The sequence below is a fragment of the Falco biarmicus genome, chromosome 19 (genome assembly GCF_023638135.1).
Source record: "Falco biarmicus isolate bFalBia1 chromosome 19, bFalBia1.pri, whole genome shotgun sequence".
Lineage (NCBI taxonomy): Eukaryota > Metazoa > Chordata > Aves > Falconiformes > Falconidae > Falco > Falco biarmicus.
Window position 1 is genome coordinate 4,767,272 of NC_079306.1, and position 125,055 is coordinate 4,892,326.

The following is a 125,055-nucleotide window of genomic DNA, read 5'->3' on the forward strand; positions in this document are numbered from 1 at the left end:
TTTTGAGCTTCTGTTTAGTCTTTGAAAGAAAAGTAGCCAAGTTCTGTCTTGCTAATCCTCTTGTGTTCATTTGTTAAGGTATAGTTTGTCTAATAAGCAACTGCCTTAAGCTTTCATTAAACTATGAAGTGATTAGGATGTGTGTATGAGACGGTCAGTTAGCAGCAAACCTGGGAAGCAGCAGCAGTAGGGCATTAAACGTGGAAGCTGCCAGTGCCTGTTACTGCCTGATCTGTTCACCCATTTTTCTAGGTGATTTGGGTTGGTTTTTTTAAGACTTTGATACAGGCTGCATGTTTTTAAAACTGCTTATAAAAATTCTTTGTCTACTTTAATGGTCTGACTAATGGACCAAGTAAAGCAGTTCATGCTCTGTGGAAGAAACACGCTTTATTTAGCTCTCAGGTGCTCGCCAGGCCGTGCAGGCGGCTCGTTATCTGTATGTGTGTAAAGTCTGAAAGGTGAGGAGAATCGCCATCACTTGTCCGGTCTTCCTTGTTCGGAAAGCAAATCCTGTAGCGTAGTTAGAAATCCTACCAAGTGCCTCTTGCTTGCTCCTCACAAGATGCCTGTAATTCAATTAGTCAAGCTGTTTACTGAAAGGCTTCTGGAGTTGTTCAGTTTTTGCCTGTGATCACCTGAGCAAAAATAGGTGATGCAAACAAAAGACAAACCCAAATATGCGTTGCACAGTCTGTGCAGCATGGTCTAGTGCTTCGAGGATGTGTTGGGCGTGCTGCAAACGCGCTGTGGAGTTGATCTGCCAAAGTGCTTTCTTTCGTTGGGCACTTTCGCTGCTGCAAACTTTTTGAACTGAACTTTGTATTTAATGGGGAGCAAAATACTGAAAAGAAGGGATGGGGACCAAATAAACGCTGTAGCTGGCTGCATGGTTAACTGTGTGTGGGCTATGACTGCACTGTAACTTGAAGTACCACGGAGTTGTGTCAAGAAGGGGGGAAAAAACCCAACCCTTTTCATCTATTTTCAGCAAAATCTGAAAAACTTGAAGAGCCTTGACCTGTTCAACTGTGAGATTACAAACCTCGAGGATTACAGAGACAGCATTTTTGAGCTGCTTCAGCAAATCACATACCTAGATGGATTTGATCAGGAAGATAATGAGGCACCGGACTCAGAAGATGATGATGATGAGGGTAACTTCCTGAAATAAACTGTGGATAGGCGTAGTATGCTGTAATAAAGGTGTAAATGTGGTGTGGGGTATAGTGACTTCTGGAATGCACTGGTGAGATTTGGTGCCCTTATTCTTGAAGCACAGACTCCTAGAACTTGTTTGGTATTAACACGCTGTGATATGGAGTGAAAACCGTTGAAGGTTTTGAGTGTTCTTGAAGAAGCTGCCTGAGTTTAAGGCAATTTGACTATAAAGATGTTACAAAGATAGAAGCGTTCTCAGAAGGGGTTGTTGCTGGGAGGAAAGCTCTTTGGTGTTGCTGAATGATAGAAAGTGAGGGGATGAAGGCATTATTCTGTATGCAAAACCCTAATTTTACTGGGTTTTGTAATGGCTTCAGTCCCGTGCTCGAGTGTAGTAAATTTTTTTTTTTTGTTCAAAAATACATATACACTTCCTTTTGATCTGACCTCAGTTGTAGTCACAAATTCTGCACCTACAAATTCTGTGTTGATGCGATTGCAGGAATTAGGAGTAAGAGTGCTCTTCCCTCAGTGTTCTTGGCTTAACATAATGACTGAAACAGTCAGAGCTGTGAGGATGGAAAACCATCCCAAATGTGTTTGAGCACTGTTAGCAAGTATGATGGGCTGTTGTTGTGATACAGCATCTTACGTGTGCGTTGTAAACATCCACACAAACAACTAGCGAGATTTGGGCTGTATCTGTTCGTGATGGAGGTTTCTCAGTGTTTTCTTGGTGTCTTAAATCATGCGCTGGGAGCTGACACTGCTGAGTGTGGGGCCGTGGCTGTCAGGGGGCTGCCCAAGAGTACTCAGACCCATCAGATTTTGGAAGCCCGTGTTGAAAAGAGCTTGATAAAAAGCCAAATAGTTGATACTTGGAATGTGAAAATAAACCCAGTATTTGAAAATAGATTAATAGGTTATTAACTTGAAAATGAATTTAAGTGTTAAATCACCTTGTCATTTCTTGTAATTCGCTTAACTGAAACTGTGAAAGTGATTATGTGCTCCAGACATAGAAATGAAGTGGGAGATCATGTCTCTGGAACTGTAGGTGTTTCATAGCTACTAGTAAGTGATTAAATAAGATATATGTAATATGTTAAGCTGGTTTTGCCTTTAAATATTTTAGGGTTTGATTCTATAGAGAAGCCTCCCTCCCCCTTCCACCGACTTAAAATTTCAGCTTCCTTCCAGGAGTTTGCATACACAGCTGCTTCGGGCATTGAGAATTTTGCCTGAAGCTTGTGATGTAAAAATGGTGGTAGGCTTTTCTTTAGGGGAAAAAAAATTACAAAGATTAACGTCCTTGAAATCGTGCTTGTTTCCCATGTGTTGCAGAAAACGTTACAACTATATATGCAGCTGTTGTGTGTATATGTATGTATATGTACACAATTACATACCACTGGTGTGTACAAACTCGCATAAGGAGGAGTTAATGGAACTTGACTTTTAGCTTAGATGTTTACAAGTGTATTCTTTGTTTCAGAAGGAGATGAAGATGACGATGACGAAGATGAGGATGAAGCCGGTCCTCCAGGAGAATACGAAGAGGAAGATGATGAAGATGATGGAGGTTCAGATTTGGGGGAAGGCGAAGAGGAGGAGGAAGTTGGTCTTTCCTACCTGATGAAAGAAGAGATTCAGGTAAAGTTGGTAAACTCTTCCAAATGGAAGCAACGCAGAGAAACTGCCTGCAGGCTTCTGTGTTAAACTGGGAGACACCGAGTGTGTCAGCGCAGGGTCGGTGCAGTGAGGGGTTTTCGAGAGAACACTGCTGTCACAGCAGAGCGCTGAGCAGGACGGTGGCTGTCAGCTCTGAAGATGGTCCTGGCTGACTTCCGAGACTTGGGTCACTCTTATCCCATCCCGTAACGTTGCAGGATGGTGGAGCCACTTTATTCTCTGTGAGCGACCAAAGCTGTTCTCCCCAACATTTTGAAACTATGTGCTACTACCAGTTAAATGGTCAGAATAGAAACATATATTAAGTAGAATAAATTCATTTCTTTTGGAAAACCAAAGAAAATACGCTGGTCTTGAGGAAGAAGAGAGTGAAGCAGCAACAAGTTACCAGTACTTCAAGTAAAAAAAAAAAAAAAACCAAAAGAAAAGTCTTAGTTTTTCGCTGCGATAAATGGGGGGCTTTTCACCATGGGCTCACTTGAAAATGTTCCCAGTGGTGGTGTGAAGAGCTGTGGAAAATAGCCCACAGGATCTTTCAAGTACTACTGTGCTAAAAAGCAAATGAAGTAGTATTAAGAACCTAGGGTAAGAAAAGATACATGGTTTTACAAGGTTATAAACAGATTCTTGTAGATAGAAACTGGTCGTGCCTAAATGATGATTGGGTAGAAGTAAAACCCGGGATTCCTGATGTAGTGTGCTCTCTACAGCTACGGAGGATCAGAGGGAGTGTGTGTCTGGCACAGATTTTGTGTGCAAGTTTGTGTGAGCAGCTCGCATGTTGTAGATCAAAAAAACACCCCCAAACCTGTGGTCATCACTTCCGGTACTCTTGCTTTTGATAAGTGGTGACTTCCTGTCAGCTGTGTTTCACATGGATGTGCAGAAAATCTTGAACTAAGCTCTTTGGTGTTTTTCATTTTGTTCTGGTAACCACGGCTGGTATGAAGGGCTTACGTCTGTAACTTTTTCTGCCTTAGTACTCTGAAGAGGTAACAGCTGTAACACAATTCATGAAGCTAAACTAAATAACTAAACCTGTTTTGAAGCCAAGAGGTTAGAGGTAGTTCCTTGGAAGATTAACAGTGTGTGACTAGGAAGAGTGTCAGGAGTGAATTGTGTGTGGTCGTTCATGTACATGGATGCTCTGCATGTTTGGTGACCAGGAATTGCCACACAGAGCCATGAAAACGTTAGGGTGTTCAGGACCATGGCCCTTCTGTTGATGGGGCAACAAAACCAGGTCCTAAGTTTGTATTTTGCATTCGTTTAGGTTAGCAACAGATGGTGGTCAGGGTGAGGTATGTAAAGTCTTGGAAGAGTTCTATTCTGGTAGCTCGTTCCTGTATTTTCAAAAATGAAGTCATGTGCCATTCTAATTGCAGTGGATTTATCCAGAGTGATTTTTCATTCCCATGTGCTAAGGGCAAATGTTAGATGGGCTTGCTGTTTTCACTTGTTGCATTACCCAATGTATAAAATTTGATATAGTGGGTGGATATAAAAATAAGACTTTAGTTTCTCATCAAGGCTTGACATGGTGCTGGTAGGACAGAGGTCTTGCACCGTTGTTTTGACTTTCTGGAGCTGCTGATGGTTAACTGTTTACATTTTTCAGCTATCAGCTTTTTTTAAAAAAAACCGAACAACTAAATTCATTTGACATAGAAACAATTTTGTGAAAATATTAGCTGTTCTGCTTTCTCTTTCTTGTCTTTTAATGTCATTGGGTTACGAGGGGAACTAAAGCGGTTTGTCGTCGCTATTTGCCGTCGTGGCCTCTTCAGTTAATCTTGCAATAACTTACCCTTGAGCTGGCGTAAAGTAGTGATAAGTGGGGAAAAACGACGGAATGAGAATGCCAGGTCAGATGATACCGCTGATTAAATGTACTGCAGTCGGTTTGGCTGCCTGGCCTTATACAGATGTCCAGTAACAAAAAAGTAAATGTGGAATGTGGCCTCTGCTCAGAGTAGGTGGGATTTTCTGAATTTCTGCTCAGGAGCAGTGTGTACGCCAAGCTTCAATAAACAGCAACTGTAAAAATGTTTCACAATTTTTGTAAAGGATGAAGATGATGATGATGACTATGTTGAAGAAGGAGGTGACGAGGAGGAAGAAGGTAAGTTCTCAAGTTATTAACGTTGTGACTAAAACAATCTAATCTTCGTAATTCTGAAACTATGCAAATCTGGGATGTGCAGTTTAATAGCATAAATCACTGTTTGGCTGGTCTGTTTCGGAAGGTATGTGAAGTATTTTAGGATCAGTTTAAGCAGGAGCTCGAGCAGGTAGTAAAGCAGCAGTGGAGTATTTGGTATTTTCTTCTATCTGCCCGCTTGTAAGATAGAAACAAGGACGAAATGACAGTTTTCAAAGTCTTGTTGGGGCAGTTTTCCAAATTGAAGGATACTGCATCTCCTACATGGTTAGAAACTTTAATCTTCAAGAGTGGACAGAAGAGGGACTTCTGTACGCCTTGCAAGTTTTATTTATGTACATTTAAAATGCCTTGTTCAGTGCACCAGAGGCTCTGCTGGTGCAGCCCTAGAAGCAGTGGTAGCAGCTGTATCTTCTCCCTCTATCAAGCTGAAAGTGGCCTGCAGTAAAGCTGCTTTCGGGGGCAACCTTAGCTAGTGAGCCTAATCGTATCTTTTTTTTTTTTTTCTACCTAGTCCTTTTATCGATGGTTGTTACTTCTTAATTTCATAAATTACTCTTCTGATGTCAGACACATGCATAATAGTCAAAAGCTTGCGAAGAAAAAATGCCAGCCTGTGCGGTTCATCCTGCTTTAGGAGGGTACGGTGCCTTGAGTGTAAGTGATGTGAAAGACAGGGGCGTTTGTGCAGGCCAGTATGGTCTCTTTGGTATTTTGAAGAAAAAAGTTTCCTTTGCAAGAAATGGGTTACTCAAGTATTTTTTCATAAATTAATTTTTACCTTTTGATATTTTAAGAAGGATCTCCAAGGAGTTAAACAGGGCAAACATATCACTCGTTCTTTTTTTGCACCTTATTTGAGGTTTCCAAGCTTTCAGGGTAGGACCTGGCCTTAGGGTTGATGCTCCTACAGGACCACTGGAACAGAAGTTAAACTTCTCTTGGCAGGAGTCCCCTGTTCCTACCAGTCAGTGGCTGCTAAAGTCCCTTCAAAAAAATGACCAAGCTTCATCTTAAAATGACCTGGCTTTTCCTCTTGTCCTGCTGCGAGGCTCTCCTAGAACTTCCATTTTCCAATGGTTAGGAACTCTGTCCTAACCTTTAAGCTAGCCCTAGCAGCAAATTTTTGTATTAATGCTGGAGTCTGGTTCCACCTCTGTGTCAACGAGACAAATTCTAGAATTTCTCCACAGACTAGAGCCTGTCTCATCCGTATGCTTGGCTTATGGATCAGTTTTTGGAGATGTACCTTGCACTTGAAAAACCTGAAATTCTGAAGTAGTAATGCTAATTCTTGAGTTTTTATAAATGCAGCCCTGGAATCTATTAAGACAACAAAGCAGGCAGTCAGGATGGCTAATTAGCCAGGAAATGACTGCTGAAAAATAAATGTATTAGATTTGACAAAATTGCATTTCATGATTTCACCACAAGAGCGCATAGTCCACTGACTGAATTAAACATATTTCTAAGAATAAGCTCAAAGATGTTTATGCAAGATGCTTATATCACTTTGTCACTGGAGAGAGAACGGAGCTTGGTATCTGCAGAAACGGCTGCATTTTGGGCAGGATGTATGCAGCTTCTAAAACCCGAAGTTGGGGAGATGGAAAAACGTCCTTTCCGTTGTAGTTCTCAAATAAGTGTTAACAGAAACACTTTTTTATAAATCTACTTCATATCGGTGATCCCTCTGTGGAACATCACATGCTTAGCTTGAACTTAATTATGGAGGGCAATTGAAACTCATCTTTTTTTGAGAGCCGTAAGCCATGCAGCAGTGTGGTAGTGGTGAGCATGTTAACGATGAACAAACAGTAATCCATTTCAATTACCTTTTCTAAAAGCATAACGTTACCTTTGTGATGTCTGAGCAGAACGTAATGCAATGTGTGCCTCTTTTCCTTAGCAGAGGGCATTCGAGGGGAGAAGAGGAAACGAGACCCTGAAGATGAAGGCGAGGAAGAGGATGATTAATTTGGTATAGACACAAGTAGGACCAGACTCTTAAGTTACAGAATACGCAATAGTGATTATGCAGATCTGTATGTCTCCATGTACCATAGATGTCCCTACAGAAGATAATATGTTAACTTTTTATAGGAGAAGTGTGGTTTTACTATTCTTGCCCTTTTTATCATTCCAAATAAGATATAATAGCCTGTTAGTGAACCTCTATGTAGAAAACAATTTTCAGCCCTATAATCACTGAAGCCATTGTCAAGTTTTTCCCCCTAGATTTTCATTTGGAGCTCTTTAATTTTATACAAGCTTGCTGTGTTGGTCATCATTAGCCCAGAGGTAAACCACCCATTTCACGTGGGTTTAATATTATGAATTTCCTTCAAGATTTTAAGGTTTTTATACTTAAAAAGCTGAACTCAGAAATGCTATATGGCAAATTCCAGTCTCTTAAACGAGAAGTTGACTATAGTCTTGAGTTTACCAGGGATTCTGTTTGAAGTCAACAACTAGATTACACCTTTATTTCAGCTTCTTAAAAGGTGACTCCTGTAATATTTTTTTTAAAGTCTTCTATCCATTTTGTGTGTTACATCGTAAAGCCTAAGTGGGTTTCAGAAGATTTTTTTTTTTTTTCCTGCTTGTTCAGATGTTCAGTGTTTGCTGGAGTGTTCTCTAGATCACTGTTCAAGAACGTATCTTGGCAAAATGAAATCTAATTCTAATCCATTAATTTTCTCCAGAATACATGGTCATTGCAGGTATTAACAAAAGCAATGTGTAGTTTCGCTAGAAAGTCAGTGTTAAACCTTCACTCACTTTGCTCTTGCATTGTCATTTTGGGAATTCTGCAACAATCATGGTGTTTGGCTATGAAATATATGCATTTCTAATGCAGACGTTAACGGGTAACTCCTTCAAGCACATTTTTTTTCAAACAACCCCCCACACTTTTATAGAATCACCGAAGGGGGAAAGATGAACAGAAGTTAGTCTTTCTTCACAGGTCACCTTTTAAAGTTTTTAAATCTGGTTGTAGGCAAAACATTCAAGTTTATGTATAATACTAGTTAATAGTTTAGGGTTTTTTATATTGAATGGCTGCAGAGACTTGTTCCATTGCATACAGTTGGTGGCAAGTACAGGAGACACGCAGACAAGCTTTTTTTTCTAGCAGCCTGATTATGACCAACAGGTTGTAATAATTCTGCCCCGATGGATTCATGTTTTCTATTTGAGCCACTGCGAAACAAGTTCAGACATACAGCATTCCTTTTTCAGTCATGATTTGGATTTAAAATGGTAGTCTTGATATAAAACTAATTTACATTGTCACGTAGGTACTGAACCAAATATCACACACAGCTTTATTCAAGAGACTTATTTTTATATCTGTCTTGGCTGACAATAGCTGCCATTAAACTGGGGGAGACACCAAGGGTGGGGAAGAGGGAGATTTCCTGGACTTAAGTCAGAGTCAGTCGCCCATAGATCGGTTACCTGTGAAAGTTTAATAGGTATTTCACACACTAGCAGACTTTAAATGTGACTTCCAACTCTTAAATCAAGTTTAGATACTGCAGGGTTGAAGTTCTGCAAAGCCCAATTTCTTGTGTGTGTGGTTTTTTTCCCCCGAATAGAGCCTTAAATCATAGTTTCTCATGTAGCTGTAAAGCATAGCCAGCCATTAAAGGCATCTGAATGAAACGAGTCAGGCAGATGGCAATATACTTGGAAATGAACTGACTGAATGGGTTTTGCATTTTTTTAACGAGTATCTGTAAGACACTAGAAAAAGTAGTGGTAAAACTACATTTGCAACCACAATCTAAAGTTCCTGTGTTTGTGTATGAATACTGAATGAATAGAAACCTTAGGTAAGTGCACATCCTATCTTGTCGTGGAGGCTCTGTGTTCAAGGCAGTTGCTTTGTGCTCAGCTTTGAGATAGAAAAGTGTGTTTTCCCATCTGTTTGCTTTTTTTTTTTTTTTTAGTCTCGGTGAATGATTGAAACCTATTATTTATAAGTGTGTACTTCTAAAGTACCTCATTGTCAGGGTTTTCCTTAACTGTCTTTTACTGATGCATATAAAATTAGTTTTCAATGGAACAAAACTTTCTAGTTTGAATTAAAATTACTTGAGTACTGGTCTTGTTTCAGTAAGCGAGTCCAGTTTTGATGTTGGATGAGCAAATCGGACAAAACACAATAAACTCGGAAGGGGTTAGCAGACCTTCCCCAAGATAGGCAGAGTTAATGCTTCCTAAAACCAACTTGCAGTGTCGTGCATCAGCCACTACGTCTAAAAATCTGAGCCTCACACACAACTTCAACTTCCTAAGTAACTTTGTCTTTTCCTCAGTGTTACCATCTAAGTATAGTTTCATATTTGTCAGCTTGGCATGCAATTAAACAGCATAGCATTTTTTAAAATAAGTAATACAGAGCCTCCAGATAACTTTTGAAACTTTTTTGCTTGGTGGGTGGTCTTTTCATGCAAATATGTAAGGGTGGGTTTTATATTTTGTAGAGGTTTTGTCCTATTTTAATGCTCTTTGTATGGCAGTATGTATATAGTGTGTTTTGGTTCCTTATCAAACTCTTTCCTTAAACTTTGGAGTAACTGATTTTGTGCAACTGTGTTTTGAATAAAGCCATGACAGTGTTAAATTAAAGAAAACAACCCTGCAGCACTCTTCTGATAATTTTTAGTTGTAACAAAACATGTTTCCTCCCAACGTGTGCTGTAAATTTTAAATTAAAAAGTTTTCAAACCGAATTATTTCAAATAAATTGAGACTATTGTATTGGATTACTTCTTTTAGTATGTACAGCTGTGGAGAATGTGGTATTTCTTAAGGAATGGAGTGAGAAGTAATTGTTCTTTGCTGTTGCCTTTTTGTTGTGGGGGGGAAACCTGCAGCATTGTGTATCTTTCTGGAGCTAGAACTTGGACTTTATGATACTTCAGAGCTTGGTAACATTGTCACAGCCAAGGAAGGAGGCCATGGAAAACCCGAAGTGGTGTCTGGATAGTTCCCTTAGTTTCCAGAGGAGTTGAATGTAGAAATGAGCCTTGGAGCTGACAGGGCTTTCACATACTGGATAAATCAATACCATTTGAGTGTAGCTGAGCTATGTAAGTCTGGCTGAGTCTTAAGAAACAAAAATGAAAAATCAAGAGCCTGGTTATATTTTGTTTTCCCTAAATACTGATTTCATGTGCCTGAACCTGCAAGTCTGATGCTGTCCCTTCAAAGTAGCTGCCTCAGTCCATGTGCGTTGCTCCTTGTTTAAGAACAGTGTTTTAAAAAAACCTGCTTCTATGCAGCTAGACATCACATTGTTTTTATGTTGGGATTAGTCCAGGATTCTTGGCAAAAATCCCCTGGATGCACTTGAGAAAGCTAGTAACTAAACAGGCTTTTCTTCTGCTAGATCAGCCAAGAAATGGGTGGTGGTTTTCTGGGATTATTTTTTTTTTTTTTTTCAAGGTGCGGGGAGGAATTGCTTTTTCAACTCAAGCCCCATATTGCTTGCTCCCTCCCTGTGTGCCTATTTGCCTGCTGAAGCGAAACCAAATGCAGAACCTGAGCTTTAGGATTGTTTTTAACAGAAGTTGAGTCTACCTTTTCGGGAGACCGGTGGGTTTACATGAAATAAACCCAGGCGGTTCCATTCGGGTACATACATGCATGGCAAGGGAGATGAAATTCAGTGCTGCGTAGGCACGTCTTCCAAAATCAGGAAGAACTTCGAGGCGTGGGCTGATGGGCTCCTGAGCTGATTCTCGTGGAGGCGAGCAGCTTGTCCGTGACCTGTCATAAACCACCTTTCTCCCTGACACAGACTGGCGCTCTCTGGTGGAAAACACACCTGCTGCTGCACAGGTTCCCCTGCCCAGCTCCTCGCTTCCCCGCCTGGGTGGCTGCCGGGCAGGGCCGGAGGGGAGCTGCCGCCCTCCGAAAAGCGCCCCAGCCCGCTGTCTCCAGCGGAACCCCAGGGGCTCTGCTGTCCTCCATTTTGTCGCAGTGAGGGGAAGCCCTGCTGGCTGGCGGCCGTGCGGCTTCTTCCCTCCTGCTCCTTCCTCCTCCTCATCCGAGCTTTTGTCTTTTGTGGCCCCTTCTTTCTCTTTCCCGCCCCTCTCGGCCCTTATCTCCCCCTTCCAGTTGTGCCGCTTCCTCTCCCCTTCCTTCCTCGGCGGCCGGGACGCCTCAGGAACCCAGAGAGCGCCGGGGCGGGGGGCGCGCGGGGCCCCCGAGGGCGGGAAAACGCCAGCGACGGGGCTGCCCGGCTGCGGGCCGCAGGGGCCGAGCCGCGACCCTGCCGCTGATTGGCTGAGATTTGCCGCAGTTCCGCCCCTCCGCCGGGGCCCGCCTATCGCGCTCCCCCTCCCGCCACGGTCGTTACTCAACGGTCGTGCTTCAGAGCGGCGCCGCCGCCATTTGCCTCTGCAAGGCGGGCGGCCTGTGGTGCTGGCGGAGGGGAGCAAATCTCCCGCCAAGTGCTTCATTTTCCACCCTAAACCAGCCTGTGCCTCCCCTCCGCCCCTCAGGAGAGGCTTTTCCTGTCAGTTCGTGTCAGCGTTATGCTGGTGGTGGGTGGTTCAAAGCCCAAACTGAAGAAAAACCCCACAGTATAAACCCTAATCCCAAAGGGTTTTTTCAGCGTCACACGTGAGAAAGGGTAAGTTTAGCTGGACTTTGGTACAAATGCTCATGGTGAAACTCGGAAGAAGTTACTTCCTAGTTAAAATGCTCTTCATGTGTTTGAGGCAACCTGTGCAGCCGTGTAGTTCATCCATCTGTTCCCCAAGTTTGGCCTGTTTTCCCAAGGAAACATGGCACATGCAGGATTACCGGACAAATTTCCCCTTTTCTCACTCATCCCTACAGTAGCCATTGTCTAATTTCAGGTAAATCTGATCCAGTTGCAGTCTCAAAAGAATTTGGGGTACCCTTCCATAAAAGCAGGTGCCTGGGTCAAGGGGAGCGATGGTAGGGGTGGCAATATGCTTGCCCTGCTGCAGGTAAGACTTGGACAAAAGAGTTTTCTTTGATCTGGAATCTACCTAAGAACTAACAAAACTATTCCTTGTCATTCCCACACATTCCAAGATGAGGGGTTAGCCTTTTTCTCCCTTTATTCCCCCACTGTCCCCCAGATTAAACTAGTTTTAAAAAACTCATACTGTTGAGGACATAAAGCCATGAGGGTCTGTCGGTGTCTGGCCTTCAGGGAGCATGCTTTCACATTTCTTCATCTGTATTTTTATGTGATAACAGGGGAAGCTGACATTCCCGGCTAATCACATGAATTCAGGAATGTGGGTTAGCAGAAAAGTGTAGAATACTTCAGCTGTATGATGAAGTAATGAGAATTATCAAAACGAAAACTGCCACATTCAACAGTAAACAGTACTGCATGTTGATTTTGGCAGCAAGAGTTGTTGCTATACACTAAAAAAATTACCAGTTTCACTGATCGTAAACATCACAAATGTCTGAACCAGAGAACGAGATCAGACATTACGAGAGAAAAATAATTTAAGAATTAAATAATTCTTAAATTATTTTTATTTCTGATTTCTGAGTCTCGTGGTTTGGGTTGCAGCCTGAGTAAGGTTGTACCATATTGTAAGTACACACTTGTGCTCTCCAGTTGTTCATTGATCAGCAGGACTGGCACAAATGGAGTCAGGGCAAGCAGCTGCCCAAGGGTGGCAAAATGCATAGGATGGGAACAGAGAAAGTTGGTGACAGCAGCTGCTTTGAGCAGAATGGCAGAAAATTTATTTCTGCAGAGCACAGCCTGGGGCAGTGAAATTCCTGGTGCTATTGCTGTTGGGAGATTTTTCACTTGAGTTACAGCCTTTTCTTCTGGGGAACACTCTTCTGCTTTTTAAACTTTAAAATTGGAGCTCATGGTATGTTTCAGTTTCTGCTTTGAGTGCATCTCATTTTAAAAAAAGCAAAAGCCAGCCCCAAAAATAACTGAGGAAACCCTTTCCTCATGCTTCTAATTTAACTGACAAAAATGAGGGGAGAATCCAAAAATAAGTGTACGGCCACAGCAACAAACCAAAAGAAAACCACAGTATACATAAAAGCTGGGAACTCTTGGCACTGTGGAAAAGGATTCTGTTTGAGGAAAAAAATGACCGCAGACTTCGTATTTGGTTGTGTGTTGGGGAAAAAAAAAAAAAAAAAAGTTATTTTTTCTATAGTAATGTAATATGTTAAAATTGTATGTTTGATGTCTATTTCCTTCTACAGTAAAAATTCAAATAAAATAATCCTATTGATGACTGAGGAGTAGCAAATTAGAGTTCTTCAGCTCCACCTAGGTGGGGATTTATTAATTACTTTCTGTCCATTAAGACAGAGCTGTGCAAATAGCCTTTTTTGAGGTGCCTGTGTAGGTTCCTCAAGAGCTGTGAAAGGTCCAGGGGGTGGTTTTGTCCTGACTTGCTCAGCACGGTGTAATTAGCTGGTTCCAGTTCTGCCTCACTGGGCAGTCCCTATGTGCCCTCTTCGTGCCTAGAAACTGCAGTGCCATGTCATGGCTGTCCCCATGAGACCTGCAGAAGGACACACACACACAGATGCTCCAGCAGGCATTTAACAGACCTCATACATCTTGGATCTTGCGAGATAAGGGAAAATGAAAGCAAAAAGATAACAGTCTGGATCTAAACATAAATGACACCTCTGCATAGTCAGCGGAGTGTGAGCAGCTCCTCCAGACAGCAGTGCTTCGGGTAGCTGCTGCCAATTGCTTCCTGGAAGAGCTTCTCTTTCCATCAGCTCTGAAGGGAGTCTGGAGAGACTACCTGCCGCAGACTAGAGCTATCCTCACTAAGTAGTCCCCCTAAGTGGCTGCTTTCTATATTAAGATATTTTTATTGTTAATTTTTCACTGTGGTATTTAAGAGTAAAGTTCTGTTTTGCTGTTCTATATTTGCTTGATACTGTGGTTTGTATTAGTTAAAGCATGATAAGGAGCACAGGCTACAGGAAAACAAAATATTCATATCCTTTTTACAAAACAGTTTTATCAGATAATTGCCAAAAAAAGAATTTATCTCAAAGTACAGAGGTTTGGATTGGTTTTTTGTTGGTTTGTTTTTTTTTTTTACATTTGAAGTATAGCCTCACAAGAGTACTGTTTTAATAGTAACTTACTTTGGCAGAGGAATTGTTGGCATCGTGTAAGCACCAGACCAATAAAGAAATTGGTGTGATGATGTCCAAGATCCTTACAGAGCTCCAACCAGCACTGTAACATGCAGAAGACAGCTGCCCTGGAGGGAAGATCATGCACAGTTCGATGTGGTTACCAAACACAAAATGAAGGGCAGTCGTTCTGCAGCGCAGAACAAGCCCAAGGGATGTTCCATTTGCGTTCCAATGCAAATGTGAGCTGGGTAAAATAGGGTGGGGTCGGATCTAAGGTAGGGGGTAAACCTGGGAAAGAGAGAGAAGACTCTGTGGCAGGCAGAAGGCTTCTGGAAGGTACTTTTCCACTGGAAACCTTCCCACCCAAAAGCGTCAGACCTTTGGTAGATCTTCTGGTAGAGGAGTGTCAGAAATGGGTTTGAGCTCATGTCTTTTGGGAAGTTAAGGTAAACTGAAATTTTCTGTTGGTTTGTTTGGTTAGTTTTTTTTCCCCAGGGATGAAAGTGTCTGTTAATCAGTATCAGTTGACTAATTACATTTGTATATTTGTTTAAAGCTGTGTGGTAACTTTATGATAAACTTCTGTGATTGTGTGTTTCCTCTGATACGCTCATGTAAGGAGCAAAGCTTGAAGGAAAGAATAGTTAAAGACATGGGGGATACAAAGAAAATGGGAAATTTTGTCACATCCTTCTCCCTTGGGAATCTGTCTTAATATTGGGGACATGCAGAAATAACGCTTAATTAGGAACCTAAGATTGGAAGGGAGCTGCTGGCTAAAATCGTATTGATACTAACATGACTTTGCAGCAAGTGCCTTTCCTAATACATTCTAGAATCACATTTCTTTTCTCTCGGCTTTGTCATAGTGATGACTCATTATTCTTCTGCTTAAAAGTATGCTGCAGTATTTCCTCTAAGGTGCTGTTTGTTACTAATGAGCTCCTGTATTACAGCAAAAACTATTATTAGTGCTGAAATGAATGAATTTGAGAATTTGTGTTTCTGAAAACTAACAGGAATACTTTCTTCAATATATTATTTCATCGGTATCACTGTTAGAGGATCTACACAAAAAGTACAAAAAGTAGTAGGAGCAGACTTGAAAATTCAAGTAGTTCATGCCCTACTTTGTGCAAGATGTTATATTTAAAAATGCCACAAAACCAGCTAAACTTTTTGCTTCTAAAACCAAAAAAAACCCAACCTTCTGTTTAAAAAAATCCATGTATACACACACACACTCATAGGTAGCACACTCATTATGTATCAACTCATTACAAAATATCTATAAAGGTAAGAACATGAGGATTGAGCAAATTAAGAAGTACCCTGGATGCATTTTAGAATGTAAGAATTTAAGTTTTTTATTGGACAGAAGATACCATAATCTAAAAACATTAAGTTGAAAGAAATTCTCATTCTTCAAACTTGAAGGGAAAAAAGTTAAGCTTTACAAAGATACCTTCACCTTCATTTCAGCCTCTAGCAGAGAAGAAAAGGAAACTTACTGTTTAATTTCCAGGAAACTAAACCATTAGTGTGTTTATTACAAATCAGTTTGTTTATTAAGAATTCAGCCAGGTTCATCCAGGTGTCATCAAATTACTGCTCTTAAAGTCAAATATTTGAACTTTCTTACTGTTCAATGTACTGGTAAATATTACTGAAATAGTTTTGTTTACTGACTTTTACCATTAATTTTCTCATGTATATATATTCTTTCATCCTTCTCTGCATTCATCCTTATAGACTTACTAATATGAATAATAATTCATTAAAAAATATCATTTTTACAATAGTTGAAGTTACTTGCTTAAACTGAACAAAAACCTGTTTAAAAATGTTGTAACAACACATTCTTAAAAGGGTCATAGGTCTTATGGCTCAGTTTCATTCTGTAGTGGATGTACCTTTGATCTCCTTTATAGCTCTGTAACTTTTATATGGCTTTCTGACTCCAGTTTTGTCACTGGAAAATAAACACACAGCAGTGATGAGAACAAAAGGATGAAATTTCCTTTACAGTTATCAAGTAATCGTCATACAGCCTTTCCGTGTTAGAAGCCGTGTTCGTGGTGATCTGTTAGCCAGAGTGTGGTGTAGGTGTACATGTACTGCCCTCGTTTGCCTGTGTAACAGTCTCTATGCAGCATATTCACGCTGTTAGTAAAAGTGGACGGTATTAAAGAGCAGTATTTAATGTAAAGGAGCAGTGGTTACTATCAGCCAGAACACAGGGTTACCTCGATGCTAAAATTCAAAGGAAAAAACGGAAACATTATTAATATGAGTAAAGTAATGAAAGCTTCATTAAGTCAGGATATGAAATCACACACGTACGTAGTAATTTTTCAAATCAAGAATGAATTGTTCCTCAGTGGACTGACCAATCAAAAAAAATGACCGATGAAGTGTTACCTATTCTATCAGATTTTCTTGCCTGGAATTTGATTTTTATCAGTCACTGTATCAACATTTTAGTTACAAACCCAAGTGTTGTGTACCTAAGTGAGACCTTGCAGCCAAGAAGCAGCTAGTGGCTCTCTTATGCAAAGCCCACCACTAACCTCAGCAGCAGTCCTGCAAACAGGTACGTTGCTCTGCAGCATAGTATCTGAATAAGAAGGACTTCTGATACCTACAATTTTGAATTCTTAATCTGTGTAGTGTGTAGGTTAATAAATATTTTAAAGCATGTTTTCTAGATGAGGAATATCAAGTGGATTTGCCAAAATGGATGATGTAAGACCACAGAAGAAATAATTGTCAGGAAGGAGTTAGTAATCAGGAAGTTGTTAAGCTACGCTGCATTATCAACTACCTTGCTATTATTATTAAAGGCCAAATCATATTTTTTTCACTTGAGGAAAAATCTTACAAAAAGCTAAATTGAAATTTTCCTTATCCCAAAATAGCTTGCTTTATCACCGTACGCTCTATTAAGCAAGAATCAAACATCAACAAGATGTATCCATTCCTCTAAATAAGAGTTCAAATAATACGAAATCAACTTCATTATCAGTGCTCTTGTTTCAAGATAATGATTTACAGTTTAGTACTTTTAATTGCATATTGTGAACTCATTTTCTCCGATTACAAGAAATTATTTTGCATAATGTCTCCTACCTTTCTCCTTCCATTTAAAAGTCGGCAATAGCTTAGGAGAGTCCTGGTTAATTCTTATCAGAGTAGTGAATAAGCGTAGTTCCTTTAAAATACATATATATTACACAGAGATACAGAGATTTTGATTTAAAATATGCATGCATATAGAATAAAAGGCTTTCATAAGCACTTGCAAGCAAACAGGCACATGACTTTCTCTAAATTGTCAGAAAACAGGCTCCAGATTCTCCTCTGATGGATTCTGTAAACTCTGCACAGCCTTCAGGGGCTCCAAGGTGAGATCAGTCACAGAACAGCCACAACCAGAGCCAATTTAAAATGATTAAGAAAACGACCTCAAAGAAACTGAAGACAGGTGTGGTGAAACCAGCAACAAATCATTTGGGGAGATGTGGAAAAGGAGAAGTGGTTCTGGGAGCAGGTGGGGAGCCTCCTCATAAACAGAAGGCTGAAAAATGGTGTAGAGATGCAGGCAAGCCGTGACAGCCTAGCTATCTCCATCTTGTTACACAGCTGCGGTCCTGTGCTGTAAAATCTTGAAAGAACTCGTGGCATATATGGACCCAGCCATAGAGAACGCTCTGCAAACCCGATCAGGCCACAGCACGGGATGGCAGGCGAGGCCCAGCTCCAGCAGGAGTTCCGAGAGGGGCTGTTGGGAAGGAGGCCTTGCTGCGCTGACCAGCCCAGCCTCCATCCCCTGTGCTGTGGGTCGAGGTCTTGCACAGATGCAGGGTCTCGCCGCTGTAGGAAAGGGGGCTGTTTTGTGGGCTGGCCCACCCAGGATGTTCCATGTCTTTAATTCTTTTCCATATGTAATCAAGCTATGACTTTTTAATGCTAAATATTGGGTGTTATCACACCTCCTGTGTACATCCTTCCAGTGCTCCTGCTGAAGTTAATATAGCTCTGAAAGCTTGGATTGTGCCTCTTGAAATACTTAAAAGCTTTTGGCGTTAAAGATAAATGCATGTGTTTGGCACTTGCTTTCTTTGAAGCACAGTCTTCTGGAGATTAAAATGTTTTATCTTATGATATAATGACGGGTATTTCCATCTCAATTGATGTATACTGCCAGGGGTAGTAAGGTTGGTTGTTAGTAAAATCTCTTACATTAACATGTTACACAAATTAGTTAGAGGCTTTCCCTGAGAGAGCCTCTTTTTTTTTTTTTTCTCTTTTTTTTTTCTTTTCCCTTTTACACAGACATCTAGAGTTACTCCTCATTCAAATCACAAGTCTGAACAGACGAGTTGTACCTTTGTAAGAATGAGGAGGGATGGAAGGAGGAAGAATATTAATATATCTCTGCTCTGAATTTCTGAATAGCTGCAGGCTTAAATTTCTGCATAATTTCTACATTAAGGTTAAGCATTTTCACTACAAAGAAGATTCCAGGAACATCATACTATTGAAAAGCAAAAAATATTTCCCAGAACAAAGTGAGGAATCGTGAAGCAGATAGTAATATGAAACACCCACTGAGACAACCGTTTAAATTTGGAAATACTTGCTGCATGTCTTTTACTGCAGATCTTTTGAAGTGCTTGAGTTGCAGCTTTTGCAAATTCCCCCAGTAGGTCTCTTCCTTGCTCTAGCACACCTGGATTTCTAGGGGTATAGAATATGTACTTTCACTAGGAATCATACATCAGTTCTATGTGCAAGGTTAGTACAAATATCGTTTGCTGCGTAGAAGGGAAAGATGTAGTTTAGAAAGAAGGAAGAGTAGATGAGGGAGAATGGGAAAGTGAGACGAGTTCTTTACCCGCTGCCAGGAAGAAGCTGCGCTGGCCTCTGCGGGGGCCAGGTGCGGAGAGGGAGTGGAACTGGGAAATCTCTGTGACATAGGCATGTGCTTAAATGTATAGCTAATACTCGTCTAATAGGAATGGACTCGGTGCTCTCTTCTGAAGTACTAGGAACCTGCTGAAGTTGTTCAGTGAATCTGCCCCTGAATGTTAGAAACTACTCAGTGGTTGATGGTATTTAGATACTCACGGTTACTTATCTTTAATCTGTATAAGCGTTGGCCGCACCCTTAAAGTTGAGGCAATAGAATTACAGCTATTCTGAATTAGTCACAGTAATTCAGAAACAGCTAAACATGATTAAAGAAAGTGACATAATTAAGAAAGTGAAAGCAAATAAATGTATTTAAAATCTATTTCCTTTTACAAGTGATTATATTTATCTGGATTTATTATTTAGAAGACTGTTTAGAATGTGTGCAAAACCTGTTGTCTCTCAGACATTATTAATATGGCGAATTAAAAAAGAAGGAACTTAAAAGAACACACAAGGTACAGTCACTCAACTACAGAATTTGTGCTTCATTTCCCCAACTCATCGTGGTGACTATTAGCAGCTGCACAAATGCCAGTGGCAAATTGTTAAGTGTAATGGCGGCAGTGCCCAGAGCCAGTCAGTTTTCTTCCAGCTGGAGTAAGTAAGTGAAAAGCTTTCAAGGATGTGCAAAGACAAATCCGAGGTCCAGTTGTCTTACATGGTTCCGGTGATAGAAAGCAGCAATAAAACTGTCAAAGTTAGAATCACTAAAAACAACCCTAAGAATTGTGTGGTGTAAATTTCCATATCAGATGCAGTTACACCCTGTACTGATGGCTCGTGAGTTCAGTAGGTGCCACTTATGAATGCATTGCATCATGCTCTGGGGAAAAATAATGGCTGTAAAACCCCCACGTAGCAGCACCGTGCTCTGGAAGGGCAGAGCCGAAGCTTTATTTTTGTCCTGAGACATTTGAAACGGTATCAGGAGATGTCTCGTTGCAAGGGAAGGCACGATGGGAGATGGGAGAATCTCCTTTCTCTTGTTGTGGAGTGACCTCGTCTGGCAGGTGTCTGGAATGGTGGTGGGCTGCTGGGTCCTGACTGGCCCCTGCGGCCTGGACTGGGAAGCAGGCAGCAGCACCCGGGCTGCTGACCCACATCCTTCTTTTTGTGGTTTTGCTGTTCTTACATGTATATATTTTCCTGTTAATATGTGCACGCGCAGCACGCTGCAGGCCACAGTGGAATGGGGCTCTGGGGCCACTCATAGAGGCACCTAGATGTGATTGCAATACTGTTATTATTTTCTCATTTGCCACTCAGTGCCATTCGCTGAGTCAGAGGAAAGAGAAGGGAAAGTTGTTTAAAAAATAAAATAATTACAGTTCCATGAAAAGCTCCTGACGGTTATTCTTTAACCATGTATTGCCGATTCTTCCAGTACCCCTTTAGGGGCCTACCAGAAAGGTGGAGAAGGACTTTTTACAAGGGCTTGTAAGGATAGGAAAAGGGGAATGGCTTTAAACTGAAAGAGAGCAGATTTGTATTAGATATCGGGAAGAAATCCTTCCCTGTGAGGGCGGCGAGGCGCTGGCACAGGCTGCCCAGAGCAGCTGTGGGTGCCCCAGCCCTGGCAGTGCTCAAGGTCAGTTTGGACGGGGCTGGGGCCACCCTGGGCTGGCAGAAGGTGTCCCTGTCCGTGGCGGGGGGTGGAACTGGGTGGGCTTTAAGGTCCCTCCCAACCCAACCCATTCCATGATACTGTGATTCTGCTTGGGGACGTCATGGGCTCCGGGCAGCGGGGGCAGGGTCTGGCTCCTGGTTTAGGAGGAAGGAGCACTAGAGGGCACCATCTACACGACAGTGCGACCGGTAACCAGCTTGGGGTTTGGTAGGGGAGGCAATCGCAGACTAGTTACCTCTGAGCTCCCTTCTGACTGTGAAGGAGTCAAAGTAACTCTTCAAAATGGCATAATTTGGAAGGTTCTGGACTCATCAGCTGCATTGATGTCATTAAACTTGGTATTATAAGGATGCAAATGCAGCAAAATAAGTAGCATGTGCTTTTTTTTGTCTGTAACAATGCTTCAAGAACTCATGGTGATCTAAGAAATTATTTGGTTTCACATGGTAAAATATATACAGTTTCCAGAATGCTTCATCTATAACCTCTGTCTTTGCATCATTCAGGAGTTACAAATAACAGGTAATCATTTTCCTCTTCATTCAGGAACTATGACAGAAGGCTGCGTTCTAAAAATATGAATTGCTTCCTGATTCACTTCAGGAGTATTGGTTTGGGATGAAAAGTTACAGACAATTTTCAGAGTGCGCAAGCTAGGTGTGATAGATTCTGAAAACTCTGAGCCGGTTAGGGTTGACTTTCAGCAGGATTCAGACAGCTGAGCTCATCAGACTCACGGGGGTTTAATTCCAAAGAATATTGTGTGTCCATCTAGGGTGTCAGACACGATGGAAGTGTGTATGGGAAGTGCAGAATGGAACAGCTGTAAGGGTGGCTTTGCTTTTTGAAAGCTGGCAGACAAATGGCACTTGGTGCAGTGTCCTCTGTTCTTGCCAGCTGAGAGGTTAGCTACCAGAAAGCGCTACTTTAGGGAACAAGTGGCGCAGTGTGCAGTGCCTGAAAGACCTTATTCATCTAACAGCCTGGAGGAGCTTGTACTACATTGTCTGGTATGCATTAGCTTTGTGAAATTAGTACTCCAAATTTCTTACCAAAAAAAAAAAAAAAAAAAAAAAAAAGTAAGTTTGCCTTCTTTTCTACATTCACTCTTCTAAATGACCTGTCCAAAGATTTAGTTGCTGGTCTGTCATGTTTAGGACCTGCACACCAGTGAGGCCACTGGCACAGTATTTTGGGAAATATATTCCTGATAATTTAGTAAAAACTTAATGTTACATCGGAATTTGCTCTTAGGTAATGAAAATTCAGCCTGCCTGAAAGGGAGAAGGAAGAATCTACTGTAAACAATATTGCTTTTTCTGTTCTCTCATAAAACATTTACGGTGACCATATTAGATATCATTCAACCTCTGTACTTCATAGCCTAAGAAGAAAACCCCTCACCCAACAAAATACTGTAATTATTGCACTGCTTTTTAATTTAACTTGCCCTTGAAAGGACGGAAGCTCTTCTTGGCATCGTGCAGGTCATTACTCATCTGCTGGTGGTTTGGGGATGCTTTCTTTGTAGCACAGTATTAAAGGGGCCCCCATAAAATTCCCAGGTACACTTGCTGATAAAAATCCCCTCTTGGATTAGCACAAGGCTGACCCTGGGTGGTTGTCCTGCCCGTAAATGCTTAGGTAACCTGCCTGCTGATGCTCACTGATGTGACAGTAAATGCAGCAAAATCTGACACGTTTTCCACAGATATCTTTCAAGTTCTTAGTAAACCCTCTGCAAACAGAATTTTCTTTTACTAGTCCAAAACCTTCACAGCAGCACTTTTATTTCCAAGGCCTTCACTTGTTTTCATTTCCTTTGCCCCCCACCCCATTTTGTTGCTTGGTCTTACGTACCCATAGAAAAATAGACCTGGTGGTGTGGGCATTGCTCTAGTACCTAGGATTCATGGGTTTGGGGGTTTATTTTAATTTTTCTTTTCCAAGCCAAAATATTCTGGCCTTATCACAGTTTGTTTAAAGTTTGTTTATTATGATATATCTTAGCATCGCCCATGAAGGACAGTTGTCCTCACCGTGTTTTCTGGCCAACACTCTTGTTATCCTATTACATTTACTAAATATAGAGGATTATTTCCTAACTATACAAGTCATAATAGTAATTAATTACATCCTTTGGGCCAGAGTAACCTCTGTAGGTTGCAATGGAGGATCTGGTCCTATAGCTAACTGCTTTATGCTTCCCTAATTACATAAAGGAGCTGTACCCTCAATCGATTCAGTCACTGGTGTATTTCTACCTGCCATGGAGTCTCTGCAGGAGATGTATAGCCACTTCCCTATCATCTTCTTTCTCAGCTTTCTGGTGCAGGGGCTAATTATTGGGAAAAGGGAACTGTGGCTGGAGTAACATTGTACCATGGTAATTGTAGCAATTCCTAATCTGCCAGTGCTCTAAATTAGACAGGAGCAAGTCCCCATGGCACAACACAGCTGCAGCTCAAAATCTGGGCCATAACGCGCATGCTAACATAAGATAATCAAATCTTATGCTTAGGGACTGCTGGTTTCTGGGAGGTATTTCTCCTCTCCCACATCTGTGAACAGCATTACAAAAAATAATGCATCTAGTGAGCTGTGCGTTACTTTAGAGCATTAAGCAGTAACTGACTCTGGAAGCAGGATGCTAGACTAGATGCTGAACAATAAGTGAACACAATAATGAGGATTTTTCTCTTTATCAAAAGGGATAGCACGTACTGATCTCTAACACAACTGAAGTAATAAAGTTAATAATTACTGGCCTATGTTGACAAGTGCCACATGCTGAGTTATCTATCTGTCTTTCTAGGTAGCTGGGGTTTTGAGTTTCTTGGCATTCCCTCCCAGTCAGGACATACGATGCTCTACTGAAATCCCAGTTTGGAGTTGTATGGCTGCAGGCCATAACTAGTTTGTTCTCTTTTCTCTTGTATTGTCTTTGAATTTACTTGCTTTCTCACGTAGTCCTGACCCTGGGACAGTGGCAATTGTACAAGAATACCAAAGTGTTTGTGTAACAAAGGAGCAGGCAAACAGAATCCAAACAACTGGGTCAAAAAGGGTTTGGTTCCGTGGATGTGATGAACTTCTTGTAGAATCCTCTACAAGTGCTCCATTTCTCAAACCATCTGTCACCCCCTCTCCTCCTCCTCCCCTCTTCCTTCACAGCTTTTGCATTTACTGGTGATGCACAAACAGGGGTGCGTAAACAACCAGAAGTGGTTGCAGTGTAGCCAACAGCAGCAAAACTTCTGGTAGTGTAAAGCTGAGGTTCACAAATACACCAATTCCTTCAAGTTCAGGGCTGTATTTAGCACAAACCCAGCAGTACCAATGGTTCTCTCAGCAGCCTGTGACTGTAAACAAACACATTTTCATTTGCTATATCTTTAAGAGCAGCACATGTACTCTGGAGCTGTTCAGTCACTTGGTGCGGCCTGTGCATCCCCAGCCCTGCGTCCACTGCGAACAGGAAGAAACATTTTCCAGGAGGTGTCCTTGAATCTGGCTCTTCCTTTCTCCTTTGTCCACTAGCGTCCAGGTTTAATTAATTTTCCAGGCATGTCGCAAAGTCCATCTGTTTTCTCTGGGCTTTTGGGAAAGTGGCGTATCAAAATGAGTGTTGCCAGCTTTCACAACTGTGTTATGAATATCGTACTAATAGATCTTAAAATCGCAGCACCTGGAGTCATGTGAATATAGAATGATTATCACTATCATTTAAGAAACACATCCATCAAACCCCTTTAAGCTTTAAAGGAAAGCGTATTCTAGGGCATTCTTAAATGTACAAGAGGCAAAAAGCATTCTGACAAAATCCTAAAGACTTCTTTTTAAGCGCCATATTTTTGTTGGAACCTGACTTATAATTTTTGAACTTTTAAGGCTGGCTATACTGCTAGAAATTTGGAATCCTAAAGTCTTCGTATGTTTGGGTTTACTTTCTGTGGAATAGTTTTGATAATTAAAGTTAGATGCGTTTTTAATTGTGCAAGGCCTTTCAAGCTCATCATAGCACTGGACAAATGTCAAAGATGGTAACTCTGGCAGTAACTGAGAACTGCCATATTATTAACAACGCCTCTGCTTTCCACTGACCCTAAACGCTGTTATTTCGCTCTGCTGCATATCTTCCTTCTGTCCAAGTGTGACAGCCCTAGCTGGACCTAGGAAATGCAAAAGACAAAATGCAAAATAGAAAGGAGAGAGGAAAGTCGCTAAGCGTGATTTTTTGGTTGCCTGTGAGTTACTTCATTTTGGGAATAATGGATAAATGGTTCAGTGCAGCCCAATGAGTAAACTGCAGGCATTTTAAATGGGCACCTCAGCATCCCCGAAGTTTTTCAACGCATCTGACCAGGGAGCCTTAGAAAACATGTGGAAATGCTGGAGTGTGGTTCAGATATTTACAGTCTGCTAAGTGGAGTTAAATAGAAAAATTGCAGGTTAAAAACAGTGAGTGGAAGCGACAGTTGCAACACAAGTGTTGCCACATGGGTTCACATACACCCTTTGGTGTCTTCTCTGAATAGGCTTTCCATTTCAGTTAATATAGTTAGGCATTTTCATAATAAGATTCCAGTCCTGAAGTCATGCTGCCACCATTTCCTTTGTCTCCCGTGTTTTTACACAACCGATTGCCTGCAAGTATTCCTGTTTTTGTGGGAAAGGACAATGAAAAATGGACCACCTTGGAATGTTAGCACAGCGCTGCAATATCATCGCTGTCCTCTGTAATCTCTCCGATGAGTGTATGAACTCTGACTAACATCACAGGCTACCCTTTTTTATACCAGCTTTTGGAACTGAGGAATGGATGTAGTGGACATGACATTTAGTTCTGCACGTGCTCTTTAAAAATGATGAATAAGGGGATACCAGAAGCTGCAAAGTTTCTCTTTATTATTTTAGTATTTTCTAGTATTTTTAGCCTCTGCTTGTTCTTCAAAGGCAAACATTATTCTATTTTGTTTGTAAGACCAATACATACAATTTATTTTATCTGAGCCCAGATTGTTTGCAAATACAGACTTGGTGCATGCCCTGCAGGTGGACAGGGCTGGCTTGGGCTGTGCTAAGATCAGCGCTGACCAGGACAGAACAGGATAGAAACCCTCGGAGCGAAGCATTTAGTGCCAGCTGGACGTGACTGCTGCTGTACTCTGCTGTGTGGACTTAGCTTGTGCAGGTGTCATTTGCAATACTTCCGTTTTTACAGTGTAGACACACCGTTGTAAGACATTCAAATACATCATTAAATAGAAAATTTGGAAAAGGAGAATAAAAAACTGAGCAATAAAAAAAAAAATGTATCTCAATACTTAAAAGTCAGTACTGTTAGATCTAGTCTATTAGACCTTAGAATCTGTATAGCTATCATATATTTTAACTTAAAAGCCTGTCTCAGAGCTGCAGACAGGACATACTTAATAAAATAACAGCTGGAAATATGATACCATCATAAGAGGGCAGAGCAAGACAACTTTTCATTCACCTTCCAATAAACTTCATGCAGGAAGGGCAAAGAGTTGAAGTCAGATTGGTGGCGAAGTTTTCCACCCTAAAATACACGCACCCCACTGCTCCAGAAGGCAAAGGATGGCCTTCAGACTGAGCAAAGTTTTAGCTCAAAATAAGTTTGCCTGCACTCGAACAAGCAGCTGGACCGCAGCAACATTGCTCTGTGCTCGGTCACTTCATCCAGAGCCCTGCAAGCGTCACAAGAGGGAAGCGTGTCATCAGGGCCGCTTGGGCTTGGTGCTGCGTGACACCTGCTTCTGCTGGGGCCAGGGGGGCGAGTAGTGACACTGGAGAGCCGGCTCTGTCTCATACCCTTAGCAGTGACATGGGAAAGTTTACGATGCGCTGGACCTGACCTGGCTGAGCTGTGGCTGCCAGCCTTGCCTCCGAGCAGCTGCAGGCTAGAAGGCATGGCATGCATTCCAGGCGCTGCAGGGCTGGGAGCACTCCATACTTAGTAATGATACAGGATAGAAATGACAGCGAGCCCGGTTCATTTTCAGCCTCCTTTATCTCACCAAACATTCTTCAAGTGTCTTGTTCCTGCATCTGTGCTGCTTTTAGAAGGGCTCTTCCGACTTTTCTTAGACGTCTCCCAGCTTTTGTTCATATCTGATCCATTTGTTCTGGAGGCACATTCAGCTTTTAATGGACTGAAGGGGATAGTTTAGTGATTTAGGTGTGAGCCTCTGTGTGGACAGATTTCAGTTTCCACAAATTCTCTTCCTCTGTAACAGAGTGCATGCAGGACTGAGCGCAGGACACACCAGATTATCCCTCCTAGGTGAGATACCTTTAACTCGAGGCTCTAATGCCAGTGGAGGGAGACTGACCCTTCTGACTGAGCCATAATCAGTCGCTACGACAAATTCTTATTTGCTCTGTTACTGCAGTGCTTGGGAACGATGGCTGTAAACCAGATCCTCTTTGGGCAGCATTGTACAGAATGAAAAGTCTTGATGTAAGCATAACAGAAGAGGCAACACAGAGGCAGACATATCATTGTCAGGGAACCAAAAAGAAATACTGAGATTAGCTTATTAACCAGAAATATTGGTACATTATCAGTTTAACGATAACGATTTTCTTTGGAGGCAACATAGCCGAAAATATAACTGTGATACGATCCATCTGATTTTTGTTTGAAAGATGATACCAAACCCTACCAATTGGACACGAAGACTGAATGAACGAAGGATTAATCAAGTGAATGAAAAATGAAAATTATTTTTATTTTTTAAAAAGGACTAAAAAAGATCAAGTCAAAATTGAGGAAATGGAAATGCTTTGGCTCAGCGTTTCTGGCAGCATCCCATAAAAATGGCCAAAAAAAGAGAAGGCAAACTTGCCAGAAAGCAAGAAAGGAACTGTAACAGAAAAGGGAGGAAACAAAACAGCATACCTACATTGCAACACTGAAGAACTTATTCAAACTATGAAAATGTATTTAAAAACGAGAAATACAGCACAAAAGGAAATAATGACGAGTATGCTGTGAGACATAAAAATGCTCTATAGAAGTTATGGCTCACTAGGAATATTAAGAGCACGTAGGTAGGAAAGTGAAAAGCAATTTTGTTAAGTATAGGAAGAAATCAAAAGACAGAAAATGCAAGAAATCAGTGGTCTGACTCTGACGGAACACGGTGTTTTTATGTCTATTCTTACCCTAGGTACCATGCAAAGTTTCGTGATCGTGAGTGCAGTGAAGCCTTGGTTTGACGTCTCATTCAAAACATTTGACCACAATGATCTCTTGTTTTCTTGCCAAAGTAAATGGCTTTCTTCCCTAACTGTAACGTGCCGTCCTCAGACCTGTTCTTCCCTATTAGAGTTGCTGAGCACTATTTAGCTAATGATCACCTTTTATTTCTGTGCTGGATATTGAATTCTGAAGAAATTCTTGTTTCTGCAGCGCTTGTTTACATATGGCTAACATCACAGTCTTGTTCATTTCAGCGAGTCTTATTTCAGGGAGCAGAAGCTGAAGCCTTTTGTGATCAGGTTCCAGGACAATAAACCACTGTTGACAGGGAAACCACTGTGCTGGGTTAATGTCACTTCCACTGTGCTCTAGGTAAGGCACACTTGTTGCACTATCAAGAAAGCAAGCTCCAGATTGTTTAGAGGGCATGGCTTCTACTTTGCTATCTGCTGTGATACGTGAGCAACAGCGAATGTCAAATTTTAAGTCCAGCACCTCGCTTTTTACCATGCTAAGGCAAATAATTTGTCACTGAAGTCTAGTTTCCGCTTGAATGAGGCTATGAGTCCAGTCAGCGTAGTACTGTTTAGCTCCTGATAGAAGAATAAAATACAATTTTGACACTTGCTGTGATCGGTTAATACCCTGAAGCATGAAATTTGATTACCCTTCTCTTAAAAGGCCTAACAGCAGATGTTATTAGTGGTCATAAAATTATCCAACCTTTAAAAATACCACACCACCGTATATGATGCTATGATATCTCCCAGATCAGAAAGAAGAGAAAAACATACCCAAGATTTCACATTAAACGGTTTGCTTTTTGTTGTTAAGTCCTGTCAGTGGAGGGATGTACACATACTGTAATTGCAATGCAAGAGTTACACTGCTGCTTGCATTTCTGTGGAGTGCTAACATTATAACTCTGAACAGGTAGGACAGAAAGGTTAGTACCATTCTAAAGGAGGACTTGAACGGAAAGCTCTTATTATGTCCTCGCAGCTGGACAGTAATAAAACCAAGAAACCAAGTCAAAACTCCTGATTCACAGAACTAAAGCACAACAAAGTAAAGTGATTTTAAGATAACACAGCTTTAATGTTGGTGAACCCAGACATTACAAAATCATTACTAAGGCCAATGAAAGCATAACACTGGTGCTTAGAACCATAAACTTTTAACTTTCCTTCTTAGTTTTTGAGTAAGCACCATGAGCTTGTTTTAAAATGTTTACACTGTAGTTCTAGAACCTGGGATTTTTTTCCTAAATAACATCATTCCAGCTGTTGCAGAGTTCTGACTAAAAACTGCAGGACTTGAGGTAATACTAACAACGTATCAGTGCTGTAGATGAGGAGGAATCCAGCTTTCCTGGCTCGTTCCCGTCCCTGATGCTGCCTCCAAGAAACTGTATCTTTTCTTTCCTATGACTTGATTTTTAGAAACCTGGAAGGAAAACTCCAGAAGGAGTAGCCCTTCCATTTCCTTCTGGTATCATTTTCCTACATCTCCAGTAATATAAATAATCTTGTAAGTGATATAAAACATTTCCAAAAAACATACGTTGAAAGCATGAAGCACTCAAGATCCTCTGCCCAAACAAACTCCTTCCTTCCCTCACTCTCCACATTTTGGTGAGCACTCAGGCAGCCTCGTCATTTGGATAATTAGAGGGTGCCAGATGGCTGTAAATATGTTCACAATCCTTCTTATCCAGTTCCCTTCTATCTGGCACCCTCATTGCTCTACCCTGTAGCAAGCACCTGGTCTGTTCCAATTTGAAGAGTCTCCCTTCTACCCTCTTGATCTAAATTGGCACCTCTAGTTTTTATTTTCCCGTTAAATGAAACAGGAAGTTCTTTGGGATTGTTTTGTGCCAGATAATACTTCCCTACAATCACTTTCACCACCAGTTAATTAATAATGGGCTCCCTCCTGTCCCGTAGCCATTCCTGTATATAAGCATCAACTTCCTTTACACAGGAATTACTGTCATTGAGCATATGAAGATCCAGATCACCTGCAGGGAATCACAAGGGTGTAGCAGCTTCTTCCTATTTTGAGAGCAGAGATCTCATGCTCGCCCTTTGCACAGGGGTAAATGGCACACAGGACGAGGTGATTCATTCCAAGTCATGCACCGAGGAACTGCCAGAGTCAGCATTTGAACAACAGTTCTGGCTTAAACGCACGGGTCCCTCTCTTCCCTGCCTCTGCTCTTCATGGTCACCAAATTGCACTTTTGTATCGGACGGTAACTCTGATCCTGGCATTCCGTAGCTCAGGACTGCCCAAGTCTTGGGGCCTAAGCCCATGGTACGACTTCCCACTGATTCTTCCCACACAGTCTGGCCGGGATCATTCACACCCGCCCTGCACTGGTGCTTGTCTTCCGTTCTGTAGCTTTGTAACAGCAGGCCAGTGGATACTGGGGTCTCTTCCCTAGGGATGGAAAGTGTCTGAGAGGCCTGCATTATCCCTGTGTTATCGCAAGGAGCCAGACTCACCATTCTGACAGGTCAGCTGTCCTAGTGTCCCTTTCTGCGATTGTCATCCCATCACGTCGCAGGATGTTTCACAGACTGCCTAGAACCAACTTCCAGTGCCTGCTGCTCTGCCGTTGAAGGGGCCCCAGGGCTCCGGGCAGCCGTGTGGGAGCAGGATCAGGAGCAAGCCCACCCATGGGCTTTGGTCACAAGAGCCACCTCGATCAACCAAAGCAGAGGAGGTTTGGACCAGCGGAACGGAGCCAGCACCAGGCAGAGGAGAGGCCGGTGCTGCGCAGCTGCCTGCCCTACAGCTTGGGAGGCCAGAGCCTGGCTTACATCTGGAAACCAGTTCTGGGTGGGCTTCTGAGGAAGGAGAACTGGTAGCCAATGAAGCATGGGGGCCTGCTGCCTGCGCAAGGTGCTGCATTTCCTAGATGCTGCAGGCCTGTTGCGAAAGCCTAAACCTGTTCATGTGCTATTTCACACGCTTCATTGAACAGGAACTTCACCAGGCAGATCTTCATGAAGGTTCAGCTGAAATGACAAAAATTTCTGTATGACCACAGTTTCATATGACCAAATATCTTCTTTTTTTGTCTCTTAAACAATTACATTGTGATTTAAGGTAGGCATTTTTTTCTTTGTAATGGAAACATTTCTAAACTGCTAAGCAGTAAGAAAAGGATGGAAAACTGTATTGAAAGCCCTGTAAAAGAGGAAGTTGTTTTTAAGGCGTCTTAAAATACAGACAGTGACATTTCTAAAACTAAAGAATAAACAAGGTCACAAGCTGTCTGAGAGGCTGAGGAAAGCTATAACAGCAAAAAATTTTGGGTCGTTAGAAGGATGACTGGATTATCAGAGGAAAATCGTTGAGATGATACATAGCTTTGTCAGATTTTTAAATGCATCCACTTGAGCTATCACCCACATTTTTTATAACAAGGCATTATCAGCTTGGCTCCATGCAGCAGATGCTCCGGTTTGCTGAAGTGTGGGAGACTCTGACCCTTGCTTTCCAATCTGTTTGGTCCCACCTCTAGTGTGCTGGAGTTCCTTTGGTTGTTTTGAAGAGTTCAGGTCTAATCCTTTCGGTAGGAGCTTGTGACCACACTTATAAACGGGTACTCCTTCTGCCCTAGCTTTGCTAAGGGTTCCAAGAAAGACACTCCCCAGCTCTACAACTCAGTTTTCCCCCTAATAAAAGGCAATCTTTTCTACTTTTTTACTCATAATTCATATTAAATATAAATATAAACATAAATCCTCGATAGATACAACATCTTGCGCTGTAATTGTACTATGAATTGTACTGGTTTTTCTACATTTTCCCATTCTCTGCCATTTTTTTCAGTAGTAGCGCTCTCTAGTAGTGGTACTAGTAGTGCTCAGGTGACAGCTATGTGGATCTTCTGTGATGGGTTCTTCAGTTCTGTGAAGCAGATTCTAGTTGGCAAACATTGTAAAATTACCCATACTCATCAGAGGAGAATCCTGTCCTCGATTAAAAATATGGATTATAAGAAAATAAGGCTTCCATATGAAAAGTGCAAAGGGTCAGATACAGTGTAGTGCAGGCCAAGAAAACTTGATGGACAGGTCAATAGATGCAGGTGAGGGTAACTCTAGAGGTATGCCCATGAAGAAATAAGAAAGCAGGAATCATACACCCATAACAGCTGAGAGCACGCTAGAAGCTGTTTGTAATTAATCTGGGTGTCCACAAAATTCAGTGTGATGCCAGGATGCCCACAGAAGCATTGTGTCATGCAGCAAGCTGTCCTGTTCCTGTTCCAGCTGATTATGTCTTTCTTTCTTGTTCCTGTCCTGGGAAGCAGAGGATCGGTGTTCCTGGTTTGGCCTAGGAAATAGGACAAATCAACTAGCTGATCAGGTTCCCCGAATCCCAGTCGCACATCAGCTTGCTAAAGAGAGACAGCAGCTGTCCTTCACTGGGGTGTGGTGTGCTGTGTGGTATTGCAAAGCTGCCCCGTTTCATTCCAGAAGTGGCTGCAATCCCTGCAGTGATCAATAAGCAGAGTTTATAGCTGATGACAGATCTCTGTTCAAGACTAAATTTCTAGAGGAATTAACTTTACTATTACATAATAGATGAGGAAGCTGCTGCTAAAAAACATTATTTTCCTGATAGCATGCAGTTAGATTTGTCTGTGATTTTGCCTCTTGTTGACTAGCTCGTAGGTTAACTCTTTACTGAAAGTAGGGAGGAAGCAGATGGCAGAAGGCAAATTTACTTAGTTTACTTGAACAAGGAGACAGATAAACTGATTTTCCTAATGATGTATTTGACATACAGAGGCCAAATGTGACTTTTATGAGCCAGGGTTCTTGTTTATAGAACTACCATTTTGCTTTCCTGCCAACAGGCATTTAAAAAAAGTGACCCAGTGACCTGTAAAGGATCAGAAAGCAAGCAGCCAAGAGTAGGCATTCAAGCCATGCTTTTCCAAGAACCTGCATGATTTTGACTGCCATCTCATAATTTCTGGGAAGCATGACTCCCAGATTGGACTGCAAAAAAGGTAGACAGCGCTGAGGTTATATATAGCAGCAAGTGGGTTGGAAGGAAGAACACTTGGCTTGCAGGAAGTGGGAGGCAGTTCTGAAGAAATCAAGTGACTTGCTTATGTTGCAGCATCAACAGTAATGAAAGCAGGCCTGCCTCTCAGCTGCAGGCGCTAACCTTTAGGCAGTGCTGCTTCTCCATCTCACACATTCAGGCTCACTCCACACTGGGCATCGTCAGTATCTTTCTCCCTGCTGGGGCTTGTTTGGGTATTACAGCAGCAAGCACTAAGAAGATACTGGTGAGAGCTTGACAGAGATGAAGGACAACTACTGGCCTGCCAGGGGGAGGTTTGCTGCACTCCGCTTGATTCCTTGCTCTCTGCTCTGTCTTCTTCCTTACTCATGTGCAAAGATCTCTCCCTTGGGGAGCAAGCTAACTCACCAAACACACCAAGGCATGCAGGGTCCCACGTGTTCCAGAGGGCTGAGGCCAACCTGGAGCAGGGGCAGCTGCAGGGCTACTCTGTGTCCATGAGTATCTGATTTTAAAGAGGGGAACCAATGATCCACACTAAAAGTTATGAAACTAGGCAACTAGATGCAACCAAAATGATGTATGTGCTTAAGCATCAGCAGCTTAATGAGGAAAGGAAGATCCTCTTGGTTATAAAAGCTGTCCTTCTTTTTTATTGTTAGCCACGGGACTTCAGCTGGTGATGAAAAGCTTTTGAGTTGAAACTGTGATTTCCTCAGCCCATTTATGAATACTGAGAGCACAGAGGGATCTAGCAGAGCCATCAGCTCATGAACTGGAACTCCTGGCTGGGAAAAGGTGAAGTGCCATCTTTCCTTGAAGCGCCTCTCAGCTGAGAGATTGTCTAGCTGTCTCTGCTGTTCCTCTCCCTCCCTGGCAAGTTCCCCATCCCACTGATCTAACATGTCTGATCTGATGGCCAAGGGGAGTATCTTTAGGGTGACACCATATGATCATGTGGCTGTCAAGAACAGGAGGACCATGATGCAAATTCCCAAGTTCTCAGTTGTGTGCGCCTCACCACCGATCTCAGAGGTGTGCTTATTGTGTCCCTCATGCCACTCTGTCGCAGCGCTCCACAAGCTGCCTCACCTTCCCTTGGAAGTCACCGTCCTATGGCTTGTCACAGCACCCATCGTCACCATCATGCTGGTTTTCCTTCAGTTAGTGAAGACCCCTTGCTGGTTCTCTCAGGCTTGTGAGGTTGGCAGGCACAGAGCACGAGGTGAGCAGATTTTCGAAGAAAAATGATGGTACTCTTTAGGCTCTCTGAGGATGGAAAGAATCATTCTGCCACCTAATAGACAAAGGCTGCCTGCATCCTTCGAAATAATAATTCCCTTCTAGGGCATTTGTATTTTTCCTCTTTAGATAGCTACACTATGTGTTGGCCGTGACTAAGTCCATCTGTTGAGAGTTACTCCTTTAAATAATTATGTCCGCATCTCTGCTGTGTCTGACCAATTAATGCCAGTCCTTTGCATCCTGTTCAATATCAGACTATAAGCCACTAATTCTTACAGCTCTGAATAATGCCCTCTGTCTGCCTATTGTGCATGTATGAACTCTTTATTCTAACCACAGAGCTATGAACCGTCTCCTTTCTGTCAGCCTGAAGGGAAGGGTTTTGGAAGAAGCGATCATCATTTATATGCATAATTCCCAAGCTGCTAGTGTCAGGAGGGTCTGATCTCCAGCACTTTGAACTCTGGCTTGTCTGACCTCTCCCAAACATTCAGAAATGTTATAAAGATTTTTTTTAAAAAGCTGTCTTCCCTCTGAGCAGGGAAGAGTTGTTTTAAAACGGAGCAAACCAGAGCAAAAGAGTTGTTTGAAACATTAAAAATTAATGAAGTGGAAGGCTTACTATAGTTTTCAGTCCCTCTGGGACATTTTATAAAGTCAAACAAAATAGACATGTCTGAAAATACAGCAGCTGATTTGCTGTTCTTGTGCCATGCTGAGCTGATAGAAACATTTCCAAAAAGTATAACTCACAGCTCCGGTTTTCAACCTTTTTGTATACCAGATGTCATGTTAAACAGCAGCAGTGTCAAAACACCACCTCTGACCTCACACGAAGGGAAGGATTACTCGTGCTAGTGAGAAGGGATGCTCTGAGACTTATTAGTAACTCCCGTGAACAGCTCTTCTAGGTAGCAGGCTGTGCCCTGAAAATGAACGTGTCATGCATTGATGGCTTCTTAATCAATCCCAATGCATCCTTTTATAGGTGGACAAGGGATTATTCTCTTCATGCAGGCAGGGGAAACTGGGACACGGAGATCAAGTTTCTTGGGCAAAGTTGCCAAGGAATTAATAACTGAGGAGCTGCCGGCTCTGAGCTGTGTTCCTGGAGCTTGGTTGCACCGCAGTGGACCGGAAGCATTTTTGAAATGCTGACTGCTTCATGCTGAATGCTCGCAGCACAATTCACACCATGCGTTCTAGTTCCTGAAAACAAACACTTGATGGCAGGAGCCAGGCTTTCAGGCTTGTCAGTACATCTCTTATTGCAGTTTCCACTAGCCCTTTTAGTGCCTGCTATTCCTGAATCACTTGGGGATATATAGATCTAAAAGGGTACGCATACAATATATGTATACATGTATGTGTGTATATATCTGCTTTTCCATCAGTTTGCTTTCCTCAATATCATCTTTTATTCCAGCTGCCATTTCCTGGCAGTCAGAGGATAACTACTTTGGCCTGTACTCCAAAACAAATTTGGAAAGGACGTGCAAAAACCCCAGGATTCTCCCAGATGCCCTCCAGGGAATAAAGGAAGAGAAGGAAACCAAGGGAGGAAACTGGGGAGTCTTTCTGGCATGTGACCTGGATATCAAGCATCCAGAAGTCAAAAGCAAAGTCTCAGAGCTGCCCACAGCTGGCTTCAGCTTCCCATGATCCTCCGCTTCCATCGAGACTCAAACAGGACAGGTATCTCCCACACTTTGGCAATGTCAGCACTGTGAGGGACTCGGTGCTGAGTGGTCTTGCCCCTGCAGTTTAGATGCCTCTTTGCCTTTGCCTGGGGGTTCCCCTCCACTCACCCCACACTCCTGCAACACAGAAGCGAAGTTCAAAACCAACAAAACCTCTAGGCAGGACCCAGGCAGCCAGAGGGAATGGGAACGAGAACAGAGATGGGGACATGGGCTGGAAGTCTCTGCTCGCTGAGGAGAGAGGAAAGATTAACATCTGCTTGGAGGATTTGGGGAGAAATATGGTTACGTGTTTGTTCAGCCCTCATTTGGTGGACAACAGCCATGAGGCAATGTGAACAGAGGGATTTACATGTTGCATGATGATGGCAGGAGTGCTGCATGCTGCTTATGCAGATCGGGGAACATGGCCAACCTGAGAGGTGCTACCGGAAGGGCCTGGAGGTGACAGGATGGTGGCAAGGCCACTGCCGGTGGCACAGCCAGCCCGAGCAGGCAGTTTGGCCTGGGATGCTCAGTGGTTGTGACCTGGTGGTATTCAATACAGGCAAACAGAGGACTGTCCCAGCCAGTAACCCCGCACGGTGCGATGGACCGCTACAGCCCCAAATTCCCAAAGATGAAGGGAACTGTGAGTCAAAACTGACAGCTAAAGATTTCACATGGAAAGACATAAATTAACATGGAGGAGTCTGTAAAAAGACTGCATTAAGTTGCCAAAGAGCCATAATTCCTCCTTCAAGAGAGTCCATCTGGCACAGACTCAGTGCAAAGACAGCAATTAGAACAAAAAAGCAGTATCTAACAAATAGATATGAGGAGATGGAGGGACTGAGAGCAATTAATATGAATTAGTTTTATAAAGTGCATGAAATACAGAAGGAAAAAAGGCAACTTAAGACAGAAGTCAGACAGAAGAAAACTGGCTGTCAGTTTTAAGGGCAAAATAAACTTGTATTTAGAGAAAAGAAATCCTAGTAACAGTCTGGGGCTTTTAATAGATGGAGGCACTAACGCTGTTCACAATTATGCAGAAAAAGCCAGAAATTTTTAATAAATACTTCTCACTGGAGTTCAGAAAGAATCAAGAATTATGTGCCAGACTCATACAGTGATGATGCACTATTTTCCAGTTCATTAGTAATAGATAACAGCAACTGGGAAAATTTGCTTAAAACCTTCAGTCTACAAAGCTTACACAAAGTGTCCTCAAAGAGCTAACTGAGGAGACCTTTGTCCAGCTAATATAAACAGTGAAATATGTGGATTTATGGAAATTTTTAGAATGAAAAATACCTGGTGCGGTTATTTGGTCACCCCCACGGCTGGCTCCCCATCTCTGGGAGGACCCTGCCAACCTTAATGAGTGGAGAGTCCCTGCAGCAGTGACAAAGTCTTGAGGCAGCAGAAACTCCTAAACATGGAGACCAAGGCTGTGGTAAGATTTGATGATCCCTAACAGCAATTCCACAAGTGATAGGAATCTTCCTGCTCAGGGTTCAAAGCTGGTCTCTCAAGGTGGCTAAATTCGGGGGCAGAGTCTCACGCTTTGCTCTAAAGCATCTAGTTCTGGTCTGTTTTGGATATAAGACACTAAACTAATGGGCTTTGGGTCTCATCCAGCCTAGCAATTCCTTCATTCCCACTAATTAGCTCTATAACTTGCTGTCTCAAGTGAGGGCTGCTCTTTCTGAGGAGAGCTGAGGCTGCATAATGACTTCTGCCTGCAGAATTAATTCAGCCCAGGGCCGTTATAGCGCAAAAAGGGATTAAACGTCTTGTGGATGGTCAGGCCGAGCGGTGGCTCATTCGGAAGATGTAGAGAGGCTGCAGGAAGGGGAGGTATGTCAGTAACACCATCACATTACAGTGTCCAGAACCTTCAGCCCACAGCCCACCCCACCCCAACTATGCGCAATACACCCAAGAACTTAAGGATAGCAACTCAATCAGGTCTGGTTTTAGCTCCCACGGCAGTGTTGAGATCAAAAATTAATAAAAATGGGTTGTGAATGAGGTTTGGTTTGCCATTGCTTATACAGGAGGTTGTCTTTCATGTCTTCAGAGTGATTCCATGGTGTGGTCACTTGCCCAAAGCTAAGGTTTGAGGCCTTTCTTTGCCGTTAATTTTAGTGACATTACGTAAGTCATCCTCACTTCATACCCCAGAAGTGTTACAGTAAAATCTTGGAGTAAATTCTCATTATCATTCCAAAGCCTTTTCTGAGGGCTGGACTATTTTTTTAGAGATTGGATTTAAAATGATCAGCGGTTCTCTTAGCTTTTGTGTCATTGCTTTCCCAGACACTCAGTAATAGCGGTGTATAATAGTTGTTCCGTATGGACATGCATTATCTTGGCTGTGAGCTGCTGTATTGAGGTCTGTCTCTGCTCTCTTTCTTTTGCATGGCAGACACTGTATAAAAATAAATAGGGCTGTGCAGCATTTTTCCTACATGGAGAAATGAACTTGCCTGCGTTTGCATATTAAAATATTAGTAAAAACGTGGATCCTAACCCAATCACTGCCACTTTCAATCACCTGAGACATAGTGAAACACCCAAGCTCACTACTAAAAACTGAGCCCAGTAATGGCAAAATAATCAAGAGATTATTTAGTTCTGCTTTGTGTATGAAACTGTTTCCTTCTTGGTAGCCCTAATTCAGGAAAGCACTTAAGCCCATGATGAATTAAGCATCTGTTAACGTATTGTGTTGAACAGGGAAGTTTCCCTGAATCAGTATCTGTAAGTATGGTATCTTTTTCTTGAGGTGAAAGATTAGGGATACAAACACCTGTCCAAGGTGGGTTGGTTTGTTTTCGGTTTTTTTGTTTAGAAACAAAGGCCCTCTATATATTGATTACTTGGGATTATTATTAAAAATCAGTTACAATTAATTCAATACTGAATCAAAACTAGGAATTGGCCATAATATATAATCCAATCCATCTGCCTCGCCTAAGGCAGGGTCAGATCTATGATTAATAAGATTTTATATCGTAGCTCCATGTCTTAGTTTGGGATCAAGTAGAATCATGGAAGTCAGAAAGAAGTCTTAAAGAGAAAGTACCTTCAAAACAGTAAATTTCTGTGGACTCGGGACACAAATGGAGATGTTGATGTCATTGGGACTTTCAAGTAGGATACTGGAAAGAGTTCCCAGAGCACAAATGCTAATCATTACTTTTTTTAGCTTTTCCTTGCGACTTTCATTTTAACTCCAGCCTCAAGTATTGATATTTGAAGGCTTTCTTTCTCAAACATTAATCCCAGGGGCAAAAAGTGTCTCTGATGCTGATTGTAGGTGTAGCCCTGAAACACTTGAAGCCACAGCTGCTGGATTTCTGGTTTCCATTAGTCCATACTGTCACAAGAGGGAAGAGCTAAACGAGCCCTTCTCGGGCAGTTGTTGTTAGTGCTTCACAGATGTGTTCCCAGCACAGCTCACATAGGTTCCAAGGAAGGACTACAGCCAGTATGGATCCTGCTGTACATATTCGTATTCCTGGCGTGCAGAAATCGCCAGTCAAAGATCAGAGACCCACGCCGCAAGGCACTGTACAACCCATCACAAAAAAGAAATTCTTCCTAAAGAGATACAAGCACAGACAAATATTCATACATGCATATCCCAGGGATACATTTACATACGGTCACTGCCCACATGTACATCTGACATACAATAAGACTGAGTTTTTTCCTTTTTTTTCCTTTTTTTTTTTTTTTTTTTTTTTTTAGGGAAGTGGGTCTGTTCTTGCTGAGCTTTAATTTGAAAAGCTGGTTGGAACTTGTTAAGTCAATAATTATTCCTGTGAATGTAGGTCAAACTATTTTCTATTTTTTCCTCTCTCTCTCTTGGGACTTGGAAGAGGATTTCAGTACTCCAGTACTCCAAGGGTAGAAGCACCGTGCTTTCCATTAGTAAGAGACAACTCTTGATAACAAAGCAGAAAGACTTGAGGGATTCAAGATGAATGTACTCCTGTATGCTTAAGTAGGTTTTCCTACAGGGCAACTTCCCTCAAAGGAGGAAATCTGCAGAAATCAAAACTGTCTTCTCAATACACCACGATTTTCAAAACAGTCTAAAATTTCCCCAAAATTTACTGAAAAACTGAGTGTTGTAAGTGAGTGCAGTGTAAGTGCATTCTGTTCTGATGAGAGCTTTTCTCTGCCGCAGATAGTTGCCTGTTTGCATGCACCTAACAGGCAGTAAATCCCCGGCACTTCTCTGAGCAAGCCATTTACAGGATCTTGACATTAGTAACCTGGTTGTAAACGCGCCCTTTATGATCAATGGACAGATGGGCATCTCCAGAGGAATGTTTTATTTCCAGAGTTCAGTGGTCAACAGCAAACTAATTGCCCCATGGGAGTAAAATTGGTGAGGCACAGAGCAGTGCAAGCAAACTCCACTGTAGCTCCAGGCCACCCTCTGCTCCCCAGCCTAAATTACTGGGTATTCATCTACAACAGCTGATACAAGTGTCCAGAAAAATGTTCACCCAGTTCTGACAACATAACGGAGTGCATTTGAATCTCATTCATTTTATTCTAAGTGTATGCTGAACATATTATTCAACCCTATTTTACCGTCGCAGTCAGGCTCTCAGAGGGCCTATAGCTTTCTGCCTTCTGCAGACCTCCAGAAATAGATCAGATCTCACCTTATCTTTTTAAGGCATTTGCCTTATTAAAGAAAAAAAGAAAAGCAACAACAGTTTCTGCAGTTTCCTTCATCAGTAACTCCAAGAAATACTTCTGTGCAGCAGGAGCTATCAGCTGTATCAGAAAACTGTATTTATCCACCCACCTCACCAAGCTGAGAACCCTCTGGCATGAGTCACGACTGTTTATGCTCTGTTCTGGGGTTTGGGGGCTTTTCTTTTTTTTTTTTTCTCCCCTTAACGCAGTGGAAGGCTGCAAGACTGGAAACTGCTAGAGAAATGTGACTTGATCCACCATAATTTTATTACTGTGAGCTGCTTTTGTAAGATACCATTCCAGGATGTGGACCACTGCTATTTAAACACCACAGGACTATTTCTTCTTTATACCAAAGCCCTTTGCCTCACTCCAGCAGTGTAAAAGTTGCCTCCAAGTGTGTGTAAATTCTATTTATAGCTTCCAAAAGCCTCTTAATAGTCATCTTCTGCTTTGAAGAGGCTTTGCAGTAATTCAGAAATTTTGCAGCTGCTCTCTTTATCTGGCCTGTTATGCTTGCTCTGAGTTATTGATTCTGAAGGACGTTAGCAACCTATGGAGGTATGACATGGGACAGCATTAATTCCACCGTGGGTACGGGTCTGTTACAGCACTGGTGATGCAGTACCGGCTTCAGCAGTAACTGTTTTATGTGGAGATTATGTGTTTGATCATCAGTGTCAAACAAGTTGACAGCCACCAGAGAGATGTCACCAAAATAGTGGCCACACATTCCCAACATCCGTAGCACAAGCAAGGTTGTCACATTCCTAATTTTTCCCTCCCACTTAAAATTCTTGGGGCAAGGCTAGTAGGAGCCTCATCTGCCTGATGCAGTGACAGGCACAGCAGCTCCTGCTCCCGGTGCTGGAAGTCCAGGTGGCATGTGCCACACAGTTGGCAATGTGTACGTAACCAGGATTCGTTGTGGTTGATTCATCCTCAGGTGAAAGAGCCGAGATGTAAGGTTGCAGGGGCGATTCCTTCGATGCTCTGAGACCAACAGGTTGTCAACGGCTCCTGCCATAACCCTCATGAGCTCTTACCTTGGCAGGCCACATCTTCTGTCCCTCCAGTCTTGCTAAGTGGAAAGAGAAGGCCATGCACGTGCTGGAAGAGAATCCTGATAGAAAAGCCGCCACAAGACTTTCAGATATGCCATTTTGTTTTGTTTTGTTTTCTCAATAAAAATTAGGACAGTGTGAAAATGATCTACGGGCCACAGCTACGAGGCTGTCCTCCCAGCTCCAGAAAAGGCCCACCACAGTGCAGGGTGGGAGATGGAGACCCATGGGAATCCCAGCCCAAGAGAGGAGTGCGAAGCAAATTAACTACAGCTCCCTTGAGGCACTGCAGCAGAATTTAAAAACCTTGAAATATTCTGGGTTTGCTTCATTTGACAAAAGGCCCAACTTCTTCTGTGGAAAAATAAACTGAAAATATACATTTTGTCATTGTTATCATCAAAAGTGTCTGTGGAAAATCTTCAATTCATATCCCCCACGCTCCTCGGCTTTCTTGACAGCTGAGCAAGTCATGAGATGAAGACAGTTTCCATTTGATGCTGATCTAAGCACCGTGAGGCTGAAAATCCAACTTCCTACCTTGCTGTTCTCCCCCATTCTGCCCGGGTCTCTGCTTTAAAATGAATTTTTAAAAGCTAGAAGGCCGTCATCTGATGCTGAGCAGCACATCCCTGCACAGCACTCCTTGCCAGCAGACAGGCCCTGCTTGCTCCAGACCTGCTGTGGGACCAGAGTAGATGGTTGCTGCTAAAATTAAATTGCTTTGCAGCTTTAAATGCAACAGATTTCCGCAAGTAGGGCAAGGCTGGGAGGGGCGGCAGACTGACTCTGTGTGATGGAGGGCTGGTTAGCAAAATGTCTTAAAGGATTCATAGACAAGAGCTACTGGTTTTTGAGATTAAAATTTTGTTTCCCTCAAAACACTTCAGGACGCTGTCCAAGCCCCCCTTGCCTGCTGATGCAGCAGCCCCTGTGCTGATCCGCCGATCAAGGCACCCTTTGCACCCTGAACCATGCTTGTGCGGGCAGGTTCGCTGTGCACTGGGACAACTTCCCTTGGTGCCTGTTTTGCAAATCGGTTCAGCTACAGGCTGATGCATGGCTCTCTGTTGGTGCTTTTTGTTTTTCAAACCGCTTTTCCCAGGCTGTTGTGCACTGATAATACCCCCGGCCTTTCCCAGGTATCTCTCCGTTATTTCTCCAAAATAGAAGAGGGAGGAGGGGGGCTGGTCTTTGAGCCGGGGAGGGGGAAATAACCACAAAAAGCCGCTTTGGCTCAGCCGCTGGGCTGGGTGGGTGCATGGGTGCCTGCAGCACCCCGGGGTTCCTCGCGCTGCTTCTCCTTATTTAGCTGGGAGCTGGAGCGTGCCAAGGATTGGCTGTGGAGAGGGAGAGGGAGCAGACAGCGGAGATGGAGAAGGAGAAGCAGGCAGAGAGGGTGAAGGGAAGAGAGCTCGCTGCCTGCGGAGTGGCAGCTGACAAGCAAAGCAAAACAACACTCACGCTCATTGGCATTTGTCAAGCAAATTGCAGCTATTTTTATAGGAGACACTTTGCCTACATCTTAACTAAGAAGCCAGGACCCAATCTGATCTCCCTGAAGTGTAATGAGAAATACCACTTCTGAACTCCCCTTCTCCCCGCCTTGCATGTGTTTTCAAGGAGCAGTTGTGCAGAGTTGTGCATAAGCAAGATTTCTTGGCCATTAGTAGGCTTCAAAATTGTTCTTTTCTGTGCTGCTCTGCCAGGGTGCTCTTTATTCTTCTAATGATACAATTTTTTTGTCTCCAGAGCTGAAATAATTGACACACTGGACAATACAGCCAGCCCTTTCCGGGAATGGCAGACTTGTTGCTCCTCTGTTGGCCAAGCATGCCCTCTTTGTGCAGCGTTATTCCCGCATGGATACACCCACAAAACGGGTGTGTGATACACAAAGCAATGTCTGTGCTCTCTTGGCTTTGAAGCTCCATTAGGGTTCGTTGCAACATGCCAGTGCCTTTGGAAATGCCATCGAAGGCAGGGGACTGTCTAAGGGGCTGGCAGGGAGGAAACAGAGAAACAGAGGTGGAAAAAACTAGCCAGGGGTAAGAAGAGGTGATTGGTGCGAGAATGAGGACAGGAAGGGAAGCTGACACTGACACTGGAATGGTGAGGTTATCTTGGAGGTGAAGACCACAGTAAATGTCCAGAAACAGGCACCTTGGGAAGCTAAACAATTTGTATAGCAAGAAGAAGGAAGCCAGAGGTGAGATTCCTGAAAACCTAGAGACAGCAGCAAGCAAAAAGAATTCCACACTGACTCTTGAAAGCTGTTCTCAGAGGGTTTGTAATTTCTATTGCTTCACTAGGCCAGCAGAGACAGCTGTCAGTTATTTTTCAAGTTACTGCTTCTGCTTTTCTAGGTTCTGCATGAAACTCAACACAGAGCCTTGGAAATCGAGAGAGCTGTTTCTTCAGGTCTTTCCAGCTATCTCAATGCAGGAAGCACTGGGACATCTGTCCAGCCTGTTTTTCAGACTTCTGAAATATCTTGGAACAACATTTGAATTTCTGAGGGCTTATCCAAACAAGTCCTGAACACAGCACTTTTGAAGTTTTTTCCTGTCACAAAGCATCAGGCAGCTTTTTTGTTGCAGCTGGCAACTGAATGGCAACGGTCTCATTGCAGACGTGTTTGTTCTGTGGTTAGTTTTGGCCCACAGATTATGTGTGTTGAAAAAGGGCCTGGCAGTTTGTGTCATGGACCATGGTTCCAGCTGCCAACCCCTGTAACAAACTCATTGCTCAGGCTGACCGGGTGTATCAGGTACATGAAGTCCTGGAGTAGAGAGAGGCCATGGTGTGACACTGAGAGTAGTGAATAGATCTACGTATGCATGGATGCATGTATCTGTCTATCTACCAAATATTTTTGCAGTATCTGGACTACTCTGGTGAGAAAAATTCCCTGTGGAGACCTCCCTCTTCATCAGACTGCATCATCACAACAGGCAGTTCAGACTGAGGGGAAAAAAACCCCAAGTTTATACAGCTGGCTATCTATGGTGACATGGCCTTGCTGCCTAAGCAGAACATGTGGGTTTATAAACCAGGATTCTTCCTTTAGGGTAGATTGGTGTGATTTGTAAATCTCTAATAGGATTTGTCAATCTGCAGCAGGGTTAATAAAACCAGGCTCAGATTTATAAATTGAGAGTAAGGTTTTGCAAATCCATCAGTGGGGGTGGAAATCCTATAGGCCAACACCTACAGCTGTTGAATGTTTTTATTCTCTATCTGATTTTTAAGAGTGTGATTTTTTGAAACTAGTCCGTATGACTGGACATAGGCAGGTGAGGTTATTGAAATATGAACCAAGGAACAGGACAATTCTTAGGCTTGAAGAGCAAGTCTAGAAATTCTGGAAACCATGATAGAGTTTAATGCATTTTGGTGTATTTTAAATATTTTTTCCAACCTGGTTTGCCTATCTCTGCTTGGCTCACTGTTGTAACAACAGCCTGTATGCTTGCTTTCTGCAAACTACCAGTTGAAGGGGTCACAGAGAACAAACCTTGTCCCGTGTTACCAACAGATGGAGTGATTTTACTGACATGAGAAATACCCTTCCATAGAATTACACTAAGGTGCAAAGTTCAGCTTCAAGCCCAGGTTATTAAATCTGATACCAGAGTTGATGAGTGAAAATACCTGGCAAATACAGGCAGAGCCTTCAGCTCGGAGCTGTACAGTGCGTGACACCTGGGTCTGAGCTGTGCTCTGGATGCGTTTGCACTGCTGCCTGCCTCCCCTCCTGCCTGCTCCTGCGTTGCTGCCCTCCCTGCTTCCAGCTAGCCTGGCCAGGCAATGTCTGAGTGGTGTTTAAACCCTCCGGGAGGCTGCAGAAGGATTTTTCTGACAGCATTAGGTACCTCTGTGACACTAATCTGGTGAGAGCAGACACTGAGGTAGGTCATAGTAGTAAAAGAAACAAAAAATTGCCTTGATTCTCATCCTGCTGAGTGTGGCATGTTATCGCATATTTTAAGGAAACCTGTAGGAGGGAACTGTAATTTTAAGATCTGTAAAATGTCCAAGGCTTGAGCTTGTGTTGTAAAAGATGCAGGCAAGGGTACTGTAGTATCTGATGACTCTCTGGCAGCCTGTGTGAGGTAAACAGGCTGCAGAGAGTTCACGCGTGAGTGAACTGACGTGCCTAGTGCCCTGTCCCCGTGGGGCTGAGCCGCTGCAGCAGGTGCTGGATAAACCAGCAGCGACATCTTCTCTGCTGAAGAGACAGCGAGGGCCTGGGGGAAGGCAGCCCATGCGCTGCAGGCTGGACTGTGCCACGGCAGAGGGCTCTGGTTCTGTGGCTGTCCTCCCCTCAACTGCAGCGAGTCCTAAATTTACCCAGGTTAAGTCCTCGCCCTCCTCACTCCTCATTAGAGGCGGCTTTGACAGTAACCTGGAAGTGACAGGAGCTTGCTCCCTTCTTCCAGCCTAACCCAGCTTTCAGTTAATGACAAAGGGAGGAAATACTCACAAGTCCTGAGCTGTTAGCTGCCATCTGCCCTCTGGCAACCTCCCCTGTCATCTGCCTCTCTTCTCCCCAGCCCCCAAACACCGCCCTTCTTAGAAACTGCAGGGTCTTACTGAATCCTGGCTGAAAAGCTGGGCAGCGTAGCTCGGGTGTACCAGGTACCGCAGCATTGCCAGTGCGTGACCTTTCAGCTGTTCTGCTGGTTTGCGGCATGAAACAGAGCTTGTGCTGACTTTTTTAAAAGCTTCAGCCCAGAGCAGCACTGCAGCAGGCTTCCTGAAACATGAGGAGAGTCACGGGGGAGGCCAGCGTCTTGTTGGCACTACCTGGGTTGCAAGAGGTCATGCGTGATTCTCAAGTGGTTCAGTACTTTTGAAATTGCAACTGAATTCCTTTCCCACCTTAACTGCTGCTTTCATAAAACCACGAGGAGGTGACTTGCTTGAGTTTGCTGGCAATGCAAAAGCAGCATGAACAGGGAAAGTCTATCACTGCCCTTACCTTGTGTAAACAGTGACACACGCTGGTTTGTACTACTGCCATCCCTCTTGCTGGGGCAAGAACATAGCTCTTCCATTGCAAAAGACATTTTGTGGAACAGTCTAGTTCATCAGCATGAAAAACTGCTTGTTCTAGTTATGCAAAGCCCATTAAGAAAGATTTTTTTTTTTAAAAAAAAATCCTTTATTTAAAAAATTCTTTTCATCACAGCCTTAAAATCAATCAAAATAAACAAAGCTGCAGCAGACTGGAATAATGTCCCAGAGTCTGTACATATGGAAGGTTTAATTTACATAAAAATCAGTGCGGTATTTGTTTCCAAAAGCAACAACCCATTGCATTCCCCCCCTCCCAAATCCCCTTTTTAAGAAGAGGAAAGGAGAACCTGAAATACAAGTCAAAGACAAAAAGTATTGATAGATCAAGCAACAATAAAATCAGTATCATGTTTGTAAATGAAATGTTCTTTTGAGCAGTTGCAGCAAAAAATAGCACCTTCAGAGCCCCTTTGTACAATATATGCAGAAACCAAGGTTTTCCAAGGGGTTTAAATGAGTTAGGGACGTGACATAATGTTTTGCTTATGGACAAGAATCATCTCCTCCAACTTTTTGCCGTTTGGGTTTGCGTACAGTTAATGGAAAGGAATTGATACCTGTTGAAGGTGATTTATTCATTCCAAGATAAGCACTGAAAGTAGTTTAGATCTGCTGGAGATGCCATTTCTGTGGAAGTGACTACAGTTAGGCGAAATTAATCTTCCTAACTCACCTGACTGTCCGTGGCTTTTGCACTTCTAAACCATTTAGGCATTCTCAGAGGAGGGAGGGACTCAAGCCCTTATGTTCCCTTCCAGCTTTTTTGAAAACTCTTGTTTTGCTCTGACCTGTGGCTTTTTAGGGGATAAACGCCATGTGGCTCGTTAGACATGAGTATTCATGAAGTTCAGGGTCAGATCTCCATTCACTGCCTTGGTTTGCAAATGATTTAATTCCTTCGATTACTGGATACGGAAAAGTGAAAGAGGAGAATGTTCCTTTCTCAAACAGCAAAGTAGACATAAAGGTTAATCTTGGGGATTTCTGATTAAATGGGTTTTGAACCAGTCTCGTACCTATGCTTCCTTGTGCTTTGAAGTTCTCATCGGTCACTCCTGGAGCTGGTCTTTGCTGGGTGATGAATCAAAGCTTAAGTGTAGATGATCTTTGGATTTCCAAGTAAAATGGGAGACAGGACACTGGGGTCAGTGAGCAGGGATTTCCAAGCAGGCGGGCAGGGCTGCTGCAGCCTAGCAAGCCACTCAGCATGGATTGCAAGCGTCGTAGCATCCTTCAGATGACTCCTGAATACAACTGCCTGGTCCCAGCATCAGTCTTTGTCAGTTGTGTGGATCAGGTCCTCGTGCATGTATTCCTACAAGTTTCGCGGTTGATGTAAGTTAGTGCGGCTCCGTGGAAGTTGGCACAACTGAGGGTCATTCGTGGCTGTTAATTATCTGGCCTGGACCAGCTGTTTCTTACAGGGCTGGAGCTTTTGGTGATTTGAGGAGGACTGGGTTGGCAGATCAGCACGTCCCTAATCTGCCTGCACTGCTGTACTTCAAGACTAAGCAAACCTTCCAGCAAATAACTAAAAATCTTGAGTCCCTGAGATCCTTTGCTTTTGCCAGAAGGTCAGGAATTGGCCTGGGTTATTGGATGGGCTGGGCTGCACTGCCGCAGATCACACCCACCCTGTTGCAGCATGGAGAACCGATCTGTGGGCTCTGCTACAGGAGCCAGGTTCAGCCAGATGCTTCAGCACACGCTCGGAGCTATCGTATCAGTGAAGGAGGTAAGAGCCTGGAAGCTACATGGAGCAGGAGCACCCTGAACTTAACTGGTCCATGCATGGGCCCTGGGTTGCTTGGAGGGGCCTTTCAGCCCACAGCTGTTTTTTCTGCTCCTCTTGCACTCCACTCACTTTCTTTAACAGAAAAGAGATGCCATGGTGGTGGGAAGAGCATTCCTTCCTTCCCTGTCCCATCCTTCCTTCCACCAGTACATGCACTCCTTGAACAAGCTCAGCACAGTCTCCTAGAGCACACTTCCCCAGGGCGTTGCCTGCTGGTTTTTTTAAGACGTGTGTAATTGTCTCTAAATCCTCTCTTTTCCCACTCCATCGCCCCCAGCTTTGCTCCATTTCCATCAGTCACTGCTCAGCTCTTCCCAGTGCCTTTTGTTCACTATGGGTTCTTGCAGCTCAGATACAAACAGCTGGGGTCCTCTGGCAACCATTCCGTATTTCATCTGGGTGGAGCACGGGGGCCCTAGGATTCTTCCCAGCTTTGCCAATTGAAACTCCATGCCCGTTTGGTGGGTGGGGAGAAGCAGGTGGTTGATGTCTTCTGCTCTTGGGGCCCAGATGTGGAGGTGAGGTGAAATTCCCAAAGATACGTAGCTTCCAAACCTTCTAGGAGTATGTGGCTGAAAGAATCCCCTGGCCCTGAGGAGAGGGGGAGCAAGGCTGATGCCTTGTTGACTGCCTGCCTGGCCTGGCACACTCCTCCCCGCAGGGCTGGACGGTGTGTAAGCGGGCAGGGGGAGCTTGTGATGCAGACCCCCGTGAGCAGAGCTCTGCTGAGGGTCTCTACTTAGGAGCTGTGGTCCCCTGTCCTCCAGTGAATCTCTGCCACTTACAAATTGGGAGGAAGTTTTCTTTAAAGGGGCTTTCTGACATTTTTTTGGAGAGTCAGGGGAGCTGTGAACTGTTTCCCTACAATGGAAAGTTGTTTCCTTTTGAAAAGACAGGCAAGCAAGTACAAGCATTTAAATTTTAAATTTAAAAACATTCCACGGCCAGATCAAGGGCAGCTTCCTTCATGCATTACAGCTATGCAGAAAGAAGAATTTGGGGAGGGGGACTTAGCCAAAGTCTTAAATAATGCTCAAAGTTTTAACACCTGAGAACCAAGCACGTGGTTGCGGCACTTCAGGAAACAGCCTCTGCTCTGTGCTGTGCTCTGCGCTAAGTGAACCCCTCAGGCGCAGAACCATAACAAAGTTATTGCTCAGCTAAGGAATCCCCTGCTTTTTCTCTGGACCCTGAACATATGAACACTGGGCACCATGACAGCGTTGATGCAAGGGATGGCCAGCTTTGTCACCTAGGTGTGCTCTGACCTGGCAGATAGTGAAGGCCCTGTGGCTCCGTCCCAGCTGGCATGTCTAGTGTTCCAGTTGTTTCCCTAAACCAGCCTCCTGTTTCTCGAAACTGCATGGGCCTGGGAGCCACCCAATGCTGCAGTGTTGGGCTGCGGAGCCTGTGGGACCAGGCGGTCTCTCCGCATGGCATCACCTTGCTCTGTCTGCTCGTGTGATGCCAGACAGCTACCTCAGCGATGAGACCAGGTACGTGTGTGTGTAGGCGCCGTCAGGGGTGTTCAGCCAAACCTGACCTTAACAAGCATCTTGCAGTTAGGTGAAGTGAGAGCCCCTGGTTAATCACCCAGTTCCTGCTCTCCCATCATCCTTCCGAGGAAGGAAGGAGACCGGAGGAGCTTTGGAAGCCAGAAGCTGCTGAATTGCAAATGTAAACTGAGATAGAAATGACGGAGAGTGTGAAGGAGGGGAGCAAACAGGCAGTCATCTTCCTTCTCGTTGAAGCCCCTGAGAGGTGGTTCAGGGGACCAGTTCCATGAGAATCCAGGGTTCCTCCAAGACCCAGATGTGCTGCTCAGCTGGTGGATTTCACAGCGGAAGAGGAAGGAGGAGGAGGAAGGGAGCAGGTCTGAGACTGCTGAAGTGTTCGGGGCTCCAAGTGGATTTGCCATTTCATTGTTAATGTTTTTCATTGTAAACATTTGCATAATACTGCAGATGACAGCTGAAAGGGAAGCAAGTCAGAAATCAAAATGAAAGACTTTTGGAAATGCCCCTGAAGGAGAAGTTGGGAATGATTTTCTGGAATAAAAGCAGTCTGGAAATTTCCTTTGTCAAAGAGAGTTTCAATCCTCTATACAGCTCAACACCTTAATCCGAGTTCTGTTTTAGGCAGCCAGCGCGGCCCCCGCCTCCCCCAGGCACACACAGAAGTCAAACCTCAGTCAGCACTTCTACGATACCAATTCCTATTTCACATTTATAGCTGTTCCTGCACCAACTACTTCAGGCATTCAGCTCACTCTGATTTATGTGTCAGCTCTTCAATATCCAGAGAACTGAGACTTTTTCATCCTCATCCTTTCAATGATACCAAACATGGGTGCTGCAAATAGACTCGGTCGGTAAAGCGCTGCCCCCCCTCCCTATGGCAGATGCTCGTTCCCTCGAGAGCCAGCCTGACAGCTCCCGTGGCTGCCGCAGTGCTGTGCTCAGCATGGCGAGGGCCATCTGCCTGCCCTTCGTGGGGTCATGTCGAGCGCAGCCCTTGGAGGACAGGCTTTCTTCCGCTTGGAGATCCCCTCCAGGCTCAGGCATGTGGTGCACAAAGCAGAAAGAGATCTTGCTCTTCAAATTCTTGAACTGCTTTTATAAAAATGATTTGCTTGTGTTTGACACTGCTTGTTCCCCTTGCAAATTTTTCCTTGCTCTGCTGTGAAGCATCCCGGGCGCACGCTCGCATGGGGTGTCCCCGCTGAGCCACCATGCCTGCCAATTTATTCTCGGCGTAGCCACCAGCCGAGTGCCGTGGTACAGCCAGGTGAAGGGTGCCCGTGGGCACAGGCAGACCATCTGTGGGGACGCTTCCTCTATGGAGAGGCCAGGGCAGGTGCAGCAAGAGGAAAGGAGACCAGAGGGAAAGATTTAAGCACCACATAGGCATGAAAGCAAAATACAAAACCTCTCAGCCTCCAGGTGGACTCTGCCCTTCATCCTGTTGTGTAGAGACCAGGCATAAAGAAACTTCATTTTCAACTTTGTTTTATTCAGATGTTAACATCTGCTCTTCCTGAAAAATTGCTGCCCAGCGCCCAGGGCAATTCTGAGGGGCTTTTTGACAAGCACAGCCATGCTCCCAGAGAGTTCAGAAGCTGAGATTACCCCTACAGCACTTGAGCTTAATGTCTTGGAGGTGACTGGGAGCTTATCACAGGTTGCAAAGTGCGGTCTTCCTGACTTCCTTAGAGCTTGAATTTTCTGTCCTTGATTTTCTAAGCTGTGCTGGTCCATCTGAGTTGTCTGAGGCACTGGGGAGGAGGCCATGGGCCAGGCCTCAGAGAACAGCAAACCCTCGTTCTTGGCTGTTGTGAAGCACCTCGGTGTTCAGGTATGTTTTCTGTTCAAGTGCCTTGCACGTTAAAACTCCCACAGGCTCCTGAACCCTCACTATGCTCCAAAAAACCTGCTGGAATCAAAGGTTCCAGTGGCAATTCAAGGACAATTCCCTTCCTTCGATGACTTACGGGTGTTACAGGAAACAAACTGCAAATCCATTCACAAAGAAGATCCCTTTTTATCGCAGCGTCACCAATTCCTCCCCATCCCCTGATGCAAGGACCCCTGTGGGCAGTAGTGAGCTGGGCTGGAAGGAGCTTCCCCCTGCAGCCCACCCTCCTTGGTGTGAACGGCTTCCTGGGCATAGGGGTGCTGAGAAGAGACTACAGAGAATCATTACAATTGCGGCTGAATCATTTTTATTATTGCGGTTTGTAGGGTTTTCGGGGGAAAAAAGCAAAATTTCTACTTAGTCCTTTTGAGTGTGGTTCTGTTAGAGAAAATAATGGTGTGAACTGCTGTGTGTTCCGTGTCTTCCTTAGCCATTTAGGTGATTAAATAGAGAGCAAACTGTCTCTAACTGTGATCTGTCAATGAACTGCAGGAGGAAACAGGCTCAACCCATTCTCCCTGCCCTTGGGAAGGATCCCCTCCGGCAGTCCCAGCCACAGCTTCCCCATCGGTTCTCCGCTCGGGAAGCTGTGCTCAGGAAGGGAAGAAACAGCAGCACTAACGTGACTGGCATGTTTTCCATACACATGCCATTCTTGCTCATAATTGGCTTTTTGTCTCTAATCCCAGAAGCGGGATTGACAGAGGGGAGAACTTTGCAAAATTTCAAATAAATAACAAAAGGCTAAAAAGGGGGCAGAATTACAGCCCATGTGGGAGAAGGGGGAGAGAGAGATTGCGATCCTTTCAATTTGTGTAGTGTCTAGAATTAGACGTTCCTAATTTAGGAATGAGTTTATAGATATTCTTGTCAAGCAGCTAATAATACACAGAACCCTCTGCTCTGGCTGTGGTGTATGACTGGGTCTCTTAGCCACAACCCAGGAACACACAGTGCTCGGCAGCGTGGAGCCGGAGCCCAGGGCTGAAGTTTTCACAGCTTGGGAAGCAGAGCCGCTTGGAGCCTAGCATTTCTGCCTTGTGAAGGATTCCACAGCTCGAGTTTAATTTTGTTTTGAATGAAAACAGTGTAAAAATTGCCTGTGGAAAAAATTGTCAGGCTTCTTGAAGGGGAGCGGTTGGTAAAACAAAATGTTTTATTTTGACTTGGTGAGTTTTTTAAGGAAAAATTCACGTTTTGTATAATACAAAAATATTCCCAAGTGAAAAATACATGTTTTCTACTCTGAAAACTCATGGGGTTTTTCCTTCCTAAGTTATTCCTTTTCCCTGGGCCCCATCAGAAATTATGCTTTATAACAGGGAACATGTTCTGAAAGAAAGTTTCCAATCAGTTTTGGAAATAGTAAACCTTCACAGGGTTCTACTCAGCCGTGATGAGCTGAGGTGGAGAGAAAGGAGTGAGAAGCCGATGTGTGGCTCAGATCTGGGTACTCATGTTGTACAGTTTGAAAAACTGCCCTAAATCACGTGTCGTACATGTGCTAGCCTGATGTGCTCTGCTCCCCCGCGGAGTGGAGGAGAAGAGCCTGGGCTAAGACGGGGTTGCGCTGTGGCTCAGTCCCCAGGCAGCATTCTGCTGTCCGCATGGAAATGCGGCACCCAGAGCTGCATCAAACTTGGCCCCTTAAGTTTTCAGAGTAGAACTAGGAAAAACCTCCTGGGGTTTGGCAGGATGAGAACCGCAGTTCATCTTAGGTTGGAAGTAGTTTCTTCCTGACTTCCTAAGTCAGCTCCATCATTTCCGCCGGATCTTGCTCTAGTTACAAATAAAAAGGCTTCCACAGGTCAGTCTGGAGAGCAGAAATGGTCCTGTATTTCTGCCCAGCTCTGGCAAGTGCGCAGCGCATCTCTTTTCTCAGGGCAGCAGAGACCTAAAGGTGGCAACGCTGTGTCCAGGCATCCGGGTCTCATCGGATGTGATTCAGCTCCGTAATCTTGGGGAGGCGGCAGTGAAACAAAGATGCCCTTGGCTACCTGTCCAACAAAAAGTCACCTGTTTTGGGTGACTGCTCAGGGTTTCATCCCTGCCTCTAGCACTGTTTTGACCCTGTTAATCAGCCAATTTTTATATTGCCTTGTTGCTTCAGAAAGACCGGAGAGTGTTTAACGACCCCTGTGCAGTCAGGATCAGGTGTGTTTTCGTGCTTACATTTTGACATCAGTCCAGTAAGCCTGTCACAACACACATCCATCCCAACCGAGTGCAATTCAAACCTCCAGGTTTTTAGACTAGCTTTCTTATTTTGAAAACAGGGCTAATTTTAATGCTGAATGTCACATCTGGAAAATATTTGCATATTTTTCTTGTTCTCTCAATCAAAAAGCTGAATGGGAAGGGTTTTATCACAGTGGCTCACATGCATTCTTTTAAAATTTCTTTTAGGGATTATGTTTTTTCCTCTGATGCATCCAAACAGATCCTCCAAGTGATAGAAAAGGTAAGGAAAAACCTGAAAAGAACAAAGAATCTGGAAGGGTGACGTGCATACCCCTGGATGGTTGTAACATGCAGCTCTGTGACAGGAGCTTAGGCGTGCGAGCAATGCCTTTTCAAAACTGTCTTTGAAGAGTGGGCAAAAAGCCGTGCTGGAGTCAGGAACAAGGAAAAGATAGTTGCAAGGGCCAGATCTGAAGTTTGCAAATAATAAAATCTTCAGGAACCTAATGCCAACAGTAATAATTCTACCAGTAATTCTAACAGGAAAGTGGGAGTAGGACTAATTAAAAAAAAACATAAATGCTTTCTTTGCAGTGCTGGCAACTATACATCAGCAACATGAGCCTGAATAGTAAAGCTGACCAGACAGAAGTGGAAGTAACCATTCTCCTTTCCAAGGGAGGTCAATCATTAAAAGAAAATAGACAACACCAACTGCGACCAGCAAATAACTCTGTTGGTTTTAATATTTTCATGGATCATTTGCAATGTAGGAAAGGGAATTAGGTTTCCTTTTTTAAAAAAAAGTAACAGTTGGATGTTACCACATCGGTGTACTTTAAGCCCTGTGAGACATCTTAACACACTCCTTTCTTGTCTTTCTGCTTAAAGGCGTGAAAACTGAGCCACCTATTTAGCAAAGTGCTTGGCAGCACCAAGAGGAGGGTATTTGAGCTCTCTTACAGGCTCAGCTTTCGTTTCAGTAGGCCTGATTCTGATCTTAGGGGGGGCAGCGAGGACTATCTGTTGCAGTCCAACTGGCAGAAACCAAGACTGCATGCATGAGAGAACAGAATCAAACCTACCAAAATGGCTCTTGGTTTCCGGCTGCCGCCTGTACACAACCCTGATTTTTCCATTTTCCCCTCAGCTCAAAGAAAAGGAAAACACAAAAAAAGGAAATGAAAATGGAAAAGCCAGAAAACAACCCCTCCAAACAACCCACGTGGGCTGTCTGTTAGATTCAAGGCTTTGATCCTCTATTTGCACAGAAAGGAAGACATATAGCTGCTAACTCCCATTGCACAGGGCCAAGGGGGTTCTGTAAAGCATCAACGGACAGACAGGATTAGTTTGAACACAGATTGCATACCTGTTGCCCTCTCTCTGGAGGGCTGTATATGTACCACAAGAATAACAGCTGCCGACCCCAGGAGTTCACAAAAGGGACCTGTGCCAGGACAGAACCCCGCTAGCTGCAGTCCAGCGAGTGCCTCTGACGACTCGCCTAAAACTTGAGGTCAGCCTGAACATCCAAGCGTCTTCGAGACAGTTCCTGGATAATGGGGACTTCCAAGGATTGGCTGGGACGGACAACTTTATTTAGCATTTATTTCCAAGAGGACGGTGAGGGAACAAGACGAGACTCTTGGTCAAGGAGCTGTAACTCAGGATACAGCTCAGACGTTAGAGCAGCAAAGCCAGGGCTTATTACAGCGCAAGAGCATCTGTCCCCATTGTTATGCACGTGCTGCTCCAGGCATGCAGGGCCATTTTCTAGGAACTGGTGCTTTCTTCCGTCCTCCAAGCATGACAGAAGTTGGGGGCCTGCGGTGCAAAGGGTGCTCTTTAAAAAAGGAGGTATAAACTGTAACTGAATTTATTGGAACACAGGGTTTTTTCATCAGGGGATGTGATGGAGGAAAGGAAGGGTTCAAGCTTTGAGAAGCAAATTTGGGTAAGAACAGGCACCTTTTCACTCTTTTGAACACTGTAAATAATAATAATTAAAAAAAAAAAGACCAAATGGCCGCCCTCCCTGTCCCTCCCTCCCGATCCCAAGGCTTGCCTTCACATCATGCTCTTCCTGTACTGAGACTGTGAGCTCTGTTTGGGTTTTGAGTCTGATTGCTGCAGTTCAAACTGTTTGTACAGGTCCCTCAACTCTTTGATCTCCTGCAGCACCCTCTTGGCTTGGCTCCAGGTGGAGGAAGCCTCCCCCAGCAACCTCTCAGATTCCTGCAGGATCCTTTCAGAGTCCGACTTGGAAGATGAGGAGGAGGAAGAGGTGGTGGTGGTGGTGGTGCTGGTGGTGGAATCCTTGGTCTTTCTCTTGCCTTCTCCGTAGCCCTTCACCTCTGTCAGCAGTTCCTGAGTTTTTTCCAGTTTCAGTGCAACCAGTTCTTGTATCCGGGACAGCTGCTCTGGTTCTGCTGAGGCAAAATGAGCCTCCAGCCCCCTCCTCAGCACCGCCCGGTGCGTGGAAGAGTCCCGTCGAGACAGAATTTCTTCCATGGAGGCACATTTATTCTTTTCTGAGTGCGAGAGCTTTTTGGGGACCTGTGGTGTGTACATGGTCCCTTTGTCAAAGGAGTCATTGCGCTGCCCGGCTCTGTCCCATGAGGTCACCTCCCGTCTTGGGAGGCTCCCTGTCCGGCCTTTCTCTGATGACTTGACGTTCTCTGAATCTGACCGGCGCCGTCCAGCAGTAAGATGTGCCACTGACTTATCCAGATCCACCCGGAAACTCTCTTCACAGGTGCTGTGATCTTCTGGAGAGGCGTCTTCCTCCTGGATCAGGTCGAGTGTCAGCATGCCATCAGAGGTTGAGGTAGATGCCTGAAGAAACAAAGAAGAGCTGTGTTGCCGCAGAGAAAGGCATGGCTGCATGCTACTTCTGAGTGGCTCTTACACCAAAGATATGCATCACCTGTGCGGGGATGCAGAAGTGGACCAGGAATACTAGCAAGTGTGACCTAGTGACAGAGCCCCAGCTATGCTGGGTCTGTGGCTCTAGCTGAGATGTGGATGAGCTGAGCAGCCATGGACCAGCTGTCTGTGCTAACCCATGACGGAGCTCCCCAGCTGGATAGCTATTCTCCACCAGGAGCCTGAAGGAGCATTTCGTTTTCAGCATCAGGAAAATGGGTGTGAGTGATGGCAAGCAACCACTTTGCAAAAGGGTTTGCACAACGCAATGGTCTACAAGAACAGAGGACTAGATCTGATGACTCAGGACAGCCCTGGGTCTTAATGACAATTTTCTGTTCAGGTCAGAGCTCAAACATCAAGTCTTCTTGCATTTACTTATAAAAGAAATAGTTACAAGGGAATTTTACCTAAACAGGTGCCCGGAATTTGTTATACGTACCACAGCCATCAAATGTCCCCGTGTTGGAGGGCGTCGGGAATGCTGTATTTTTGCTCTGTCACGCGTTGGGTGGGCGAGGTAGCTGTCCTCTTCGACAGTAACCTACAGTGGTGACAAAGGCCAGTGAACACCTGGGAGCATAGGACGTATAGGCCATTCCTAGTTTCCGTAGCTGTGATCAGCCAGATGCACTGTGGCAGATCATTTGTCCCTCCAGGATTCCCTTTATCTTATGACCCGGCCGTATGCTGAGGGTGAACTTCTCCCACATACCCCTGGGCTGGGATCCTTCGCTAAAGGCTGTCAGGCAGCAGCTTGGGCTGCGAACGGTGAACCCTGAACTCAAACACAGAGTTTGCAGTTCTGTAGTGCAAATGTTTGCTGAACAGGAGGTGAGCTGTGCTCACCACCTGAACCAGACCTAGCGCTGAGCTGGAACGAGGAAGGTGATGCATTCCCCACGTGCTACCTTGCTGGACTGCTGCAGCTGCGAGCGGGGCCAGGGTTGCTGTCCAGGAGCACAGTCTGGCTACCTGGGGTGCCTGGATGGCTACAGCTTGTAACGCCCTCCCTAGGGAGTGTGCCCAGGCACACACAGACCGATAGCTTTTTTAAACCTGCCTGCACCATGTCGACAACATGCTGGTCCCGAGGGCCATCACTGGTCCTGGGCGTGCTGGTGGGAGTCACTGATCTACATGCTTACAGGAGATCTGCAGGGAGCGTGCTGTGGGAATCCAGCGTTCGAGGAGTCCGCGAGCGTTTCCCTGGTCTCTCCCCTCTGTGCCTTGATGGGATCCAATCTACTTAGGTCATTCCTGATAATTATCTGTTGAATCTGTTTGTCAAGATTGCAGTGGCAGACTCTCCTTGAAGCAATCCATACTATTGTTTGCTATGCTGCTTTCTGCTCTAAAGCTTTTCCTATGGTCTGACCTTCGTTTTCTTTCACTACAGGGTTTTTGTGCTGCCATCCAAGAGAACAAACAGCATCACAGCAGTGGGCCGCCTGTATTGCGGTAAGTTGAATGTGGATGAGATAGATCTGAGACAGATCTAAGCCGAAGAATAGTTGTCATGAAGCATTAATGTGAGGCAGTGTTGAAACGCTCGTTCAAATCGCAGCCCTGGTAGCGAAGGGCACAGCCTGCTCAAGGTGATTATCATTCACACTGGAATGAACTATGTGGGAATGCTTGTTCTGATCTAAACCTGGCCTCTGTCGGCTCAGCTGCGCTTGTGAGTGTACACTTTGTCTCTGGGAGGAGGCTGAATTGATGTTGCTTTGTTCTTTTTTTCTACTAGAAGCTGCTTTGCATAATTGTGGTAGTTACTTTGGGAGTTTCATGCAGCAATAACGCTGCCGCTTTGGAAGCGGTAGGAGCTATGCTAGTTACGCTTGGTATGGACGCATTCTCAAGTAGGCAGGGCTGTACTGTTGCAGGGTCCTATTGCTGTCCCACAGCGCACACCAAAGCCTCATCTCTCTGGTTGTCCCTTCTTTTTTCACTAAATGGAGGACCTGACTTGTCTTGACAGAAATATATGTGCCACACAGTGCTGAGAAGGCAAAATTAAACGTTCCTGGTTTGACCCTTGGACAGTAGGAAAGGATCTGCAAAGTTTAAATGCCCAGTTTGTGCCCTTCCTTCAACCGCAGCAGTGGAAATGGGCCTGTCTCTTGGAGGTGGTGACTGAGAGGGGAGGGGTGGGTGGGATGAAGATGGACTGAGGGGGGCTGACAGATGGTGCCATGCTATTAGAGTGCTCTGAAGATAGCCTGGGACTATATTGGTTTACAGTTAATACCTTAATTCAGTTGCACTACTTAAAGCTCCTTTGCAAACATGAGCACACTCAGGAGCAGCAGACAGGAGGAAAGTCTCTCCAAAGCCCTGGGAAACCATTCCTTAGTCCCACCATCCCTGTGCGAGGCAAGGCTGGGCTCTGAGGTGAAGGCATCTGACTGGGGCTGGGCTGCGCCAGGCAGGGAGCAGAGCCTTGGACCCTTGCTCTTGCTTTGCAATCAGTGCTGTGTGTTCAGCCCGAGGCTGGGAGGATCAAACTACCCCAGACCAGACCAGCCCAGCCCACTCTCTAGGTGCCGGCAGCTGTGTTTGAGTGCAGCCCGCGAAAACGCAACGGCTCTGCGCTCCTTTTAGGTAGGAAATGGAGAGGGTAGGAGGGGCTGCTGCTGTCGCCGGCAGTCTAAAATCTTCACCCAAGATTAAAGTTGAGACCACAGAGCCTGGGTCCAGCCCTCAGAGTCCTGCTCACCTCATCTAAGATGCGGTTTTTAGCACGTGTAATTGCAGAGTTGAGGGCATTAATCCAGGACTCCTTCTCTTCTGGACTTACAGCCAGGAAGATCAGATTTGGTGCCTACAAAAGAGGGAATTCAGGTCAGTGCCAGTGACTAAACTCATACAGAGATGCTTTCACACTGTCCCTGCCCACAGAGAAGCTACACGGCTGTTACAGCTGGCTCGCCTTAGTGGGAAAATGCAAAGCAGACCTGATCCTCCAGTCCTGCAAAACGGTGCTGGTCTGCCACACACTGCACCTGGCCTCTCTGCTTCTTGGCAGCCCTTTGCAAAGCAGACCGTGATTCCTCACAGTACCCAGCTTTCCAAACCAAAAGCTGTGTACCATATTTACTTCCCTGGTGGCTGCAGTTCCTCCTTCCCCCTCTTTGCCTTCCCACACACTATCCTAGATTTTGCCCTCATCAAACGATGACGCAGCCTTTCTGTGCATCTGCTGCTCACATGCGATTTATCTGTTGCCACCTCAGACTTTTGAAAGAGTCTGTTAGACAAGCAGCTAAGTAGGTACCTGCAGAAGGAGCCGGATTTTCTGTGCTTTGATATGCCAGATGCACAGCGAGGGCAGAGCAGTCCTGAAAATACGGCAGTTACAGGGGATCCAGGATCCTTAGGGTTTTTTTAAGTTAGATACTCAGTCAAAATGAGTTTTAGCCTCCACAACATTTTGTTCGCTTGCTCAGGGCGCTTGGGGACAGTGCAGCCGCTTTCCATTTTCCCTTTCTCTTCCCTTTTTTTGTTTCATATGTTATGCAATCCTTATCAAAGTGTGGGGTGGGCAGGCCTGGTCTACTGAAACAAGTCAGAATGAATAGTGTAAATCCAGCTCACGTGTGTGGCTGGGGGTGGGTGCGTGCCAGAGACAGCTTGTCTTTAGAGACTGGCTCTCTTTTTGCAGCGGCAACTGAGACCTCATGGGCAGTCCTGCCCCTAGGTAGCAATGACCCCATTCTGGCACTTCTTAGCTTTCGTCTGGTCAGAAAGTACTCCTGGGACAAATTCCTGTGCAGCTCTTTTGATGCTGTGCAAATCTGGACAGCAGACCCAAGGACCATCAGCATCCCTCCCTTCCCTGCCTCCCCCTGTGAATAAATGAGTGCAGTCAGCTAAAGCACAGCTGCCAGGAGTGGTGGCAGTAGAAATGCTTTGTCCTTGCTCCTGGCAAATGTTCTGATGCCTTCCTTTCCCAGAGTCATAATACTCTCAGGTAAACGGATCCAGAGCTATGTGCTTGGTCGCATGTCCTTAGTACGCCAGAGACCGGAGTCCTCCCCCAACAGAAACACCCCTCCTGGCTCCATCTCTCACTGTCACTATCAGTCCTGACACAGTAAATGGGTGTTTGTATATTTGAAACCACGAGGCTCAATCTGGAGCCTGCACAACTCAGCCTACCCAGTTTCACCCCCCCTTGCTGCCTCAAGCCCTCGGGCCTGCGGTCGGTAGTGGAGGCAGCCTGGTCTCCACCAAGAGCTGATGGCTGTCACGGGCTCACTGCGCACTTGTGAGCAGAGCATACCGTGTTTCCAGGCTGTCTGGAGTGGGCAAGGGTAAATTTGCTGTGGTTCTTTTTGCTTCTGCTTTTGGACTTCCTGAGCTCTTCACATTTCTCATAGTCACTCAGGTCAAACATTTCCTGTATGTTTTTTTCATCTTTTACCTGCAAAACAAAAACAAAATTACAGCCTTGCAGATGTCAGTGAGGTAGTAATGGGGCTGCTGCTGCTCCAAGCCAGCAGGGTGCCTGGCTGGAGCTGCCGTCTGCACGGGGGGGTTGAGTGTGCAGGATGTGTGCTGGAGCCTCTGGTGTGTTACGTGGTCGCTGAAACATTGTGCGAGAATATTCCAGCATCAGACACACAAATGCAGTAATGGCACTGGTAGCTGGGGAGTGCTACACTTGCTTTTGGGTAGGAGAAGCAGAGATTTTCAACACGATAGTTCTGACTCGAATCTCTTCTGGAATGAGGGGGATGTGTTTAGAAGGATAACTTGAAAATCATGGTCTCCTAGGTTAATTCCTGCTTTGCTATGGGTTCCTTTGGGACTTAACTGCCTCTCCTACCCCCAAAGTTACTGGGGCTAGTACATGCAAGTGTGATCAGACACAGTGTTTATGCTTGTGGAGCCTCAAAATGAACAGGATTTACTCCAGCAGCAAGGAGAGGACCTTGCCTGCTAGGAGGAGGTTCACGCGGAGGTGGAGATGCTGGGAGGAGGTGGACTTTCATCTGCTGATTAAAGGGGGCAAGCATATTAGCGCTTGTTGCTTTTCTGGAGACAGCATAACAAAAGTTTGAGGGATAAAGATTAGCACTTCCTATTTTTAACCTAGTGGTATTACTGAAACCTGTGCTGACAGCTGATTTGGGGGGTGGCTGCAGCACATCCAGTCCCAGATTACTGACACGATGCGTGTGCTGCTCTCCCCCGCTGCTGAGCCTCGTCCCTTGGGAAGGGGCTGTGGGCAGAATTCACCCAGGCACGGGGGGCTGCCCAGCTCATGGGTCCTGTTCTGGCACCTGCTTGCCAGGCTTCCACTGCTGGGTGGCTGGCCAGGCCTCCGGAGACCACCAGCAGCCAGGGGATTCATGGAAGGTTTCAAGAAGGAAGAGAGCACCAGGGCTTAGTGTTCGCTAACAGAAGCACTTCGTGGTTGTCCTTTAGAGAGTCATCGAGTGGCCTCTTTGCAGCTTTTACAAGATCTCACTTTCTCTAGGGTCTATTCCCCAACGCTTTCTGTATTAGCCGCGGTGTGACAGGCACGCAGCTACAGATAAATAGTGCAGAGGCTTAAATTAAAGGTGGGACCTGTACAGGGTCGCGAGGGCTGTGGCTGAGCTGGGGAGGAAGCCAAGGTTCTTGGTGCTGTCCCATGACAGACAGAGCCCTGACCTGAAGGTACCGTCACTCGGGGGACTCTTGGAGCGAAGAAGAGAACGCGCAGCCTGTCTTCTGCCTGGCCCCCTTTAGTTTTCATGGTCTTCCTTTTCTCTGCTCTCATTAATGCACTGTCCTCACCCCCCGCTCCTGTGGCAGGGCAGCTCTGCTCTTCCCATGGTAAACAGGAGGAATGCTGGTAACTGGGGTGGGAGAGAACTTGGGTTTGCGTGTCCACTGAGGGCAGAACAGTGGCAGGCACAAATCCGTGTCAATCTGCTTGATCCTGCTCCAGCCAGGGTCATTAGGGGCTGGGAACTGCAGTGTTGAGTAACTCAGGTGCCAGAAAGGCAGACGGTGATGAGGTCTTAGCTCTTGGATTTCTTGAAAGGACTCCACCCCATTTAGTAGGTTTCTCCCTAGTTTTGGGAAGCACTGAAGGAATTCCCCCTGATGTTTTCAATAGAATTTCAACAAAGAGGCTGATTGAAACGCTGTAACCGGCTTTCTAACCAGAGACACAGATAAACTGACCATCTGGCCTTGCATAATGACTGCAGTTCCTCCTCTGTCCTTTTTCCTTCTATGCCCTGAGTTTGTTTTCAAGAACTAGGAGGCGGTCACCATGCACAGCTCCTCTGGAAGCCCCAGAAGCTATTGCTGATTTCTGCTTGTAACTAACAGCTACTGTGTATGGGCTGTTACGAACAGATATGGAAATGTCTCTCACAGATAATGTCTATCTATATATCCTCCCCATGCATTTCTAATCAGCTTTTATCTCTTCCCAGCACCATCCTACAATCCACCTCTTTCCAAGAATCTTGGCTGAATTCAGCCCTGTTCACTTGCAGCAGGAAAAGCCAATCCCCTCCGAGCCCCCAGCTGTGGCCCAGTGGCTGAGGCAGGACTCCTTACTCCAGATGTTCGCTCATGTAGGTCACTGGGACTTCCCCAGCCCTTCCCTCCTTTCTCAGACAGCAGAGCCTGCGCTGTGAACTCCCAGGAGCTGGGACTCAAATATCTTGCCTCTAGGAATCTCTACAGGAGGCTGCAGGCGGGACAGGTGGAGTTGGTTCAGATGAACACCCTGCAAGGTGTACATAGTCCTTTGGAAGGCTCGGGCTGCCAAGTGCCAGGGCTCTAACACAGCGCTTGTCTACAAAAGACACTCAGAAGAGGCCCTGCTGTGCAGCTGGTACATCACTTTCACCAAAGTGCTGTACCCATGTGTAGACCAGTTATAAAACGCTTAAAGGCTGAGAAAAAGCTACATTTTTTTACTTTAAAAGGATGATGCTGGGGTCCCATTTCTAAGTTTCGGACAAAGTGGGCAGGTTCAGCCCCCCACAGGTATTTTTGGAGGGGTGGGTGCACGCTGTGAAGGATGTGGGCTAGAGTGAGCCAGGTGCCTAAGGGTATGTCTGCCCTTCAGCCAGAGCCGCAGCACAGGGAGGCGAGGCAGGTTTGTGCTCACTTTGAATTGATTCCCTCTTGTACACAGCCTTGGTAGTATAATGAGGCCATAAAGTGAAGGGGGCTGTAATTTAGTCATTTGAACGTGGCTTTGTTCTGCCTCCGTGGTGGGAAGAGGTCTCAGCATCAGCCTGAAACGGGCTCTGCTGCGGTGATGCAGCGGCAGATTCCATGGGGCATGGGAAGGACGGCAGTCTTGTCTCGCAAGGGGCAGTGCCAACTGATTTCCCCCCTCTCTCCCGCGCTGAGACATACAGGCTGAGAAGTAAGCAGCAGAGCAAAATAACAGAGCATTCAGTGTGCAAACAGTGAAACTAGAGAGAAGGAAGGTGAAAGGCAAACTTCAAAAGTACCAGCCAGCTCTTTTGTCCTTTGTGGGAGGCCACTGAGGCTGGAAAGAGGGAGGTGATGGGCATGAATTGCAGAACAGAGCAACCTCAGAGGCAGGAGAGGATGAGTGCAGAGGATAAGGACAGTCATGAGCCCATCCTCTGTAAAAAATAAAAAGGCAACCCCTACAGACCCACAAAACTGCTGGAACCGCATCGTCGGTGAAGCCTAAATCCTGGTCACCTGTATCGGTAGGGGGTGGGTGACAAACCTGCAGGGTGTCTCTACTCATCTCACGTTTTCAGTGAGATTGGAGCCACGCAAATAAATAAAACCTTTCAGGTTTCACCAGCAAAGAATTTGGCAACGCACAGGTCTTTGGATAACGTTTTGGAGACCTTTGGGAGGAAGTAGCCTCAGTGTCAGTTCTTAGTAGGAGGGAATGAAGTGTGATTTCTCAGTCACCTGGTGTGATTTGTAAGGGGAATGGCACGGGCAGCACAGCAGCATTGATCTTCATTTATGCCAGGGTGACCTACTGCAGCTTGTCATGCACCCAGGGTGCTCTGTGGCTGAGGCGCTGATCCTCGTGATGGAGATTTACTATGACCATTATGTTTGCTCGTTTGTTTTCTTCTTCTTTGCTGGATATAGATTGAACACAGATTTTTGAAAGTGAGCGGTGATTTTTAGTCTCAGGTGCCAAACATGAAACTCTTTAAGACAGGTTTGAATTGTGGGAAAGGCTGAGCATCTCCTCTCAATAGTCTTCAGTCTGGTTCCCCATGCCCAGACAGTTGGTCCCTTGCTCTCTAACTTGCAGGGAAGACGGCTTCAACAGGCTCTCCAGGGCCTGACGGTTCCTCTTTTCCACAGCTTCTTTTAGGGAGCCAAGAAAAAGCTTCCCTGTCTGGAGCAGCATTTTCTCTCCCGTCCACTGCACGGGTTTGCACACCTGCCTGTGAAGCAGCTGGGGCTCTGCAGATGTGGGTATTTTTTGGATCCTTCTGCTTTCACCAGCTTTTCTTAAGGTCTCCCACACCGTAGTTTGAAGCTGAGAGGAATCAGGGACTGCTTGGCTTAAAGTGCTAGGAAGAGAGAGGCCTGGATGGTTGATTTTGGCAAAATCATTCCTAGCTGGGAGGTGGCCAGCAGGTCTTTCCTTCCTCACAGCTGCTGATTGCCTGGCATGCAGTGAGCCGGTGGATCTCAGAGCCTCATGGGCATGTAGGTCCTGCACTCCTTGCCCTGCGGGGAAGCTCTGGATTGAAAGGATTAAGGTAAATAAATCCCAGCAATTGCTGCCATGGCCGTCTGCTGGCTTTGCTATCCGTATTGTACCTGCTCTAGGCAGACTAAACAATTTCTTGTCCTGGGGTTCAACCTGGCTCCTCCCCATGCTCCATGCATGCCTTCCGCACTTGGCCAGTAGGCCAGGCGAGGAAAGGGAAACTGAGGCACGGAGAAGGAACCTGAAGTGTCCCCCATCACCTAAAACAAAGGTGGGTTCCTAAAGCGGGGCACATTAGACCCTGGGGCCATTAGACCACACAGTCCCTGCACCCGCAACAGCAGCTGCCGCTGCTCAGGGTGTAGCTACGCAGCAGCCAGCCACGCAGCCACCAGCTAATCTGGGCCTGCAGTCAGCGGCGAGATGTGCTGAGGCTGACATTGCTGGCGCGTTGCTAAAGTTCAAGGAGGGGAGCTGCATTCCTCACACGCCTCACCCCCACAGCTGCTGCCCCAGCAGGGTCAGCCCGGAGGGATGCCAGCCACCACGGCACTCCCTGTGCCTGTGGGACGGGGCAGTCCTGTGAACACGTAGGGGGTCAGAACATCAGCCGTGCTACCCAAGGTACCATCTCACAAAGGTTTGTAGGGCTTCTGTCCAGCCTTGCAGCTAATCACACTCCCAAAGGTCTGTTTTCTCCTGCATGAATACTCCTTCACAGCGTTCTGGCAGCAGAAGGATCCCTAACGTGGTTTAAATTCTCTGCCCCTTGGGTGTCTTGCTGACGGAGAGTTAAAATTTCCTCCCTCATCAAGCTGTCACCTGCAACAGCTCCAAACCTGCTTGATTCAGATCGGGGCTGTGTTTTGGGGCCAAGGCAGGAGCGAAGGGGAAGGGCAGTCCCTCGGTCCCCAGGCAGAGTTCTGTGGTTTTCCTTAGGTTTGCTTGGTGGCGATTTGCCTGAGCAGTTCCCCTGCTGAGATGTGACATGCTCAAAGCAAATGCGGAAGGTACAGGAAATCACAAGACACCAAGTGTAAAGTATCCACGGGACGTTCAAGAGGTCGTAACGTGGCTCAGGGCGTATGCGACAAAAAACTTACAGATTCTCAGCAAAGCTGAATATCCAAACACGGGCAGTTTTGGGGACAGCATCAGCCAGCGTGTTCCCCTCTCAAGCTGAGCTCAAAGTTTCACTTCCTCAAGTCCTACCATCCAGCAAGGAACAGAAGTTTCTGCAGAGCTTAGCTCAGACCAGGCTGTGGCTGAGAGAGGAGCCCACACATGTGTGCAGCACCGGCTCTGGCAGTGCCAGGGAGCAGCACTGGTTGGGGGACTGGCAGGTGATGGGGGAGACCTGAGCGTAAGGGCCTGGCCTGTCACTGGCTCCTTGTTCTCAGTGCCCTGGCTGCACAAGGGAAGTAGCTGAGCGGTTCTGGCTCTGCAAGGGAAGTAGAAGAAGAAATACAGGGAGCGTTGGGAGGGTTTCAGGTGTTACAGTAAGAGAGGCCTGCAAAACGCTGTGAAAGGAGGGTGAAATGGCCCACGTCCAGGGGGACACTGCAGACAGTCCACTTTCTCCTTCTTTAGTACAAAGTGCACGTGCAGAGCGAAGACAGGGATAGAGATAGTGTGTTTGTGCAGTCACTGGCACGGCAGGACTCTGGTTTCAGCCAGAGCCTCTGGACCTGGGTAGGATAGGAGTGGCAGCAGTCCAAGAGACTGCCTCCCATCTGCACACCAGCATCCCAAGTGGGAGCTGCACCATGAACTCGGTAGCTCAAGGGCACGAGTGTCACCTTCCAGGCCTTTTCACATCCCGATCGCTGCCCTGAGCTAGCGAGGGGCTGGTGGCAGAGAGCTGCTGTCTACTCCAGTCCCTTGCCCCGAAGAGTCATCAGCCAGGGCTACCAGAAACACACATCCCTCGGAATCGGCAGGCTCCTGAAGAGAACCAGCAATGTCACATCCCAGCGCGGCCCTGGAATCCCCAGGTTGTGCTGCCTCAGCTCACAAGCTGCCTCTGTTGCAGAGAGGGCGTCAGGCTGTGTTTTTTCTACCTTGGTGTTCTTCAACCCTTTCTCTGACTGTGCAAGACGGTGCCACTGGGACATAAACAACCCCTGAAACTTTTCACCTTCCTCTCCAAAGTGTAGAACAGAGCTTGGCCAAACAGGAGAAGGAAGGTGGAAGGGAAAAGGATAGCTTAAAAGAGCAAGAGCAGGAGAGGTACGCAAGGGACTGCAGGTGCCGGCCAGGCAGTCACAGACTGTTCCTGTGTAGCTGAAAGCCAAGGGTTTGAACACCTAGCACAACCACCGCCCGTAACCACATCTGTAATCACACAGCTCTGATCAACACCTTGTGCATGCCGAACGTGCTGGACACCAACGTATTTTCCTCACCTACCAACCGCAGATGTAACACGGAGCTGGAAAACACAACCACCCCGTACACAGAGTTGTTCACCACGTGCTAAATGCGTGCCACGAAGCGTCGTCAGTACCAAGCGTGTGAGCAGCACGTGTGTGGAAACACCGCAAGTGCTTTGCAGGTTCCGTCCCACGCGTGAACCATGTATGTGAACTCCAGACGCTACCTCGAATGTGACCACAGATGCGCGCACATGCACCCCTCCCAGGCAGAGAGCAAGCTGTGCAGCTTGTGATGGTGCTGTAACAAACGAGGAGCGAGAACAGATACTTTTCAAGTGCTCTTGTGCTAATTGTGGCGATGCTTTCGGTAGCAAACAAGAAAAGGCTTAAGAAAGCCCCAAGAAGCGTTTCCTCATTAACATCTCGTCATCGCAGAGTCCGTTCATGCTGTCTGGACAGCCCTGGGCTTCCTGATAGGAAGTGGTAGGAGCCCAGCTGTGTCTGCGTGAGTCTGACTGCTATTCCCAAGTGCAAAGCAATGACAAAGCTGGGCTAGAAACAAGAGAACAATTACCAGAAATTTGCAGGAGGCGGGGGGGAGGGAACCAGTGTGGAGGAGAGCAAGGGGAACGAATGCAGAAATGATACTGAGAAGGTGTTCTTTCGCTTAGCAGGAGCTTAGCTCACTTCAGCACATCGTCTTCTGTGTTTCTGCCTTGGACGCTTTTTTTGGCTGATGACCAAATGCTAAATAATGAAGGTTTTTTTGCATAAGTTCACCGAATTCGGCTTGCAGCAGGGGTACAGATCTCTGCAGGCTCAGGGCCCCGGGCTGAAGGAGGTCTGTAAGCCTCAGCTACCATTTTGGTGCATGGTTCGAAGAGCAAAAGCTTCTAGGTGTTAGACCAAGTTCTAACCTGGTCTTTTGGAAGACCAAAGCTTCCAAAGGTTGATGCCCTGATAAAAGCACGTAACTCAGAAGCCCTGTTTGCGTTTTCCAGGTGTATCAACTGATCTGATAAAATACATTTCCTCTCCTTACAGACTTGGTTTCTGCCAGGGAGGAAGCCCTGGCTTCCATCAGACATCCACATCTCCTCCTAACAAAAATAAACACATCAGGGCTAGTCTCTAACCTGCAAGCCCAGCTCTAGGTAGGCAACTGAACAAGTGCACAGACTCCCAGCAGGAATCAGTGTGGATATTGATGGGATTTTGGTAGTCTGACTCTGCCTGGGGGAGTTAGCCTTTTGGAAAGCTATCTATTCAGCCTTTCCAGACGTCAGACCGCTGCTCAGCTCCGAGCAGTTTCACTGCTCCACGTTGTCTTTGTGCAACATCATTACCTGCCCTGAGCTGACATCTTTCCCAAGGGATCTCACAGTGACAGACAATTCCCCCTTCCTAGGCACCTTGTGCCTTAGGGAGATGAGTATTATTAGCCCTGCTTTCCAGATGGAGAAATTCAGGCAAAAGTAAATAAATGTCTGGTTTGAATTCATTTAGTGAGTGCGTGGCAGAGCTGAGGATAGTCCTGGTGATTAACCCCTTTTGCTGCGGTGCTGTGAGCTGACGGGGAGAGGCCAGGAGCCCGGCTTTACCTGCTAACCAACCTGCCTTCTGTCCTAGAGCAGCTGCTGAGCTTAAGAGAAGCTGACAAGAAACACCAAGGTTAATCTGAGAGTTAAATCGTAAGCTCCATCCACCAGATCCACGTTGCTCCGATAGCTTTGATAGAGCAAAACTAATTTATAGCAGAGGAGGACGCTGATCTTTTAGAGAAACAGACAGTTGAGTTTCCTCTCCCGTCACTGCAGGAATCAGGCTGAGATTGAATCTGTCTAGTGGCCGTTTCCACTAGAGTTTTCTGCTCACATCTCCTCAGGGTCTCCACTAGTTAATTCTCTCTCTGGCTGCATCCAGCGCCTGCCCCAGCAGCTGCACCGGCAGTGGCGGGGGTGCAGAAGTGGAGAGGTTTTTCTCCTCTCCACTTGTGAAGAGCCTCTCACACAACTCATCAGCACAACCCAGCAGTGGCTCCATTTTCTCCACTGGGCATAATCTGGTGTGTGAAAAAACAAAAGAGGGCTCCATCCTGTTGTGCTTGACAAATCCCAATTTATTAAGCTATTTGCGGGAGCTGCGGGCACCTGCTGCCAGGAAAGCGAGATGGAGAGGGAGCCTCGTGCTCCGGGAGCAGAGCTCGGAAATGCATTAAGTGTCCTGTGGACAGGAGGGAGTGCTGGCTACGGGGCTCCCCGCGGCAGATCTTAGACCTGGCTGGTATGGGAAGGCTTTGCTAAGGAGTAGAGGTCCAGTCAGTACCACCACCCTGCGCTGTGTGTTGGAAGACCCGTCCGTCTTTGGACAGAAAGTCTTGGGAACGCGCAGCGACAGGCAGTCCCCCCACGCGCGTGCCCTCCGTCCGCACAGGTGCACACAAGTGCGCTCCCCCAGACAGGCAGCGCAGTGTGCCATGCACCAGGGGGGCTGGAGCCACCTCGTGTACTGAGATACCCGGAGATACCGGACCCAGTGACACAGGCGTATTCTTCAGTCCTGCAGGCACACAGAGTCACTTCAGTGCACACGCAGCCAGCCAGATGTTACCTCTGTAACCACATTTCTACACAACCACAGATTCTTCCATATAAAGACAGGCAGTCACTGCTGTGTGTTATTTATGGTCTTTCACACGGCGAGTATTCATACACGTAGAGCCACAGCGCTGCTTCAGTTGCACACGCATTAGCGTTTTTTTTCCCCTGTCAAGAAATACACGCATGCTCCCTGAAACAAACACAAGTGCTCCTTGTTCAGAACTAGCGCCCGCGTGGCCCCCCAGCCAGCCTCGTCCCCCTTGGACACAGATATCTAAGCAGTAGCTACCCAGACGTATTGGGGTGAGAGGGACAGACAGACATCTTTTTCCTGCACATCTTCACTGGTGTTGATTCCTGTATTACAAATTATTAATTTCCTGCTCCTTAGCCAAGTAGAGCCTTTGCTGTTGGTTTATTCTCCAGGTTTCAAACAGTTGGGATAGCAGAGAGAGACATAACCACCCACCCGGCAGCACTGGGGGTCCGGGACATCCCAGTGGCACTGCAGCCAGTAGCAGTCCAGCTGGTGGCTTCAGGGTGGCCAGGATTTTGGAAAACACTCTTGTTTTCCCAGGCAAGATCCAGAGAACCCATCAAAGGGAGGGTTCACACCCTGCTGAAGGGAGTGTATTGTGCCACACAGCGTGGCTTTGCTGTCCCAGAGAGCTGCTGCGCAGGTCTGGGCTGCAGACGGAGGGTCTGGGAGGATCCCCCAAGTGGGGCAGCTCCTCCAGCCCTGGAGGAGTTTGCCAGCGTGGAGCCCAGCCGTGGGGGATGCGGGCACCCCAGTGTACCTGCAGCCGGTACTCCCAGAGGTTGCTCAGGGTTTACGGGCACTGAATAGCAGCTCTCTGGAAGTGCCCTCTCCCTAGCGGATCTGCTCTGAGGAGGTCCTCGCTCCGGCAGAAAGCATCTGGTGGGCTCGGGTGGTCAGTGCAGCCTGGGTGGCAGCCAGACCTCCCGTCCTGTGGAGACACGGGGGGACAGTCCCGGCCGCCTGACTCTGCCTTTGCTTCGGCAGGGCCAGGTTTCTCCCTCTACCCACCGGTACGACTCCTTCTCCCACTGAAAGGTGGCTTGGTGAGAGGGACCCCAAAAAGTTCCTGTCTCTGAGTGCCCCCAAAGCCTCCCTGCTAACTCAGCTCTGAATTTCAGTGTTACTCAGGCCCATCGGTGATACTGTGCCTTCACACCTGCTCAAAGGACCATAGAGCATCCTGCTGACACATCTGCCCAGCCTGCAGTGAATTTGCCATTCCAGAGCTGCCTAGTCCAGTCTATTCGCAATCCTTTCCCAGCAGGGACCATTCCCAATCCCTTCCCAGCAGTTCCAACTCTGTTGGCACAGTTGATACAGTCTGATCCAAGCAGGCAGCTCCCCTGTCATTTGAACTTGATCATGGTTCCTCCTTCTTCCAGGTCCTGGCTCAAGAAGTACAAGCTCCAGTTTGATCCCTGTGAACTGGGTTTAAGCATATGTTTCTGCTCAAGCACATGTTTCAGTGCTGCCTCGAACTGGGGCCCCAGCACAGGAGAGCTATTGACCCAGTCCGGTAGAACACGAGGCAGCAGGTAAAATCCTTCCAGCCATGTAATCTGTCTGTCTGGCAGTTTCTAAACTCTGATCTGTGGCCCCAGAGGTATGTGAGCTGCTTGTAAGAGTCATGCAAGACAAGCAGGCCCGCTGTTGAGAAATACGCACCATACAGTCTGCCTTACTACTGGAAAATTTGGAAGAACCATAAATGAAAGGAGATTTGTACCCCTTGCTGTGTCCCTCTCACATCCAGCTTTCCATGTAACTTTTCCCATCCATAAATGCATCTATAAATTCATCCTAGGTTTGGTGTCTAATTACCGCTGGTGTTGTCTACGGTCTCTAATCTTCCTCTTATTATGGCTCTTCACCTGAGCCTTTCTAAGGCACGGAGCCCCAGTCTGCAGGCAACATTTACTCCCTGCCTGTGTCTCTCTCCGGTTCTGGAGCAGCCGAGGGATCAATGGGAGCGAGCTGGGAAATGCCAACACACAGCTAAGCACGACCTGGCCTTTCGGTCCACTTTTAGGCTATTTCCATGCTCTAATAACCCTTGATCCATCTGCACTTCGCCATGCCCCGTGATTCAGTTAGCTTCTAAATCAAATTATGCTTGGTACTCTGGATGATATTACCTCTCCAGATCCTAGACTGATACAGCAGGGCCAGGTAGCCACGCATCTGAGCTACAGACCGCCCTGCCGTGCCCATCGGGGACTAACTTCCACTTATGGGAGGAAACCCACCGAGACCCAGCCCCAGATCTGTGATTTTTACCCCAAACGCCCTATCCTAACACCAGCCTGACTCAAACAAGCCTCTGTGCCTCTTGTTGTGGGCACAACTCTCGCTAGCGCTAACGATGAGTTTTTAAAGGGTAATCGGAGGGAGGAGTGCTGTTGCCTGGGGAGTTCTTCCTGATGAATTTATCAAGAGAAAAATTAAAGGGGGAGGCTGTGCGAGGACAGCCGGATCGCAGCCTGCCAGAGCCTGCAACACTCAGCCCGATAGTCACATCCAATTAAGTCGAATGTAAATACTCCATTAAACCCCAAACCTCAGCCGACACTGAGCGGAGATGAGGGAGGAGGAGAGGGGATACCTTTCTCAACAAGGTGTTGAATCCCTGGTTAAATTTCCCCGTTGTGCTCTTGCAGGTTCAGGGGGAAGAAAAATAGAAGAGATAGGGGACCCATAAATGGCTCGATTCCAGTTGGGAGACCAGAGTTATTTCCAAATAGAGCGGTGCAGCAGCTGGGAACAAGACCACTGTCGAACTTAATGACAGAGGACAGGCACAGAAGGAAGCTGGCATTGCCGTTTCACCGCGGCGGAAAGAAGGATGAGGGGTTTAACTCTCGCTAAGTGAATCCTTTCATGTGTCCAGCGCAGGGAAAATGTCTCCCAGCCCGAGCTGTCTGAGAGAGTCACTGTCGGAGCTGACACACCAGCCCAGGGCAGGTTTCTCCAGGAGAAGAGAAGCCCCTGAGAAACCTCCTGAACCCAGGCTGGCGATGGAGGGGCGCTGGGGAAAGGCTGGGGCTGCTCCGAGTGCGCTTTTCATATGCAAAGGGGAGGAAGGGGGGATGGGAAAGGAAAATGAAACTGATCCTACCTCCTTCTCCGAGATGTAAAGCTGATCTCCCTTCAAAACCACATAACGGTTTTTCCAGATTTCCCTAAAAATGCCTTTCCCGCAAAATTTCCGCACCCAGCCGACCTTCTCTGGCTGCACAGATTGCTGGTTTCCATCCTGTTGCCCCTAACACAAAGAGAGAGGGAAGAAAATGGGGGAAAACGGTATTATTCTTGGTTTTACACTCCTCTTCTCCCCCCCTCCCTCTTTGCCCAACTTTCGCCTCCCCCTCTCTCCGGCCCCTCTCTCCACTGAAGCCGGGACCGAGGTACTTTGCCTGATTCACTCTACATAGATTTTTCTGCTGCAGACATGAAGCAACAACAATAATGCCGAGAGGACGATGCAAAAATCGCAGGCAGGGATTCACTCCATGCATTATATAAGAAAGGCTTTATGTTATATTCGCCTCATGTGATGTGCATTTGCCCATGCAAAGAGGAAGAGGAGGGTGCTGGAGAGAATTTAAACTAGCTGATTTATTATTTTTTTTTTCAGTGAAAATTGCATTTCTGAGCCTTTTATGAACAATTAATCCTCGAGGTGAAAGCTATGTATGGGTTTGCATTTGAGATTTCTTCACAGACAGTGATAAGATCTCAGCACAGCAGACACACACATACGGCACAGAGCAGACACAGCGCCAGATAGATGGTGTCTCCGTATTTTATCGTTTCCTTGTGCTCAAAAATGAAAACTGCCTGCCTACATTGCTCTGCACTAAACGGCACATAGTATCTCCTGGTGAATTCAAGAGGAAGGAGAGGCGCTGGGCAGTTGGAGAGAAGGGTGCTGGGTTTGGTTTTGTTTTGATCTGGTTGGGGTTGGGTGGGTTTTTTTTGCAAGGCAAGGGTGGGGGGAGCAGAGGCAAAGCAAACAACTGGAAATCAAGAGACAAACCCCCCTCCCCAAAACATCCGGGAGCCTCCCTCACCCCACCGTGCCCCAGAGAAGAACCGATTTGACTCACCCTTTTTGCCGAATTATTTTTTTTCATCATTCCTTGGTGTGCTGTGCCGGAGGGAGATGGGGAGGGGGGGGGGGGGATCAGAGAGGGGCTGCCGGCGGCCTCCTCCTGGGGAGAGTGTGGCTGGGAAATACACAGGGTACCTCCTCTTACTCCCTCTCAGTCTTCACCCTTTGTAGATTACAGAAGCTCTCTAGTTACATTAAGACCAGCCCGCCTCTGTAATACATCCTTAGCCACACAGACACAGCATCCCCCCCCACCAACCGGCACCACCACCACCATCACTGAGCTCTTGTGGGCTTGCACTGGGCTGGCCTGGGCTCCCGAGCTCCATCTATAGCCGTGCGCGTATGACGTCTGGAGTTCACAATAAAGGGCGAATCGCAGCCCACGAGGGTTTTTCTTCTTTGTTTCTGACTCACTGCTGATGTGAGTGGCTGGATGTGTGTGCAGCTGGATGGGAGTGTGGGGAGGCTGGGGTCAGAGAGGGGGGGACGGGAGCAGACAGCACATTGTCAGATGTCCCCGTGTCCCCCCCTGTGTCCAAGCCACATTCTTGGCCGTGTCACAGGTCACCGCAAAACTTCCTGGGAGATGGAAAAGCGGCCAGGTGGCACCGGGAAGGGTTTCTGCCAAGAAAGTGGCCGAGTGTTTAGAAGTGTAAACAAAAGCGCCCTGCAGAGAGGAAGGGAGGGATTCCCTGGGGAGGGGGCCAGGGGAGAAGGGACCGCTTCCCAGCACAGGGGGGGCTGGTGGCAGGGACTTAACACTGCAAAAAGACTGTCAGATTCAGAGCATGGCTTCCCAAAAGTGAGGAGGGGCTTGGCTTCTTATAAAATAACCTGTTTTCTGCTTATTTGGTCTCCATCCTGTGTCCCCTGTGAGTCCAGAACTATCTGAGCACAGGACCGAGGCCATCAACTGCGTTTATAGATTAAAGAGACATGGAAAAAAGAGAAAAAAACAGAGAAAGGAGGAAATCATTCTGTTCAGAACCAGATAGATAGTTAAAAGGGATTGATCAGTCATTGATCAATTGATCAGTTGCTTGCTTTACAGTGAAAATCTTCCATCCAATCCTTAGTCTGGCACCCACCCACCCTACCAATTGTAGACTGTATTTTAATCCAAGCACTTCGGAATTAATGCATAGAGAATACTGATGATGTACTTGTACTAACATCTTTTAAAGCATTATATGCTGGAAGGAGAAGCAGTGGTTGAGTGCTTGGCTTAGAGACTTATTTTCAGAGCTTTTGTGAGGAAGGGGCTGGCGGGTTTGCATCCTTTTTCCGAGTGCTGGCACTTCTGTAGTGCTTTCCCATCCGTGTTTGAGCTGTGGGCTGTACCGAAAGCCTGGACACTGCAACAAGTTACAGTCCAAGCCAAATCCCCCCTCTACGATGTGCAGAAGAGGGGTTGCTTTTTCCTTTGGTGCCTGTGCAGCCCTGTGGGGCTCAGAAATGGGAGTTGCCATTATTGTGCCTCAGTTTCCCCTTTTAGACCATGAGTATAATCAGGTGGTTTGGGATTTTTTTTTTTACAATTACCGTGTAAAGTTAAGAAGTGGCTAAATGCTTTAGTATTGCTTCCTTTATTCTCTTTGTTAAATTCAGCAGTGTCAGGTGCTAGTCTGTTCTGCTTGAGAGGCTCTGGGTTTGGGGGGGGGGGGCACCCCAGCGGAGTAGGGAAGAGCCACAGCGATGGCATGTGTCCACGAGGGCTGCGGAGGCCCAGCAGCAACACCTGCCCCACGTGGCTGGGTTGCGGCACGTGGGCAGAGTTGGAGAAGCAGGTGAGGTGGGATGGTGGAGGGACAAAGATGAGTCATGCTCCCCCCAGCAAAAGTTGCCAGTCTAAAACCCCCGGTGCAGTTTGCAGGGTCTCCTTACTGCATGCCGGACTGTGCCAATTGATTTAATAACATTTTGCCTCCCAACCGGAGTTGTTATTCTTCACGTCCTGTTTTCAGTGGCCAGGTCCTATGGAGCACCCCAGAGGTGGCTGCAGGCCAATGCCAGATGGCACGATGCTGGTAGCAGCGGGAGAGCTTTGTCATGCCCTTTGAATCAAGACTCGCGCTGCTCAGGGCCCACTCTCTTCCCAAATGGTCTCCTTGCGGCACTGTCAGGACGGCCCTGTTACGGTTACACACCGTTTTCACCAGTCAAACTCTGATACTCCGAGTACAGTTTGTCTTGGGCTGGCGTTTGGGGTTTTATCAAGGGATTTCTGTGCCAAAAGACTTACCGTTAGGTGCCTCGTGGGGGTTTTAAAAGTGGATGAAGATGCCTTGCTGAAATCCCATTTAAGCGTCTATACGCTTCCCGCAGCCGTATGCCAAGTCACTTGTGTAATATTCCCCGTTGTCACACACAAATTTTTAAACCAATATACTGCATCCGAAAGTTTGCCATGGACAGGTTTCGCCTGCCACATAAGCTGCCTTTACTAAAGCAGCCGACTGCCATCGTCACGCCACAGTGTGTAGCCGCAGCGTCATCTGACGACGTAAAACTTTGTTTTCATCCAGCGGCATCTGGGTGGCGGAGCGTGGTCTGGGTGCTGGCAGCATGCAGAGGAGACGCCGCCGTCGGAGGAACAGCTGCCTGAGCGGCCATCGGGCGGGAGGTTGGTTTCTTCTGATCCTGAAAAACTTTTTTTTGGTGGTTCCCAATAAACAGCTCTTCCCGCTTCCCCATCAGCAGGTAATCAGTTTATCTGGGCAGTGTAAAAGCAGCTTTGGAAAAAAAAAATACAAAAAACATTCGACATCATAAATCTGTGTGGCACTTCGAAGCCTGTTCTGGTCCGGGGGGAGCGTACAGAGCTCCTTGCTGGAAGGGGCCACCCCTTTCTCACATGAACCACAAAGACAAGGAAATGCAGCGGCCAAGCAGCACTGGGGGTGGCCCAGGAGGGTCTTGGGCCACTTGGGAGCCCTCTGGGTGATGGCCTGGATTTCCACGGGCACTGCTGGCCCTTTGCACCACTCATCTAGCAGAGCTGGGTTCGTGCTGTGCAAATAAACACCCCTGGTCACCTCTTGGTGCCGGGGAAGCCACCTGGTAGCCGCACCAGATAAAGCACCTGCACACACATTCCAGGGAAGAGGAATTTAACTCCTGCTGAAATATTTGGGCTGTTTTGGAGAATACAAGGGGTGTAGCTGGTTGAACAAGCCCACAGGCAGTAGTACGACAGTGACTCACATTTATAAAGGATGTGACCAGTGATTCAGATCTGGAAACATCAACAATTTCTATGGAAGGAAGGGAGATAGGAGGGAGTCCAGCTCCAATTTCCGTACTTGAAACAGGCAGTCACGCTCCCGGCGGTGGGACTGACCCCCGGACATGGGCTGGATTTCCTGGGCTGGGGAAGGTGGCTGGGAGGGATGGGGATGGTTGTGGCCTTCCTGAGCCACAGTTGCACCAGCGTGGCATGTGAAGCTGTACGGCTGTGCGGTTCTGCCACCCTGTCCCCATCCTTGTCCCCATCCCAGCTGCGGCAAGCCCCGGTTGTGTGATTTGCATTCATGGTTACCACAGTAAATATGGCCTCGTGCCCACAGATGCAAATGGCCCCCAATGAAATCAGCGCATCTCACATACCGGAATAGCTAATGGAAGAATTTAGTCTTTTATTAGCTGCTAATTAACTCAGTCCATAGTTTAACAACCTTTGTGTAGACTGTATTCTGGGATGATTTGTTTTCCCAGTTTGTATTTTCAGTAGCGGTACATTCTTTTATTGTGGTTGCAGGATATATCAAAAGTACCTAATAAATAACACCACAGGAAAAAGCATCTTGTGGCCCGGAGCTGGGAGCAACCACCTGGCTGTGAGCAGGAAAGACAGAACCAGAAACGTTTAGATGATAATGATACAAAACTTCGGCGACGGCTGCTTCAGTACCTTCTGGCGGTACCTCTGAAGAGTTTGTGTCAGGATCTGGGTTTCCTGCCGCGAGGTGCTGGGTGTTATTCGGGTGCTGCAGCGTTGCCCAATGACTTTGGTCCTGGTGCTTGGTGCTGTACGCCGGGAGGTTGCAGCAGAGTATTTCCAACAGCCCCTGTCGTGCTCCAGGACTCCGCTGTGCTCCACCAAACTGCCCCAAAGGCTCCACCTTTGGCTTTGTAAAGCTGTAGTCTGAAAAGCTGCTTCCACAAAGGCTCTCTGTGCTACTCTGCCGACGCAAAGGGCTTCCAGTCTGGGCACAAGGAGACTCTTGCAGTGGCAAGGGGATGCGGGAGGGTCTCCACAGAAGCGTGGGCGGTGGCTGCGGCTGCAGGAATGCTCCTCCGTGCACCTGCCGGCATAAAGGGCTGCAAGCAGGGGAGGCAGGGGAGAAGTGGAGCCTTGGGTCGGTGCACCATCCCTCGCCAGGGGGATGCAAGCCGGAGGCTGAGTTCCTGTACCACATGTTTTGCTCGCAACTGACTTATCTTTTCTCTAAGGGAGCAGGGAACAATGGACTTGAAGGGAATTGCTAATATCACGGCTTTGAGTTTTGTTACTCGGAGCACAGAAATATCATTGTTTTTAAAAGAGGGAGGGAAAGGACCTTGAAAACATTGGCAAAATGAAAAGAGAACCTCTTTCTAAAGTTACGTCGATGTCCTCCTGCTGACTGAGCTCGAACATCCTATTTGCTCTCTGCAGCCCTGATGATGCAGTTCGGCTGCCCTATGATGTGTTGATTCAAAATAAACAGTTACCAAAATACCTTCTTGCTGCAAAAGCAGGACAACAAACACTCTCAGTTTATTTACGTATTTAACACACACACACACACACACACACACACACACACACACGCCCCTCATAATTTTGCCTCTGGATATCAAGTGTGAAACTGCTGCTTAGAAGATGAATTGAGTTTAATTAGGACATGTGTTTTTTCTTGACTCTGACGATAATTACAGCACTCTGGTCTGGGAAAGGGGTCTGCCTGGTAGGAGGATTCACCCCTCTGGAAAGGACCAGTCCAGGGGACTGCCTAAGTTTCCTTTAAGGGCCGTGACTCAGCTCTCCTATCTTCTCTCCAAGACTTTCAGGGACTGGTGGCTCAGGTTGGCAGCAGGAGCTGAGCATCATCTCCCGCAGAATGACTCACTCAAGGCTCTGCCCCGTTCCCAACAACTTAAAATGTTCTGTATGGGGCAGGGAGAGGGTGGGAAAGACAGGAGAGAGAAAGGCTGCTCACTCAACAGGGATGTAGTTCTGAAGCAGGTCAGGCTGCGGCTGTGTCCTGATGAAGTATCTTAAATCCTGCAGGAGCTTCCAGTAGGGCAGAACCAGGATCGGAGCTGGAGCTGGAGCCGGAGCCGGAGCTGGAACCCGTCTCTGGCCCATGGCCTGCAGGAGGAGACCCTGGACCTTCGCAGAGTCTGAACCAAGCTCAGCTGGAGAGCAGGTTGGCTTAGACTAGACATGACCTGGCGGGTAGGCAAACACATTTGGGCCACTGGGAACTTGGGGTCAAGGGCAAGTTTGAAGCTGAGCAAAGACAACAGTGGTGAGAGTTAACCCAGGCAGTGCCGGGAGTAACCTCAGGATCTCCCGAGACACAGCCTGGAGCTCTGTCTGTGCCTGCTGTAGTATTTCCCACGTGAAGGTAAATTCTCCTGAGACGAGGCACTTTTATACCAACCTGACTTGACTTCACAGTGCATTCGACACTGTCCCAGTCTAGGTCTAACCAGTATAAACCTACTGCGAAACCAGTGCACCTACTGCATGCCTACCTGGTGGCCATTCTCAGTGACTCTCCTTTTGCTGGCGCTTTAAAGCCTTTGCAAATTTAGCATCTCCTGCAGTACTGCAGATCTGATAGAAAGCAGCCTCCGTGTAACAGAAACAAGCTTATATTTCCCCTGCAGTTTACTTTGGTTATAGACAGGTTTAGAAGTTTGGGTTTGGGGTTTTTTTTTTAAATGAAATGCCTTATCTGCGTGTTCCTACTGCAATATGATTTCCCTTTCTGCCATGACTTCCCTCCCAGAGGTCCAGTTTTATTTAACATCTCTAATTTAATGATGTGGAAGGGGGAGGAAAGCAGCCTGCTAATGAAATTTGCAGAGAGCTAACGAACTGGCCAGCTCTGCAAACCTAGCCCAAGACTGAAAAGACAACACGGGAGGGGGAGGTCAGGAACCAGAGTGGGATATAAGGTGAGCCCTGGCTTGGGAGATTGCAGGCTAACAATCCCAGGGCGGAGAAGGTCTGTGGGGGGAGGTGAGATGGTAAAACAGAGCTGGTAAGGTTGGAGTTCACCCACAGCTTCACACCTTGTGCAGGGCTAGCTCTTCCTGCAGTGCAGGGGCAAACGAGGGTAGCAGCATTTGCTGCAGCCAGAACATTAGCAGAGAGGGGAGGAGAGAAACCAACACAACATCTGCCTGGGTCTTGTCAGCCAGCACACAGCCTGAAAAACATGCATCTTGACAGGGTTTTTATGCCCCGACTTACCCCTCTGGGATTGCTCCAGCAACCCTGTCTCTGCAGAGAGTTTCAGCAGCGTGAAGAAGCCCCCGGGCTACACAGAGTTGGAACACGAGCCAGGTTCGCTCCTTGGTGCTGTGTCCTCACCCCCGCTCCCAGCGGGACACAGGTCCACATGTGGGGAACCTCACTGCGTCCCTCAGGTACGGCTCACACCGTCTGGCCGGAGGGATCTGCTCCTTGCCCCACGATGGCTTTTAGCAACATGAAGAAGAGCCATCAAGGACACCTGTGGCAGGGTGCCCGAGGGAGACCACTAGCCAGGCTTGGCTGGCCCCCTTGCCACTACAGGGCTTTGCTCCATCCCACATTGCTCCACATCAACAGGACTTACTTGTGATGCTAAGATAATTCCCAGGGATTTAGGAGCTCATTTCATTTGATCTGGCTTGTTAATTCCCAAGTCAATCGCTGATTAGAGGCCACGTGTCAAGAGATCTGGAAACTCACTTGCAGGTTTCTCAGCTGGGCCCTTTGTGTATCCGGGGGGATTGCAGGGTCCTGGCATCCACGGCTGCTGCCACTCAACATGGTTATGCCGAGGGTGGCAGGCTGCCGGCAGCCGCGTAGGACAGAGCGAGCAAGGAGGGCAGTAGCAGGGGCAGCTGGGGGGCCCAGGTCCCGCCATGCTCACGAGGGGGACAAATTTACTGGGTGGAACTAAGGGGACTCTCGCCCCTCATTAGGACCAGCACCACTTGTGATAGCCCCACTTTGGTCAGCATGTTACAGATGAAACAAGAGCAAAATCCTTTCTTTCTGATCTGTCTTAAACTCCTTCTAAGGAAGGAAAAGCTGGAAACAAAAAGGAGTTTTTATTTCACAGCGCTCAAAATATTTTGGTACTTTCTAAATGAAAAGTTTCTCCAGAGTTTTGATACCGAAAAAACCAAGAACACCGCCCCCCCCCATTCAACAAAACTTGTTTGCAAAGTGTTTCGATGCTACAGCACTTGCATTTTTCTCTGAAAAAGCAGCTTTGTTGCAAAAACTTTACTTAGCTCCAGCCTCATCCATTTTCAGCATCATGCAGAGGTATCACCTCCCTTTCTCCGTAAACTATTATCATCACGTCCTCCACATAACAGCAACTTGCACTTTGGGTACGGAAAACAGCAAGGGACATTATTCCATCCGTATTCTCTTGTTATTCCTGCTCCTTGAACAGACTGAAGCTGTGGCCAAAAGAAGAAATTACAAGGCTCTTCCCATTTTGCCAGGAGCCTAGCAATTGCCCAATAAATCTCCATCTGCAGAAGTATTAGTCACCCGTGCCAAGGAAAGAAGCAAGGGTTTGAATGACTGAGACTCTCCCATTTTGCCTCTGTGAGCGCAGGAACAATACAAGCTGAGCCACAAAAAGCCAAGTGATAAAGGAACCAGCCTCGCAGAGAGTCTTCCCACCTCCTACCAAGGGCCCTGCTGTTTCCTTTTCGGCTCAGTGATTTTTCCATGAGAAAATGCCCTGGGAAACTGGTTTTTCAGTGTGTGGGGACTTTTGTTCATGATGCCCTAAACCAGAGTCATGGTACGCTTTTCCTTCCAGATGGGAAAACAGAATCTTCTGAAGACGTCAGAGGAAGGCCCCTGGGAGCTGCTTCTCTCTCCCACCCCCACCCCCCATCCAGCAAGTTACATGGCCTCCAGAAGGTAAATTAATACCCCCACATCTCCTATGGACTAAAATTATCTTGGGTGTGATCTGTGCACTCACTGGCATGGCAGAAAGCTCCGAAAGAGAAGACACAGCAAAATCCAATGGCTAAAAATTGAAGCCAGTCCAATTTTAGCTACAGTGTGTATATAAAAAGAAAAAAAAGAAAGCCAGGGAGAATAGGCAGTCTGGGGATATGTGTTTTTAAACAAAGACCGGGTACATTTTTAACGTGCACTTTAGCTTAAGCAGTTATAAATGAGATGTAGGAACTACTAAGTAGAGTTCTCGCGGCTCATGTGGCTCAGGATGGGTTTAGAGCTCTGCGTGAACCAGTTCCCTGGTCATTGCTCAAGCGCGCTCATTTTACACCAGCACAAAACTTTGTGAGCAAAATCCTCACCGCTGCCTGGAAACAGGGCAGCAGAGGCGAGCCTGTGTTACACCCAGGACCCGAAGCTCTGTGCAGGACAGGAGATACGTAGGGTGCCTGAGCCTGGGGTGTGTGGGACGCCCGTCTCCCCAGCAGGACTCAGCCTCCAAGATGGATTCGCGGCCCGGGAATTGTTCTTGACAATCTCTAGAGAACAGCAGGGATGCCCATCGGGAGGCAGCCCCCTCAACAGCGCCTACTCTGCTGAGAAAGGATGCTCCGGACCCGCTCCATGCCTCCACGGGGCCCACGGCAGGAACTGAGCTCGCTGGGGAGAGCTGAGGGCTCTGACGAGCACTGGCAGAGCTTGGCTCAGCGCTGCGGTGCTCTAGCAAGGGCTCCTGCTCTGTCGAGTGATTTCACTCCCCGCTGCACTGAGAGCAGGTGCCCTGGAGGCCTCTTTGCTGCTGGCCCAGCAGAAATCCCAAGCCGGGGATTTCGACCAGAGAGCCTACTTTTGCTTCATTTCTGAGGAATGATTTGCGGTGCCTGCAGGAAAGCAGTGGGATTCCAAGCAGGAAGAGGGGGCTGAGCTGAGACAGCATGAGATACAAGGCCCAAATGCGACTGGAAAAAAAAAAATAATAACCCAAAGCCCAGCATTGCGCCGCTTCTCTCCAATTCTTTATCTGCTCTGGTTTAAAAATCTCTTTTGTTTACCGCAACGCTGATCACAAGGGAGGCAGCCAGCCTTAGGTGATGTCAGCTCTGCATGAGCCTTTGCAAAGGGTGGCACTGTGATCCTCCAAGCCGCCATGTGAAGCAAAGGGAAGGGCGAGGAAGCACGGGGAGCAGGACTAGGCAGAGGGCAGGGATGGTTCCCGAGGACTTTGTGTCAGGCTTGGTCCAAACTTCCAGCGCCTGCATTTGCCAGTAAGCGAAAATGCGTACCAAGGAGGCTGTGAAAAGAAACCCACAGGAGGCGGATTTCACTTCAGCAAGGTTGATGCAACATCACACGTTGTAGGAGTCTCTTAATCCACTACTTAATCCACTACCAGGAGCACAACCTTTTACAACACGCTGTTAGGAAACTGAGCTGCCCGATAAGGTTAGAGCCGGCTGGCTAAATAAACCAAATGTTTTGTGGGGTCCCTCTGCCTCCTGCCTCCAGCAACAGTGGCAACCCCACCTTGGAAGGGCACTACAGGCAGGAGAGGAGCAAAATGTGTTGGTTTCCTAGCTGCGAGGATGAAGGCGGTGAATTGGAAACCATGCCAGTCCCCATCCCTTCCAAAACACTGCCTGCCGCTCCCGAGTGAGGAAGGAAACGCTCCCTAATGATTCGGCGTGGAAACTGCCCCACTGGCCTGACCCCGCTGTTTTCACGCGAGCGCCCTGGAGCAGCTCCACCGCGCATGTACCATCAGTCCCTCAGCACTGCGGGGAGATTTTTGGATGGACAGGCGCCCAGGCTCGGAGTGACCTTGCTTTAGGGAATTAAGCCAGAGAAATGAGTGTGAATTCAAGTACTTTCCATCCACAGCAGCTCTGCAGAGCTCTTGGGGAGCTAGAGGTTGTCTTACTTAATTATGGGAAGAGATAAGGGAAAGACTTGCTCATCGGTAGCGGACGTGCACAGAAGCCAGGCATCCAGTCTGCTAATGTCTGTTTTGACTCTTCACCTGTGATGCTTTTCACAGTTCCTGTACCTAAAATAAATAGAAACTCGGGGCGGTGAGGGGTGTGTGTGTGGAATTTCTCCTGAAGGGGCAGAGCCTGCATTTCTCTCTGGGTGCCTGCACCCTAGAAGGAGGCAGGGGCTGGGATTTACAGCTCCCACCCTGCTTGTCTCCACCTTCCCCAGAGCCAGGGAAGCAGAGCGAGTACTTTCTGCTCTAGCTCCCATGCCCAGACGAATGCCAACCGGCCTCCTCTGTTCCCAGGTCTGCTCCACAATTACAATCCTCTTGTTTCTTTTCGAATACAACACCGTTTTCTTACTGCTAGAGTTATTTTTATTGTTAAAAAGAAATCACAACACATTTCCAGTTCATAACATGGAAGCAAAAACAGGGCTGTGGGGTTGTGTTTGTTTCTTAAGGTAAACAGAAGCTCCTAAAGAAGACTGAGAATGCAATTATACCTCAGCAGCATTACAAAAGGGATCTCAGGAACCATTTAATAGACAAGAGGTTCAGTCAAAATGAGTTATTTAATAGGACACAAAATATACAGACAACTCAGCAGAGCAAAGGGCTTCTGGTGCCCATCACTTTCACCTTCCAGAGATGCACACAAAACCCTGGGCCAGGATCATTAGACATTCATTAGGGGACTCATACCATGTGTTTTGACAAATTGACTAAGAGCGCAGCTTTCCCACGAATTCGATGCTTCTGTAGCAGCATTTTTCCCAGGCTCTCCTGCAGGTCACGGCTCCAACTGCACAGCCACGTCCCAGTCAGAGATGTGTTTATGAGGAGACAATGAGGGTGCTGCAGTTTGGGGCATGTCCTGGTTCATCAGGGCAGGTGCCATCTCCAGCATTCACTGCCCTGATGCTTCTCATGCCCATTAGGGTTCCTGGCATGGGTGGGGGAAGCTACGGCAGCAGCGCAGGAACGTCCAGTTCTGCTCCAAAGCCATACGGGCAGTTTGTGGAAGCTCCGGATGGGCGAGACAGCGATTTCTCCAAGATTCACCATCTGCTGCTTGACCTTGGCGTAACTTGAGAGCTCTCAGTGCTTCGGCCGCGGAACCCCGAAGCTGTAACTTCCTCGAGGAAGCTGCCAAGCAAAGTTAAAGTTAGCAGAGACAGGGGCCAACTTTTCACTCATACAGACAGAAAGTAACCACATGGCGTGGCCTCAAGCCTCTGAACAAAACCAGCAAGTGCTCTACAACCTCAGCGCTATGAAAACATCTGTTTCCTCCCCTGGTGTCACTGGGATGGGGGGACAGAGTCACAGAATCATCGAATCATTTAGGTTGGAAAAGACCTTTAAGATCATTGAGTCCAACTGTTAACACTGCCAAGTCCACCGCTAAACCATGTCCCGAAGTGCCACATCTACACACCTTAAATACTTCCAGCCTCTTCCCTGGGCAGCCTGTTCCAGCGCTTGACAACCCTTTCAGTGAAGAATTATTTCTTAATATCCAATCGAAACCTCCCCTGGTGCAACTTCAGGCAGTTTCCTCTTGTCCTGTCACTCCTTCATATGTGGTGATGGTGGCAAAGAGGAGAAGACCTGCCCACAACAGCACATGATCCAAGAAACCACTCACCCACCCCCAAACAGGGATCTGGGTCCCAACGGTTTTGCTCCTTTCCCTCATCAGGCTCATCTCAAACCCAGCAGCTCCCTCCCCCTGGGGACCAAAATCTGGAGCACCAAAATCTGGGGCTCCCAGCATGGATCACCAGGTCAATGCCTTCACTGAACATGGCCATTCATCCTCAAACACTCCGCCCGCCCGCGAGGCCTCGTCTCTCCCCGTGCCGTGAACTGCGAGGCTTCCAAAAGGAGGGCAGCAGCTCCCCGCGGGCTCAGCTCGGCATCTGGACGGTACTGGCAGCCCCGCTCGCCTTGCAGCAACAAAGCCAGGAAGGCCAGCGTTCAGGCTGCTTGTTCTGCTCACTCTCAGCCTTCCTGTGCGGATGATAAGGCAGGAAGAGGCAGGGTGGAAACCTCCTGCTGAGGCATCCTTGACTTTCACAGCCAGGGCTTTCTGGAAAGCAGCCCCTCGAGCAGCCTGGGGCAGGGCTTGTGCCTCACACCCCAGCTCTGCAGCCTCGTCCCAGGGCTCACATCCACGGCAAGACCCTCTCTCCAGCTTCCAGCCTCTTTACACCACACTCAGATCTAAATAATGAGCCACATGGAAACCTCTGGGCACTAACCCTTCATTCAGCTGGATCTCAAGAAAGTTTCAACCCAGTAAAATGCTTAAGCACACACTCAGCTTCATCCCAGCCTCTCCTCTGTGTGATCTTCCCAGGAAACTTAACCGAGTTTGGGGGCTGGACCCCAAGAAACTTGTCAGTTTGAGACTCAGGCACAAGTTTGCCTTGTAAAGCCAAGTGAATAGTTCAACCACACACCAGAGCAAGGGTTCCACACAAAAAACCCCCAAAGTCACCACACTCAAGAGACACATTTGAACAGGTAAATTACTTCTCAAGAAAAGGCTTGTCAGGTGGAGAATTGCTTCCAGAGGCTGGTGCTGGCCAGCTGCAGAAGGAAAAGAAGAAAAATAGGTCGAAGCAGGCAGCGAGCAGGCAGCAGTTACTGAAAATGTCTGGGAGGCAGGAGGGCTGGGCTCCGTGTCTTGCTCTGGTTCAGATCCTGAGATCGGAATCTGCAAGACCATTCAGTCCTAGCCCAAATCTGTTTCCACTTAAGCCCCATTACGTCTTTAGGAGCACAGTTAGGCTAAGCATTTGCTAGTTTGGAAAGTCCCGTTCTGGAATGCTTGCGATGCATCTTAAAAGCCTTGTATGGCCACGGCTGAAGTCACGATCACTGTGGAGGCAACTCTGTCAGCAAAGAATTTCTGCTGCAGGCAGAACTGGGGTTGCTGGGTGCTGGGTTAGGTGGAAAGAGAGAGGATTTCTACCTTGATGAGTCTGCAAAATGAATTTCACCCATTCTGTCACCGAGCAGTCTTCTAAGGACAGTTTTAGCCCTGAAGCGTGCCACGGCGTTTCAGTTTCCAGGCCGACACCTGTCATGAGCACAGATTCATTTCTTATCTGGGTGGCCTGGTAGGCGCAGCAGGCTGCGAAGCAGGTACACACACAGAGCTGGAGCTGCACCAAAGTCAGCTGCGTCACGCCTGCACCCCGGCAGCCCCAGCCCTGCCTCACAAAGCACAGCAGAGCTGAATCCAGCAAAGCACGCCAGAGCAAGGGAGGCTAAACCTCGGGAACACCGTTGTTTAAATAGGTCTAAAAGTGGGTTAAGGTTTGAAACTAATTCAATCCTTTCAAGACGGGGAAAAAAAAACCCCACCAACCCATCTTTGAAAGAATGCTTTAAAGCTCTTTGCATTGTTTTTGTTTGATTAGAGGCTTTGATATGCTTTGGTATGGCACTCCACCTGCAAAAGGCGAACAGGAGCACAGCCTGCAGAGGTGAGCGCTAGACTAGGACCAAAGCTTGGACCTAGTCCCAGTTTCACCAGCAAGCAACAGCTCCCTCCTGCCCCTCGCTGCTGCTCCCCACCTCCGTCTTTCATGTGATTGGCCTTGTCTGGAGTATAACACACCGACCAGACCGTCTTCTGCGTGCTGATACAGCTCCCGCGCAGCCGGGTCTCCGCACGCCGCTGTAACACAAACACCCGGGCAAGACACAGGTGAGCAAACCTTCAAGTGACATCCCTCTACGCCTGACGGGATGTGTCTGATGGCCCACGGAACGCTGCTGGCATTACTTCATCGCAGTTACTTACACCTGCAGGTCTGTGCAGTTTGGGAGGCAGCGGAACGCTTCGCAAAACCACAGCAACGCTCCCACGTAAGATCTAATGAGGATATGTTACCAGGAGGATGGTTACTCTGGCAATGCGATACAGTGCTACCAGTTTCTAGGTTGACTCATTCCTTCAATATGCTGATCAAGTTATCTGAACGTTAATGCTTAAAAAAACAAACAAAAAAAAAAAAGGTAAAAGAAAGAAAAATCAGGATACACCATAAATCCTACAAAAACATGATTCCCCTCAAACAGGTCTAAAATAGGTCTACCTGCCCAGGTTGTGAATCTTGAGGGGTTTAAAAAAAAAAAAAAAAAATTAAAAAAAACACAACCTCATGCAAATGCCTGCACCAATTTCCAGATCTCAACACCGCACCACTTGAAATGGGCGGTCTGGGAGGGCAGGTGCCCGATTTACAAGAGGTGTCCAGGAACACCGCTTGCGCTCTGGTCATTCAGCGCTGTGATTACAGCTCGAGAGCTGTCCCTCCTCCAGTTTTATTTTTAGGCATTAGAGTCAGGCAGACTGAGTTCTCAACAGAGAATGACTTGCTTTTATTTTTAAAGGGGACTCCTGTTTATTTCCAATCTGGAGAGAAAGTTTCTGCATGTGGAGAGGGAGACGCAGGGAGATGTTGTCCCTTTATATCTCAGGAAGGTCTTAAAAGTGGGCAGCACGACCACCTCTGAGCATCTCCTGCAGAGAAGATCTCCCCCAAGAACCAAACTCCGGAGGGGTGAGCTGGAGCACAGTAAAAACGCACCGTGCTGTGGCTGTTGTTACCTGCCAGGACCCTGAGGGTCCTGCCAGGAGCCAAGTGAGCACCTAGCACAGTGGTCACAGCTACTCCAGCTCCACCTGGGCAAGCCTCTGCTCGGGGTGCAGCTCTCAAATCACGAGGAGAATCCGAAACAACCTCTCCACTCTACTCCCAACCCTCCCTCTGTGGTAGGGAGGAACCACGGCTGCTCCTGCACACCCCTGGCAGAGGCACAGGTAGCCGGTGACCAGTGGCCATCACCAGTCTGCGCCAGCTAAGCACACCGCAGCCGCGCCTGGCACCGCCGGGCTATCGCTGGAACTGGGTAAGTGGGTCAGGCTAGCTATCCCCTTGGATTAGTCACAGCAGGTTTGTGCTTAACCTGTGCTCTGGATGAGTCAGCCCCACGCACCAGATGTTCCTCCTGGTCTTGCTCTTCCATTTTTAGCCAATTATTGATCTTTTTAACCCTTTCTCCTCCAATTTCTTTGAAATCCATTTGCTTCTGCAGGAAAAAAACAGAGCTGCTTGCCCATGGACCTGGTGGTAAAACTGTTGGCCAACAGCAAGGAGTCTGTTCCCTCACTCTGGATTTTCTTTAGGAAGCGGGGAAGCCGGAGCCACCAACAGCAAGGAATTGGTTCCCTCACTCTGGATTTTCTTTAGGAAGCGGGGAAGCCGGAGCCACTTCTTCCCAACCTTCAGCCCAGAGAAGGGGAGCAGTCAGGAGGCACTGCCAGCCACGTTAGGCTCCCGGACTCCTTCAACTCGAAGTCCAGTACTTCTGTTCTTGGCTTTTCTCTCCCTGCCCTGATGCCTAAGATCTCTCTGGGTTCTGCATTTTGGTGTGAGTTCACGACCTTCCAAAACATGAACTTAAGGAATGGAAAGCAACTGAAAACTTTGACTCCACCACAGTTTTGCCCCAATTCGTCTGGCTCCTGCAAGTAATTACAGATGTTGCTATGGTCAGTGTTCAGGAATGGCACCAAGTCAAGAAAGAACTCTCACCATAATTTAAATACATATTACATATGTATTTTTTAAAGAACCTATGATTAATTATCCCCAGCCTTCCAACCCTTCCATTACAGCTCATTATATTACAGGGGAAAAAAAAAAAACCAGACAGGAGCCCTACACTCTAATTCTTCATTTCTCAAGCGGTTCGACCCCCGGCTGGCCAGAACGGCGTAGCTGCAGGCTGCGTCCCTGGCACAAGCTGCTGGAGAAGGGCTGCATCCAGCGGCAGATGTGGCATTTCGATTCCCATCAGCTGGGCACAGCAATGCCACGAGCTGTTGCCTAGGCTCAGCAGGCAGGAAAACACAGCCAGGAAGGTTTTTTTACCTTTTTGACAATCAAGTCATAATAGAAATATTTTTAGTAGGGCTGCCAAAATTTCAAAAGTAACAGAGGCAGCCAATCTGGTTTGAGTAGAAAAACACTGAAAATTCCTTGACAACAACAGATTTTTTTTCTACCCTGCTGATGTTTCTCAAAGGATCTCAGAGCCTTACCAAATGCGTATCTGTACACCCTCCTAGACTTAACAGCGCTAGGGTTGCCTGTTAACGGGAACAGAGGGAAAAAAAGAAAAAAAGACTTAAGGAAACAGGGATGAAGCAGATTTAAGGCCTCATCTGCAGCAAAACTGAGCGTGCACAATCAGAGAGATCTTCTGATCTTTGGATTTCTAGATTTCTCTGGCTTTCCCCACCTGACTTTTCAGCACCCCCGCTGCTTTAATGCATTTTTTTTTTCCTCCCAGCTCTCGGTTGCAGCCAGGAACAGAAGACCCAAGCCACATTCCCAACCCTATCACCAACTGACCTGCCCACAGGTAGTATCAGGAAAGAGGCCGAGGAATATGTGTGCTGCATGGATTTAGCTGCTGGAGGTAGAGGAGGGAAGACAGGAAACAAAAATTTTCTCCGCTCTTGTAAAGCCACTGGCATTCTTTTTGAGCAGGAATAAATAAATAAATTCCGACAGTGGAGCCTGTTAGCTTCTGCAGCCTGACTGATTTATAAAGAATCCCTTCGACTACACGCCTCATATCAGAGTATGAGCATTATTATTAGACACCTGCCTCTGTTTTGCATCTATATGGATATAAATCCGTGAAGAGCAACAGGGACGCATTCTCCTTGACACGACCGCGCCGCATCAGGAAACTCCAAGCAGCTACATACTATGCCCACTTCAGGACCCTCTTTGCAAACACGGAATGTTGTGGGTTTCGTTCCTATGCAGAGTACTTTTCCCTCCCACATTTTAAAGGCTCTACGTACAGTATATTCACCGGACAATACAGATGGCCTCTTAAACAGATAAGCTTCCCACAAATATACAGCTCTAACAACATAACCAGCTCCAAAGGCTTGTTTGTCTTCTGCTTTGTAAAAAAGCAGAATGGATATCCCTTAAGCCATCCCCCACCCTATAAACACAGATGTTGATCGCAATTTAAGTTGGACTGGTAAGAACAATGAAAGCACAGGATTAGTGTGCTTACATCAGCTGCTCAGCGCATTATTATTAAAATCTCCTTGTTTATTGTGACATATCAACCCTAATCCAGCAGACATAAGCAACAGTTCATTAAAGGAAGGCCAGCGGATTACTGGACGAGTTAGGACACAATAAAATCTAGGTTTCCTCACACGAGGCACCTTGCTGTATTTGCCAAAATACCCATGATCCTCGCATACTTTTCTAGAATTGCGGTTAACATTCAGTGGACAGGAAAATTCTTCATTTCTCAGGTGTCTGGAGCAAGTCGGCTCGCTCGGCTGCACAGGCTGCTCCTCCTCTGTGTGCAGGAGCTAAGCAGGCCAGCCCTCCCTTGGAAAGGGCTCGAGATTATTGACTCAAAAGTTGTAAGTTATTATTATTATTATTAATTTGGCCTCTCATCATTAAGGAAATCTTATTCAAGGCACTAGGGAACAGCAAATCATTTGGGGCGAGACTACTTTTAGAATGGGACCCTCGGCAGTCCTTATCCCGGAGTTCCCAGACAGGACCTTGTAGTAGTCAGCCCTTAAAAAGCAACAGCTTTCTTTTTCTTTTTTTTCACTTCATTCTTTGAAATGCAAATTTTGATACAGTATCCTAGTTTTTCTGTAAATAATTCAGAGACTGCGCCAAAACGTAGTCGCGGTAGAAGCCCTAACTCGCTAATGTTACTCATTACAGCACAAATCTAAGAAGTGGAGCCCAACAGTGTAGCTGCAAATGTTGAACGTCATCAAGCAGAAGTGAGAGACAGTCCCACCTCGGAGACCTTCTGCTTCGCACAGACAAAGAAAGGTGACCACTGTCACCTAACAGGTCGTCAGCAGAGCTGGGACGGCAGCCTAAAGCTCGAACCACCTTTTCCCACCCTGCTCGCCACACTACTGCTTTCCTACTCCCACTCAAAACACTGCTGGTGAGTTTTCTCTGTTCCCCCTCCCCAAGTGACAGTTTTTGCTGAATCTGCTGCACCGATACACTTTCAGGGCAGGTCTCCACCTCCAGTATGGTGTGACAAACTACACCATCCCAGAGATCTCTGTATCGCTTACTCTGGTTTTTGTGTTTAGTGTGGTCCGACGACAGTACCAGGTTCACGGGACAGGTGCCGGTAAAAGTTTGATGCAGGAGTGTCGGTAGATGTCAAAATCAGTCTCAAAATGCACCGGTACACTAAGAGGTTGGAGTGGATGCCAGGCTGAATATGAACCAGGTTTTTTTTGCGTCCTTGCAAGCTGACAATTTACTTAACTTCTTTCTTTTTATCAGTCAAAGAGCAGCTAGTATGTCCACTGATCTCTTTTTCTTACTATTTCTAGGCTTGGCTGGAACAGGATTTAGTTCAAAGGCTACTCAGTAAAGCAGCAGATTGAGCAAGCTGGGTAATTTGGGCAGGAATTGGTTGATATGTGGGCTAATACAGACTTGCCTTTGTAACCCAGTTCATCAAAGCAATTTACTTCTGGGCTAGCATCAATTCAGGAGCTTTCCAATCAACCGACATTAAGCTAAAGTAAGGGCCAAATTTCCGAGCAGGCACTGCGAATTTGGAGGGTTTGGGCATTTTACTGAGCGAGCGATGATAGCAATCACTGGATTTCCTTGCGAGAGAATTGTTCCTGCTTCTGTGCAGGCAGCTTTGGAGCCTGAAGATCCCTTACAGGCATGAAAAAGAAGGCCAAAAGTGCAGGGATTTTATAAATATCACACTGGACTCTAATGCAGCAGCAGCGTACATATATGGTCTGAAAACCAAGCCATTTTTTAGCCTACTTGCTACACTTGAGTCCACCTGTCAGTAACTGAGATCAATGAAGTACTTGACAGCTTTATTTCTGACACGCGACGCCTGCGGTGTTAAAACTGTGTGTGTTTCCTGAACTCCAGGAGAGTGCTGAGGCACCCAAAGCTGTTATGTCAGCTCTGCAAATTTCACCCCAAATATTGAGATGCATTAACTTTTGCTTCCTGCTGCAGGACTGCATTCTGTCTGTGTTTCTACGTGGTAATGCTGAAGCTCTCCTCCCACCCCAGCTCAGAGCCACGCGCTCCCTTTAAGCTTAGAGCAGCTGCTGGACAACGCCAGGTTCTCTCCCTGGACTTAGATTTCACCACGCTTCCTGCTGCAACACATGGGAGAGATGTGGGTCACCTGTCACATTCCTGCCGTTACCGTCCTTCCGATAACCCACTGGCTCCCGGCCACGGCAGCACCATGACCCACAGGGACAGACAGGGGTGGTGGGAAGGAGGAAGGGACGTAAATGAAACAATTTGTGCTCCTTCGCTTGGCTAGCAACAAGCCCTGCTGATAGGAGACAATCCCCAGTGTGGTCTAAATTTTCACCTGTGCTCAAATACTCAGATGAATAATCTGGGTCCAGGAAACATTATTTGTGTTTATCAGCCAGATGTTTCACAGGAGATAAACCCAGCGTTCCGCATTGACAGGAATTTTGGGCCAGCCACAGCAAAGCAGTTGCAGGTTTCTGTACAAACCGTCTGACTCATGTGACCCTCAGGAATGGCTCACTCAGCTCAGTGCAGGGGACGTGAAATATCGTCAGCGCTGCCTGACACGAGCCCTTCGGCTCCGACTGTCAGCTGCTGGAACACCCCAGAGACAGTGACCGAGGAAATCAATGAAGCTCCACGTGGTCGCTGCTCCGCGGCACTGCTCAGTCCCTGGAGGGATTAAACCCTTACAAATGTCTGGCCTCCCAGGAAAGGCAACTCGGAACGTACGGCAAACCAATAAGGAAAGCTCAGCTCTCCAGGGAGAAATGCAAAAGGCACAGCCAATACTCTGCAGGCTTGTGGGCGGCAGAGAACGTGCTAGCAGGGTAATCACAGAACTCAGTTCTAATCATAGGTACATTAACTTCACTGCTCTCAAATGCAGTTGCTCCATCAAGAGCAGTGAGACCACAGTCAGTTTTGAATTCCTGTGTGCTGCACTGGCTTCTCATTCATATTAAGAGTGTGTGGTGAATTACAAGCAGGAAAAACTATACACATTTACTTCCCTGCCCTTGAATTCAGTAAAATGCACATTAAACCTTCAGCTTGGTAATATGTCCCTCAGCCATAATGAGCAGAGCTGGGCTCGGACCATTTACACACATTTCTGTGTTTTACTGCGCGATAAAGATCCCTCAGGCATCGCAAATTCATGCTCACATCAGCAGTTTTGCATACTCAGAGTCCACAGTAAGGAACAGGCTATTACCTTTTTGTGTTGTGGATTGTGGTCCCACCGAGGACGATCCGGACCCCCGGGTTGGTGCGGTTAAGGTTATAGACAGTCAGCGCCTCTTCGTAGGTGGCCCCTCCAATAATGAACACGACAATGTCTTGGGGCCTGCAATAAAGAGGCAAATGTTGAGACGGCATCAGACTAAACACGAGGACAAATCCTGTCCCCCTCACCAGGTGCTGAGGCCGTGATCCTGCCGAGCTCCCTCCCCAGACCACGTCTCATTTTTGTGATGCACGGGGCTCCAGACTGACAACACCGTGGAGCCTGTTAGATGGCTTTTCAAACCTTCTCTCTCCCAAACATTTACACAATGTGCTAACGGTCCTTAAAAGCCTCCTCAGCAACACCCACATGCCACGTCCCTGCAGAGCTCCACCATGACACACATGCCGATGTTTAATGCATGATCGAGACACCGCTGCGGCTGTTAAATTAAGATCAATTCAGGAGTCAAACGAGGACAACAGCGGTGCTTCAGACCTCTCGGGCTCGGTTTGAAGGGCACGGATCAGCTGCAGTTTTGCTGGCTGATTACAAAACTGCTGGGATTTGTGCATAAATTCACCTCTGAGGTTACATTCCCTAACCAGCCTAGAAATACAGGATGTTACGGAGAAGCAGCATGAGGGGAAAAGGGGGGGAAGAGCGAAATGCCTTCATCCGACAAAATACAAACCCAGCCACACACACGAAAGCATGTTCTGCTTTCAAAGGCTGCACCTTCCTTGCACCACCCTTCCCGACCGCTTCATTTTTCCACTCTCACAGACAGCAGAATGGCCTTGCAAGCCCTAAATCAGCCCCGCTACCATCTACAAGCGGAGAGAACGATTTCTGTGGGTTCGACAGCGAAAAGGCGTGGATCACATCCTGTCAGTCATCCGCTTGAGTCTGAGCCGTCAAGTCTCAACACCGTGAACTTTGTGTTGCCGTTTCAAAACTCATCTCTTCTTTCCCAGCGGGTACTTCTAGTAGCCTACAGCTGCTCGCTGCGGTGCTGGAAGCAGCAGGTGTTCAGTCTGTGCGAGCTCTGGATCAGTGACAAAGCAAACGGAGCATGAGACAGGGATGACCCCGGAATGCACCTAGCCTCCCTGTCTCTGGTTACTCCCTGCTGAGAAGCCAACCTGCAAAGCCCTCGACACCTGTTACTGTCCCGAGGAGCAACACGCGCATCGGGAGGGCCAACATCAGGGACTTCTTTCCTGGCATCACTGAAGAGAAGGGACCACCAAGAGCAAAACCACTTCTGCCGTCAGGACGGGACACTGGCTCAGCCCAAGGATGTTAACGCTCAGAACCACACAACTGCCTCCCTGCCCCTGGAGAGCATGCAGAAAGGTAAGAAAAATTAACAGAGAAGATCAGTGTGCACCCCTGCTCAAAGTGATCCTCGTTACCAATAATGTTCCAAATCATAAGCTGCCTCAGAAAGTCTGAATTGGGCTTGCATGAGGTGATTTTGGCAGGCAGAAGATTTCAGAAATGCTTTAGAATGTGCTGGTAGTCGGGGCATTTCTCCTCCGTGGCGTGGAGAGGGAATACTGCAGCCCCAATGGCTGGAACGTGGGGATCCCGTCGTTTCAGGCACACCCTCTGGTGACATGCAGCATCGCTAATTCAGCAATAAAAAAAGCTGTTGCACTCTATACAGTTCTACCGCAGGTACTACATGATTTGTTATCCTCGGGGACTGTAGTAACTCTAATAATGGCCAAGCCTTCCAGCTGCCATTTATTGCACAGCTTCCTTGGAAAGAAAAAGGCTCAGAGCGGAATCCTTTCTAAGAAGTCAGCAACAGTGGAACATGCTGTATTAGATGCCCTACGCCTGCCCTCTCGGGTCAGAGCGGTGAGTTTTACCCCGCACATGGTTGACCCCAGCCAGCCAGGAGCAGCGGCGCAGGCAGCGCTGCCCTCGGGATCTCAGCCACGCAGCCTGTGCTACCTTCGCTTCCCTCCCCACGCCCCAGGGTTCGGTGTGCTCATCTCTCCCCGCAGAGCTGCACCGTTCCCTGCACGGGAACAACCTGTGAAACCTCTGGCGCTGCAGCCTACAGATAAGCAGGTTATATACAGCAACCGCACGGTCAGGCTGGGCAGGTTCAAACATCTCGCGGAGGCAGATGGAGGTTTTCGCACCCGAGTGACAACACAAGTCGCCGGGCCAGCCCCGAAGGACAGCAGAGCGCTCTACCTTGTCCTTTTAGCTACAGTTGGGCACACGGCCTTGGGAACTGGATGCAAATGTGCCCAAGTCCTTTGCGGAGGGAAATCAAAGGGAAAGGAAGAAATCCGATGAGCCACAGTCAGCTGTCAGAAAAAGTATACCTATATATTACATATTTATATGATATAAAGCCACTTCTATCACGATGCAAGTAAAAACATGCCAAGCAGGCTGTGCCATGCTTCGCTTCTTAGGGAGAACATCCTTCAGGCTGAGAAAGCTGCACCTCCCCAAGGTCCCTAGGTCAGTTAGCACCTTCAGGCTTAAGGCAATTTCTTACCAAGAACTTTTGTGCAGACCGAAACCCACAGGATCAGTCTCCTGGTACCATCAGTTACATATTTTTGGTTGGGACTATGAAAAACCCAAGGAATTTTGATGCCAAAGTCATGCCACACTCTTGCACGCTCCTCTGGGATATCTTAACATGGACCAGCCTTTACGTTTGCCATTCGCTTTTACCGTCCCCATGACACCAGCCTAACCCTACACCCCAGGTTAAGCATTAAGCCTGGCATGGGATAGTGAGGGCAGAACTGTCACCCCTCCCCCGCTTCAGGTGCCTGGCTCGAAGCATCTGGCATTTACCGAAGCATCTGGCATTTACCATCAGACTCCTCACAGAGCAGAAGCGAGCTACGTCGCGCAGGCCACAGAAAGAACAAAGGGATCTTGGCGTTCTCACGAAGTGCCCAGGGAATTACTGCTTCTATCAAGGGCAAATAATAAGCAATTTTGGAATAGGAAGAAACTCCAAGACTGTTACAGGATTAGCGGGAAGGCAATCCGCAGCAAGACTCGCTCCAGCTGTTGAGCTCCTCAGACCCAGTTTGCGGCTGTGGCTACGTATCTCCCCAGGGGAGCTGCCAATTTAACAGCTGAGCGCTCAAACACTTCGGACAAGAGGAAAAAGCAACTTCCTCGAGCAGACAAGGACACAGTCAGAGTTTTGCCTTAAAAACCATCCACAGAACCCAACCCACACCAAACACAAGCTAATATGGGATGTAGGAGTGGCAGTACTTTCCCCGCTCTTTAGGGCAGCGTTTGTGAGCTCAGACGAGAAAGCACACAGCGCAGTGGCTCCCCACCACACGCTGCAGGCTGCTGCTTCCAAACAAGGAGATTTTACCTTTGCTGTCTAAGGAGATACCTCACCCGTCCCATCAGATGTGCGTCAGCTACAGATGCTTCCAAATGGCTCCAAATTCCTCCTTTCCTCAAGTGGTCAGGAGGGACTTTCCCCTCAACAAAGTTACTGGAGAAAGATCGTGTCCCGTGGCAGGATAAACTAGATGGTACCGGTGAATTCTCCTGTTCCGCGTTTAACTCTGAACCCTGATGGGCTTTCAGACCAGGTAATTTTCCAAGATTTTTCAATAAGCAGGGAAGTAATAGTGGTAATCGGAGAAGAACATGGAACGAGCCGCATCCCATCTGGATCCCCAGGGAGCGGCGTGCCTTTCCCTACTGCTATCTCACAGGCTGCTGCCTCTTCATGCAAAATGCTGAGGAACCTGGGTTCGGTTTCCAGAAGCGCAGCAGTGACAGCACTGCCTCATGGTCCGCCTACAAACCCGACGTTGTAAGAAGCGGCCGCGAGCCACCTTGGGGAGGCACCGCCAGCCCCATTGGTTGGGGCAGATGCCCTCTTCAAGAAAATCCTGGGTCAAAGCATAAACACAGCAAAAGCTCCATCCAAAGGGGAGGCTTCAGCCAAGCCCGGCGTGCAGAGCACACCGAGGGGGTCACAAACCTTCGCGTAACGCGCTCCCGCAGGCTGCTGTGACGCAGAGAGGCTTTGGGAACTCTTCTAGCTAGTACTTTCCGGCAGCAAGGTGGAGGTGGAAGGGACTGCGGGCTTACGGCATACAAGAGACGGATGATATTTAACACAGCTGGAAATAGAGGAGAAGCAAAAGAAAGAGGAATTGCTAATTGCTCTCTCCTAGGAACCCTGCTCACTGCTTTGCAAAGATTCCCTTCCCTTCACTGCCGCCAATTTCCACAGCTGAATTTGGACCAGGAGCTTTTCCTCCCTTGCAACAGTGTGGTGTTTAATACAGAAAGAAACAGTTAAAAAGAATCCTTTCAAATTCTTTGCTGTTCAAGCAACTACATCCCTTTGATCAAAAAATACAAAGCCTTTCGCCCTGACCTTCTGCTGAACTCCTGCCAATCACAGTAACACCATCCTCTGAAAGCAGCGAGCAAGAAGACAGTGGGGCCCAGTTTGCCTTGGGCTGTGATTTATTACACTAAGTTTTGTGAAATTATGAAATTTAAATTCCTAGCTCCATTGGTTTGGCACCAAGGCAAAACCATCAAGCAGGCCTTTTTCCTCCAAACCTGATCACTACAACCTGTTTCTAGGCAGCCCCTGCTTCCATGATACTGAATACCCATACGTTAGAGGTGACACAGTGCGGTGGCCCTCATTTTACGCAGCAAGTAAAGACCAGAAGTATTTAGGTGCCTATTTTTTGGCAGTTACAGACCCTCATTCCTACAGCTCCTATGTCTTAAACTCAACAAGATCCACCATTCCCATCGGGAAACAACGCTAACAACCACGTGCCCTTACACTTACGATCACTTTGCAGAGAGCTGACCCCGCAGCAGCACTGTTGTACCCAGCCGCTGTCCCAAGGACAATCCCAGACCAAAGGAAAACCATGAGAAATTTAAAGGGAAAAACAGTTTGGAAGTTCTGCTTTAACAAAACTACAGGATTCACGGCTTGGAGCTAAGAGACAAGGCTGTAGCTGCTGCAGGGAAGGGAGGGAGAGGCAAACTCCATTTCCCTTCATCCAACTTCTGTTTTTCTTCAGTTTGAGGCAGGAATTAAACCCTTCTTGTGCTCCCCCAAACAGATTCTTTGCATGTTATCTGCACCAAGATTTTCAGGAGCAGGTTCCTGTACCCTTTTCCAGAAACATTTGAAGAGGAATCTAAGTGAAACTCAGGAAAATATTAAATGGGAACTGAAAAAAAAAAAAAAACCAAAAAAACCCCCAACAAGATAAAAGTCAGAAGACCATTTGCTTCTAGCTAGCTCAGGACAAACCCAGGTCAGGGATGCCTGGACGCAGTTGCTGCTGTTCTGCAGGTCTCATTTCAGATCTGCCACAAACCGCACCCATCAACCTCTTTTTGTTGGGCTGAAAATCCATCTCAGTCGAGAGCTGGTTTCAAGGACAGAGAGGATAGCATTTCTGTTGTGAGGGTCCTTGATATTTCACACCTATTAAAACCACATGTCCACCCTATCCAAAATTTACCATTTTATTTTAAAGGGAAAACCTAAAGCAAAGCAGATTTGGGTTTTTTGGTCTACCAGGGATATACACAAATGAACTGCCTCTTGTATGACTATAATTCTTTCTTATCCATAAATAAAATGATTTAACAGCCCCTGCTGTCAGCCTGCCATGGAATTTGGATGCCTCCCTGCTACAAAATACACTTTTGCTTTCATCAGATGGATCAAAATGCCCCAAGGCAGGGCGAAGGAGGAAGAGCAGCATGCGTGCGCGTCTCAAAGAGCCAGACATGAATGCTCGCTCTTTCACATGCTTCTGCCCCTCCCACCCGCTTGACACTGCTGAACCTTGGTCCCCAAGTCTACTTCTCTCCTGCTCCAAACGAGTCCGTGGTTTTCCTTTAACCCAAACTGCCCTGCCACAGCTGCCTCATTCATTGAGAATTACTACCTTGAATTTATTTTCTGCTTCACTAAAAATGTGGCAGATACTGATAAAAAGCCAGCAGCGTGTGAAGGGAATGACAACGGTTCTAACCCTGCAAGTAAAACATCTTCCCTGGAACCTTGGGGCATTTAACAGACATTGGAGAAGATTCAGGGAATCGCTGTGATGACCTCATGACGGATCACCCAAAGGAAGCAAAGCAACAGCAGGCTCTTCTCCTCGAAGAAAACTGCCACTGGAAGGAATGAGGAATACCCAACTGGCACGCTGCAGAAGCTGAACCGCATTTACAGAAAGGCAACAGTGGTACCAAGGAAAGGAGGGATTTGTAGAGAATGCCATCGGAGGAGGACTCGTCGTCTTCTCTCTAATGATTCAGAGCCCTCACTCCGAGGCCCACACTTACCTTTAATGACTTCGCTGACGACAGATGAGCTTAGCTCCAGCAAACTCAGCTAGAACCAGACAGCCAGAGTTCTTTTCAATTACAGTTATTAGCCATATTCAGCAAGATCCCATTCTCATCAGGAATAGTAACTGGCTCAGAAGGGAGAGCTTGCAGTCGCACTATTTTTGGTACTCTACAAATAAGCGCCAGATGGCATGGAATGAAGTTAGAGGGCATGTTGAAATCCATCATGTGAACACCCTGGCATTTTGGTGCAATGGCTGTATTCTCTACCTGAGCCCTTACAATGGAAATGTCACATCTTGGCCAGCACGACAAGACCACCATATTTCAGTCTTACTCGCCCGCTCCACAGCACCTACCTGAGAACAGAAGAAAGACCTACACAATCAGGACATTTCTCTGCCAAGCAAAGTTTTCTTCATCTACAGGCAAACAGCAAAGCAAGCGGCAGCCCTGGGAGGAGCAGATGTATTTCGGTTCCAAGCTCTGCCCTCAAAGGCCCCACATACCTGTCACGGAGAGTGTTGGCACCCAGGTAGGGGTACTGGCTGTCCTTGAGTTTTCCCTTGATGAGCTGATCTAGTGTTTCTTGAAGGAGAGGCTGGTGTTGTGTATACACGTTCTCAACACCCTGCAGTGCAAGAGAAGCTCTTGTTATGAATTAATACAGCAAGGCAGCGGGCCGAGAGATATCGGCAAAGGCACATAAAAGGAGCATCACCATCTGACGGGTACATCAGGGGTTAACCACTGACATCCAGATTTAGAGACTTTTCAGCAACTCACTCCCATTGCCTTCAATGAGAATTATGCCCTAAAAGCCCAGTGCACTTACTATTAAATCTCTGAAATCCATGACACATGGCCTTGCACTGCATACCAGTCCTGCTCTGACTGTAATTTTAGGACTAAAACTGTCACTATTTCATCTGTGGCAGATCCATACCTTCAGTCCTTTGAGGAACTGTTTGGTGATGGCTACAGCATCCTTGGGACCGAACAGGTCACTGCCCCGGACCCTCTTCCCTCCATACTCCACAACGGCAGACACTAGCTGTACAAGAGAGGCAAAACCAGAATACTATTAACCTGGGAAACCGGCTTCCAGACAGTTTTTGTCCAGTTAGGCTCAATGGAAGTACTGGAAAGATGACCAAGGGGTCAAGGAGATCGATCCCAAGCAGATAATGCAGCACAGAGGGAGGCAAGGGGGAAGAGAAGAAAGTATTCCCCATGCCCACCGAGTCTGCTGTGACACTGCCTGCAGAAAGAGAGGCTTTCATTTCCAGAGCCTGCTGCAGTGAGAGCAGATCTTCCACACAATGTGACATCATCCTGCTTCTCCACCTCCTCTCCAGCTGCTCACTACACTTGCCAAGCGCTGCCACCCTCTCCCTCCCAGCCCAGCTCCTTTACAGCCTCCAGAAGTCCTGTGCTGCAGCTATTGCCTATTCAGCAGGAGCTGGGGGAAAGGGGTGGGGAGGAAGAGGGGAAGGAGAAAGGAAGCATGTTCCAGGCCCCGTTTAACATGCCACACATCCGTCCCATGCCTGCCATCTCTGCTTTATTCAATCCTTCATAATATCACTGATTTTGGAAATGGAAATTAAGTGATTAGTTACGCCTTTTAAAGTAACACCTGCAGGCCCCAGCCAAGCTCAGGGTTCTTTTCGCAAGGCGCAGCGCAATTAGCACTGTGCTAAACGAAAGCAGGCGAGCTTTACACCAATTAATAATGCTTTTCCACCTCTGTGCCCTCCTGTCCCACTCGTTCATCCAGCTGAAGGAGAAATGCTGCAATTACCTTTCGGTATTTCTCCGACACACCCCTGTTCTTGAGATCGGTCATCAGCCCTGGCAGGCTGTTGCTGCTGTGCCGCTCGTAGTGCAGGGCATAAAGCATCACCAGCCGGGCAGCGTCAAACTCCGTCACCTTGGGGTTCTGCAGCAGGCGCCGCACGTTCTGCAGCCAGATAGAGAGCAGGGTCAGTGGAAGGGCCTTCAAAGGACATGAAATCAGACTAATATCAAGCCCACTGCCTAGCAACAGAATTGCATGCAGGAGGAATGCAAGAGAATCAAATTGTGTCATAAGCAACCGAGCCCAGCTCCTTGTGTGCTCTGCAGTCAGATTTATTGGAGTACAGCGGAGTGCGAGTTGCTTTTGGGGCTTTTCGTGAAGCTGGGAATTCATAACCCAATTCTGCTGCCCGTTCCTAACTCTTGGTAACGTGCTGCGGGGTGAGCACGTTGAGAGTAACGGTGAGGTCACCATGCGCCCCTCCTGAAGGGGGGTCAGCAGGCACGTGCAGAACCCCAGAACCTCTGCCCTCCTTTTCCAGCTTGGGCAGAGCCACAACTGGCCCACATGTTGTCAATCCATCCTAACACTGACCATCAAGAAAAAGGGGCTGGGACAATTACACAAATTCTGTTTGCTTTGGGGCAGAAGCATCCAAGTCCTCCCAGACCTCTGGAGGTGAGAAGTGGAGGAGCAAGTCCCAGGCATTTGGAAATGCAAAGGAGGAAAGAAATGAAAGCATGAAAAGGCACCAAAAGTACCAGAGGTAAACACAGAACTTCACAGAAATACAGTTATGACTTCTAACATGCAGATCATTACTTTTTCTGCTGAGAAGAACACGCTAACCATCCTAAATATAACGGCTGTATGCCCCAAGGAGGCTGCCTGTTAAAATACAGACCCTTTCCAGAGAAGTTTCAGAACCTCCGATACATGCTGTTTACCCTCCAGGGATGGCAGGCAGGATATAATTGCTTGTGTAGAGTTGACAATTGGCCATCTAAGTGCTACTCCTTCTCCTTACAACAAAAAGCACTTATTTCCTCTCTGCAGCCTCTCAGTCCTTGTGTTGAGGCGCAGAGTTGAGATAATGGAGTTAACAGAACAAACACCAGAGCCAAGTTGGTAGCTGAGGTGAGCAGTGGGAGTAATAAGCTGCTTAACTCTGAGCTTTGAGATGGATCTCAGAGAACAGGCATCAACTACCAGATGTGTCTGCAGACATCTGGTTTGGGCTGGACAGATGTTTTAGGACACAGCGAAGTCTGAAATGCTCCCTGTGCTGAACATTAAAGAAAACCAATCAGCCTGTATGAGCTCAAATGCATGGGAGCTGCTGGTTTTACAGTCACAGAAACAGCAGTACCAAGAGAGGGAGAGAACCAGTTAGGATCTTTCCACTTGTAAGCATACGTGACCTTCAAACACTCAAAAAATCCATAGCCTATCTTTGCAAGATTCTCCCACCCTCCCAACACTGGTAGGCAACACCAAATGAACAGCTGTGAAACCAGTGTTGTAAAACTGTTGTTATTTACTGCACTGATTCAGCTGTATTTGCTGACATTTGTTTGCCTGATGCTGGCTAGTTACAAAAATATGGGATAAAATCCTGGCTTTGCGGAGGAGCCACCAGAGTTTTAACCTTGGTCAGGTCAGGAATTCACCTGCCAGGGTAGGAACAGAGTCCCGTGGAGCATGTCTGCTTGCCAAATTTTTTGATCCTGTGCTGGCAGCGCAGTGGCAATGCCTATATAAGCAGGAAGCGTGTAAAACAGAAAAGCTATTGTCCATCTAAGGAGATGGGATTCAAAACCTCCCATTCATCTCCGAAGGCTCATGTACTATGTCAGGATTAATAAGAGACCAGGGGAAGAATAACCAACATGTACTGTACTCAGGGGCCCTAGGCCACCAGAGAAATTAACAATTGCTGAAGTTACATCAGTGGGAGAACAATTCTGCCTTTATTTCGTGCACTGGCTTATTCTCCATTGTTTCTGTGGCCTTGCCCCTTTCTCTGCCATTAGGAGACTGCAACAGGGAACAGCCCCGGGCAGCGCAGCTAAAGAGATACTGATCTCTTGTGCAGAAAGATATCAGTTCTGTGGTTTTGCATTTATTTCCTAGCTGCAACATGTTTTCCAGTCAGTCTCAGTCCTTAGAAACACAATAGAGCCCTTTAGGCACGGGGCTGTAAGCAAACTGCAGGCAGCTTTTCTGCTTTAAAAACTGCAGAAATAGTTTGTGCAGACTTAAAGCTGAAATAGCACCGAGGTGAACTCCAGCAGCCACCCTGCCGTGACGGCCTGGCACCCGCTGGGGGCTGCCCTGCCTGCCTCCCTCCCCGCTTTCCCGCACCGCCACGTACTCTCTTAACCGCAGAGCCGGTAACGCAACGGCATCATCCGCAGAAGTTTGCATCATCCCTTTCTGCAGTGAAATAACTTAATAAATGACAGAAGAGTAGACCAACATTTTCCCAAATGGTCTCCAGTGCCAAGCAGCCAAGTTTCAACGCTCATGCTCCGTGCCACGTTGATAATATCAGAAATAACATCACAGCACAGACACGAGGGGCTGATGGATTAGAACTCAAAAATCTGACTTTTAAACTGAAAAAACTTGATCTAGAAACAATGATACAGCAAGAGAACCGCAGGGGCTGTTTCCCATAAATGCATTTTATGGCTGCATTCCCACTTCAATACTTATGTCATCTAAATTCTACCAAATATAAGCTATCAAATCATATCTATATGCTCGCCAACCTATAGAGCTGCGTGACTTCAACGGGCCTATACTGATTCGCATCAGCTCGGGATCTGGTAATAGATTACAGTACTTGAAGAGTCTAATATTATCCCCTAGCCACCCACTTGGAGCACAGAATAACAGAGGCAAAGGCAACACGTATTGCAAATCTCTTGAAGATGCTTATCTCTGTTTTCTAGTCAAACTGCTCCTCCGTTACAGGGTGTAACTTCTACCTTAGCTATCAAAAATTAAGGGATTGGTTTTTAATGCCGAGATGCTAGTTGAGCTCGGCTATAATACAGTCACACTCAACAATACTGCTCTTTTCTCTGCATAGTCAGCAGCCACAATTCATCACTATTGACAGGCTGTCAGATACTGGGTCAGGTCATGGAATCCAACAAGCCAGCAAGGGGTCAAAACCAGTCTATACTCGGCTATAACAGAAGTCTCTGTTAGGCTTTTTCAGTCCCCTTTGCCAAAGAAATCTTTTCTCTAAGAGGCTTACCACTGGTGGGGGTTTTTTGGGGTTTTTTTTTTAAAAAAAAAAAGGTAAAAGCCAGCACCTCAATGAATAGTCTGGTTTAGACAATTTCATGGATTCCATTTCTTCTCCTCCCCAACAAACACAACAAGCTTCTGCACGGGGGTCCACAGTCCTTCTTTCTACTGGTGCCTGCGCAGGCAGCCTGCCAGGAGCCAACTGACTGTATATAATGAAGGCATGTTGCACTGTGAAATGTAAAGACAGAATTTGCAAAGATGCTTCTCAAGCCAGTTGTTAACTATGATTCATCCTCATCTGAACTGAGCTGGGAGGAGGAGAGTCATTCTAACATTTAATGCCCTAACCCTGCAGGATATCTGCATGAGGAACTCCTGCTGACTGTCGGTATCAAACTTCCATCAGCAGGGGAAGTTCAGGATCAAACCACCGAGACGCAAAGGACCAAGGTTCGTTTCGAGCCCAAGGTACCTGCAGAGCACTGGAATGGTCGTTCTGGCAGGCCAGTTCCTGCTCCACCTCAGACACCTCCAACAGGTTCCGCTCCCCAACCAGTCGAGAGAGCTCTCCCACTACCGTCACATGCTTCGATACCGTGCCCGACATCTTCTTGAACTGCGGGTAATTCTCCACAAATGCCTGCAATGGGGAAACCAAAGCAACCGGTTCTTCAAAAGAAAAGCAAGAGCCAGCGGATGCGTGCAACCCAGTGACAAAACTGCACAAACCAATTTGCATCAGGATAAGCAAGACCAGCGCAGGTGTATGGATGATCGGGCATCTCATTCCTGGGAGCCCACCGGACTTCTTCAATCACCAGGAGATTTCTGGAAGGGATGTGCTTTTTATTTACTCTTAAAATAAAAGGATATAGAAAGTATCTCCAAAGATATCGCCAGGATCCTTTAAATCTCGAGCAGTGACTGAATTAATAACTGTGCTCTGAGCTGTTGCCAAGTGACCCAGCTCAGACATAAAGTCCACGCGGCCATCCTGGAGTAAGCTAAGGACTTAAACCAGAGCTCACTGATTCAATTGTCAGGCGCTGGGATTCCAGCAAGCCTAGGCAGCAGCCTGGGGAGCAGTCAGAAGCAGCAAGATTATCGACCGCACTGCAGTAGCATACAACGGCCTATCGAAGCGGCTAGCCTTCGGTGAAGAACCATTGGAAGGGACACAGTGCAAAAAGGGGGTTCCTGCCCCTCCAAACTAGCGCGTCATGGAGATCTGAACTGGCAGTACGGACTGTCAGGGTACAGACAGTAGTGATCCGCACTGTCCTGCAAGGCGTGGGCTTTAAATAAAGTCCAGTCAGTTCCGTGTAGGTTGTCCGTACCTTCATGTCCGCTATAGATTCCAGCTTTTGCTGCTCCTTAGGTTTCCTCTTCTGGAAATCCTCCATAAGATTCTTGATGTTACTGCCAATCTCTGCAAAGTTCAGGTACATGTTCTGCAGGCAACAAGACAGGGATGTGAGAGAAAGCCGTGCTTAACACTAGTCTTGACGCAACAAAGCCCAAACTCTGAGGCGTCGCTGCACATCCCCACCCTCAGACCCAGGCTTGAGCCAGCAGCTCTGCCGTTGGTCTGGGTTTGAAATAAAACTGTAAAACGGACACATTACTTCACAGCAGATGCTACTTGCACTGCACATTGATTTTCACCACTTGGATAAGGTATCCATTACCGCCCCGATGCTCAAAGTCACTGGGAAGTTCCTTTCACATGGCAAAAGCAATAACAGGACCTGATCCCCAAATTGAGCCACTTAGGAAGATCCCCACTAAGACACCTACGTTGGCATAGAACTCGTCGTTCTCGGCGGACAGGACCACCTCTCGGAGATCCTTGCTTATCCCCGGTACCCGGGAGAGGTCGATGCGGTTGTTGTTAATCCCCAGCAATTCGTGAACCATAGCCTGGTACGTCCACTAACGAGGATGGTGAAAGAGAAAGGCAAACGATAACCTCAGTAAGGTAACAAATGGCACGGGAAAATTAACGGATTTCAGGCTGGACTCAAACAAAGCCAGTTTATATCCCCCTAGTAACACACAGCAGATTCAAAGCCTGCCTCCCTCAAACTTTTGCCAGAATGTTACAATAAGTATTACTCGTGGTGATATAAATATCTCATCCCGTGGTGAGAGGCGCTGGTGCAAACACAAAGGAAACCCACCCCGTTCCAGGGTGCTTGCGGTAAGTACGTTCCAAAGACACGGCTCAAAGAGGAGCAACGGGGATTCACGCTCCTGTTTAAACAGTTCTGTTGGCCACCATCATCTCCCCCTCCCCTGCCGCCGAGGGGACACGTATTTTTGGCTGCAGAGGTTCCACAGTTACAAACTGTACAATGTCCTACGTGCTCTTTCGCTTCTTACGCAGCAGTAGGAGTGTTTCTGCACATCAGTGAGTTACTATATTTATCCTGGGAAGACAAATATTAATCTACAGAGAAAACAAAGCTGCTCAGAGCACTGACATGCCCGACACTCCAGTTACATTCATATGAATGTCTCTGCTGGACAGAAAACCTTTGCGTAGAAAATAATGCTTTTGGTGCCCTGTGCTGAGCGCAGTCCTTAACTCTACAAACCACATGTGAGCTGGGTTTCCCGTCAGATCATTCCGATAATACCAGTATCACCAGTAGCTCCTACACCAGCGTTACAGAAGCGCTGGCTGCTGTTGGGGCAGCCCGGCTGCAGCTCGACTCATCACCAGACTGACCTGCGTCTACACGTGCCCCACAAAAACGAAAGGAGACAAAGATTCTGCTGGGATCTACAGCACCACAAAGAAAAAATAATAATAATAAATCACAATAGCTACGGTTTAAATACTACCAGCCATCAGTAACACAGAGGGAGACTTACGCCACGGCAAGGTCACTCAATTACTGCCTACGTGTGCTGCCAAACAGCCCGTACAAATAAACCCTTGGAAAGGACGCTGCCGAGGTGTGAGGACTCTAAACATCAAGTGTGCCTTGCAGAAGGTTTTCCAGGGTGCTGGCTACATCTGCCACTGAAGCCAGCACATACAATCTGTGCTCAACCGCCTGAAAAAATCAGGCCATGAGATAAAAGAGGGATTTCAAAAAGAATGGGGGGCGAGAAGCGGTATTTTTTCAAATACAAACCATGCCCTGCCAGGGTGTGAACTCCGACTCGCTGCCACCACCACAGGGCTCCGTGCGCTTCCAGAACTCGCGTTCCTACCTCAGCCCTTGCACAACTGCGAGGTGAGTCACCTGGTTCAGAAGCGGGGTGATGGCGTCATCAGACCGGTCCAGAAGGAGAAGTAAAGGAGGAACCTCAGTGCGCCGAAAGTCAAACAGCTCGTACTCTTTAGTGATCACTTGCTGTTGAGAAAAGGAAAAAAAGCCACTTGATCTGAGGTGCCGTTGAAGTATGCTGCCATTCAACATTGCCGGAGGTTCTGCCCCTACCTTCACGCATTCAGCAAGCCTTTTTGCTGGCTCGGAAGAGAGCTGGTACCGGATCATGGGGCATTTCTTCAGAGACAAAAGCAGAGCAGTCAGCCCTTGAGTTGTCCTGGACAGCTGAGCCGGATCCCAGTTGCGACCCTGGAAGGAAAGGCTGCGCCTGGTACGGATGCACCATCCCCAAACTCTTTCTCACACAAAATCCAAGTCTTGAAGCCTTATAGTAACCTACAGGTGGGCTGAAGGAGCCGGTACACCAGCGGCCACAGCCCCGATTCCCTGGTGTGTGTCCCCTCTTACGGACCCCAAAGAGCAGTCTGCCTTCTGGGCAACCCACCGCCACACCCAGCCTGTTGCACCTACTGGTCTCTGGTCACCATAAGACAAGACCCTGGAGGAGCATTAGCTTTTTCTCCTACCTGGCAGCAGCCCAAGAGGTTGAGAGAAAAAACGTGCGGGTTCACTGCAATGTAATCGCCATAGAACTCCTGCCAACAAGTGAAAACAAATACAGTTACGTGCCTTGCCAGCCCTTGTTCAGCCTACAGGAGTATGTGTTCTTGGGATTTAAACACTAAAATCCCGAGCAATGCACAGACACATTGACTCTGATCATTCCTCCTTCCTCCGTGCCCGACCTCTCAAATCCCTACACTCCTGCTGACAACCCCACCACCAATTTGTCATGGGTATTTCTCGAGGGTGGAGCTCTTCGCCACTACCACAAACACACAACACCGATGACAGCAGAAACGGTGGCAGCTCTGAAAACTGAAAGGCAGGGAGAAACAGGGGACGCAGGATTGTTTCTTTTACTTTTTAATCCCACGTGTGTGTTCATCTTCTTCCATCCCAGACTGTCGCACAGTGCTGCTGCACACTGTTCAAGAACTACAGGCTCCCCCCACTGCCACACCTGAGTCTGTCAGCTTGTATGTTCGCTTTGATGGCACTTTTGGATTAGGAGATCTAATTAAAATATTCAAAAACTCACCTGAACTTCAGCCACAACTTCCTGTTCATCAGCTTCAGCTAATGACTTGACATCACTCTTACTGATCACGTTACTGAAATCTGAAAGAAAACAACAGTGGAAGAACAGTCGGGCTCTGCGAGTGACGCGTAACACACAGGACCACCACAGATCAGGATGAGCAGATTTTCCTCTGGAGCAGGAACAGATTGCAACAGACATCCTTTGACCTTACACCTGCAATTATTATGCAGACATCGTAATCACCTCACACGGATACTCTGAGCTAATTCTCTGTCCAACTTTCTGCCTCTGGTGCCAATACCAGCAGCACTGGATCAGCACGTCACAATCAACGATGGATTAAACATCATTAAACACCCCACAGGATGCAGCAGTGCTGGAAAGGCGGCAGTGGCTCGCTCGCATACTCTCCCCAGCCTAACATCTACCCAATTTCATACTCAGTATAGTTTTTTGTGTAAAAGTGATATTAAATGGCTGAAAGCAGTGACACCCACATCTCACCGGGGCTCCTTGGGTCACAGGATCACAGACCAGTCAGGGCTGGAAGGGACCTCTGGAGATCACCTAGCCTAACCCCCTGCTAAAGCAGGTCCTCCTAGCGCAGGCTGCACAGAATCGCATCCAGGCGGGTTTTATTCAAAACCAGAAGTAACAGCACGTCTCCAGAGAAGCAGACGCCACAACATCTCTGGGCAGCCTGTTCCAGTGCTCTGCCACCCTCAGAGAAGTTTTTCCTCATACTCAGAAGGAAGTTCCTGTGTTGCAGTTCGTGCCCATCGCTCTTGTCCTGTCTCTGGACACCACTGAGGAGCACCTGGTCTCATCCTCTCGGTGCTCACCCCTAAGGTGTTTGTAGGCATTGACAGGATCCCTCTCAGCCTTCTCCAGGCTGACCAGCCCCAGCTCCCTCAGCCTTTCCTCCTAAGGGAGATGCTCCAGTCCTCTCATCATCTTTGTAGCTTCTGCTGGCCCCCCTCCAGTAGCTCCCAGTCTCCCTTGAACTGGGGAGCTCAGAGATGGACACCACTGGCCTTCCCGGCCCCCAGGACACAGTGCTGGCTCATGGACAACTCGCTTGGCTCACCACCACCTTTTCCAAGCCGGAATCCCTCCCCCCCCCGCAAGCCCGCAGCCCGGCTCCTGGGCGCTCCTGCAGAGCGGCAATGACATCTAGAGGCCACTCGAGCTCAGTCCCAGCGCCTCTCCACAGTACTGGTGCTGGGAGACCTCCGCACCAAACCAGCTGCGCTCATTCTGCTCCATTTCCAAAACCACAGAATATTCTGGGGTGTGAGCAGGAGATGGGAGAAACAGCCGCCCCCTACGCCAGGCGTTAGAAGCCGTGCAGCAGGCTTAGGGCAACGCTGGGATGTGAAGTCTATCCTGAATTATTTACCTTCAGGATCTGGGCTAGTCTCCCAAGCATCTCGGTTTTCCTTGGAATAAGGGCACTTTACCCCCAGCGTCAGCCTTCCTTTGTGTTTACAAAGCAACAAGAAGCTCTAAAATCCCAGAAATTGTCAGGGAGAAGCCGCACCGGAGGAACGGCCAGATATGGTGTGGCTTTCTAAAGACCTGTTACAGGTTGCTTTGGTTTAATTATTTTATCTGCTAGTTATGTCCCCTTTGCTACAAGAATGTGGTGACCTAAAGAGCATAAAAACTAGAATTCACACATTCTAGGGGTTTTAGCACCGGCTTATCCCCTATCTCCAGGGAACACGGGACCCCCGGCCGGGCAGGATGCACTTACAGACAAAGTAGATGCTGTACTTGGGCCTCCGCAGCTCCTGGATGAGGAACTCCACGTTCTCCTGGATGGAGACAGCACCGGGAAGAGCAGATTTAAGAAACGTGGGGTGAGAAGAAGGGGCCGGAGCGAGCCGGGACCCCCTCCCCGCCCCACGGCTGGCCCCCCCGCCGCCCCACCTTGGTGGGCCGCAGGAAGCAGATGGCCTTGAGGTGCTTCATGGGCTCCCGGTGCGCGGAGTCGATGCGCTCGAAGAGGTACACCTCCTTCTGCAGGATCTCGGACTGCGTGTACACCATGCTGACCACGCCGGTCTGCGGGCGGGAGGCGGCAGCGCCCGTCATCCCGGGACCGGGACCGGACCGGGCCTGCGCCCCCCGCGCCCCCGCCCGGCCCCGCCGCTCACCGTCTCCCGGTCCATGAGCAGCACCTTCATGCCGGGCCCGCTGTCCTCGATCATCCTGGACACGTACTGCTTGACGGCCAGCACGGCGTTCATGGCGCCCGGCGCGGCCCGGCCCGGCCCGGCCCGGCTGGGAGCTGTAGTCCGCGGCGGGGGGCGCGGCCGGGGCGGGGCGCGGGCCACATCCCCCAGCCTGCACCGCGGCAGCGCCCGGCAGCGCCCCCGTCCGGCCCGGCGGGCACACTGCCGCCCCCCGCCCCGCCGAAGCCCCCCGGCCCCAGCAGCAGCCACAGGCCCCTCAGCGGCCCACAGGCCCCTCCAACCCCCTCTCAGACCCCTCCAGCCAACCCCCAGGCCCCTCCAGCCTCCCCCAGGTCCCTCCAGCCACCCCCCAGACCTCTCCAGCCCCCTCTCAGACCCCTCAGGCCCCCCCCAGGCCCCTCAGTCACCCCCCAGGCCCCTCAGCCACCCCCAGGCCCCTCCAACCTCCCCCAGACCCCTCCAGCCTCCCCCAGGCCCCTCCAGCCACCCCCCAGAACTCTCCAGCCCCCTCTCAGACCCCTCAGACCCCCCGAGGCCCCTCAGACCCCCCCCAGGCCCCTCAGCCACCCCCAGGCCCCTCCAGCCTCCCCCAGACCCCTCCAGCCTCCCCCAGACCCCTCCACCACCACCCCTCAGACCCCACCAGACCCCTCCAGCCACCCCCAGGCCCCTCCAGCCACCCCCCAGACACCTCAGCTGCCCCCAGGTCCCTCCAGCCCCGAATGTCCTGGCAGGGTGAAGGTGGCCTGATACCCAACCACCTCGTTCCCCCTACAGCGCACGCCATCGGCAGTCAGGGTGCTTCCCTCAGCCCAGCACACCACCACCAGCACAGCCCACCCAGCCAGCGGGGGACCTGTTCTGGGGGGGCTAGGCCAGGGTGAGGGGGAGCTGGGACAGGCACGGGGCAGACCCCAGACCCCTGGTCCCGGCTGACTGTGGGACACCGGTCACCCCCTCCCCACCTAACTGTGTCCTACGTCAGCCAGCCCGCGCCACTGCAAAACTAGCAAAACCTGGAAGAATTTATGTCTTAAACAGACTGGTAGCAGGGTTCTGGGGGGCAGGTGGGGGGTGTGGGACATGCTCCCCCTTGTCGTCTCATCTCTGGGATGGGGGGCGCAGCAGTTGACCTTCATGGGATAACCGGCGTGACCGGAGCAGATCTCTATTTTGCTAACCTTTAAAAGAGCGGGTCTCTGTGCTATTTACTCTTCTGCTCTTCTTATCCCAGAGTGTGACAATTTTGGAAAAGGATTCGTAAAAATATAATCACCTAACGAGCATGTTTTATACAGAAAACAGAGAGCAGGTGTTGATGTAAAATGAAAGCTATTTGCAAACCTTGTAAGTACCTTTTCATAAAAGCTGACACAAAGGAACTCTTCCATGCTCCTAGTTCATCTTTTGTTCTGCTTGATTTACATTTAATATACATCAAAATACATTACGGAAATCGGGATATAGCTTAAAATTTTTGTATTTTATAGGAAAAATAGCGATCAGAGAAAGAAGCTTGTCCATGAAATCTTCCCCTTTTTCGACAGCAGCCAGTCTGCCAGTAATATTTATGAAAGCATTCTTGGAAATACAAAACATTAGTGACACGCAGCCTATATTGAAGTTTGTGTACGGAGATGAGATGGGAAGTTTGTCCCTACCACAGTGTAACGAGTTGCTCAGGAGTGTTGTATTTTCCCTGACTACTAAGCTGAATATATTTTCTCTCCTGACAAGCCGCAGCCTTTTACCTTTCTAGTGAGTAACTGGGATAAGATTTAGAAATCCCAGCTACTGAACACAAAAAGCAGCTGTAGTCGAGGGCTGAGAAACATCCCAATGAGGCGAGTTGGGAAAGTTTGGCTTTTAAATATATACAAGTGTGATAAAGATGGATGTCAAACCACGTTAAGACAAGGCTTTGTTTTGCCAAAGTTGTCTCATGTCTGTAAATAACACACAAAAATTCAAGACAAAAGGGAAAGCGATCCTTTCGCTTGGTATCGAGAAAAGCAGGCGCCTGGGTGTCATTTCACTGTTCCTATAAACTTGGCCTGGATGGAGGAAAAATGCAGCTTTGTCTCCGGAATCACGCAGGAGGCAACAGTCTCTGGATCCTTCCCTTTAGCCCGAGCATGCAACCCAGCTCAAGGCACTTGGATTTGGTGGTATTTCATTTGCCGGTGTGATTTAGTGAGTGTAATACCAACCCTCCACAATATATACATCACGTATAAGCAAACATCCCTTAGCTGCTGGCATACCTGCCCTCAGGTAGCTCACACAGTTCAGTGTGTATTGTCATTTAAAGAAAAAAACCCATCCTTAACCCTGAAATGATCAGATATTTTTCTACTCTCACTTGTGTCTGGAAAGCCGTAAACATTGCAGTAGCAGAAATACCGTCAGTGCAAGCAGAATGTTTATTAACTTTATGAGATTGTATTGCTTTGGCATCGATTTAGTAATCGGATGGGGGGAAAAAAAAAACCACCAGCATGCAACGTAAAGACTAAAAGGCAAAGTTATAGTTATTTTAAAATGCAAGACGCTTCGTCAGCCCTAAAGAAAGCTGACGTTAAGGATGTACAAAGTTGGTGCTGATCTTAATGTTCAAAACACAACGGTTTTTTCCTACCCAAGGTCCAGGAAATTGATGCTTTGAGGACAGAAAATAGGAAGCTAAAAAAACCGCGGTATGTTTTACATTTTCATTTGAATGTGTAGGCAGTTTGTTGTACGACATCTTTTTGCAGTGGCTCAGGGAATCGTCATGCACATCGGTTTAACACCTTTGGTTTCTCTAGTATGCAGAGACTTTGCTGTTAGCATTTCTATGTTTGTACCTGTTGCTATTTTCATTCTGTTTTCTCTTCCTCAGAACTCAAGACTGTGATATAAAACAAAAGGTATTTTATCTGCAGCGCACCTAAGCATTTCCCAACAGGCAAGTCTTTGTTAGTAACATTTCATAAATTAGAAAATGAATCAAAGAGCAAACATTTGTTATAAAATCATCTTTAAATACGAAAACATGGAAGGAAAATTAAAAGAAAAATAATTGTGTAAATTTATAAAGCTGACCTCTAGTAAAACAAGCTAGGTGTAATCAAAATGGAGTTTAGATTAGTGAAATGATTACGTAGTAAACATTCTTATTTGGAGAAGTATGGAAGTTCCCTTCCAGCCGATTGGCATTTGCGCAGCGACCCGTGTGGGAAGGCTGGCTGTCCTAGGCCCTTGGCTCACAGTCACTGCCGCTGTGCGTGACATTTTGCTCAGTCAGGCACAGAAATCAGTCGCAGCCCAACACGCTGAAATGACGGAAAAGCTTGCTAAGGTATCAGCGGAATAATTTGTACCCATCTTTCTAACCCATCTGGTTGGAAAATAATAGTGACTTTGGTAACCAGAGTTCATCTTTGTGTTTGGGTAGCAAAAATAATGTATCGTTCCTTTTTCTTCCTGGATTAGTCACTAAGAGAAGAAGAGCATGGAAAGGGAGGATGAGAACTGTCTTACATTGGGTTACGGTGATATACAGCTGCACTAAACGAATGTGGCTTTGTGGTCTAGAAGGGCAGAGCCAATTTCAGCCTGGATTAATAAATCTTCCCAGTTTTTGGTGGCTAAAGTTCTGTGACAAACGGATGTCTTTATCAGCTTTGAACTTGAGAGTCATTCGGACAAGAAACACATCTATTTCCATTTTGCTTTGTTTTCCAAGTGAAATTGAGAAACTTTCTGGTGAGATGTCCGACTACTTAAGCAGCACCAATTTCTGGGCAATTATGTCAGTATTTAAAACAAAATCTCTGAGAGCGTTTTAATGAGACTAGATGTCGTCTAAAGCAGACAGTTTTGCTACATGTTGCTGTGACACGAAAAATAGGCAGGAGAAGGGAAGGAAGCCCCAGAGACATTAATTGTAAATGGGACTGGAGTTAGTAGGGAGTAGGCAAGTGTCAGAAATGGTTAAAAAATACCCTGTATCCGAAAAGGAAACTCATTATAAATTGGCGCATTACCCCCTCCATCTGCATTAGAGCAATGCTTGCGAGGGACGCGGACGAGACGTGCAAGAAGGGAACTTCTTAAGCCCTGTAAAAAATACCTTGCTTTTTACAGCTGCTTATAAAATGAGCTGTATCTCTTGTTCAGTAGCAAGAGTTAAAGCATCTCGGCGGCCCAGGTGTGTTATTTTTAACCGCTGAAAGGACAGCTGGAAAGAGTCATAAAGAGTGTTCCTCTTCATATGTAAAACTGTTCTATATTTGTTCTCTTACATACTACAGCGATACGCTTCCTATCTGCTTTGTAGCCACTGCAAGTGATTTAAAATGAGAACTTTTGAGTAAGCATTAGGAGTCTGACTAGTGTTATTTAGTTTAAAAGAAATGATAACAGAAATGTTTTGCATTCAGAGTTATAACTCGGGCATGAAGCACACGGTCGGCAGGTAACGCTAAATGTTAACGCGATTGTGCTTCTATTTTTGAATGAGCAGATAAGGGAACACCCAGGGAACGGGGCAAACATAGGAGGTGAGCAATGGGGAATGTTTGCTTTGCCAACGCCCCTCGGAATAACAACATGAGATCTGCAATCTATTACATCATCGCTTTTGAAGCTTCATTATTTAGCAGAAGGGCTTAGAGAAATGAAGAGAAACCCCACGTTTTTTGGAGATGCGAAAGCGATGCATTTGCCTGCCAGTTAACAGAAATGTTAGGTGCGTTCCAAGGTGTTTTCACAAAACTAGTGGCTACATATGCATCTGTGGTTTGTTTTTTTTATTTATTTCAAGTACTTAGGTTTTGAGCTGTAAAACATTTGTTTTCATTTGTTCTGTTTTAGGAAAAAAATTTTGAGAAGCGTCGACACCCCATGTCGGTATCATTTAATTATCAGTTTTAATTAAAACACTCGGACGGAAGAAGCTTGTAGCAGCTTAGATTAAATAACCAATTAAACATAAACATCCCCCAACATGCAACTTCAGGGGAACACGACAAAAGATCGGTGGCGTTTTAAAACCGATTTTAATTGCATTTTAATTCCTGCAGCACTCGGGCAGAGGGCGCCTGTGGAGCGAAGGAAGCTCCATCCTTTTCAGGGCTCAAGGCTCTGATGGCACCAGGAAAACACCGACCTTACAGAATGGAACAGGCTTTATTGGAGAAATGTTGCCAAGGTGCAGCGGTGCCCCAAAAGACGTGAAGCTGGCTGGGTACACGATGTGGTCGGTGACTCAGGGCTCACCCTCAGCATCCCGTGGCACAGAAGCTGCCGGGGAATTTAAAACCAGCATGAGCAAGTGACGTACGGTCATGCCTCGTCGGTCCGTTTCCTGCACCGTGCAAGGCGGATGGCTCAAGCTGCTTTTCACCAGTTGTAGTGACAAATCAGTAAAAGAGAATGACAGATGGGGTCAGTCGCAAGATGTAGCTGTCATGAAGAGATCGACTTGGCAGGCTGATGGAAAATGTACAGTATGAGTATGTCTGGGATGACTCTGTGCATAGCTGCGGTACATGGGTTGCTGAATTCGTGGAAATCCCACAGCTAAATCTTGGGATGTCTCGCCAGAAAGAGAGGTCTGGGAAAAAAACAACCTGATCTTGAAGGTCAGGGGACGTTGTTGCTCTTCCTGTGGGAAAATGATCTTGCCTCATGGACTGGGGCCATAAGATCTGAGCCCCGGCCAGTGGAAGCGGCAGGAGGCTGCTGGGGATGCCTGGCGGGCAGCATGGCTTCAGGAGAACCTCCGTAGCTTTGGTCCAGGTTGTGCTGGCGTGGAAGGGCTCAAACCAGCCTGCAGCGGAGACGAGGGAGCAGTGTATACCTCTTTCCCCCCACATCGTTACCACTAGCATACAGAAACTTCTCCTTTCTTGGACAACCCACTCTTTCTCATCCATTTCAACCACAGGGAAAAAAAAATGACATGGATTACGGTCCCGTTTAGGAAGCTTATAGATGGCGTTAGAGCTTTTTTGTGTGTCTCTACCACCCATTTGGACACCTTTGCAAATCCCATCTTCTGAGAGTGCTTTCCCACCCCCCTCCTTTCTTCGCACAGTTCCCAGCTCTTCCATCACAAGTCCTTCTGCTCCTTACTCCCGCGATCACCCAGGTTTTACATTTGTGCTCGTACCAAGGAGCGCTTGGTACATCAGAAGACTGTCCTTGCAGGTTCAGAGTACGAGAACATTACTTCATTTTACTGAAAATGAGGTAATGTTCCTCTTCGGGAGCACCGGCTCTGCTCGAGGATGTTCAAGCACCCAGAAGAGCCTTTGGTCCTGCTAATCGTGGTAAGAAGAGCAGTTGGGATTAGGTGCTATTCCCGGAGGGAGAGAGCTAAAAAGGGGCCGCGCGGAACCGAGCCAGTGCTCCCTCGCTGTCAGATCACTATTTATAGAAGGATGGATAAACCAGTAAGTCCTGCCTTTCACTTCCAATTAAGCAACTCCCCTGCTCTGCACCCAGTAACCCACACGTTTGTTGTCTTTTGAGCACTTTAGATGACCGGTTGGGATCACGTTTTAAAATTCATTTCCCTGGTGTCAATATACTTGGGGTCTTCTTCCCACGGAGCAGTTAGAGGCCGGGGGGAGGTTGCGTATGTACGGATCTTTATACAAAACTAGAGTGGTGAGGTTTGGATGGTTTGGGAGTTCTCGAGGAAAATTACTATCCCAGGTCTAGGAAAAATATCCTTCCAGGCACCCGATTTTACTTCTCATATTCAAACTGACTGACACCTTCCTTAAGGAGTCCGTGGGAGTACTGACAGCAAAAGGTGCTGCTTTATATACATCATAATCACTAACAAAATTAAAAAATCGGTATTTCATTATATCCTATTGTTTTCTGGCCTTGTTTAGATTTTAAATGGTCTAGTGTCTGGAAATACTGATCTTTTAATTATTTGTCCAGTTTCCTTGGAAATGCTTTTGTAATGATGTCAGCGATGATTTTTTTTCAGCTAAATAAGCCCCGAGTGTTGTCTCCTTCTTAAATCCATCTTTGTAATTGTCCTTGAAGGAATACAAATGCCTTTCTGTGCCTTTGTGGTTTTTCTGTAATGAGAGGTTTGACTAAATGAATTACAAATCAAAAGTATAATGCAATAATTATTTTGTTATTTTAACATTAATATTCTACTGTCAGAAAGGATTCAAAATTCATGTAATTACTGAGCAGAGGGGAGAGATATTCTTTCATTACAGGACTGTTCCAACTCAGGTGAAGAAAGCTTGAGGTGATGTACAATAGAGCAAATGCAGGCTAAAAGCACAAGCAAATCAGTAAGTTTATTAAAAAAAGAAACAAAACAACTTGCTATGCAGACTGTAAATTATGGTCACATTACATGTGCAAAATAGATACAGAAATATCTCAAATTCCATTTTTTGTCATTGAAACTTATTATTACAGCAAAAGCTGTAACACTGCCTCTCCTGCCACATTTTGAATGTCCATTTTTGAGACATCAGGGCCTGATTTTCAGTCAAATTTAGGTAGCAGTAGGCACATCTGAAAATAAAGTCTAATTTTTGCAAGATGTTCAACCGTAGAAAAATACGCAATCAGTTGTAAATTGTCCTCTGCTGCTGGAGCCTGGTTTTAAATTGCCAGATAAGGGATTGCATTTTTAATGTCTTTTCAAAATACCTTTGAGTCAGGGGCTTTTTGTTCTGCCTTAGCACAGAGCCTAGCAACTGGGCTGGCACCAAACTGCCGCCAGCTCCTGTACTACAAACGCATAAAATAATAATGATAATGGACGGATCCGAGCACCTTGAAAAATACGAGCCAAGAGCAAGACTGAGCCCAACTTAGAGGTACACTAGCCCAACAACATAAAGCTTTGGAAGATTTATCTAGTTCATTTATTTCAAAAGATAAAAGTCCATCTCCTTGTGTAGATTTTGTCTTTAGTATGATCGATTTATTTGCCTTCTAAACTTAACTGGGTATCTGGCGTGTCACTGGCCCGAGTAATTCAAATACCTTGGCTTCATCTGGGTCCAGAATACTGTGGTCAGATGCTACTTATTTTTAATCTGTTTTCGTTTACACCTTCCCCTGTCTAAGCTCTGCCAGCATACCACAGCGTTGGCCTCGGGATCAGCCCTAAAACTCTGCTGACCGACTGTATTTGTACCAAAGGGAGCAGCACTCTGGGAACGGTGGACAAAAGGGAAGCACAATAAAATCACCATAAAATCGGCAGTTTCCAGAACTCGAAGGTTCTCACACTAGTGGACAGTCCCCAGCTTGCCTGGCGAGCCCACCAGATGGGCCAGCCCCCAAGGTTTTTTAGTTCAAACTACTTGATTCCCATAAATTATTCTTCCACCGTGGCTTTTATCGACCTGCAAAAGGTGGTGACAAAAACTAACAGCAAATAAACATTCCAGGGTAAAAACAGTTCCAATGATCATTTTGTTAATTACTGAGAGTGAAAATATCTGTCTTGTTCATCAGGTATTTATCCATTATATGTAAATAAGACATTTAAAGCAACTGTATTCTTATTTTGAGGAAATCTTTACAATTTTCCTTTCCCACAGGATGGCTTCGGATGGTGGGAGAGCAGCTTAATGTCAATGGGACTTGTTGCTGGACAAGGTAACATATGACATTTTTTCTAATTTACATATTCCCTAAAAATTAATTCAAATAGATATTTTTATAAATAAAAATCTGTTTAATCTTGCTATTACTCTAGTCCAATTGCTATTAAAACAGCATGATAACAGCTTCAGGGGCAGATTTTGGTACCTAAGTTTAGTCAATAGGATTGTCCCAGGATTACGGTGCTGTCTATTTTAAGACATCAATTTTTATCTTGATTCCTTAAAAAGGAGTCAATTTTCCTCTTCTCATTTCAACAAGAAAGTTGGCCACAGCAGTCTGCATTTCCCAGGACGTCACACACCATTCCCACAATTGAAAATTCCTCCTCTCTGCAACATTTGATTCACACCCCATCCTGTCTCAGCTCTTTAAAATGGTTCTACTTGGTTCTGAAGGTAGGAAAATCACGTTTCACCACCCCTGCTCTAGTAGATAATGCTGCTGCTTTTCCCAGACTGGAGGAGGAGCTGTCCCACAGAACGGCAGAAACTGGGGATGGGTGTGAGAAGAGCTCATCCTGTTCAGGGAAACTTGAGCTTCATGTGGAACATATTCCACGTGGCTATTTTATATTTGACCCATGTATCAAACCAGTAACATTAATGGGTCAGACTGTGTTTCCTTTATTTCTTCCTACTCTAAACCAGAGGTGTGGTTTCGGCCGTGACTTTGGTTGTGGTGCTTGTGCACAATTGAACACAAGATCCTAAATCCAGTCCTGGGGATTCAGGTTGAAATCGTAGGCTGGAAACCCCCTTGATGCAAACAACGCCGTGGAATGGCTCCCTGGGTTATGTGTTCTGGTACCAGTTACAAACCAGACAGGCCGAGTTAGAAATAGATGTCTCGGCTGGTCTGACGCCAACGGCTGCTTCCCACTAATGTCATTTGTGCCTGATGAACCCGTTCACTGATGTGCGAGGTCCCAGCTCTAAAGCTTTCTGCCTGCTGGTGGGAGAGAGCCCCACAGCAGAGCGCCCCGTCACCAGGCAGCAGGGCAGAGGAGGAGATTATCCTTGTGCGCATCCTATTACTGGTTCATGTGCAAAGCCACGGTGGAAGCCAGCGGGGATACCGCGGGGGGACCGTGCCTGCTCTGGGCATCCAGCCACGGGCAGCTCACGCCTTTTTGTCACCTCCTTCGTATTGGGGAGATGGAAATGTCTGTGTGCGCCGTGAAAATGGCACATTGGTTCAACGGTCCTCTTCCTGCGTCCTTCTTAAAGGCAGCAGCTTTTGAACCAAAGGCATAACGTGAGCGTTTCCCTTGAGCCCTGTTACACCCGCCCCGGGTGCGTGTTGTGGCACACAAGGGCCAAATCCACCCGTGGCACGAGTGAGTCCAGACCTAGAAATGGGCCACGGACTAAGCGCTTGCTCCTATAAATTGAACCTTCTATTAAATTGTTCCTAAAATTGTAAAACAAATTGTAAAACAAATTTACCTTTGGTTCAGCAACAAAATCATCTTCCTGCCCTGTCAGTAAAAGGGTAAGAACTTTAGTTAGAGAGGAAAAACAAATCGCTGCCAGCAGAAGGGAGCTAAAATTCATGCAAACTTTGAAAAATAGAGTAGTTGCTTAGAAACAGCTGTCCCTGGAAGTCTCGTGATGTTTTTCCTCCTCTGGTTTTCATTAACATGAACTAATTTTCTTTACCTATCTCTCTCCTGAGTGCAAGAAAGTCTACAGCATCCCCAGTCCTGCTCCTGGCTCTGCATCTGGCTTCTGGTGACTTGGGAAAATCCCGACCCTTTCCCTGTGCCTCGGTTCTTACGCTCCGAAACGATGCTCCCATCCGAGACATCTTCTGCCACAGCGTTCAGGTCTCCTGAGGAAAAGTGCTCCATAAAAAAGAGGCTCTTGGCAAGTAAAATAAGGTTTGGATGAGTTTCCATCTTTGAAGAGTTTCAGGGCTGCAAAGCCAAAAATCAGTTTATTTTCCTCTGAGCTTTGCTCGTCAGCTGCCATTTAACCCTCTGCTTTTGTAACAGAGTAAAAAAACCAAGTCACCGCACCATGAGTAGGCATGTCTTTTTTTCCTACTCAATTATGTCTCATTAGTAAATACAAGTAACTCCATTTAACTGCCTTGGGAACAATTTCGGCATCTATTGAGCTGGCCTACAGTAAGTCTTGTGGTTTCCTGCTGGCCTTGGAAAATGAGCACACTTCATTATGTGGCACAGTTTGCTTCACCTCATTATTTTTTCATAATCTTATTGTGCTTCCCCTTTTAACAGTGACAAAGGAAAACAAACAACAACAACAACAAAAAACCAAATAAACAAGCAAAGGTCCTTTGGGGTCCAGAACCTTACCCCCTGTCTTTGGGAAACTGCATGTAATGTCAATTATGTTGAGTTAATTGGCCACTCCATAAGGTTTTGGGGAAAAGTCGAGTGAGTTTTAAGGCAAGAAAAGCTCTTTCACAGCCCTGCTAGCTGAGGCCTTTAAAAGTCGTCTTTGCAAATCAGCCCAGCGCAAACCAGTCGAGCCTGAGTTCAGCTGAAAAGACCTTGTGTCTCCCATCCCTGTGCTCCCTCGTCAAAAGTTTCTCTTCGCTAGTGAAATGATTTCCACACAAAGCCCCGACAACGGCGGTGCTGGGCTCACAACTGCCTCGCTTCACTTCTTTGGTGTCTTGGTGATGCTCGCCATCTGCTCCTCTGCCTTTATCCCCCTCCGCTCCAATCCCTGATCCTCTTTGTGCACTCTCCTTATTTATCCTAACGTCCCCTAACAAATCCAGGCGAGTCATTGCACTCGGTCGAGACCGCGCTTTAATCTTCCTTCGTACCCGTGATGTAAAGCGCCATAACGGT

General features: G+C 47.0%; 3 protein-coding genes and 2 long non-coding RNA genes across 20 annotated transcripts in view; 3 read left to right on the forward strand and 2 right to left on the reverse strand.

Annotated features, from left to right (window-relative positions):
* The window catches only part of ANP32E (acidic nuclear phosphoprotein 32 family member E), a 13,163-nt gene extending 3,374 nt beyond the window's left edge, over window positions 1–9,789 (forward strand). The window contains exons 4-7 of one of the 4 annotated variants that reach the window (XM_056321794.1): window positions 992–1,157; window positions 2,657–2,814; window positions 4,921–4,975; window positions 6,924–9,789. In XM_056321794.1, the coding sequence (XP_056177769.1) occupies window positions 992–1,157; window positions 2,657–2,814; window positions 4,921–4,975; window positions 6,924–6,991 (447 nt within the window). In that variant the 3' untranslated portion in view covers window positions 6,992–9,789. The remainder of the gene's footprint in view (window positions 1–991; window positions 1,158–2,656; window positions 2,815–4,920; window positions 4,976–6,923) is intronic. The other 3 variants (XM_056321796.1, XM_056321795.1, XM_056321797.1) reach the window with 3 other exon arrangements.
* A 43,396-nt stretch (window positions 9,790–53,185) lies between these two features.
* On the reverse strand, window positions 53,186–75,329 carry PLEKHO1 (pleckstrin homology domain containing O1). Of its 3 annotated transcripts, XM_056322555.1 has the most exons (7): window positions 74,963–75,328; window positions 73,972–74,118; window positions 61,444–61,584; window positions 59,878–59,982; window positions 57,601–57,702; window positions 56,299–57,068; window positions 53,186–56,057 (listed from the first exon to the last, which is right to left on the reverse strand). In XM_056322555.1, exons 1-6 carry the CDS (start codon window positions 74,990–74,992, stop codon window positions 56,301–56,303), a joined length of 1,293 nt encoding a protein of 430 aa, XP_056178530.1. In that variant the 5' UTR covers window positions 74,993–75,328; the 3' UTR covers window positions 53,186–56,057; window positions 56,299–56,300. The 3 variants fall into 3 exon arrangements, with proteins under 3 accessions (XP_056178530.1, XP_056178531.1, XP_056178529.1); XM_056322556.1 differs by having other exon boundaries at window positions 53,186–57,068; window positions 73,972–74,109; window positions 74,963–75,329; XM_056322554.1 differs by having other exon boundaries at window positions 53,186–57,068; window positions 74,963–75,329.
* On the forward strand, window positions 57,710–85,546 carry LOC130141536 (uncharacterized). Its single transcript, XR_008819099.1, has 4 exons — window positions 57,710–58,619; window positions 77,496–77,593; window positions 80,243–80,381; window positions 83,016–85,546. It is a non-coding gene; the product is annotated as an uncharacterized LOC130141536 (long non-coding RNA).
* A 146-nt stretch (window positions 85,547–85,692) lies between these two features.
* On the reverse strand, window positions 85,693–113,713 carry VPS45 (vacuolar protein sorting 45 homolog). 11 transcript variants are annotated; one of them, XR_008819095.1, is made up of 19 exons: window positions 113,544–113,713; window positions 113,317–113,451; window positions 113,141–113,201; window positions 111,382–111,461; window positions 110,807–110,875; window positions 110,391–110,528; window positions 110,193–110,303; window positions 108,736–108,870; window positions 108,276–108,389; window positions 107,411–107,578; window positions 103,678–103,836; window positions 102,820–102,927; window positions 102,383–102,504; window positions 95,493–95,624; window positions 90,126–90,684; window positions 88,957–89,143; window positions 88,728–88,830; window positions 86,578–88,227; window positions 85,693–86,285 (listed from the first exon to the last, which is right to left on the reverse strand). XR_008819095.1 is itself a non-coding variant. In XM_056322551.1 (15 exons), exons 1-15 carry the CDS (start codon window positions 113,634–113,636, stop codon window positions 86,198–86,200), a joined length of 1,713 nt encoding a protein of 570 aa, XP_056178526.1. In that variant the 5' UTR covers window positions 113,637–113,711; the 3' UTR covers window positions 85,693–86,197. The 11 variants fall into 11 exon arrangements, 2 of the variants coding, with proteins under 2 accessions (XP_056178526.1, XP_056178528.1); XR_008819096.1 differs by having other exon boundaries at window positions 86,578–87,734; window positions 88,120–88,227; window positions 88,728–89,143; XR_008819091.1 differs by having other exon boundaries at window positions 86,578–88,830.
* LOC130141535 (uncharacterized) lies at window positions 88,962–94,738 on the forward strand. The gene is made up of 2 exons (XR_008819098.1): window positions 88,962–89,021; window positions 92,945–94,738. It is a non-coding gene; the product is annotated as an uncharacterized LOC130141535 (long non-coding RNA).
* Window positions 113,714–125,055: the final 11,342 nt, after the last annotated feature.

Excerpts from the sequence above, each read along its gene's own strand:
- VPS45 (XM_056322551.1), bottom strand. The coding sequence starts at position 113,636 with ATGAACGCCGTGCTGGCCGTCAAGCAGTACGTGTCCAGGATGATCGAG. Across the intron at positions 111,462-113,140 it reads GTACAGCATCTACTTTGTCT|ATTTCAGTAACGTGATCAGT; the intron begins GTAAGTGCATCC and ends GTTTTCTTTCAG. Across the intron at positions 110,304-110,390 it reads GGCTTGCTGAATGCGTGAAG|CAAGTGATCACTAAAGAGTA; the intron begins GTAGGGGCAGAA and ends TTTTCTCAACAG.
- PLEKHO1 (XM_056322554.1), bottom strand. The coding sequence starts at position 74,992 with ATGATGAAAAAAAATAATTCGGCAAAAAGG. Across the intron at positions 59,983-61,443 it reads CCAGACAGCCTGGAAACACG|GCACCAAATCTGATCTTCCT; the intron begins GTATGCTCTGCT and ends CCTCTTTTGTAG. Across the intron at positions 57,703-59,877 it reads AAAACCGCATCTTAGATGAG|GTTACTGTCGAAGAGGACAG; the intron begins GTGAGCAGGACT and ends TCACCACTGTAG.